This window comes from Tursiops truncatus, chromosome 16 (assembly GCF_011762595.2).
Source record: "Tursiops truncatus isolate mTurTru1 chromosome 16, mTurTru1.mat.Y, whole genome shotgun sequence".
NCBI classification, from domain to species: Eukaryota; Metazoa; Chordata; class Mammalia; order Artiodactyla; family Delphinidae; genus Tursiops; species Tursiops truncatus.
In genome coordinates this window covers 82,767,489-82,904,722 of record NC_047049.1, presented here as the reverse complement: position 1 = coordinate 82,904,722, position 137,234 = coordinate 82,767,489, and the positions used below count along the sequence as shown (strand labels likewise).

The 137,234-nt window shown below is 48.0% G+C and overlaps 2 protein-coding genes, 1 long non-coding RNA gene and 5 pseudogenes across 3 annotated transcripts; 3 read left to right on the top strand and 5 right to left on the bottom strand.

Moving 5' to 3' along the window:
• Positions 1–5,879: 5,879 nt before the first annotated feature.
• Positions 5,880–5,998, bottom strand: LOC117308567 (5S ribosomal RNA; annotated as a pseudogene).
• A 914-nt stretch (positions 5,999–6,912) lies between these two features.
• Positions 6,913–7,031, bottom strand: LOC117308607 (5S ribosomal RNA; annotated as a pseudogene).
• A 4,123-nt stretch (positions 7,032–11,154) lies between these two features.
• LOC117308596 (5S ribosomal RNA) lies at positions 11,155–11,290 on the bottom strand (annotated as a pseudogene).
• Positions 11,291–13,278: 1,988 nt separating this feature from the next.
• LOC117308591 (5S ribosomal RNA) lies at positions 13,279–13,414 on the bottom strand (annotated as a pseudogene).
• Positions 13,415–15,770: 2,356 nt separating this feature from the next.
• LOC141276708 (uncharacterized) lies at positions 15,771–18,704 on the top strand. Its single transcript, XM_073793682.1, has one exon. The coding sequence runs from the start codon at positions 17,121–17,123 to the stop codon at positions 18,396–18,398; it is 1,278 nt and encodes a 425-aa protein (XP_073649783.1). The 5' UTR covers positions 15,771–17,120; the 3' UTR covers positions 18,399–18,704.
• A 12,991-nt stretch (positions 18,705–31,695) lies between these two features.
• Positions 31,696–92,102, top strand: LOC141276707 (uncharacterized). The gene is made up of 6 exons (XR_012326686.1): positions 31,696–31,899; positions 67,974–68,137; positions 83,350–83,474; positions 87,785–87,908; positions 88,988–89,096; positions 91,797–92,102. It is a non-coding gene; the product is annotated as an uncharacterized lncRNA (long non-coding RNA).
• LOC117308590 (5S ribosomal RNA) lies at positions 33,084–33,204 on the bottom strand (annotated as a pseudogene).
• A 3,482-nt stretch (positions 92,103–95,584) lies between the features above and the next one.
• Positions 95,585–105,814, top strand: RHOU (ras homolog family member U). Its single transcript, XM_019941638.3, has 3 exons — positions 95,585–96,104; positions 97,660–97,718; positions 103,013–105,814. The coding sequence occupies exons 1-3, from the start codon at positions 95,852–95,854 to the stop codon at positions 103,466–103,468; spliced, it is 768 nt and encodes a 255-aa protein (XP_019797197.1). The 5' UTR covers positions 95,585–95,851; the 3' UTR covers positions 103,469–105,814.
• Positions 105,815–137,234: the final 31,420 nt, after the last annotated feature.

The window sequence follows — 137,234 nt, the reverse complement described above, 5'->3', positions numbered from 1 at the left end:
GCCTTGCAAACAAATTTACCTTTGGTCATATTCTGAAAACAGGAGGATATACTTAGTGAGAAGGACAAAAATTTTACACATCACATTTCTGGGCCATAATGCAATAAAATGAGAAGTAACAGAAAGGGAAGTTAATGATCGGCTCCTCCAAAAAAAGATTATTTTACATAAGTTAATTCCTGGATCAGGGTGCAAGTCCAAAAGACAAACACAGTACCTATAAATATCTGTGCTTGCAAATATATTGTAATCAGATATATGCAACAAAGGTGAAAAGATTGAGCCGTCGGACTGGGAAGCTCGCTGAGTGCCCAGGTCCTGTTCGCTGGAATTCGAGCGCCACCCTGGAGTCATTCAATGTTATCTCAGTATGACTGGGAGCAGCGGGGAAGGAAGGAAGTACTTGGAAATGGAGCCAATGCAGATGCTGGTAGTAAATCAGAGGCCTCCTTCCTGCTGAGTCTGAACTTGGCCTCACAATCCTTTCCAGCACAGAGCCAGGCAGCCACCACAAATGGGCTGGTGTTGGAGGACAAGATCACAACTGTCCTGCAATAGCAGGCAGGGTGGAAACTGGCACCAGCAGCTGCAGAGGAAAAAGTTAACGGCCTCGGTAGAATGTATGATCCACCCTGTGCAAGGACTTGGGATCCCAGAAGTTCTGGCGAGGGCTCAGAGCCAGATTCCTTCATTTCTTTCCTCGGCTGTTCTTCCTGTGACTGGTATGGAAATCCACAAAGCACACACATTAAAAATGGTCACTCTGTGGGCTGTGTCAATACATGGAAGTATGTAAATGAAGGAGTATTTTAAGAGAACACAAAATAATTTGCAGGGTCTGATTAAAAGTGTGTCATGGGGGCTTCCCTGGTGGCACAGTGGTTGAGAGTCTGCCTGCCGATTCAGGGGGCATGGTTTCGTGCCCCGGTCTGGGAAGATCCCACGTGCCGCGGAGCGGCTGGGCCTGTGAGCCATGGCCGCTGAGCCTGTGCGTCTGGAGCCTGTGCTCTGCAACAGGAGAGGCCACAACAGTGAGAGGCCCAAAAGTGTGTCATGTATATTCATAAGTTTAGAAAGGAATTTGGAAACGGCTGAAATTGTTTTATAAAGCTCATTCTTTTAGGTTGTTTAAATTTTAAAATGTGTTTAGAAACACATTGGTATGTAAAAATTTAAATCTTAGCTATCCAGAAACTTCAAATATCTAGAATGAGGCATTTCCCAAAGGTCTGTAACTCAAGATATTACTGTAGTTTGAGAACTATTAATGCGTAATGCACTTGATGAAATAACATGCATTCACAGAGAAAGGAGCAATTGCTATAATATTGTATGTATGTAATAATATAATAACTATATATATTGATATAATATGGAACACCTATAATAGGTGAGGCACTGCTAAAAGCAGTGGTTTCCATACACTCACATGTATGTACAACCATTACCACAGTCAATTTTAGAACAGTTTTATCACCTAAGAAAGAAACCTTTAGCTATCACCTTCCTATTTCCCGCCCCCCCACCCCCAGCCCTGAGCAACCGCCAAGCTACTTTTGTCTCTATAGATTTCTCTGTACCGAACATGTAACATAAATGGAATCATGCAATACGTGGACTTTTATAACTGGCTTCTTTCACTCACTGTAATGTCTTCAAGGTCACCCAAGTTGTATGTGTCAGTACTTCATTCCTTTTTATGGCTATCATAATAATATTAAAAATTTTTATCTTGAATGCTGGTACTTGAGAAAAAATAATTAGAAGGAAATGAGAAAGAAAGATTACTCTGGAGCTCCTAAAGTCCTTTCCACTACTCTTGCGATCTCTGGAGGTGGACAGCCCTGATTCTCGTTGCAGGCCAGGACTTAAAGGAATGGGAATACCAAGCTATGAGGTGAATTTGGGTTCCCAAGTGAATGTGAATGAGGCAGAGTGTAGAAGAAGGGTTATTTTACTGAAGGAAGGGGACAAAAATCACTGAGAGGAAAGAGGACAGCTGCCTGAAGCAGAATTAGCACAGCTGTGAGCAGTGAAAGGCAGAAGAAAAGGTGCACATACTTGGGTCCAGAGTCTGACGGGAGGAGAGAGTGTGATGAGATAGGACCAACAGGTCATAAACCTCCAATATCTCGAGTCGCCGGCCTTTGAGGCCTGGATGTCCCCTCAGTGACAGGGAGCCAGGACTGGGAGCTGGGTGACAGCTAATGCTCAGGAAGGAGGTCAGTGTGCAGGCAGCCTCTGTATGTACACCATGGGGGACTTCAGGGAAGGCCCGCATGCCTGCTGGAAGTACTCGTTTATTCAGTCAACAACCTCTTAAGTGCCTGCTGTGTGACACACTGTGCCATGCACTAGAGATACAATATCACCCTGTCCCTGCTGTCACGAGACTCAGCATCTCATAGGAACAGTATTTGTCATTTCTTTTCCATTTCCCCACCATTCCTGGAAGTGTATTCTACACAGTATGGGCAAATTGCAATCACTGTTGATTAATAATTGGAGAAATAAAGCTTTTGACATTCAGAATTTTTAACGAAAGTGCAGTATCTGAGATGTAGCATTCTATATCTTTGGCTTCTTTAAAGTTAGCCATACAGACAAAACAGAAAATGAAAAAAACTCTAAGTTTTCAATTTAAAAAGTTCACATTGATGTCAACAGGAGTTTATTTGGTTTGTTTGTTTGTTTTTTGCGGTACGTGGGCCTCTCACTGTCATGGCCTCTCCCATTGTGGAGCACAGGCTCCAGACGCACAGGCTCAGCAGCCATGGCTCACAGGCCTAGCCGCTCCGTGGCATGTGGGATTTTCCCGGACCCGGGCACGAACCCGTGTCCTCTAGCATCGGCAGGCAGACTCTCAACCACTGCACCACCAGGGAAGCCCAATAGGAGTTTTTGGTTTGTTTTTCCTCAAGAGTATCTAGGTACTTAGGAGCTTTAGGTTTGTTTAAAAGGAAGCAGGAGAAAAGAAATGCATAAGTGACTCATGCCATATTTCCTTACATTTCAAATTACTGCAGTGGATTTAAGGGTCTGGAATTTGTTCAGTGACATAATTTGTTTACAATTAAAATGTGGATTTCATCTCCTTTATTCCTCTTGAACTCAGTCATAATCCTGAGCCGCCACCAAAACATTCTTATCTTGAGGTTGGGCTTCTCTCCCTGTAAATGTTGTTTACTGGAAAGGAAAAGAATTTGCCTTGAGTCAGTTACCCTTGGCCATCATGCTTGCTTTCACTAGAGAGTGTGAAGCTTCCTCCCTTCACAACTTTGTAGCCCTCTTTGCCCTGGATTCAACATGCTCAAGACCCATTTGAACATCAGTGACAGCACAGGGGATTGTATTCAAGTCAGATCCCTGGTGTGGCCTAAGTCCTGGGAACTTGCCAGAGTTGTTGGCAGTCATGTCCCTTTTTGGTGAATGCACATGCTTGTCAAAATTAGGAGCAGTTTGATTCCAGACTCAATTCCTCATGTTCTTTTTCCCAGCCGTGGCCTGCAATTGGTATTTCTGATACTAGAAATTTAAAAATGCTGGTCAGCCACAGGAAAAAAAAAATCCTGTGGTTTCTGAGCACTTCGAAATCCATCATGGCCTTGTTCTTTAATCACTCTAGAAAAAGAGAAGCTACATAAAAAAAGAAAGAAATATAGGGACCTGCAGCCAATCCGCGAGAAGCTCTCTAAACATAAAGGACTTGAGGACGAGGACAGTGTCTTCACATTGCTTCTGCATCCCCTGGCAAAACAATGTCACTCGTAGCATGCTGCTAAAGTGAGTGTATCTTATTTGAAAATTAAACCAGCATCTCTCCTCAGGCCCAAGGTGGGGACAGACAGTGCCCCAAGAGGGAGCAGAAGGTTGCAAGCAGCAAGTTTCCAAAAGTAGACCACTGCTTCGCAGCTGCTTCTTGGTATGGACCCATTCCCCCTTTCCAGAGATCAGTGAAAGGAAGGTGGGGCCCCAGGGGGAGGGAACTTGTGTCTTCAGATCTGTCAACCACTGGGCCTCCAGAGGTTAAATTTGGAGGGAATAGATTAAAGGCAAACCACTTATTTTGCAGTTTGACCTTGGGCCCTAGTGGTCAGGCTGTGTTTTTCTGTTTCCCCCTGTGCGGGGGGTACTGTGTGCATTTAAGCACCAGTGTACATGTGTTTGTGTATAACTCAAGGGATCCAACCGTAAATAAGGGGAAAAGAAAATCAGTATTTATAGGGTTGCCTACTCTTTGCCAGGAAACTTGTAATTACCAAGTCCTTGAATTCTGGCATCCTGCTTGCAAAGGGTGTGCATATTAATTAGCTATTGTTGCATAGCAAATCACCCCAAAACTTAACTAGCTCATGGTTGAACTGCTCAACAGTGTGGGTTTAGCTCAGCTAGGCCATGCCTTTGGTTTCATCCAGGAACCAAAGTGAATGTGTGGTCTGCTGCTGGTTGACTAGGGTGCTCTGCTTCTGGTAGGTAAGCTGGCTGCTAGCTGGGCACCTGGGTGTCCTCCAGCAGGCTAACATGGGCTTGTTTTCATGGAAATCAGGGTTCTGAAAGAAAAAGAACATTCAAGACATTTTGAGCCTAGGCTCGAAACTGGCAGTGTCATACCTACTGCATTCTTCTGGCCAGAGCACATCAGGTCAGCCTCAATCCAAAGTTTAGGGGAACAGATTTCTGTCTCTCCATTTTTTACAGGAGCAGCTGTAAAATCACATTGCAAAGGGCATGGATAAAGTGAGAGAATACAGAATCATTGTTTTCACAATCAGTATCATTATACCTAAGCAGACAAGTTTTATAGAATGGTTCCAAGTGAAGTAACTTGTTGAAAAGCCACACAGCTACTAAACGGCTGGGATGCATGGAGTATTACATCCACCAAAGTCCACAATACCCAAGGCACTAGACCATCCTACAACTGCAACTTTCTCCAGCATCCCAGGGTCCTAGGAGAACACTTCAGAAATATAAGTGCGAGTCCTCTGTGATTCTTCCCATCTAGTGCTCTTCACCATAAAAATAACTGCCTCAAGAGAATGCACAGGACCTTTGAAATGATTTGAATAATTTGGAGAAAGGTCTGAGTTTAGGAAACCAAGGCCTAATTTATTTGTCTTTTCTAATCATAGAAAAACTTTGAAAATACCCATGATGCACTCCAAATATTTGCAAAGTCTTTTTATCCCATTTTGATATTGGTAGGCTATAGATAATTCTCAAAGTAGACTAACACTAGTAACTGGGACGGCAATGTCTATTACTCTGATACAAACACATGTGCAGGAAAGACATTCCATCTACTAAGTTTACCGAATCAGTAACTCTTGAAATATTCCTTTCATTTCTGCAAAGTTATTTTCTAGACGAAAAATAAAGGCTACAAGCTGGTGACTCCCTGTGACGGAGTTCGGGGTTCGAATGACCACCAGGAAGGGTATAGTCTAAGAGTGGGTGGGAGTGCGAGGTCCAAAGGCTGCGATGCATGCTGTTAACCACGCTGGCCACGGCTGGGCACAGGGATCTCCATCAATGACAATAGGGTGGGAGGGGTAGGAGGTGCTTGAACTTGCATGAACTACCGGTCGGCGGTGGGGAGTGCATGGGGACGAGCCAACACAAGCAGAGTGCGAGAGAGAGGACGCACTTGGGAGAAAAATACATGGGGTTTGGGCAGCAGGGAGTAACGGCGGGGATGCGGCTGCCTTCCAGGACCCCCTTCTAGCCACAGGGATGGCCAGGCCGGCGGGGAGCGGCCCATTTGGTGCGCTGTGGTGAGAGGGGGCGGAGGACGTGGGGCCTGCACCGGTCCCCGAGGGAGCGGAGGCGGCAGACACCGCCGTGGGCAACTAAAGGAGAAGGCGGAGCGGGAGGCAAAAACCCTACAGCACCCAGGTTCCCAGGCGGTCTCCCATCCAAGTACTAACCAGGCCCGACTCTGCTTAAGCTTCTGAGATCAGACGAGATAGGGCGCATTCAGGGTGGTATGGACGTATACGGCGGCAGGGGCCGCGGGCTGCCTCTTGAAGCCCAGGTCCGCTGGCGCTAGCGCAGTCCTGCCAGCCTGGCGGCCAGCCCTCTCCAGCAGGGCCCTACCGCCCGCCCAGACAGGCAGGCGACAGGAAGTCTCTGGGACCCAGAGGTGGAGGAGTGGTGCGCGACCACGCAGCCCTGGGCGGGCGGCACCCTCCAGGCACGTCGAGGCTTGTCGCCCCGCCGGACATACCGCTCAACGCTCAAAGGGACATGGCCCCGGAGGCTTCAGAGCCCGGGGGCCCGCGGTATTTGGGCATCGCCCCTGCACGCCCACGCAGAGCTGGCCGGAGACCAGCTGCGGCCGGGCCGGCCTTCCTGCCCGGCAACAGCTGACCCGCAGCCACTGGGAGCCACCATTGAGTCGGCACGGCCCCTCAGTCCCAGCAAGGTCACTCTTGCCCCGACGCTGCCGCGGAGCACAGGACCCCGGCCCTGGTGGCCGGCAGGCCCGGTGATGCGGCCCCGCCCCCCCTGCCCTTCGCATGCCCCTCCCAGCTGTGTCAAAACGGCGGAGGGGCGACTTTTTCGGCAGGGAGCTGTGGAGAGACACATGGGCAGACAGGTGGCTGCCAGGTGGCTGGGCGCCGGTTCTGGCGCCCAAGTGCAGATCCAGGGGCTCGCGGGCCGCACGGACGGCAAACGGACACGCGGCCATGTCTGGCTCCCGGCCAGCGACACCCAGAGCGTCCGGTGTCCCGCTGCCTTCCAGGGCAGACTTCTGGTCGCCTGGCCGGCCAGGCCGGTGGGAAGCTTCCCCTCCTGCGCGCGCTGTGGTAGGAGGGGTCTGAGTAGGTGGGGCCTGCAGCGGGGCCTGGCGGGGGCGGAGCCTGTGGCTACCGCCACGGGAGAGTAAAGAAGTCTGAACGGGAGGCAAAAAGCCTACAGCACCCGGTACTCCCAGGCGGTCTCCATTCAAGTACCAACCAGGCCCGACCCGTCTTAGCTTCCGAGATCGAGACGAGATTGGGCCTGTTTAGGGTGGTTTGGCTGTAGACACTGGTGGGATCGCGGGCTGCCTCTTGAGGCGCAGCTTAGCAGGCGCTTGGGGCTTACCGCCGGCCCAGCGGCCCGCCCGCCCCGGCAGGGTCCCGCCGCCCGCCTAGGCAGGGGAACAGAGGTCTCGGGGACCGGGGGGTGGCGGAGGAGTTGGCGACCTCCCAGCCCAGGGCGGGTGGGACACAGCCAGCTTTTCGGCGCTTCGTGCCCCGCCCCAGATCCCACAGGCCGCTCACAGGGACGTAGCCCCGGAGGCTTCAGGGCCCGGGGCCCGCGGTCCCTCGGGCATCCCACCTGCCCGCCCACGCTGTGGTAGGCGTAGCCCAGAGGCAGACCGGCCCGGCCCTCCTGTCCGACAGCAGCTGGCCCGTAGCCACTGGGAGCCACCATTGAGTTGGCACGGCCCCTTAGACACAGCAACGCCACCCTTGCCCCGACGCCATCGTCCGAACTCAGGACCCCGCCCCAGGTGGCCGGCAGGCCCGGGGAAGCGGCCTGGGCCCTCGATCCCGCTCCCGCCCACGGCCGCGGCGAAACGGCGGAGGGGGTGCTTTTTCCGGATGGAGCTGTGTAGAGACACCCCGGAAGACAGGTGGCGGCGCCGGGGCTGGGCTCCAGTGGCTGTGGCCAGGTGCAGCTCGCGGGGCTCGCGGGCCGAACGGACGGCACCCGGGTCCGCGGCCATGTCTGGGTGGCGTCAGGCCGCCCCCGGAGCGTCTGGTGTGCCGCTGCCTTCCAGGGACGCCTTCTGGCCGCCTGGCCGCTCAGGCAAGTGGGGAGTGCCCCATCAGACGCTTGCTGTGGTGGGAGGGACCTGAGGAGGTGGGGCCTGCAGCGGTACCTGGTACCCGGCGGGGGCGGAGACAGCCGCCGCAGCCTCCGCGGGCGACCAAAGGAGAAAGCGGAGCGGGAGGCAGAAAGCCTACAGCACCCGGTATTCCCAGGAGCTCTCCCATCCAGGAGGTCTCCCATCCAAGTTCTAACCAGGCCCGACCCTGCTTAGCTTCCAAGATCCGGACTTGATCGGGCCCGTCTAGGCTGGTTTGGCAGTAGGTGTAGGCGGGTGGCGGGCTGCCTCTTGAGGCGCAGCTTAGCAGGCCCTTGGGCCTTACCGCCAGCCCAGCGGCCCGCCCGCCCCGGCAGGGCCCCGCAACCCGCCTAGGCAGAGGAACGGAGGTCTCGGGGACCGGGTGGTAGCGGAAGTGTTGGCGACCACCCAGCCCAGGGCGGGCGGGACCCAGCAAACTTTTCGGCGCTTGGCCTCCCACCCCAGATCCCGCAGGTCGCTCACAGGGATGTGGCCCCGGAGGCTTCAGGGCCCGGGGCCTGCGGTCCCTTGGGCATCCCACCTGCCCGCCCACGCTGCGCTAGGCGCAGCCCGGCCGCAGACAGGGACGGCCCTCCTGCCCGACAGCAGCTGGCCCGAAGCCAGTGGGAGCCACCATTGAGTTGGCAAAGCCCCTTAGACCCAGCAACGCCACCCTTGCGCCCACACCACCGTCCGAGCTCAGGACCCCGCCCCAGGTGGCCGGCAGGCCCGCGCAAGCGGCCTGGGCCCTCTATCCCTCTCCGGCACCCGGCCGCGGCGAAACGGTGGAGGGGGGGCTTTTTCCGGATGGAGCTGTGGAGAGACACCCCCCGGCAGACAGGTGGCGGCGCCGGGGCTGGGCTCCAGTGGGGGCCGCCAGGTGCAGGTCGAGGGGCTCACGGGCCGCATGGACGGCACCCGGGTCCGCGGCCATGTCTGTTTCGCGTCAGGGGACCAACGGAGCGTCTGGTGTGCCGCTGCCTTCCAGGGACGCCTTCTGGCAGCCTGGCCGCTCAGGCAGGCGGGGAGCGCCCCATCAGACGCTTGCTGTGGTGGGAGGGTCCTGAGGAGGTGGGGCCTGCAGCCGTACACGGCGGGGGCGGAGACGGCCGCCGCCACCGCCGCCACCGCCGCGACCGCCGCGGTCGACAAAAGGAGAAGGTGTGTAGCGGGAGGCAAAGAGCCTACAGCACCTGGCGTTCCCAGGAGCTCTCCCGTCCGCGACGTCTCCCATCCAACTATTAACCAGGCCCAACCCTGCTTAGCTTCCGAGATCGAGTCGAGATTGGGCCCGTCTAGGGTGGTTTGGCCGTAGACACTGGGGGGGTCGCGGGCTGCCTCTTGAGGCGCAGCTTAGCAGGCGCTTGGGCCTTACCGCCGGCCCAGCGTCCCGCCCGCAGCGGCAGGGCCCCGCCGCCCGCCTAGGCAGGGGAACGGAGGTCTCGGGGATCGGGGGGTGGCGGAGGATTTGGCGACCTCCCAGCCCAGGGCGGGTGGGACACAGCCAGCTTTTCGGCGCTTCGTGCCCCGCCCCAGATCCCGCAGGGCGCTCACAGGGACGTAGCACCGGAGGCTTCAGGGCCTGGGGCCCGGGGTCCCTCGGGCATCCCACCTGCCCGCCCACGCTGTGGTAGGCGTAGCCCAGAGGCAGACCGGCCCGGCCCTCCTGTCCGACAGCAGCTGGCCCGAAGCCACTGGGAGCCACCATTGAGTTGGCACGGCCCCTTAGACACAGGAACGCCACCCTTGCCCCGACACCACCGTCCAAGCTCAGGACGCCGCCCCAGGTGGCCGGCAGGCCCGGGAAAGCGGCCTGGGCCCTCGATCCCGCTCCCGCCCACGGCCGCGGCGAAACGGCGGAGGGGGTGCTTTTTCCGGATGGAGCTGTGGAGAGACACCCCGGAAGACAGGTGGCGGCGCCGGGGCTGGGCTCCAGTGGCTGCGGCCAGGTGCAGCTCGCGGGGCTCGCGGGCCGAACGGATGGCACCCGGGTCCGCGGCCATGTCTGGGTGGCGTCAGGCCGCCCCCGGAGCGTCTGGTGTGCCGCTGCCTTCCAGGGACGCCTTCTGGCCGCCTGGCCGCTCAGGCAGGTGGGGAGTGCCCCATCAGACGCTTGCTGTGGTGGGAGGGGCCTGAGGAGGTGGGGCCTGCAGCGGTACCTGGTACCCGGCGGGGGCGGGCGGAGACGGCCGCCGCCGCAGCCGCCGCGGGCGACCAAAGGAGAAAGCGGAGCGGGAGGCAGAAAGCCTACAGCACCCGGTATTCCCAGGAGCTCTCCCATCCAGGAGGTCTCCCATCCAATTTTTAACCAGGCCCGACCCTGCTTAGCTTCCGAGATCCGGACTTGATCGGGCCCGTCTAGGCTGGTTTGGCAGTAGGTGTCGGCGGGTCGCGGGCTGCCTCTTGAGGCGCAGCTTAGCAGGCCCTTGGGCCTTACCGCCAGGCCAGCGGCCCGCCCGCCCCAGCAGGGCCCCGCCGCCCGCCTAGGCAGAGGAACGGAGGTCTCGGGGACCGGGTGGTGGCGGAAGTGTTGGCGACCACCCAGCCCAGGGCGGGCGGGACCCAGCAAACTTTTTGGCGCTTGGCCTCCCACCCCAGATCCCGCAGGTCGCTCACAGAGTTGTGGCCCCGGAGACTTCTGAGCCCGGGGCCTGCGGTCCCTCGGGCATCCCACCTGCCCACCCACGCTGCGCTGGGCGCAGCCCGGCCGCAGACCGGGCCGGCCCTCCTGCCCGACAGCAGCTGGCCCGAAGCCAGTGGGAGCCACCATTTAGTTGGCAAAGCCCCTTAGACCCAGCAACGCCACCCTTGCCCCCACACCACCGTCCGAGCTCAGGACCCCGCCCCAGGTGGCCGGCAGGCCCGCGCAAGTGGCCTGGGCCCTCTATCCCTCTCCGGCACCCGGCCGCGGCGAAACGGTGGAGGGGGGGCTTTTTCCGGATGGAGCTGTGGAGAGACACCCCGCGGCAGACAGGTGGCGGCGCCGGGGCTGGGCTCCAGTGGGGGCCGCCAGGTGCAGGTCGAGAGACTCACGGGCCGCATGGACGGCACCCGGGTCCGCGGCCATGTCTGTTTCGCGTCAGGGGACCAACGGAGCGTCTGGTGTGCCGCTGCCTTCCAGGGACGTCTTCTGGCCGCCTCGCCGCTCAGGCAGGCGGGGAGCGCCCCATCAGACGCTTGCTGTGGTGGGAGGATCCTGAGGAGGTGGGGACTGCAGCGGTACCCGGCGGGGGCGGAGACGGCCGACGCCACCGCAGCCACCGCCACGACCGCCGCGGTCGACAAAAGGAGAAGGTGTGTAGCGGGTGGCAAAAAGCCTACAGCACCTGGCGTTCCCAGGAGCTCTCCCGTCCGCGACGTCTCCCATCCAACTACTAACCAGGCCCAACCCTGCTTAGCTTCCGAGATCGAGTCGAGATCGGGCCCGTCTAGGGTGGTTTGGCCGTAGACACTGGGGGGGTCGCGGGCTGCCTCTTGAGGCGCAGCTTAGCAGGCGCTTGGGCCTTACCGCCGGCCCAGCGGCCCGCCCGCCCCGGCAGGGCCCCGCCGCCCGCCTAGGCAGGGGAACGGAGGTCTCGGGGACCGGGGGGTGGCGGAGGAGTTGGCGACCTCCCAGCCCAGGGCGGGTGGGACACAGCCAGCTTTTCGGCGCTTCGTGCCCCGCCCCAGATCCCACAGGCCGCTCACAGGAACGTAGCCCCGGAGGCTTCAGGGCCCGGGGCCCACGGTCCCTCGGGCATCCCACCTGCCCGCCCACGCTGTGGTACGCGTAGCCCAGAGGCAGACCGGCCCGGCCCTCCTGTCCGACAGCAGCTGGCCCGAAGCCACTGGGAGCCACCATTGAGTTGGCACGGCCCCTTAGACACAGCAACGCCACTCTTGCCCCGACGCCACCGTCCGAGCTCAGGACCCCGCCCCAAGTGGCCGGCAGGCCCGGGGAAGCGGCCTGGGCCCTCGATCCCGCTCCCACCCACGGCCGCGGCGAAACGGTGGAGGGGGTGCTTTTTCCGGATGGAGCTGTGGAGAGACACCCCGGAAGACAGGTAGCGGCGCCGGGGCTGGGCTCCAGTGGCTGCGGCCAGGTGCAGCTCGCGGGGCTCGCGGGCCGAACGGACGGCACCCGGGTCCGCGGCCATGTCTGGGTGGCGTCAGGCCGCCCCCGGAGCGTCTGGTGTGCCGCTGCCTTCCAGGGACGCCTTCTGGCCGCCTGGCCGCTCAGGCAGGTGGGGAGTGCCCCATCAGACGCTTGCTGTGGTGGGAGGGGCCTGAGGAGGTGGGGCCAGCAGCGGTACCTGGTACCCGGCGGGGGCGGGCGGAGTCGGCCGCAGCCGCAGCCGCCGCAGGCGACCAAAGGAGAAAGCGGAGCGGGAGGCAGAAAGCCTACAGCACCCGGTATTCCCAGGAGCTCTCCCATCCAGGAGGTCTCCCATCCAATTTTTAACCAGGCCCGACCCTGCTTAGCTTCCGAGATCCGGACTTGATCGGGCCCGTCTAGGCTGGTTTGGCAGTAGGTGTCGGCGGGTCGCGGGCTGCCTCTTGAGGCGCAGCTTAGCAGGCCCTTGGGCCTTACCGCCAGGCCAGCGGCCCGCCCGCCCCGGCAGGGCCCCGCCGCCCGCCTAGGCAGAGGAACGGAGGTCTCGGGGACCGGGTGGTGGCGGATGTGTTGGCGACCACCCAGCCCAGGGCGGGCGGGACCCAGCAAACTTTTTGGCGCTTGGCCTCCCACCCCAGATCCCGCAGGTCGCTCACAGAGCTGTGGCCCCGGAGACTTCAGGGCCCGGGGCCTGCGGTCCCTCGGGCATCCCACCTGCCCACCCACGCTGCGCTGGGCGCAGCCCGGCCGCAGACCGGGCCGGCCCTCCTGCCCGACAGCAGCTGGCCCGAAGCCAGTGGGAGCCACCATTGAGTTGGCAAAGCCCCTTAGACCCAGCAACGCCACCCTTGCCCCCACACCACCGTCCGAGCTCAGGACCCCGCCCCAGGTGGCCGGCAGGCCCGCGCAAGCGGCCTGGGCCCTCTATCCCTCTCGGGCACCCGGCCGCGGCGAAACGGTGGAGGGGGGGCTTTTTCCGGATGGAGCTGTGGAGAGACACCCCCCGGCAGACAGGTGGCGGCGCCGGGGCTGGGCTCCAGTGGGGGCCGCCAGGTGCAGGTCGAGGGGCTCACGGGCCGCATGGACGGCACCCCGGTCCGCGGCCATGTCTGTTTCGCGTCAGGGGACCAACGGAGCGTCTGGTGTGCCGCTGCCTTCCAGGGACGCCTTCTGGCCGCCTGGCCGCTCAGGCAGGCGGGGAGCGCCCCATCAGACGCTTGCTGTGGTGGGAGGGTCCTGAGGAGGTGGGGCCTGCAGCGGTACCCGGCGGGGGCGGAGACGGCCGCCGCCACCGCCACGACACCCGCGGTCGACAAAAGGAGAAGGTGTGTAGCGGGAGGCAAAAAGCCTACAGCACCTGGCATTCCCAGGAGCTCTCCCGTCCGCGACGTCTCCCATCCAACTACTAACCAGGCCCAACCCTGCTTAGCTTCCGAGATCGAGTCGAGATCGGGCCCGTCTAGGGTGGTTTGGCCGTAGACACTGGGGGGGTCGCGGGCTGCCTCTTGAGGCGCAGCTTAGCAGGCGCTTGGGCCTTACCGCCGGCCCAGCGGCCCGCCCGCCCCGGCAGGGCCCCGCCGCCCACCTAGGCAGGGGAACGGAGGTCTCGGGGACCGGGGGGTGGCGGAGGAGTTGGCGACCTCCCAGCTCATGGCGGGTGGGACACAGCCAGCTTTTCGGCGCTTCGTGCCCCGCCCCAGATCCCACAGGCCGCTCACAGAGACGTAGCCCCGGAGGCTTCAGGGCCCGGGGCCCGCGGTCCCTCGGGCATCCCACCTGCCCGCCCACGCTGTGGTAGGCGTAGCCCAGAGGCAGACCGGCCCGGCCCTCCTGTCCGACAGCAGCTGGCCCGAAGCCACTGGGAGCCACCATTGAGTTGGCACGGCCCCTTAGACACAGCAAGGCCACTCTTGCCCCGACGCCACCGTCCGAGCTCAGGATCCCGCCCCAAGTGGCCGGCAGGCCCGGGGAAGCGGCCTGGGCCCTCGATCCCGCTGCGGCCCACTGTCGCGGCGAAACGGCGGAGGGGGTGCTTTTTCCGGATGGAGCTGTGGAGAGACATCCCGGAAGACAGGTGGCTGCGCTGGGGCTGGGCTCCAGTGGCTGCGGCCAGGTGCAGCTCGCAGGGCTCGCGGGCCGAACGGACGGCACCCGGGTCCGCGGCCATGTCTGGGTGGCGTCAGGCCGCCCCCGGAGCGTCTGGTGTGCCGCTGCCTTCCAGGGACGCCTTCTGGCCGCCTGGCCGCTCAGGCAGGCGGGGAGCGCCCCATCAGACGCTTGCTGTGGTGGGAGGGTCCTGAGGAGGTGGGGCCTGCAGCGGTACCCGGCGGGGGCGGAGACGGCCGCCGCCACCGCCACGACACCCGCGGTCGACAAAAGGAGAAGGTGTGTAGCGGGAGGCAAAAAGCCTACAGCACCTGGCGTTCCCAGGAGCTCTCCTGTCCGCGACGTCTCCCATCCAACTACTAACCAGGCCCAACCCTGCTTAGCTTCCGAGATCGAGTCGACATCGGGCCCGTCTAGGGTGGTTTGGCCGTAGACACTGGGGGGGTCGCGGGCTGCCTCTTGAGGCGCAGATTAGCAGGCGCTTGGGCCTTACCGCCGGCCCAGCGGCCCGCCCGCCCCGGCAGGGCCCCGCCGCCCGCCTAGGCAGGGGAACGGAGGTCTTGGGGACCGGGGGGTGGCGGAGGAGTTGGCGACCTCCCAGCCCAGGGCGGGTGGGACACAGCCAGCTTTTCGGCGCTTCGTGCCCCGCCCCAGATCCCACAGGCCGCTCACAGGAACGTAGCCCCGGAGGCTTCAGGGCCCGGGGCCCACGGTCCCTCGGGCATCCCACCTGCCCGCCCACGCTGTGGTACGCGTAGCCCAGAGGCAGACCGGCCCGGCCCTCCTGTCCGACAGCAGCTGGCCCGAAGCCACTGGGAGCCACCATTGAGTTGGCACGGCCCCTTAGACACAGCAACGTCACTCTTGCCCCGACGCCACCGTCCGAGCTCAGGACCCCGCTCCAAGTGGCCGGCAGGCCCGGGGAAGCGGCCTGGGCCCTCGATCCCGCTCCCACCCACGGCCGCGGCGAAACGGTGGAGGGGGTGCTTTTTCCGGATGGAGCTGTGGAGAGACACCCCGGAAGACAGGTAGCGGCGCCGGGGCTGGGCTCCAGTGGCTGCGGCCAGGTGCAGCTCGCGGGGCTCGCGGGCCGAACGGACGGCACCCGGGTCCGCGGCCATGTCTGGGTGGCGTCAGGCCGCCCCCGGAGCGTCTGGTGTGCCGCTGCCTTCCAGGGACGCCTTCTGGCCGCCTGGCCGCTCAGGCAGGTGGGGCGTGCCCCATCAGACGCTTGCTGTGGTGGGAGGGGCCTGAGGAGGTGGGGCCTGCAGCGGTACCCGGCGGGGGCGGAGACGGCCGACGCCACTGCCACGACCGCCGCGGTCGACAAAAGGAGAAGGTGTGTAGCGGGAGGCAAAAAGCCTACAGCACCTGGCGTTCCCAGGAGCTCTCCTGTCCGCGACGTCTCCCATCCAACTACTAACCAGGCCCAACCCTGCTTAGCTTCCGAGATCGGGCCCGTCTAGGGTGGTTTGGCCATAGACACTGGGGGGGTCGCGGGCTGCCTCTTGAGGCGCAGCTTAGCAGGCGCTTGGGCCTTACCACCGGCCCAGGGGCCCGCCCGCCCCGGCAGGGCCCCGCCGCCCGCCTAGGCAGGGGAACGGAGGTCTCGGGGACCGGGGGGTGGCGGAGGAGTTGGCGACCTCCCAGCCCAGGGCGGGTGGGACACAGCCAGCTTTTCGGCGCTTCGTTCCCCGCCCCAGATCCCACAGACCGCTCACAGGGACGTAGCCCCGGAGGCTTCAGGCCCCGGGGCCCGCGGTCCCTCGGGCATCCCACCTGCCCTCCCACGCTGCGCTGGGCGTAGCCCAGAGGCAGACCGGCCCGGCCCTCCTGTCCGACAGCAGCTGGCCCGAAGCCACTGGGAGCCACCATTGAGTTGGCACGGCCCCTTAGACACAGCAACGTCACCTTTGCCCCGACGCCACCGTCCGAGATCAGGACCCCGCCCCAGGTGGCCGGCAGGCCCGGGGAAGCGGCCTGGGCCCTCGATCCCGCTCCCGCCCACGGCCGCGGCGAAACGGCGGAGGGGCTGCTTTTTCCGGATGGAGCTGTGGAGAGACACCCCGGAAGACAGGTGGCGGCGCCGGGGCTGGGCTCCAGTGGGGGCCGCCAGGTGCAGGTCGAGGGCCTCACGGGCCGCATGTGTGGGACTCGAGGGACATCGTTCCAGCTAATGATTAAGAACTCTCCAGAGAATAGGGGCTGCTTAGACAATGGGTGAATTTCCAGGATGTCCGGCCCCCTTCCGAGAAGGAGGGAGATAACAAAATGTAAAAAAGGTGTCTGTCAAAGACCAATCAGGCAGCTGGGGAGAAGGAGGGAGATAACAAAATGTAAAAAAGGTGTCTGTCAAAGACCAATCAGGCAGCTGGGGACAAGTTCCCTCTCTGGTCCGAGCCTAAGCCGGGACCAATCAGCAGGAGAACACAACCAAATCTATAATTTACATACGGGGAAGTGGGAACCTATAAAACTGACATATTCGCGCCCAAAAGGGTTCCTTCTTCGACCTCCTGCGTGAGGACCAAGGAACCCCGGTGCACCGGCCTTCAATAAACCTCTTGCGTTTTGCATCGACTTCCGACTCTTGTTGTTTCCTGGGCGAGTCGAAACTCCTAGGAGACCGCGCAGGTCTAACATTTGGGGGCTCGTCCGGGATTCCACTCGCCCCGGACCACAAGAACATCCACTCGCCCCGGACCACAAGGACATCGGGAGTTGGAGGTACCAGGTAAGCTCGAGCTTGATTGTCTGTTTGTCCCTTGTTCTTTGTGGGCCATTATCGGAGGAAAGCCGTAAGAATCGGCTTATTATGGAATCTGTATCGGACCTCTGGCTAGGCAGACGTGCTAATAGCCGGCGTCCATGAGCCCTAGGGGACGCCCTGGTGGCTCATCTGGAAGGAGAGGCAAACTCTGTCTCCCCTTCACTCGGTTTCGGCAGTTCCCTTGGTGGTAACTGCCATCTGAAGAAGTTTCGGTTTTGAAGCGAGCTCGCGGTGGCCCATACGTATATGTGTTTCGTGGAGTTTTAACTGTTTCTGTATTGTGGTCTATTCTTCTTCTCTGACGGACGACAATGGGACAAACTATGACGACTCCTCTTTCCGTTACCCTAAGCTATTGGACCGAAGTTCGGGCCAGAGCCCATAAGTTTTCGGTAGAGGTAAAGAAAGGAAAGTGGCAGACTTTGTGTGCCTCTGAATGGCCAACATTTCAGATAGGATGGCCCCCCGAAGGATCCTTTTTATTAGACAAGATTAAGCTGCTGAAGTCTAAGATATTTAATATAGATCCCCACGGACATCCAGACCAAGTACCATATGTCTTGGTCTGGGAAGATTTAATTCTCTCCCCACCTCCGTGGTTCCGGCCCTTTGTTTCCTCAACAGGTACGTCCGCGCATACATCAGCAGCGTCGGAGATATTAGCCTTAAAGAAAAACCCCAACACGGAGAAGCTACCCGACGCCCCGGATCTACCGAAGGCGATTTATCCTGACCCGCAGTCCGATTTGCTTCTTTTGGATTCCCCACCCCCTTATCCTCCGGCCCCGAATCCCCTACCACCTAGAGGACCCCCAGCTCCACTGCCCTCGGCACCAAGGGAACCATCCATGATGGAAGAAGAAAGGGGTCCCTCAGTGGGCACTAGGAGCCGGAGGGCTATCTCCCCGGACTCCATTGCCCTACCTCTTAGAGAATATGGCCCCCCCGATGGCCAAGGGAATAGACCTCTCCAATATTGGCCCTTTTCCTCTGCAGATCTTTATAATTGGAAAATGCATAACCCAACTTTTTCCGAAAATCCACAGGCCCTTACCGCTTTAATAGAATCTCTTGTTTTCTCCCACCAGCCCACATGGGATGATTGTCAGCAGCTGCTCCAGACTCTCCTAACGACTGAGGAGAGGCAACGGGTTCTTTTGGAAGCCAGAAAAAATGTATTAGGCGCCAATGGGCAACCTACCCAGCTGCCTAACGAGATTGATGCTGGTTTCCCACTCGTCAGGCCAAACTGGGATTTCAATGCCCCGGAAGGTAGGGAGCACCTGAAAATGTATCGCCAGGCTCTGGTGGCGGGTCTCCATGGAGCGGCCAGACGGCCCACTAATTTGGCTAAGGTAAGGGAAGTAACTCAGGGGCCCCATGAATCGCTAACTGTGTTCCTGGAACGTTTAATGGAAGCCTTTAGACGCTTTACCCCTTATGATCCAACTTCGGAGGGACATAGGGCTACTATAGCAATGGCTTTCATAGATCAAGCGGCCCCTGATATTAAGAAGAAATTACAAAGGCTAGATGGCTTGCAGGGATTTTCGCTTCAGGAGTTAGTAAAAGAGGCAGATAAAGTATAAAACAAAAGAGAAACAGAGGAAGAGAAGGAAGAAAGAAAGCAGAAAGAGCAGGAAGCCCGTGAAATAAGACGGGATAAGAGACAGGAGAGGAATTTAAGTAAGATACTGGCCACTGTGGTTGGAGGAAGAAATATAGGGGATAGAAGTAGGCAGGAAGGGCGAACGGCAGACAGAAGGCAGCCATTAGACAAGGACCAATGTGCCTACTGTAAAGAAAAAGGACATTGGGCGAGAGAATGCCCTAAGAAAAAGAATGGAGGAAGGCCAACCAAAAACAAAATCTTAACATTGAAAGAAGACTAGGAAAGTCAGGGCTCGAACCCTCTCCCCGAGCCCCAGGTAACTCTTAAAGTGGAGGGGGAACCTGTTCAATTTTTGGTAGATACCGGAGCCCAGCACTCCGTCCTTCTCCACTCAAAAGGTCCTATCTCAGCTAAAAGGTCATGGGTACAAGGAGCCACTGGGAATAAACAATATTCATGGACCACACGAAGGACAGTAGATCTTGGGATTGGACGAGTAACCCATTCATTTTTGATTATTCCGGAATGCCCCTATCCTTTGCTGGGAAGAGATTTACTCTCCAAAGTAGGGGCTCAAATCCACTTTCAGCCAGAAGGTCCCACCATAACTGATAATAAGGGAAGGTTACTTCAAATATTGACTATGAAATTAGAAGATGAATATAAATTATACGAGCAGCCTTCATCCTCACGAGTTAATGTTACTGATTGGGTAACTCGGTTCCCTCAAGCCTGGGCAGAAACTGCCGGAATGGGGATGGCCAAAAATCGGCCCCCGGTGCTAGTGGAACTCAAGGCAACTGCCACCCCAATAACAGTCCGTCAATACCCCATGAGTAGAGAAGCCAAAGACGGTATCCGTCCCCATATACAGAGGCTACTAGACTTGGGCATCTTAATAAGATGTCAATCAGCATGGAACACCCCTCTCCTGCCGGTAAAGAAACCAGGAACAAATGATTATCGGCCGGTGCAGGATCTACGAGAGGTAAACAAACGGGTGGCAGACCTCCACCCCACAGTTCCAAACCCTTACAACCTCCTGAGCACTCTTCCACCTCAACATACGTGGTATACTGTTTTGGACCTTAAAGATGTTTTTTTCTGTTTAAGACTCTCTCCCCTGAGCCAACCCTACTTTGCCTTCGAATGGAAAGATCCAACATCGGGAATGTCTGGTCAGCTGACATGGACACGGCTACCTCAGGGATTTAAGAACTCCCCGACCATCTTTGATGAAGCCCTCCATCAGGATTTGGCATTATATAGAGAATCAAATCCCCAGGTAACATTACTCCAATACGTTGATGATATTTTATTAGCTGCTGAGACCCAAGAAGATTGTATCAAGGGTACTGAAAAACTGTTAACGGAACTTGGAACCCTGGGATATAGAGCCTCAGCCAAGAAAGCACAAATATGCCAACAACAGGTCAGTTACCTGGGGTATCTATTAAAAGGGGGGCAAAGATGGCTCACGGAGAGCAGAAAGGATACGGTGGCCCAAATTCCGGCTCCCAAAAACGCCAGGCAGGTTAGAGAATTTTTGGGGACGGCCGGATTCTGTAGACTATGGATTCCAGGGTTTGCTGGGCTGGCAGCCCCATTGTACCCCCTAACCAAAAACAGCACTCCTTTCATTTGGGGCGATAAGGAACAACGGGCTTTTGACCAAATCAAACGAGCTTTACTTTCAGCTCCAGCCCTAGGACTGCCAGATGTAACCAAACCTTTTCATTTATATGTGGCCGAAAATAAAGGCATTGCAAAAGGAGTATTGACTCAGAAATTGGGTCCCTGGAATCGCCCAGTTGCTTATTTGTCAAAAAAATTGGACCCTGTGGCATCAGGATGGCCCACCTGTTTAAAGATAATCGCTGCAGTGGCCGTTCTAGTCAAAGATGCTGACAAACTAACTTTAGGACAAAATCTAACGATAACAGCTCCTCATGCCCTGGAAAATGTAGTCCGTCAACCACCGGATAGGTGGCTAACTAATGCCAGGATGACCCATTACCAAACCCTGTTGCTAAACTCAGATCGCATCAAGTTTGCTCCAGCCACAGGACTCAATCCAGCCACCTTGCTACCTGATCCTGACTTGGAAGGCTCCACCATCATACATGATTGTCAGGAAGTACTAGCCGCAGCACACGGCAGTAGGCCAGATCTGATGGACCTGCCCCTCCCTGATGCTGATTTCACCTGGTTCACGGATGGGAGCAGTTTCCTGGAGGAAGGTAAGCGTCGAACTGGGGCAGCCGTGGTAGACGGAAATCAAGTCATATGGGCAGCGGCGCTACCACAAGGGACCTCAGCCCAACGAGCTGAATTAATTGCCCTGACGAGGGCATTAGAGATGGCAGAGAATAAAAAAGTAAACATCTACACAGACAGTAGATATGCGTTTGCTACCGCTCATATCCACGGTGCCATTTACCAACAGAGAGGGCTACTAACTTCAGGTGGCAAAGAAATTAAAAACAAAGACGAAATCGTGGCTTTGTTGACTGCACTCATGCTTCCTACTAAAGTCAGTATCATCCACTGCCCTGGACATCAAAAAGGAAATACCCCAATAATTAGGGGAAATAATATGGCTGACCAAGTGGCCCGAGAAATAGCATCGGGAGAAGTCATTTTAGGACTGTCACATAAAGTTCCTGAAAAACCAGGCCGCGATGAAGAAATCATCCCGGCCACAACAAAAGGAACTTTGTCCCCTCAGCAAGCAGAATCCATGTTACAACAGATGCACAGATGGACACATTTGGGGACTAAAAAGATGGTAGCCTTGTTACAAAAAGCCGGGTACAAAACCCCTGGAATGACAAAATAGCTGAACAAATTGTGCAGGAATGCGTCCCATGTCAACAGGTAAATGCTCACAAAGGGAAACTTGAAACTGGAAAGAGACTCAGGGGGGACCGCCCAGGAACTTACTGGGAAGTGGACTTTACTGAAGTGCGTCCTGGAAGGTATGGTAATAAATACCTTTTAGTTTTTGTAGACACTTTTTCAGGATGGATAGAGGCTTTCCCAACAAAGAAAGAAACAGCTGCTGTAGTAGCCAAGAAGATTTTAGAAGAAATTTTTCCTCGATTTGGAGCATCAAAGGTAATAGGGTCTGATAATGGTCCAGCCTTCGTCGCCCAGGTAAGTCAGGATGTGGCCAGATATTTGGGGAGTGATTGGAAATTACATTGTGCCTATAGACCCCAAAGTTTAGGTCAGGTAGAAAGAATGAATAGGACTCTAAAAGAGACCCTAACTAAATTGTCCTTGGAGACTGGCGGTACCGATTGGACGGTGCTCCTTCCTTTGGCCCTATTCCGGGTTAGAAATACACCTTCCCGATACCATCTTACTCCTTTTGAAATATTATATGGTGCCCCGCCTCCCCTCCTCACTTTAGGAAAAGAAATAAAACCTGATTGTCAAAATAACACTGACTTATATGCTAGGCTACTGGGACTCCAATTGGTCCAGAAAGAAATATGGTCCCAACTCGCCAAGGCCTACCAACCGGGAACACCGGGAGAAACTCATCCTTTCCAAGTCGGAGACTCCGTATACGTCCGTCGGCATCGAACCCAGATGTTGGAACCTCGATGGAAAGGACCATACACCGTCCTCCTCACCACCCCAACGGCCATAAAAGTGGACGGCATCGCTGCCTGGATCCATGCTTCACATGTGAAGGCTGCACCAGCGACGGCATCATCAGGATGGCGGGCCCAAAGAACCGACAACCCGCTCAAACTCAAGCTTCTACGAACCTAAGACTTATAATTTTGGTTTTACTGCCTTTACTGACTGACTAGGAATATCTCCCGGGATAGGAACAGGAACCACAGCCCTCATACAACAACCCCAGTATTATGCAAGTTTAAGACAGGCTGTAGACATCGACCTTCGAGCATTAGAAAGTTCCACACCTCAACTAAAGGAATCACTCACCTCACTTTCAGAAATGGTGTTGCAGCCTAGATTTGCTGTTTCTTAAGGAAGGGGGATTATGCGCCGCTGTAAAAGAAGAATGTTGCTTTTATATTGATCATTCAGGAACCATTACCAAAACCATGGATAAACTAAGGGAACACTTAGATAAAAGGCAAAGGGAGAGAGAGAACGAAAAAGGATGGTTTCAATCATGGTTTGATAAGTCCCCCTGGTTTACCACCTTAATCTCTACTCTGTTGGGACCTCTTATTGTTTTATTGTTGATTTTAACTTTTGGACCATGTGTTCTAAATCGCTTGATAGCATTTATTAGAGAACGTATCAGTACTGTACAAGTTCTAATGTTAAGACAACAGTACCAAAGTTTACGAACAGAAGGTTGAGATTCCATGATTGGAATCAATAGTCACAAGAAAAAGGGGGGAATGTGGGACTCGAGGGACATTGTTCCAGCTAATGATTAAGAACTCTCCAGACAATAGGGGCTGCTTAGACAATGGGTGAATTTCCAGGATGTCCGGCCCCCTTCCGAGAAGGAGGGAGATAACAAAATGTAAAAAAGGTGTCTGTCAAAGACCAATCAGGCAGCTGGGGAGAAGGAGGGAGATAACAAAATGTAAAAAAGGTGTCTGTCAAAGACCAATCAGGCAGCTGGGGACAAGTTCCCTCTCTGGTCCGAGCCTAAGCCGGGACCAATCAGCAGGAGAACACAACCAAATCTATAATTTACATACGGAGAAGTGGGAACCTATAAAACTGACATATTCGCGCCCAAAAGGGTTCCTTCTTCGACCTCCTGCGTGAGGACCAAGGAACCCCGGTGCACCAGCCTTCAATAAACCTCTTGCGTTTTGCATCGACTTCCGACTCTTGTTGTTTCCTGGGCGAGTCGAAACTCCTAGGAGACCGCGCAGGTCTAACACATGGACGGCAACTGGGTCCGCGGCCATGTCTGTTTCGCGTCAGGGGACCAACGGAGCGTCTGGTGTGCCGCTGCCTTCCAGGGACGCCTTCTGGCCGCCTGGCCGGCCAGGCTGGCGGGGAGCGCCCACTCCGGCACGCTGTGGTGTGAGGGGACTGTGGAGATGTGGTCTGCAGCGGTGCCCGGTCGTGGCGGAGCCTGTGGCCACCGACGCAGACGACTAAAGGAGAATGTGAAGCGGGAGGTAAAAATCCTAGAGCACCCGGGTGCAGCACCCGGGTCTTCGAGGAGGCACCTCCATGACTGGGCGGTGGAAAGAGCAAGGAAAGGAAGCAGATAGGGATGTTAGAACATTTTAGGAGTAGGTTCCTGTTGTCTGCTTCAGAAGTCAGCATAGGATCTCCCCACTAGGCTTGGATTACCCCACACCAGAGTCTCCCACCCAGGCTGCAGATGTCCCCAAAGCCTCACTGCTAACCCCACGCCTCCCCCGACTCTGATGCCAGCTTGTGTGTGCACACCTAGTGCCTCCGTAGAGATGCATCCAGGAGACGGGGAGCTTGCTCAGAAAACAGGCTGCAATCAGTGGGCAAGGGAGAATCCGCAAACTTGACTTACAGTGCCGCCTTCTGGAATACAAAATAAATGTTTCTAATAGCCCACTTGGTCCATTATAAGGACCAAAGTAAACATAAATCCTTACCTAAGAAGGGTGTCTGCTACTTCAAAGGTGATAGCACAGTTGCATATATTTAAACACTACGAAAACCCAGGGAAATATGTTATCGCAAAGAGAAAATTCTCCAGCAACTGAACACAAAGGCATGGAATATTATGATCTAACTGATAAAGAATTCAAAATACCTATTACGAAGAAATTCAACAAGCTACAAGAAAACTCAAAAAGGCAATTCAGTAAACCCGGTAATAAATATAAATGTAAGGAAAAGAAGGATTTCCTTACCAAAGATTTTGAAATTATAAAAATATTGTGGACTGAAAGACTCCATGAATGAATGAGATGAAGAATGCAATGGACAGCATGTGCGGCGAGGCAGACCAGGTGGAAGAATGGGTGACCTGGAGGATACAACCGTAGGAAGAATACAGTTAGAAGAGGAGCGGAACTAAGATTTCCTAAGAGTGAAGAAAGCCTGAGAGAGCCATTGGTTTCCTTCAGAAAGGTGAATATCCAACTAACTGGGATTCCAGAAGAAGAGAGGAAGAAGGGGGCAGATAGTTTCTTTAAAGAAATAGTAGCTGAGGGAATTGCCTGGCAGTCCAGTGGTTAGGACTCGGTGCTTTCACTGCCGTGGTCCCGGGTTTCATCCTTAGTCAAGGAACTAAGATTCCACAAGCCACATGGCATGGCCAAAAAAAGTAGCTGACAACATTACAAACCTATAAATAGATACTCTTTTTCAGATTCTTTTCCATTATAAGTTATTCTATGTTGAGCATATTTTCGTGTGCCTATTGGCCGTATGTACGTCTCCTTTGGAGAATTGTCTAGTTATGTCTTCTGCCCATTTTTCAATTGGGTTATTTGTTTTTTGTTATTGAACTGTAGGAGCTATTTGTATATTTTGGAAATTAATCCCTTGTCGGTTGCATCATTTGCAAACGTTTTCTCCCAGTCCGTATATTGTCTTTTCTTTTTGTTAATGGTTTCCTTTGGTGTGAAAAAGCTTTTAAGTTTGATTGCCCATTTGTTTATTTTTGCTTTTATTTCTATTGCCTTGGTAGGCTGCCCTAAGAAAACATTGCTACAATTTATATCAGAGAATGTTTTGCCTATGTTCCCTTCTAAGAGTTTTATGGTATCATGACTTATACTTAAGTCTTTAAGCCATTTTTTTTTCTTTAAGCCATTTTGAGCTTATTTACGTGTATGGTGTGAGGGAGTGTTCTAACTTCATTGATTTGCATGTGGCTGTCCAGCTTTCCCAACTCCACTTTCTGAAGAGATTGTCTTTTCTCCATTTTACATTCTTGTCTCCTTTGTCATAGATTAATTGACTGTAGGAGTGTGGATTTATTTCTGGGCTCTCTATTCTGTTCCATTGATCTATATGTCTGTTTTTGTGCCAATGCCATGCCATTTTGATTAATGTAGCTTTGTAGTATAGTCTGAAGTCTGGGCAGTTTATGCCTCCAGCTTTGTTCTTTTTCCTTAGGATTGCTTTGGCAATTCTCGGTTAAAATGGACTATTTTATCTATTAGATGTTTTATATAATTCACAAAATATCCACAAAGCAAAAAACTAGAGTAGATCCACAAAAGGCAAAGAAAGGGGAAACAGAGCATACCACCAGGGAAATTAAGCAATTTATGAAGTAGGCTGAGAAAGACAGGGAAAGAAACTATGCAAATACAAAACAACAAGACAGCAACTCATAAATTGGCATTAGTAAATCCCTACATATCAATAATTACTCTAAATGTAACTGGATTGATTTCACCATTAAAAGTCCCAGAGTGGCTGAATGAATTTAAAATAATGACACCCAACTGTAAGAAAGACCCATTTCAGATTTAAGGACAAACATAGAATCAAAGTGAAAGGACAGAAAATTATATTCCATGCACCTGAATACCAATACAAAATGGGAAAAACTACACTTATATCTGACAAAATAGACTTTAAGCCAAAAATACTAACAAGCGACAAAGAAGGCGATTATAAAATGATAAAGTGGGCTTCCCTGGTGGCCCAGTGGTTCAGAATCCACCTGCCAATGCAGGGGACGTGGGTTCGAGCCCTGGTCTGGGAAGATCCCACATGCAGTAGGTCAACTAAGCCCGTGTGCCACAACTACTGAGCCTTCGCTCTAGAGCCCACGAGGCACAACTACTGAGCCCATGTGCCACAACTACTGAAGCCCGCACATCTAGAGCCTGTGATCTGCAACAAGAGAAGCCACCTTAATGAGAGACCTGCGCACCGCAACGAAGAGTAGCCCCTGCTCACTGCAACTGAAAAGAAAGCCTGAGCACAGCAACTAAGACCTAATGAAGCCAAAAATAAATAAATTTATTTAAAAAAGTAAAATGATAAAGTACTCAATCCATCAAAAAGATATAATAATAAACACATACACACCCAACGCTGGAACACCTAAATACATTAAGTAAATACTAACAGATATGAAGGGAGACATAGAAAGATTAAAAGTAGGGTATTTCAGCATCCCACTTTCAACAATTGATAGATCATCCAGACCAAAAATCAGCAAGAAATGATGAACTTAAACCATACATTAGACCAAGTGGATCTACCAGGCACCTATAGGACATTCCATCCAACAGCAGCAGAATATACATTCTTCTTAAGTGCACACTGCACATTTCTAAGGATTGATTATACGATAGGACATAAAACAACTCTTAGCAAGTTTAGGAAGATTGAAATCATACCAGGTATCCTTTCGAACCACAATAATTTAAACTAGAATCAACAACAAGGAGGAAAGCTGGAAAATCCACAAATAAAGGAAACTAAACAAAACATTCATGAAAAAAATCAATGGGTCAAAGAAGAAATCAAAGAAAGTCTCAAAACAAATGAAAAGAGGAACACAACTTACCAACACCCCTAGCAGTCCACAGAGGGAGGTTTATAGAGAAATATTCATAGATGAACATTAGAAAAGCCTAAAGTACACAACCTGGGGCTTCCCTGGTGGCACAGTGGTTAAGAATCTGCCTGCCAATGCAGGGAACACTGGTTCGATCCCTGGTCTGGGAAGATTCCCACATGCTGCAGAGAAACTAAGCCCGTGTGCCACAACTACTGAGCCTGTGCTCCACTCTAGAGCCTGCGAGCCACAGCTACTGAGCTCATGTGCCACAACTACTGAAGTCCACATGCCTAGAGCCCGTGCTCTGCAACAAGAGAAGCCACCGCAATGAGAAGCCCGCACATCGCAACGAAGAGTAGCCCCCCACTCGCCGCCACTACAGAAAGCCTGAACGCAGCAATGAATACCCAATGCAGCCAAAAATAAATAAATAAATAAAATAAATTTATTAAAAATAAATAAATAAAAGAAAATACACAACCTAACTTTACACCTCAAGGAACTAGAAAAAGTAGAACAAAGTAAACCCAAATTTAGCAGAAGAAAGGAAATAAAGCCCAGAGTGGAAACAATGAAAATAGAGAGCAGAAAACAATAGGAGGGATCTTTTATAAAAAATAAACAAAATTGAGAAAGCTTTAGCTACATTAAGAAGAAAGAGAAAAGACAAAGTTAGAAATGAAAGAGGAGACATTAAACTGTTAATCCAGAAATACATAAGATCATAAGAAACTACTATGAAAATCTTTATGCCAACAAAAAATGACCTAAAAGAAATGGGTAATTACCTAGAATCATACAACCTACCAAGACTGACTGAACCAGGAAAAAAAAATAGCAAGTCTGACAGACAAATAATGAGGAAGGTGATTGAATCAGTAATCTAAAACCTCTCAACACAGAAAACCTCAGGACCAGATGGCTTCACTGGTGAATTCTATCAAATGTCTAAGGAAAAATTAACACCAATCCTTCTTAAAGTCTTCCAGAATTTGAAGAGGAGGAAACATGTCCAAACTTTTGCTATGATGCAAACATTGCTCTGATACCAAAGCCAGATAAGGACAGCACGAGAAAAGAAAACTATAGGGACTTCCCTTGTGGCACAGTGGTTAAGACTCCATACTTCCAATGCAGGGGGCCCAGGTTCGGGATCCCTGGTCAGGGAACTAGATCCCACATGCATGCCGCAACTAAAGAGTTTGCATGCCACAACTAAAGAGTTCACATGCCACAACTAAGTAGCCAGCAAGCCACAGCTAAGACCTGGCACAACCAAATTAATTAATTAATTTAAAAGAAAACAACTATAGACCAATATCCCTGATAAACGTAGATAAAAACTCTCAACAAAATATTCGCAAACCAAATCCAAGAACACATGAAAAGGATCATAACCAAGTGGGATTTATCCCTGGGATGCAAGGAGTGTTTGATGTATGCAAATCAAAATGTGATACCCCACATTAATAAAGTGAAAGACATGGACTTACCTGGTGGCGCAGTGGTTGAGAGTCCGCCTGCCGATGCAGGGGACACGGGTTCATGCCCCGGTCCGGGAAGATCCCACATGCCGTGGAGTGGCTAGGCCCATGAGCCATGGCCGCTGAGACTGCGCGTCGGGAGCCTGTGCTCCGCAACGGGAGAGGCCCGTGTACTGCAAAAAAAAAAAAAAAAAAAAAAAAGTGAAAGATAAAGATTATATGATCATTTCAACAGACGCAGTAAAAGCTTTTAATAAAATACAACATCGCTTCATGATAAAAACCCTCAACCGACTGGGGATAGAAAGAACACACCTCAACATATTTAGGACATATACAACAAACACAGAGCTAACATCATACTTGGTGGAGAAAAATTGAAAGCTTTTCCTCTAAGATCAGGAACAAGATAAGGGTGCTGACTCTCTCTACTCTTATTCAGCATAATTCTGGAAGTCCTAACTACAGAAATCAGCCAAGACAAAGAAATAAAAGACATATAAATTGGAAAAGAACAAGTAAATTTTTGCTATTTGGCTGATGCTATGATCTTATATATTAAAAATTCCAACTCAACTAAAAATCTGTTGGATGTAATCAATGAATTCCATAAATTTGCTGGATATAAAATCAATGCACAGAAATCACTTGCTTTTCTATAAACTAACAATGAAACATCTGAAAAAGAATTAAAGAAAACTCACAGAAAGATTCACAATAGCATCAAACACAACAGAATACCTAGGAATAAATTTAACCATGAAAGTGAAAGATCTGTACGACCCAAATTACAAGACTTTATGGAAAGAAATCAAAGAAGACACAAATAAATGGAAAGACATCCTGTGTTCATTATTTGAAAGAGTTAATTTTGTGAAAACGTCAAATCAAACCTTATGAAAATTCCAGTGGCAATTTGTTTTGGAGGGGTTTGAGAGTTTAGTTTACCTTTGGGTTCACACAGTGCAACAGGGGTGGAGACAGGGTGCACAGGACTCCCAGGTCACTTCCCAGCAGAAGAGGGACGTGTTGCTGGCTGCCGCACCTGCCACATGCTCCCGGTATGGGTGATCCAGGGGCATTTTTATAGAAATAGAAAAAACAATCCTAAAATTTGGATGAAATGACAAAAAAAAAATCCCACATGGCCAAAGTAATAGAGAAAGAAAAGCAACACCGTAAGCATGATGGTTTCTAATTTCAAACTATACTACAAAGCTATAGTAATTAATTTGCTAATAATACTGGCATAAAAATAGACCCATAGACTAATGGAACAGAGTGGAAAGTCCAGAATTAAACCCCTGCATATACATACAGCTAAAATCTAATAATGAAGGCAGAAACTTCCAGTGGGGACAGGACAGTCTCTTCAACAATGGTTTTGGGAAAACTGGAGAACCACATGAAGAAAAATGAAACTGGACTACTATCTTACACAACTCAGAAAATTAACTCAAAATGGATCAAACAATTAAACCTAAGATCTGAAACCATAAAACTCCTAGAAGAAAACGTAGCGAAGCCTGTCCTCAATATTGGCCTTGTCAATGATATTTTGGATGTGACATCAAAAGCACAAACAGCAACAACCTAATCAACAGATGGGACTACATCAAACTTAAAAGCTTCTGCACAGTAAAAGAAACAATCAACAAAGTGAAAAGGCAACCTACAGGATGGGGGAAACATTTTGCAAACTATATATCAGAATAGGGGTTAATATATAAAACATATAAAGAACTCATAAGGCTCATAAAACAATCTGATTTAAAAATGAGCAGAGGAACTAAACAGACAGTTTTTCAAAGAAGACATACAAGTTACCAACAGGGACATGAACAGGTGCTCAACATCACTAATCATCAGGGAAATGCAAATCGAAACCATGATGTGGTCTCACCTCACATCTATTAGAATGTTGATCATCAAGAAGACAAAAATAACAAACGTTAATGAGAATATGGAGAAAAGGGAAACTTTGTGAACTGTTTGTGGGATTGTCAACTGGTGCCGCACTGTGGAGAACAGTATGGAAGTTCCTCAAAAATGAAAAGTAGAACCACCATGTGATGCAGCAGTCCCACTCCTGGGTATAAACCCACAGGAAATGGAAACTGGTTACTGAAGAGACACTTGCACTCCCATGTTGATGGCAGCATTACTCACAACAGCCATGATATGGAAATAAATTAAATGACTATCAACAAATAAATTAACAAAGAAATTGTGGTATATTTATACAATAGAATACTATCCAACCATGAGAGAAAAGGAGGACTGTAAGAAGAAGAGCTTGTGAAGTGATTGGGGGCGTGTCAGTGGCAGCCTTGCCAGCTCTGAGGGCTGGGATGGACAAGGCTGTACAAGGGGAGGGAGCATGCGGGATGGGAGAGGGGAGACTAGGGTAGATGCTGCGGGTGGAGGAGGGATCATCTCCTGCTGAGTTCTCCTCTGCAGGGTGGACTTGAGCCCAGGCATTGAAAGAAAAATCTCAGAGACTTCAATTTGAGATTGGATTTCAATAACAGGAGTTCTTTTAAGCTCCTGATGACACTCAGGGGGAAAATGTTGATTATTCTCTTCTGTGAAAATTAAAATTTTTATTTTTATTTATGTTGATGTTTTACTTATATTTATGTTTGCATTGAAAGTTTCCATTGGTAACTGGTGTCTTTTCCTGGGCAATCACTTGAATGTCTTCAGCTAACTCGGGCATATGTCCGCCTCTCAGGGATGGACCACACATTTATTTGTTCATCCAAGAAACACTTGCCAAGGGCTGGGTCAAGCCTGGGAGTGTAAAGATTCACAAGCTATACGATCCATGCAATGGAATGCATTACTCCTTAAACAGGAAGGAAATTCTGACACAGGCTACAATAAGGAAGAACCTTGAAAACATTATGCTACATGAAATAGGCCAGAGACAACAGGGCAAATAATGTATGATCCCACTTAGAACAGGCCAGTTCCTAGATAGAGAATGCAGAAGAGAGGTTATGGGGGCTGGGGGAGGGGAGATGGGGTGTTACCGTGTAATGGGTACAGGATGTCAATTTGGATTGATGAATAAGTCTTAGAAATGGACACTGGAGATGGTTGTACCACATTATCAGTGTACTTAACACCGCTGAACTATACACTTAAAAAGGTCAAAATGGTAAATTTTGATATGTGTATTTTAAGCACAATGTAAAAAAAAAGGTTCACAAACTATAGACCCTGCCTGCTAGAGAGTCATTCTCCAGAGCAGGACAGGGTCATTGTATGCAGTGGGAAAGCCGCTACAGGGAGGAGAGCCTGGGGTGTGTGGAAGCACCTGACCCAGCAGGGGCGGTGGGGGGGGCGGTTGAGTCCTGAGCCAGCTCCGCATGAGTCAGCCAGGCTGAGTGTGTGCTGGGCGCCAAGCCTGAAGGCAAGCAGGGAAGAGGTTCTCATCGGGGAGAACGTAAGTGCCTGGTGTTTGAGGAACATTAAGAGACTTTTGGCCTGGAGACAGTGATGTGACAGACCCGGCTAGCCAGGTAGGCTGGGAGCGCCTCCTCCGACGCGTATTGTGGTGGGAGGGGCCTGAGGAGGTGGCGCCTGGAGCGGTTCCCGGCTGGGTTGCAGCCTGCGGCCGCCGCCGCGGACGACTAAAGGAGAAAGCGGAGCGGGAGGCAAAAAGCCTACAGCACCCGGTATTCCCAGGAGGTCTCCCATCCAGGAAGTCTCCCATCCATGTACTAAACAGGCCCGACCGTGCTTAGTTTTCTAGATCGAAACGAAATAGGACCCGTCTAGGGCGGTTTGGCCGTACGCATCAGTGGAGTCGCGAGCTGCCTCTTGAGGCGCAGCTTAGCAGGCGCTTGGGCCTTACCGCCAGCCCAGCGGCCCGCCCGCCCAGGCAGGGCCCCGCCGCCCGCCTAGGAAGGGGAACGGAGGTCTCGGGTACCGGGGGCTGGTGTAGGTGTTGGCGACCACCCAGCCCAGGGCGGGCGGGACCCAGCAAACTTTTCGGCGCTTGGCGCCCCGTCCCAGGTCCCGCACGTCGCTCACAGGGACGTGGCCCCGGAGGCTTCAGGGCCCGGGGCCCGCGGTCCCTTGGGCATCCCACCTGCCCGCCCACGCTGTGCTAGGCGCAGCCCAGACGCAGACCGGACCGGCCCTCCTGCCCGACAGCAGCTGGCCCGAAGCCACTGGGAGCCACCATTGAGTTGGCACGGCCCCTTAGACCCATCAACGCCACCCTTGCCCCCACGCCACCGTCCGAGCTCAGGACCCCGCCCCAGGTGGCCGGCAGGCCCGCGCAAGCGGCCTGGGCCCTCGATCCCGCTCCCGCCCCCGGCCGCGGCAAAACGGCAGAGGGGGGGCTTTTCCCGGATGGATCTGTGGAGAGACACCCCCCGGCAGACAGGTGGCGGCGCCGGGGCTGGGCTCCAGTGGGGGCGGCCAGGTGCAGGTCGAGGGGCTCGCGGGCCGCACGGACGGCAACCGGGCCCGCAGCGGAGTCTGGGTCCGGGCCAGCCGCCCCGGGAGCGTCTGGGGGTGCGGCTGCCTTCCAGGGCCGCCTTTTGGCCGCCAGGCAGGCCGGGCCGGCGGGGAGCGCCCCCTCCGTCGCGCGCTGTGGTGGGAGGGGCCTGAGGAGGTGGGGCCTGCAGCGGGGGCCGGCGCGGGCGGGGCCGGCGGCCACCGCCGCGGGCGAGTAAAGGAGAAGACGGAGCGGGAGGGCCTACAGCACCCGGTCTTCCCAGGCGGTCTCCCATCCAAGTACTAACCAGGCCCGACCCTGCTTAAGCTTCGGAGATCGAGACGAGATCGGGCCCGTCTAGGCTGGTTTGGCAGTAGACGTTGGTGGGGTCGCGGTCTGCCTCTTGAGGCGCAGCTTAGCAGGCGCTTGAGCCTTACCGCCAGTCCAGCGGGCCCGCCCGCCCTGGCAGGGCCCCGTCGCCCGACCATGCAGGGGGAACGGAGATCTCGGGCATCGGGCGGTGGCGGAGAGCTTGGCGACCTCCCAGCCCAGAGCGGGCGTGACCCAGCAAACCCATTCGGCGCTTGGCGCCCCGCCCCAGATCCCGCACGTCGCTCACAGGGACGGACGTGGCCCCGGAGGCTTCAGGGCCCGGGGCCCGCGGTCCCTTGGGCATCCCACCTGCCCGCCCACGAGGCGCTAGGCGCAGCCTAGCCGCAGACCGGGCCGGCCCTCCTGCCCGACAGCAGCTGGCCCGAAGCCACTGGCAGCCACCTTTGAGTCGCCACGGCCCCTTAGCGCCAGCAAGGCCACCGTTGCCCGCACGCCACACGCCGAACTCAGGACCCCGCCCCTGGTGGCCGGCAGGCCCGGGGAAGCGGCCCCTGCCCTCGATCCCGCTCCTGCCCCCGGCCGCGGCGACACGGCGGAGGGGGGTGCTTGTGCCGGAGGGAGCTGTGGAGGGACACACCGGTACACAGGTGGCGGCGCCGGGGCTGGGCGCCAGTGGGGGGCGGCCAGGTGCAGGTCGAGGGGCTCGCGGGCCGCACGGACGGCAACCGGGCCCGCAGCGGAGTCTGGGTCCGGGCCAGCCGCCCCGGGAGCGTCTGGGGGTGCGGCTGCCTTCCAGGGCCGCCTTCTGGCCGCCAGGCAGGCCGGGCCGGCGGGGAGCGCCCTCTCCGTCGCGCGCTGTGGTGGGAGGGGCCTGAGGAGGTGGGCCTGCAGCGGGGCCCGGCGCGGCGGAGCCGGCGGCCACCGCCGCGGGCGAGTAAAGGAGAAGGCGGAGCAGGAGGCAAAAAGCCTACAGCACCTGGTATTCCCAGGCGGTCTCCCATCCAGTCACGAAGCTGCCCCAAACAAGGTATCGTTTAGAGGGCTGAGGCACTCGTGTTTCCTACTTTTCGTCGCTTTTGCATCCTAGGACTTGAGGGATTTTCCAGGTGGTTCCGTGCTTGACACTTTACAATACATACTGATTGCTTCTCAGATCGTAGTGGTTCTCTGCCGTTGGGTGTGGATCAATATTTGTTGCTCCTTTCGTGGTGTCTGTAAAGTGATGGATGAATGAAGTGTTGGAAGCCTTTGAAACTAGCAGCTCTTGTTTGAATGAGATTCACCCACACTCCTGTGATCTGTCACCCACCCAGCACACCATCCATCTTGAGATTCCGTTTCTCATGACCAGAGGTCCACTCTTGTGTCTTTAGTAACTTGAGATTTTTCTTTGTTCATTTTGCAGTTCTGAAATGCTCTCCGGCAGTAGGAAATGTTTGAACTGTCCGTGTTGCAAGTAGTTTCTTTGCAGTCACAGTGAAATAAACTTTTGACAGGAGGTTGTAATCGATTCATATGTGTAATTGCTTCAAATGTTACTGTTCATTTGACACTGTTTCAGATGCCAGTATTGAAGCTCTGACCACATTCTGGGAACAGGTGTTCATTGAAGTGTGATGTAAGAGTAAATAATTGCAAAAAGTCTCATACATCATTAAAGAATCCTGGAAGCCCAGAGCAAGGGATTAGTAACTACCTGGGGTGTCACGAAGTTTGCAAGGATTTAACATTGATGAAAGAGTTTGAAAGGTGAATAAATAGGCTGGAGGAAGAAAAGGCCTTCTTTCCAAAGTGGCATTGAGTCTTGGAAACATTTACATCCAGGCAGAAGCATTCAGGGGCTGTGGTCACTAGCCTCCACACGAGGCCTTTGTCCTGGCCTTGTGAGCCCCTCTTGGGTCTTCTGGCTTTTGACTCACGTGCAGTGCTTGCTCCAGGCCTCTGCTCTGGCCTGGGCCTTGCCTCTTCCCTCCAAGTTTGACTTATTTCTCTGAAGTTGACCTGTGTTTTCACTGATCACATATTATATTCCCCTTATCAGTACTATTTTTAGTAAAACAAGTGTCATGGAACCATTTACCCACGTGACTTTGTTTTGTCACTTAAAAATAGTTCCGATTAAATGATAACAGAGTACTCAAAGATCATTATTATGAGACACATCCCGATTTCAGAGATACTAAATTATAAAAACAGATTTGTCTTAGAATCCATGAAATGCATCACATCTCAGTGGCTGCACCTCCATATTTGCCCAGCATCTGGGTTGCTTATTTCTTTTCTTTCTTTCTTAAATTTAGGTATAGTTGATTTACAATATTATATGTTTCAAGTGTACAATAATGATTCAAAATTTTAATAGATTATACTCCATTTGAAGTTATTATACACCTCAGTGTTCATTGCAGCACTATTTACAATAGCCTGGACATGGAAGCAACCTAAATGACCATCAACATAGGAATGGATAAAGAAGATGTGCTATATGTACACAATGGAATATTACTCAGAAATAAAAGAAAGAATGAAATAATGCCATGTGCAGCAACATGCATGGACCTGGAGATTGCCATACTGAGTGAAGTAAGTCAGAGAAAGACAACTGTCATATGATATCACTTATATGTGGTATCTAAAAAAAAGGAAGGTACAAATGAACTTATTTACAAAAGAGAAGCAGAGGCACGCATGCAGAAGACTAACTTATGGTTACCAGTGGATCAGGGTTGGGGGAGGGATAAATTGGGAAATTGGGACTGACATATACACACACTGCTATGTATAGAATAGATAACTAATAAGAACCTGCTGTATAGCACAGGGAACTCCACTCAGTACTCTCTAATGACCTATATGGGAAAAGAATCTGGAAAAAAAAAAAAAGGTGGATATATGTATATGTACAACTGATTCATTTTGCTGTAGACCTGAAATTAACACAAATTGTAAATCAAATATACTCCAATAAATTTTTTTTAAAGTTAGTATAAAACACTGGCTTTATTACCTGGGTTGTATAATGGATCCTTGTAGCTTATCTATTTTATACATACATAGTGGTTTGTACCTATGAATCTTCCACCCTTATCTTGCCCCTCCCCCTACCCTCTCCCCACTGGTTAACACTAGTTTGCTCTCTGGATCTGTGGGTTGCTCATTCCTGCTCTGACTAAGCTTGACCTCCCTGATTTCTCTCCCAGCCTCTGCCTAAGCCTGGAAGCCACCAGCACAGGATCACCTGTTTCCTCTTCTGCCTTTCTGTCCTATTCTCAAACATGACAAGGTCAGGGAACCTCAGGAAACTATGTTTCCCCTACAATGGACTTGAACCTCAGAGATCATAACTGCAGGCACCCTGGCCCCCACCCCTGGCTGTTCCCACACAGCAGGACCCACGGCTGCTTCAACACTTGCAGGTGTAGCTGTTATGGATGCTACATGGGTGGTTCAGGACCAGAGTAGGACCAGTGGCTTCCTCCCTCTTCTTGTCCTGGCCTCTTAGGTGCTGTCCTCAGTGACACAGGGAAGGGCCAGCGTGAGCATCTCAGCCCAGAAAGTCTTTGTGGTCTGTGTTTCTTTCATTAAAAGCCTCTGTGCTTTTTAAAGACAGAATGTTTAACTTGGAAAACAAAAGCTCTCACCTAATTTTCTTTCTGAGAGCCAGCACAATTGAACCTCTGAGCATTCTTCCTGCAGGCTGTGCAGAGAGACAGAGGCTGTCCACCAGCTTTCGTTGGGCCATGTCTCTGGTTCAGAACTTTGGAACTTGTGAAAAGTTATTGCTACAGTAGAACTAAAAGGCCTTACCTTGTTTGAGTAAGATTTTAACTTAGATTGACTCTTTCAGTTGTTAGACTTATATTTTGTCATGTCTACCTTACAGTTATTTTTCCTGAAGCTGATAATATGGCATGACTGTGCAGTGGGGGGAAGGGTATAAGGTCCTAAACGTTAAAGACATTTCAGCCACTTAATTATGAAATGTATTTCTACCCAGAATTCTCTCAGAGTCATGCTGATGCCTAAAAGATGTGATCCACTCTTGTGTCCTTAAAACTGAAAATCAAAAGGGTACTGAGGCGTTTGATTAAATAATGTCTCCAGAGTGTTAGCATGAGGTTTATGAATGTATGTGCTTTCAAAAACCTCCCGTCAGTGCACAGCAGGCATCTGGTCAAATATAAGCCCCTCCTGGGGCCCAGCACCCTCTTGGCAATGGGGGTAAACAAAGTCTCTGCTTCTGAGGATGTCAGCAGGTCAGTAAGTAGACAATGTCGCAAGACTGGGGCGACAGAGTTGGAATTGAAGAATGTGGGAGAAGGACGTGGCACCCTCTCTGAAGACCTGGTGCTTAAGTTAAAACCTGAATAAAGATCCTTATCAAAAATTTGACCCAACTGGCAACAAGTAACACCACGCTGTATCCTCAGCAAAGCTGGATGAAGAGGGGGGTCTCTTCCCCAGCTGGGGAGTTGTCCAGACCACTGGTGAATAAGAGGAATGAAACATCACTGGAGGAATTCAGCAAAGTATAAATGGGTCCTTCTGACAAAGTTGAGAGAACTTCCCAGTGGAAATAGAAACTGCTGGTCAGGGCAGAGCCATCTCTGTGCAGGACTTAACACAGTCAATATCGTCTCTCCCAGCAGCTTGAAAGTGGGCGCACAAGGCTGTTTACAGGAAAGGAGAGATCTATTTTGCCTAAACATTAACCCCTTTAATAAGAATCTCAAGAAAGTCATTGTTTCAGAGGAATTAGAAAGGAGAACCCAAGAGAGAACATGAACTCTTACCTCCTAGGGTGTCTCCTTTAGGATGGGCTCCATTTTAGGAAAAAGCTGATGCAAAAACTGGCTCACAGGACAAGAGGGCCTGCTCCTCACGGGCCAGCTCCACATCCTTCTGGAACAGTCTATGATGACTTAATCGCACGGGATCCTTCTCCATCCCCAGCATAGACGTCTTTCTCTTAAGAAACGAAGAGGTGGTAAGTTTTATTGTTATTTTTCAACGTGGAACGTGAATTTAAAAATATGACAACCAAGAGAGAAGGATAGAGAGAAAAAGGCACTTGAAACTCCCTATTTTCAACTTTGGCACAGTGATTACTAACCAGTGGACACTAGGAAACTGTTCATCTCCGAGTGACTTTACATATCTGTGTTTCAACTTTTCCAAAGAATATAGATTTTGTGATTAAATATGAATTTGTTTAATTATATAACTGAGCTCTTTCCTTGTCAGTTCTTTGCAGTGAATGTACGCCAAAGGCTAAACCACCACCATGAGGGAGTCAGTCAACATAAGTAAACACATGTGTGTGCACACACATCGAAGGAGGTCCTTAAACTCAAGCCAGCGGCAAGGGCGGAGCTTGCTCACATACGCACACTCAATGCTCTTCTAGAAAACAAATGCAGAACTCTAGGGCCTTCTTTGGCCGTGCTGCGTGGCTTGTAGGATCTTAGTTCCCCGACCAGGGATCCGAACCCACCCTCGGCAGTGAAAGCGCGGTGTCCTAACCACTGGACCGCGAGGGAATTCCCGTAGTCACTTTTCATTTAAAGAATAAATTTTATTAGCACAAATTTAACCTTATAACAAACATTAGGACTAGATTGAGATTGTGTCAGACTGACCTCTGTAGGTAAATCAAAAGCTACCAATAAAAACATGAGAACAAGATGTGTTCCCTGCAGGAAGATGGTGCATGTACCCAGGGTTTACAGTGCACGTGGGAAGAAAAGAAATTAATATAAACCACCCGGATACACTGCTTTCATAAATAACCCCTGCCAACACCTCAGGAGGCTGGAATTTTTACCCGGTAATATGACCCAGATTTTTCATTCTCACACTATCCAAGCCTTTCTCAGTGGTCCGTCTTCACAGGGTTGCTACAGTTTCCCTCCAACCAGCACTATGGGTACTAAGGACCCCAGCAAATGGACTGTCCTTCACTCCCGGGGGAGCAGCAGCCTGATTTCCACCTGGTCACCAGGATCATTCACCATGGCTTAGTCTCTGCTTGTTTTAGTGACACAGAGAATTCCAAATGGCCGGGGCAGTCTCAGCTTCCAATTTTTTTTTTTTTTTTTATGCGGTACGCGGGCCTCTCACTGCTGTGGCCTCTCCCGTTGCGGAGCACAGGCTCCGGGCGCGCAGCCTCAGCGGCCATGGCTCACGGGCACAGCCGCTCCGCGGCATGTGGGATCTTCGCGGACCGGGGCACAGAACCCGTGTCCCCTGCATCGGCAGGCGGACTCTCAACCACTGCGCCACCAGGGACGCCCTCAGCTTCCAATTTTATTTTCACCTGATAAAAAAAATTTGTATCGAAATACACAAAAATTCTAAGTGTAGAGATGTCAAATTGGCACGATGCCATGCCCTGTACCCACCACCCAGATGGACAAACAGAACGCCCCCTCCTGAGTACCTGCCCACGGGAAACCACGAATCTGTCTTCTGAAACCTTAGATTAGTTTTGTCTTGTCTTGAACGTTGTGTAAATGGAATCACACAGCACGGGCCCCTTTGCGACTGCTTTCTTTAGCTCAACATTATATTGGTGAGGTTCATTCATGTTTTGTAGTGGTAAGTGTTGACCTTAGGAAAAAATAACAGCCAGTTATTTTGCCAACAAAATGAGTGTATTCAGGAATAGAAGAGGAATTGCAATTTGGGACATGCAACCCGTGGCAAACCATAGGCAAGTTCGAGGAGACAAAGAGAATGTCAGCGTTTATTAGGTTTAAGGAGGAAATTGGGCTGGGTCAGAAGGAAATCTTTCTTCCTCTGTCTGTAAACTGCGGTGAGTGATACGTGGGTGAGAGCGCCCCCTTCAGGGCTTCCAACTCCGTTTTAGAATGAGTTTCCTTTATTTTCACAAGTCAGTTCACTTTCATTTCTATAGGACTACATCTCAGTTAATGTATCCATCCCACTGTTGATGGACATAGGGGTGTTTCCAGCGTTGTGCTGTTTCACACGCTACTGCCCAGACATCCTGCAGGTCTCGGGGCATATGCACAAACATCTCTTTTGTGCGTGTCTGAGGCTCCGATCCTGCATCTGAGGGAATCTGAATGTTCTACCTTCATTCATCCTTCCAAATCATTTGTCCAAAGTGGTTGTACCAGTTCACACCCCTGCCAGAAGCATATGAGAATTTTAATTTTTCCACATGCTTGCCAACACTCGCTTTTGGAAGTATGATGCCTTTAACTTGCATTTTTCAGTAACAATTGAGAATGAACACCTTTTCAGACATTTGGCCATTTGAATATCCTTTGTGAAGTGATGTATTTTGCCCATTTTTCTATTACTTTGTCTTTTCTCATTGAGTCTTCCTTTGTTAAATATGCAATTTTTATAATTCTTTCTTGTCTCAATTCTTTTAATGCTGTGTTTTTATGTTCAGATATTCCTAATTCTAATTTAGTCCAATTTATAAACCTTTCCCTTAGTGGTTAGTGCCTTTTGTATCCTTTAAGAGATGATTTCCTGTCCCAAAGTCATGAAGATAGTTTCCTATATTATATTCTAAAAACCCTTACTGTTTTACTTTTCACATTTAATTCTGTAATTCACCAGGAATGAGGCTTCCATATGATTTAAGTAGGGATCATATTCCATTTGTCCCCGGATTACTACATAATTGAACCAGTGCTGCTTAATACAAAAAAAAATTGTCCTTTCTTGATGTTCTGCAGTGCCTCCAATCATAGATCAAATGTCTAAGAGACCATGGGTCTGGCTCTGGAATCTCTAGTCTTTTCCAACAGTTTGTCTACCCTTGCTTATACTGATACCACAGTGTCATACTTGCTGTGTCTTTATAATAAATCTCTATTTTGTTCGTGCTAGTTCTCCAACTATGTTTTCATAGCTGTCGTTTTTTACATTTCCATAAGTTTTAGAATTGGCTTTTAAATTTACACACACACACAAACTATTGGGATTTTAATTGAGATTGCTTTGAATCTATAAATAAATTTGGTCTGTACCATATTGACTCTTTCAAATCTTGGACATAGTTCATTACCTCTCATCCCATTTATTAAGTTTTCTTTAATTCCTCTTGATACTGTTTTATATTTTTTTGGTTGGAGGTCTTTTACATTTTTCTTAAATTTATTTTTAGGTATTTGAAGGGTTTTTTTAAAGTTTTTTTTTATTTTATTTTTTATACTGCACCAAGAAGTCTGCAACAACCAACCACACCTCTCCCGCTTTAGTGTAAAAGAAGCCTGAATTCTAACTCAGGTAAGATGGTTTTTTGGGGTATTAGTCAACCAACTTCTCGATTTGCTGACTTTCCAAATTAAGTCACTATTCCTTGCCCCAGCACGCTGTCTCTTGATTTATCATCCTGCCATGCAGCAAGCAGTACGAGCTTGGATTGGTAACATTTCTGTTTTGTATATAGACAGAATAATCCAGCATGTGTTTTTTGCAGTCTGGCTTCTTTCATTCAGTGTTATGTTTGTAGGAGGCTTTAAGACCCAGTGCACAATTCTTCATGTTCTCTTTGCCATGATACAGTGCTTGTGGGAGCATGTGTTGAGATGGAGATCTGTCCCCCCAGGTCTCTGACTGACTAAATTGAGCAGGTCCCCCAGGTAGGACATGTAACATGATGAAGAAACATGTTTTCACTGTATTAAGCCAATGAGATTCTAGGATTGTTAGTTACCACAGTAGAGCCCAAGCTGTCCTGACAGAACCTGGTACCAGAAGTTTGGTGCTGCTGTAACAAAATCTAAATTATGTGTCTTTATCTTAGGGGTCAGATAGTGAGCAATGAGAACACTGCTATTAGAGCCTAGAAAAGTAGTCATCCATGCTGTTTAGTGATGAAATATTTTATAATATTGCCAAATATTACTGTGAGGAGGGACTATGTACCTGAAGAAATGGTAGTTCTAGAGGAAGAAGCTGAAATACAGAACATTTGTAGTATATGTTGATTTTGGTTTTAAATAGCTCATAAATGATGACTTACTTACAAGTGCAAGAAAAGGGAATAGAGGGCCCCTGAATCCAGGCTCTTGCAGGGTTAGAAGAAACAATCACTTTTAATCCCATTCTCTTCCTAACTGTGCCTCCACCCCACCAAAACAGAGCAGGCTTTTGAGCAAGAGAAGATATTAAAACCTGCCTTTCTGCAGGGCCAAATCAAGGGTATGGCCATCATACCTACTGTTCAACCTTGGAATGCATTAAGATATTTCAGATTAGGGTCCAACTAAGAACCTAAACCCTAGAAAATCATTTCATTAGAAGACAATGGGTCTTCCCCAGTGATGCAGTGTGTTAAGAATCTGCCTGCCAATGCAAGGGACTCAAGTTCGAGCCCTGGACCAGGAAGATCCCACATGCTGCGGAGCAACTAAGGCTGTGTGCCACAACTACTGAGCCTGAGGTCTAGAGCCCACAAGACACAACTACTGAGCCCACATGCCGCAACTACTGAAGCCTGCACGCCTAGAGCCTGCGCTCCACAACAAGCGAAGCCACGACAATAAGAAGCCCGCGCACAGCAACGAAGACGCAACACAGCCAAAAATAAAAAAAGAAAGAAAGAAAAGAAAACAACGTGCCACTAACACGACATTGTAAGTCAACTATAGTCCAATAAAAATTAATTTAAGGAAGAAAGAAAGAAAACAACGACCCAGTGAAGGGAGACTAAAGTTATGGCACCTGAAAGAAAGCCCATAGGCCGAAGTTACCTATAATTAAGTTGAGAAAGAGGGGAGGAGGGAGACACATGGATGAGAAAGCAAGACAATTTTGCAAATCTGAGAGGTATGTGCAGAAAAACTGTGGGTGTGTGTATCAGTTACCTGTTGTGGTGGAATGCGTTACCACAAAGCTTAGTGGTTCTTTGTTATTTCACAGAATCTGGCCACTGCTTAGCTGGGTTTTCCTCCTTAGGGTCTCCATCAAGGCTGCAATCAACATGTCAGCTGGCTGGTTGACTGGGGAAGACTCCACCCCCAGGCTCACTCAGTGCTTGTTGATAGGACTTACTTCCTTACGAGCTGTGGGACTGAGGACCTCAGATACTCACTGGCAGTTGGCTTGAGGCTGCCTTGTCACATGGACCTCTCCAAATGACAGCTTCATTAATTAATGTGTCCGAGCTGAGAAGGCAATGGACTCTGCTAGCAACACAAATGTCTGCAAACTAATCTTGGAGGTAATATCCCATCACCTTTGCCATATACCATTGGTCAGAAATCAATCACTTGGCCCAGCCCACACTCAATGGGAGGGAATCCTGCAAAGTCATTACACAAAGTTGTTATGGGCTGAATTCTGTCCCCCTAGAATTCATACGTTACAGCTCTAACCACCAACACCCCCAGAAGATGCCTTTAGTTGGAGATAAAGCCTTTAAAGAGACAATTACATTAAAATTAGGCTGTTAGGATGGGCTCTAATCCAATCTGACTGGTGTCCTTATAAGAAGAGAAAATTGGACACACAAAGAGATACGAGATGCACATGTGCACAGATGGAAGCCCATCAACAAGGTAAGGAGAGGGGTCTCAGAAGAAACCAACCCTGCTGACACCTCGATCTCAGACTTCCACCTGCCAGCACTGTGAGAAAACAAACTCCAGTTGTTTAAGCCAGTCTATGGCATTTTGCAGTGGCAGCCCAAGCAAACAAATGCAAGTGTGGATTCCAGGAGATGGGGAGCCCTGGAGCCATTGTAGAAGGCTGACTATCAGAGTGTGATTGTTGCCACAAATCACTGGCTGAACTCAAACTGATAAAAGCTAAGTTTTTGAGAGAGCTGCACACCCAAAGGGATGAATAAAGATACTCAAAATGAATCCTTAGGCCTCCATATCTCTCTATGGATGGGCAGTGGGCTGAGAGATCCCATGTGTCTGAAAGGTGAACAACATCAATGATTAACCCTCTGGATCACTGTGTAGTACTGACACTTCCACATAGAATGGGGAAATTTCAGAACACCCCAAGCAAGGGGAACACTTTAAAATCTTGTGGAGAGAAAAAGCATACTAACTATAAAGGCATAAAAATAAGATGGAAATTAGACTTCTCACCAGCAACACTAGGTACCAGAAAACAGGATCAAAAATGTCAAAATTCCGGTTGGAAGTAATTTAGACTTAGAATTCTAGAATTTTCTAAATATATAACCAAACTATCATTTAAGTGAGAGAGTTAAAAAAAAAAGACATTTCCAAGCTTGCAAGGACACAGAAAGTATAATACCCACAACCCTCCCCCCCCACCATCAAATTATTTCTAGATGACATACTCTAGGAAGAAAAATGGACTCAAGGGACCTCCCTGGCGGTTCATTGGTTAAGACTCTGGACTTCCAACGCAGGGGGCGAAGGTTAGATCCCTGGTTGGGGAAGTAAGATCCCACATGCTGCACAGCATGGCCAAAAAATTAAAAAAAAAAAGTGGACCCAAGAGAAAAAGATGGGATAAAAGAAGCAATGGTGAATCACAAGAAAAAAAAAACCCATAATATATAAACAGAAAACCAAACTTATCACTATTACCATATAAGTAAAACTTATTTATAATGCTAAAAGGAGTGTGAGGAAGGGGTTGGATATCATAAAAATCTGAAACCAAAATCCCAGCTGATACACACAGAGGTTGAATCAAAGCCATGGAGATGTGGGAGATGGTAGACAAAAGTCACCGCATGGTGCTATTTCTTCTCTCAAGGACAGAAGGCAGCTCCAGAAGCCCTATATTGTACATCTTCTGGAAGTTTATGTTCAGTCGGAGAGGGTGTGACTGTCTCTTGACCCATAAGTCCAGCAAAAGAATCACTGCATCTTCTTGGGTCTTGTTGGGTTAGTTGCCCAAGAGGAGATGGTTTGAGTCCCATTCTGGTCCTTGGAGTCTAGGATGGAGTCAAGTCCACCAGAAGCACATTGTATCAGTTAAAATTTGAACTTGGATCTGAGTCAAGGGGAGGCACTCCCCAGTATCAGCAGAGGCTTCCTTCCTCTTATCTTTCCTCATGACCTTTATCTTCTGGACAAGGCAGGGGCTTCACCTCTATCATCCTGTTTGTGCTCTGGAGAGGGAGAAGGAGATAAAGGTATAGTGGGTGGCCTTATTGTAGGAATATCCAAATAGATCAAGGAACTGAATCAGGAGGCAGGGTCAGGTAGATATTTTGCATAAGACACAGGTGGAATAAATGATCCAATCAATGATGTTGGAATGACTAATTTTCCATTTTTAAAAATATTTGAACACTTTATTATATACATTATATCACAATTAATTTATAAAAATCAAGAACTTGGGTGCAGCCCATTGTCTTCAGCCACCAAAGAATGAGCAGGATGCAGTACCCATTTTCTTTTCATCCAAGGTCACCACTGAAACAAGGTTGCTATAGTTCTCCAGCATCACATCCCTTTACAGGTTCCTTTGAGCAGAGTCCAGCTGCTGCCACTTCTCCTGAGTGAAGTCCACAGTCACATCTTTGAATGACACAAACCCCTGAGACTTGGTCATTTTCTGTTGCTTTCAGAAGCAGCAGATATCGCTATAAACACTCAGTCGTTGATCAAACATGACACCGTAACTCCCAACACGGCAGCCAGTGACTGAAACCTTTTCTGAGAACCAGACTCCTCAACTTCCTGCCTCTTCTTCCTGGCCCTCAGCTGAAAATTACAACCCACCTTTCCAGTGCTGGGGCTGATGGACTCTCAGTGCTCCTAATTTTTCATTTTGGAAGATTAAAGTTAGAACCAAATATACTGGTATGATAACAGGAAAATGTTTTTGAATTCTTCGTTTAATGAATGCCTACTTAAATAAGAAGGAAAAAAAGCAGAACCCATAAAGGAAAGGGTTGATAAATTTGACAACAGCAAGGTTTAAAAACTTTCCTATAGCAGACACTCTTAACAAACTGTAATCTAGCAATAGATAGGTGAAAATATTTTCAGCATATGTAACAAAGAGTGATATTTAGAATATATAAGACTTCCCTAGAAATCAACAAGAAAAAAACAAGTAACCTAGTTTTAAAAAAGGGTAAAGGATAAGAACAAGAAATTTACAAAAGAAGAAATACATATAGCTAATAAACATGAAAAGCTATCTGACCTGACTTAAGTTAAAAAACAAAATTCAAATGAGTACCTTTGCAGATCTAATTGGGTCCATCAAACAATTCATGAATTGGGCAGCATATCATCTCGAAGCAGAGAGATAATCCAAGGGGTTATAAAAACTGGAGGGCTGTTATACAAAGGAGGGTGGGACAAGGAAGTCACCAGCAAGAGAAAAGTGAATGATCATTGGAGGAAAGTGAGAGTTCAGGTTTCTCATTGGCTGAGTTGTGGCATTTTCATTAGCTGAGCTAGTTGCTGGGCAGGAAGAAAATCTTCCTTCCTCTTGAAGGCATGAAAGCTCCCTCTACAGGCCTTCTCGACTCCAATTTTTGTTGAGGTTTCCTTTGATTACTTTTCATACTTAATATAATCAGGGAAATACAAATTTAAAAATGGTATACCAGGGACTTCCTGGTGGTCCAGTGGTTAAGAATCCGGCTGCCAATGCAGGGGACATGGTTTCGATTCCTGGTCTGGGAAGATCCCACATGCCAGTGACCAACTGAGCCCGTGCGCCACAACTACTGAGGCTGTGAGCCACAACTACTGAAGCCCCCATGCTCTGGGGCCCACGTGCGGTAGCTACTGAACCAGCGTGCTGCAACTACTGAAGCCTGCTGGCTTAGGGCCCTGATCCTCAACAAGGGAGAAGCCACCACAATGAGAAGACCAGGCACCACAACGAAGAGTAGCCTCTGCTCGCTGCAACTAGAGAAAGCCCGTGTGCAGCAATGAAGACCCAGCGCAGCCAAAAAAAAAAAAAAAAGTATACCACTTTGAATCCTTTAAAACTAGAGAATTCTCACCACTGCTGAATTCAGTTAGGCAAAGACAGACTGAGCCAGCTCAGATCGTGGGGCAGGAGAGCAAGCTATCACTCTTGATGGGGGGCAGGGGGAGGAAGGGTCTGCTCCCACAAGCAGGGGAGAAGTTAGGGCTTTTGTTGGAGATGGGCTACCACAACTCGATTGGAGATTTCAAGGGTGGCTTTTGAAGGATGTGACGATTGAGCTGAACTCTGAAGGTCAAGTAACCCTTACTTAGGGGAAGAGGAAAGCTTATGTGAAGCTCCTTTGCTAGGACAGGAAGTCTTGAGGCATGTGGTTGGGGAGGCATAGAGGGGCCAGCCCTTCTGAGCATCTTGGCTGCCTTAAGGATGTTGGATTTTATATAAGAGCTGTGGAGATCCATAGAAGAACTGTAAGTAGGAGGTGGGGTGGGAGAGATGGGTCTCACCAGACTGACATTTTAAAAGATGAGCGTTTCTGGCTGCCTGTGCAGTGTGGAGTGGAGGGTAAGTGTTGGCATCCATCCACAAGGACCAGCAACTTAGGAGGCGTGGGAATGACTGAGGCGAGACCTGATGGAGACTTGACGTTGGTGGTAGCCGTGGGCACAGACAAAAACAAGGACTTATGCAGTAGGAAATCATACAATCCCCATGCAAGCCTGTGGTGCTGGCATAATTATTAATATTACCCTTTATACTCTTAAAAAGTGTTCTCATTTGGAGGCTAGACTGTGTTCCTGCCCCGTATGTGGCAGGAATGACAAGCCAGGTGTGGTGAGAGGGTAGCTGTGGGGTCAGGGAGATGATGTGCCAGGATGACTCTTTCTGGCTTGCAGACCAGGATGGAAGGTGGTCCCATTGCTGAGCCACTGTGAACCCTGGGTTAGGGACAGCTGGGGAGATGTCACAGGATCAGACAGAACATATACAGATCTGGAGCTCAGACTAGCAATCTGGCTGGGGAGAGAAATTTGTGAACGAGTTATTGATGAATAGTTGGTAACTGAAACTGTTTCTGAACCCAAGTTCATATGCCCGATGCACTGTGAGGCCAAGCAAACCGAATCATCAGAGTCTGGAGCAGAGAAAGATTTACTGAAGGGCTAAGCAAGGAGAATGTGCAGCTTGTGCTCCAAATACCTGAACTTTCCGATGGTTTGGGGGGAAGAATTTCTATAGGCAAAATTTGGGGGGAGGGCTGGCAGGTGTGTGACCCTCCTCTGATTGTTTGGTGGGGAGATAACCAGGTGGGGCTCCAGGAATCTCCATCATCAGCCTTGTGGTTCCAACCAGTCTGGAGCCCCTGTGCTTGTACTCAGCCTGAAGTCACCATCCTCCACCGGGCGGGGGTCCCAGTTCCTGTAGAACAGCTCAGAGATCTGTGTCAGGTTGCTACGTATCCTTTGTTTCTGCATTCCTTCACTCTTCTAATTAGTAACTGTTTGAATCTGCCCTTTGGAACTCAGGGAAAGTCTAGGAGGCTGAAACTTTTTTCTCACAAAAAAGAAACAGGGACACAAAGGATTTTGTACCCGGGATGGGCCCTACAGGTTCCTGATCGGTTTCAATCGCTCCTTTTCTTTGATTCTCTTCAATCTTGAGGGGACAGGTGTTGAACAAGAAAAGGAATAATGTCTTGGATAGAGAGGTTAATCATATACTTGGCAGATTAACTCAGTTTTAGGCAGACTCGGTTTCAGCACTATTGAAAGCATGGGTTAAATCCACTTCATCTGCTTTCAGCAATGAAGGTCAATTTAAGACCTGCAGGTCCTTCAAGCAGCATGGAGCCTAAACAATAAGATGTTTGCCTGAGTTGTTTTCCAGGAACTTGGAGTCAGCTGCATCTAGTTTGAGCTAAGCTGGTTAAGACTGGATGGACCATTGACCCTTCACTTGGGCCTGTGCGAGTGTCTGCTGAGCGACCTTTTCAAAGTGCAGAGGCCTGTAGCTGAGTGACACTTGCCCAGAATCAGGGTGACCACACCTTTTCCCCTTCCTGCTTCTTTATTCTTTATCCCATAAAGACCCCTGCCCCGTGGGGAGGAAGATTTGAGACTTGCTCTCCAGTCTCCTCGCTTGGCTGCCTCGTGAATAAACCCTCTCTTTGCCGCAAACCTGGGCATCTCAGCGTTTTGACGTGCTGTGCTTCAGGCAAAGCGAACCACGTTCTATAAAGGAAAGCGAGCAAGCAAACAAAAGATTTTTAAAAAGGACCTGGTTCTGTAACACTCTGAGTAAGACATTGTCTAGGAGGAGCAAATGCTGCAGAGAGAAAAGACAAAAGAAGAGATGAGGGCAAAGCAGGCTGGAAATGCAAAGGTGGAAGCAAACTGAATGTCATTCTAAGGAGGATCCCCCTATTTCTGTCAACCATTAAAATGGAAATCCATTGAAGTTTTCCAGTTCAGGAGCAATGGGATACTGTTCTGAGAGTCTACAGAGGAATTTAAGAGTTTTAGAAGATAACTATTCAGAGACTCATGACACGAGTGTGGGAATTCCAAGTAAAATTAAACAATTTTTTAAATCAAATATAATCTTCTTGACATATATTCTAATTCAAAAAGCCACTTTGTTCTTCTTTTGTGAAGCTCTTAATTACCAGCATTTGACACGTAGGGGCTGTCTCTGTATCTACTCCTTTCTCTTCGAGAATTAATCTAGTATAAGCCTCAATTACTCCCCAGAGCTATTATTAAAAGAATCTTTGAGTGGAAACATTTGAAAAGCCAAGAAGTTTAATCATTTCATGCTGATCAGAGTTTTTAAGATCAGAGCTTTTACATTTTGGTGTCTTATTGTATAAAGATAAAATTTAATTATTATGAGAACACACAATATAAATTAATGATCAAACTTCTATATGAGTCCATTGACCTCAAAATCTCTCGTTTACAGTGTTGCGTAGATGTACCAAAGTTTTAATTATGATTCTATGACTTATTAGATTTAGAGGAATTAGTTAAATCTCCCTTATCCTCGAGTTTTTAATCAATAAAATAAAAATAAAAATACCTACCTCATGGGGTTCCTGTGAAGTTTAAATGAGACAACATCTATATACTCTTAGCACTTTGTAGTTACTTGAATGAATTTTACTAGTTAATATTACAATACAAAGTTTCTGTTTGGGATAATGAAAAAATTTGGAAATGGTGATAGTTGCACAACATTATGAATGTACTTAATGCCTTAAAATGTACTTAATGTACTTAAAATGACTAAAATGGTAACTTTTATGTTTTATATATATGTGTGTGTATATATATATATATATATATACATATACACATACACACACACGTTTACCAAAATAAAAACAAAAAACAACAATTATATATTTGCGGTTTATAATATATTTAGCAATATGTTTCTGAAGTTCCATTTCAGAGCTGCAGTGGAAGCTTTACTCCTACATTATGTGACAGCTGTAATGTTTAGTAACCCAAGCCACGCTGAGCATGTGTTCATTTTCAGCCAGCGGTGCTGTGAAGTCTGTAGCCCGGGACCTGTGAGAATGGCGCCCTCTAATGGCGAACATGTGGCATTGCAACCACGTCTGCATTATCAAAGCGGGCATTTGGCAGCAGGATGTTCTTTTAAAAATCCCAAGTTCCCAATTTTTTATGCCTTGATCATTAGAATTTTTAAAAAGATGAATTTAAGAAATGATAGTGAGCTGACTAGTAAAAGAGAGTGCACGTAACTCCATTTCTGTTATTTAAGTGAGCCATTGTTTGCTCATCAGGAAGCAGGGAAGCCCAGGAGGGGGGAAATTCGAGGGGAATCTTCACGCTCTCTGGCTCCATGGACCCGAGAGGTGAAAGAGGACATGACTTACGTCAGTCACTTGTAAAAGTCTGGTTGAGAAGGAAGCTAAACTTACTGTGAGGATTCAGGCTATAATTTAAAAAAAAAAAAAGACGATTTTTAAGAGCAGTTTCAGGTTCTCAGCAAAACTGAGCAGAAAGTAACAGGCTCACCTCACTAACCAGTAAATGCAGAGAATGGCAAGTGTAAGAGCTGTGCCCAACCCCTACCAGCCAGCCCCTCCTCCAGGTTACTTAATGCACAGCCACAAGTTGCCATGCAGCAGCCTGCTGTTCATGTACAAGGTCAGGAGCTTTTGACTGCTTCCATGTTGGCATCTGCCCCTCCTCAAGAGCAGAAGCAAATGTTGGGTGAACGGCTCTTCCACCTAATTCAACCCAGGCACCCTACTCTTGCTGGTAAAATCACTGGCATGTTGTTGGAGATTGAAAATTCAGAATTTCTTCATATGCTTGAGTCTCCAGAGTCTCTCCGTTCTAAAGTTGATGAAGCTGTAGCTGTACTACAAGCCCACCAAGCAAAAGAGGCTGCCCAGAAAGCAGTTAACAGTTCCACTGGGGTTCCAACTGTTTAAAATGATCAGGGACCATGAAAAGAAACTCGTGCTTCACCGAAGAAAAATACCTAAACATTGAAAAACTTAAGTATTATGGAAAAAAATTGCAAAATATAAAATAAATTTTAAAAGGAAAGGAAACTTTGAACCTTAGGTACCAAGAAAATGCCAGGTCTAGCAAACGTAACACTAGTCCTAGATTACTTACTGATTTAAAAACAACAACAACAACAGCAAAGAACAGAAAAATATAGTAAAATATAAAAACAAATTAATGTTTTATGCCCCCCGTCCCCACACATGCACGGCCTCCCTCACTATCAATATCCCCCACCAGGTGGGACATCTGTTACCGTGGATGAACCGACACTGACACAGCATCATCACCCAGAGTCCAGAGTTTACATTACATTCATTCTTGGTGTTGGGCACTCTACGGGTTTGCTGAGTGGATGACATATATCCACCGTGATCGTATCACACACACTATATCATTGCCCTAACATCCTGTGCTCTGCCTTTTCACCCCTTCCTCCCCTTAACCCCTGGCAACGACTGCTCTTTTTACTGTCTCCATAGTTTTGCCTTTTCCAGAATGAGATATAGTTGGAATCATAGAGTGTGTAGCCTTTTCAGATTGACTTTTTAAATCTGATCACATGCATTTAGGTTCCTTGATGTCTTCTTATGGCTCAATAGTTCATTTCTTTTTAGCGTTGAATAATAGCCCATTGTCTGGATTGACCACTTTATCCATTCACCTACTGAAAGACATCTTGGCTGCTTCCAAAGGTTGGCAATTATGAATAAAGCTGCTGTAAACATCCACGTGCAGGTTTTTGTGTAGAAGTACATTTTCTAGGCTATAATCTTTTATCTTTAGTCCTCCATATCTGAGAACAGAGGCTGTAAAATCGGACCCAAGCAGTGCAGCTATCAATCTAGTTCCTGCTATGCCTCCTTACCAAGGCAACCATCCCAGATGCTAGCAAAGTCAATACAAATGTTGAAAGAACCATGGCGGAAGTATTTAATCATATTACCCAGAGTGTATTGTACTTGGGATGATTAGACCACGAGTATGCAGTCACTACAGATTAAAAGCAATTACAAACTTCCTCCTGATTTCATGAGACCTTCAAACATGCCATGGTTGCTTTTGACCATAAAAAGTGTAGACTGTAATTATGGAGGAGCAATGTATAAATGGCTCACACAGCACTTTATAAAGATTATGACAGCTGGGCCGTGTGGTGCCCAATATGTACTTAATTCAGATCCTGGAGACAAGTGAGCCCTGAAGGCTTGACATTAGTAGGTGAATAGAACTGAAGCCCACAGATTGCCAGAAAAGAAAATCCAACATGTGTTTCAATGAAATATATAAATTCTTTACAAAAACACCCTACAATGGTTATTATTTTGTTATTTTTAGAGAATTGTGAAGTGTTTAAAAATTTTTTATTTTTCTTCCAGGTTTTGGGATTCTTTTTTTATTGAGGTAATATTGGTTTATAACGTCATATGTTTCACATGTACAACATTGTATTTCGACTTCTGTACTGTATACCCTACAGCATGCTCACCACCAAAAGTTTAGTTTCCATCTGGCACCATACAGTTGACCCCCTTTACCCATTTTTCCCTCAACCCCACCCATTCTCCTCTGGTAACCACCAATCTGCTCTCTATATCTATGTGTTTGTTTTTGTTTTGTTTTGTCTGTTCATTTATTATTATTATTTTTAAAAACATTCCACATATGAGTGAAATTGTGCAGTATTTGTCTTTCTCCATCTGACTTATTTCACTTAGCATAATACTCTCAAGGTCCATCCATGCTGTTGCAAATGGCAATATTTCATTTTTTATGGTTGAGTAATATTCCATTCTATTTATCTATCTATCTATTTATCTATCTATCTATATCACATCTTCTTTATCCATTCATCCATTGATGGACACAGGTTGCTTCCACATCTTGCTATTGTGAACAATACTGTGATGAACATAGGGGTGTGTATATCCTTTCAAATTAGTGTTTTCGTATTTGGGGGTAAATACCCAGAACTGGAATAGCTAGGTCATAGGCAGTTCTATTCTTAATTTTTTGAGGAATCGCCATAGTGTTTTCCACAGTGACTGCATCAATTTACATTCCCACTAACAGCACATGAGGGTTCCCTTTTCTTCACATCCTCACCAACACTTATTTGTTGTCTTTTTGATGATGGTCATTCTAACGGATGTGAGGTGGTATCTCATTGTGGTTCAGTTTGCATTTCCCTGATGATCAGTGATGTTGAGCATCTTTTCATGTATCTGTTGGCCATCTGAATGTCTTCTTTGGAAAACTGTCTGTTTAGATCCTCTGCCCTTATAAATATCAGGTTGTTCGGGTTTTTTTTGTTGTTGAGTTGTATGAGCTGTTTATATATTTTAGGTATTAGCCCCTTGTCAGATATACAATTGGCAAATATCTTCCCCCATTTGGTTGGTTGTCTTTTCATTTTCTTGATGGTTTCCTTTGCCATGCAGAAGCTTTTTAGTTTGATGTAGTCCCATTTGTTTATTTTGGTCTTTGTTTCCCTTGCCTGAGGAGACATATCTAGAAAGATATTGCTAAGACCAGTGTCAAAGAATGTACTGCTTATGTTTTCTTGTAGAAGTTTTGTGGTTTCAGGTCTTACATCCAAGTCTTTAACCCATTTTGAATTAATTTTGTGGTTTTCTATGATGTTTTCCTCAGTTTCTTTTCTGTTTTTTAAGAAGAAATCTATTTTTTAATAAATTTATTTATTTTTGGCTGCGTTGGGTCTTCGTTGCTGCGTGGGCTTTCTCTAGTTGCGGCGAGCGGGGGCTACACTTCATTGCGGTGCGCGGGCTTCTCACGCAGTGGCTTTGCTTATTGCCACCCCTCAGCTTTTGAACTCCCTCAGCTTTTGTTTGTCTGGGAGAGCCGTTATTTCTCCTTCGTATCTGAAGGATAACTTTGCTGGATAGAGTATTCTTGGCTGACAGTTTTTATTTTTTAATATTTGAGTATGTCATTCCACTCTCTTGTAGAGTTTCTGCTCAGAAATCTGCTGACAGCCTAATAGTGGTTCGTTTCTAGGTTACTTTCTTTTTTCCTGGCTGCCTTTAAAATTCTTTTTTAAATTGTGAATTTTAAAAATATATATTTATTTATTTATGGCTGCGGTGGGTCTTTGTTGCTGTGTGTGGGCTTTCTCCAGGTGCAGTGAGCGGGGGCTACTCTTTGTTTCAGTGTGTGGGCTTCTCATTGTGGTGGTTTCTCTTGTCATGGAGCACAAGTGGCTTCTCTTGTCCGTTGCATTGGCAGGCAGATTCTTAACTACTTCGCCACCAGGGAAGTCCCCAAGTCCCCTAAATTGTGACTTTTGACAGTTTTAATATAACATGTCTTGGAAAAGGTCTTTTTGCATTGAGGTAACTAGGAGTTCTCTTAGCTTCATGGACTTGTGTATCCAGTTCCTTCCCCAGTTTGGGAAGTTCTCAGCTATTAATTCTTTAAATAATCTCTCTGCTTCTCCCTCTCTCCTCATTCTGGGATACCCATTATCCTTATGTTGCCTTTTCTGATGGAGTCAAATAGTTCTTGTAGAATTTCTTCATTAAAAAAATATATATATCTTCAGGACTTCCCTTGTGGTGCAGTGCTTAAGAAGCCGCCTGCCAATGTAGGGGACACAGGTTCGATCCCTGGTCCGGGAAGATCCCACGGGCTGCGGAGCAACTAAGCCCGTGCGTCACAACTACTGAGGCTGCGCTCTAGAGCCCATGAGCCACAACTACTGAAGTCCACGCGCCTAGAGCCTGTGCTCCGCAACAAGAGAAGCCACCGCAATGAGAAGCCTGCGCATTGCAATGAAGAGTAGCCCCTGCTTGCCACAACTATAGAAAGCCCACGTGCAGCAATGAAGACAGAACACAGCCAAAAATAAATAAATAAGTTAAAAAAAAGAGAAATCTTCATTCTCTCTCCTCTTCTACCTGAATCATTTCTAGATTTCTATCTTCGAGCTCATGAATTCTCTCTTCCACGTGGTCTGCTCTATTTCCAGTACTTTCTTATGCGTTCCTCATCTTCTTTATTGAGTTCTTTAGCTCCAGAATGTATATTTGGTTCTTTTTAGAGTTTCAATCTCTTCGGTAAAGTATTCCTTCTGTTCATTAATTTTACTCCTGAGCTCCATGAACTGCCTGAGTTTTCTTGTAGCTTGTTAAGTTTCTTCATGACAGCTATTTTGCATTCTCTATCAGTGAGATCACAAACTCCTGTGACTCTGTTTGGTTTCGGGATAATTGTCATTTTCTTTTTGTGATATCGTGTTACCATGGTTTTTCATGGTGCTGGATGAGTTGTTCCTTCGCGAGTGCATTTGAAGTAGCCAACACCTTTCCTATTTAAGTAAATCTTTTTTAATGTTCATTCTCACGATTTAACAGGTTCTTAATTCGAGTCTTTTTTGGTTTCCCAGTAGGTGGCGCTGGAGCACAAGATTTTGGTTTCACTACCTGCTCTGCCTCTGGTAATATTTGAGAATTGGCACTTTCCAGCCTCCCTGGCCTCTGCCACAGGGGTTGCAGGTGCCCTTGTTGCTGCTGATGCCTCCAGGGTCGCTGGTGCCCTGCTGCTGCGGGTGTCACTGCTGTCACTGGTGTCGCTGCTGGGGGCACTGCGGTGGCGGGTGCCTCTGCGACGTGTGGGGTGGCTGGGGGCAGGCACAACCACCACCGCATGGGGAGTGAAAGGGGGAACTGGGGTTGCAGGTGACTTCTCCTTGGGTGGGGGACTGGGTTGGCGGGTGCTGCTGAAGCTGGAGGGACTGGGGTTGTGGGCTCTGCCACCACCACTGCCCAGTTCCCTGTGGCCATGGGTGCCGCTGTGGCTGGCGGCAGGCGTGGTGGGCACCACCTCCGTTGTTCCCGCGGTTCTGCCCTCTCTGTGTGTCCCGTCCACCCGCCTTCAGGTGCACAGATGTGTGGAGCTCTCCAGAGTCCCAGTGTGCCGGGAAGAGGCGCATTTGCCGAGTTGTGGATGTTTTACTAGTTGTAGGGTGAAGGAGAGAGACAAAGGGAGCTTCTCATGCAGCCGTGATGCTGACCCCTCTGTCACAGTGATCCATTATTAAAGGTTAAAAAATTTTAAACTACTCAAGGGCTTTATGAAATCTTTTATTTTCTAATTATCCACGTTATTCTTATATGCTACCATGCCCTGTCTCCACCTCTACCCCAGCTCAAAAATCACAGAAGACCCTGCCTTTCACCTGCCACCTGCCACCTACACCCTCCCCTCCCCTCCCCTCCCCTCCCCTCCCCCACCCCACCCCTCCCCTCCCCTCCCCTCCCCACCCCACCCCACCCCTCCCCTCCCCTCCCCTCCACACCCCACCCCACCCCACCCCACCCCTCCCCTCCCCACCCCACCCCACCCCACCCCACCCCTCCCCTCCCCTCCCCTCCCCACCCCACCCCACCCCACCCCTCCCCTCCCCTCCCCTCCCCACCCCACCCCTCCCCTCCCCTCCCCACCCCACCCCTCCCCTCCCCTCCCCACCCCTCCCCTCCCCTCCCCTCCCCACCCCACCCCTCCCCTCCCCTCCCCTCCCCACCCCACCCCTCCCCTCCCCACCCCTCCCCTCCCCTCCCCACCCCCCCCCCTCCCCTCCCCTCCCCAGTATGTAAGGAAGACTCTGCCTAGGCACAGAGAATAGAGATTTTTTTTTCTTTTTTTAAACAGGAGTCCTATTTTATTTCATTTATTTTTTAAATTAATTTATTTTTGGCTGCATTGGGTCTTCCTTGCTGTGCGTGGGCTTTACGGCGAGCAGGGGGCTACTCTTCGCTGTGATGTGTGGACTCATTGTGGTGGCTTCTCTTATTGTGGAGCATGGGCTCTTAGGTGCGTGGGCTTCAGTAGTTGTGGCATGAGGGCTCAGTAGTTGTGGCGTACAGGGTTAGTTGCTCTGCGGCATGTGGTATCTTCCTGAACCAGGGCTCAAACCCTTGTCTCCCGCATTGGCAGGCGGATTCTTAACCACTGTACCACCAGGGAAGTCCAGATCTTTGTTTCTTGATTAGAGTCTTTTGTTTCTTGTTCTTTTGTCCTCTGTTGTTTTATTTTGTTTTTTTTTCCCCTAGTGATTCTGAAATCAGTTTTTACAACATTTGTGGATGTAAGAAAATCAGATATCTGTAAAAATCAGACTTTCAAAAGAAAAATAATTAGGGGAAGAGTATAAGAGAAGAGTGTTGTTAAAGTTTTCACTGAACAGCTCCTTTAAGTTATCAAGCTCTCCGAACACATAATATATAACTGAATTTGCAAAACTTGGATTTGTGTATAACTTTTCAGGAGCACCCATAGCCCACGTCTAGCAGTGCCCCTGACTACTCATGTAAGTTTCACTCAGCGTCCAGTAAGGAGGGTCCAGGCTTTTTTAAATAGAGAAAGTTGAATAAGATAAACCATCATTCCCTTCAGTAGTAATTAACCCTATGAGTTATTAGTCCATGTGTTAATAAAAACAATAAATCAAAGCTTTTCAATAACAACAATCATTATGAAAATAGGTTTAAGTGAAGGTGTTTTTGTTTACAATACAATTTGTATTCATACCTGACCTGGGTTACGTGGCTTGGTGGTGCTCACTCATCGTGAACTGGTCTTAGCCCATCCATCTGCCATCAACAGTAGGTTTCCAGGCTGGTAAACTTCAAGCACTTAAGAATTTAAATTTGATCTGATCCCCAGATAAGATTTAATTGGCTTGAAGTGTGTTAAAGGAAAATATTAAAAGATATTCAAGGAAAAGGACATTTATATCCAGCTCAGCTGTAGAAGTCACATCATCAAGTTAATAATTAATTTGAGGCTAATTGACAACCGTGTAGCTAAACAAAGCTGATTTTTTAAATATTTATTTTTTATTGAGATGTAATTGACATATAGCACTGTATTAGTTTCAGATGTACAGCATAAGGATTTGATATTTGTATACATTGAGAAATGACCACCACAGTAAGTGTAGTTAATATCCTTCACCATACATAGTTACAAAATTTTTTGCTCCTGATGAGAACTTTAAAGAGCTATTCTCTCAGCAACTTTCAAATATGCAAAACAGTATAATTAACTGTAGTCATCATGCTGTACATCACACCCCCAGGACTTATTTACTTTATAGCTAGCAGTTAGGAATTCCCTGGCAGTTAGGATGGGTGCTTTCACTGCCCAAGGACCGGGGTTCGATCCCTGGAAGGGGAATTAAGATCCTGCAAGTCTGGTCGTGGCCAAAAAAAAAAAATGTATTTAGTATCTTTGGACAACATTCCCACATTTTATTCACCCCCACCGTCTCCACTTCTAGCAGCCACCAATCTGTTCTGTGCATCTACGAGCTCACTTTTTTGTTTTAAAAATATTCCACACATAAGTGAGATCATAAAATAAGACGTTTTAATTTATTTTCTTTTATTTTTTTAAATTGAAGTATAGTTAATTTACAATGTGTTAATTTTGAGTGTACAGCAAAGTGATTCAGTTTTGTGTGTGTGTGTGTGTGTGTGTGTGTATTCTTTTTCAGGTTCTTTTCCATTATAGTTTATTACAAGGTATTGAGTATAGTTCCCTGTGCTATACAGTAGGTTCTTGTTGTTTACCAAAGATGATTTTTAAAGTTAACATTACCTATTACCAAGGTAATATTCTTTTTTCCTCCAAGGATTGGTGACAAATGCAATGAAAGCATTAGAATAATAGGATTTTAGAGCTGAAGGAAACAATTTTTCTACATGAAAGTTCAAAGGTTTCTCCCATATGTTGTCTGTGTTTCACAAATCAGTTTAGGCTAGACCATAAATCTACTCAGTGCCAGACCATATCTCAGAATTTGCAGTTCCGTGTTTTTTCCATCGCTCCACACCCATTTCAGATTGCCCAGGACGGACGTTTCCTTCCAGAAACTGTTTGCTCAGCTCTGGTGTCAGCTGGGAGGATGCCCTCTCCTCAGCTGTGCTGGATCTCTTCCCACAAGCTGATTTCAGCAACTGAGTAGATATTGTTACCACCAGCTTCAGTAACCAGGCCAAGGTTTCTGGACCTACATGTGGATACAAGAGACCATTTTATTACTGATCTGTTTTATGACTAGGAGAGTGGCCTGTTTTTTGTCTTACTTGCTTAGTGCAGCCTTATAAAAATTATTCTGCACCTCAGTTTCTCAAGATATGAATAGAAGCAAAAGGAGTAATAGAAGTTGTAATAAATTAAAGCAAGGGAATGTGGCAAGAGCAGACATTTGGAATTTAGGAAAATAGAGAGTAAAAGCCTGTTTTGAAAAAGCTTACAGTAGTTTTGTTAGAAGTTGCAATGTAGGTTAATTTTTTTCCCTGCTTTTCTTTATTTTTCAAAATTTCTGCATTATTTCATGTATTTTATATGAAAACTATAAAACATGTTTTTAAAAACACTGTCCCTTAGGAACATTTACTCTGAGGCTGCTCTCACCTAAGGAAATTAACTTGTGCTCAGCAGAGAGTTCCAATTATTAGATCCTGTGTCTTTTTTTCTATTTCTTATTCATTAGCAGAAGAATTAAACTGAAAAGAAAATTTCTATTACGTGTATTTTCTCTCCACTTGGAAGAAAGGTGCTTTGTGATTCATTATTTTTTTATATCTGAAAATTCACTTTAACTTGGCTTGTCTTTTCTTCTATTTCTTTCCCTTCTTTTCTTTACTTTCTGTCTTTCTTTTCTTAATAGTTTACTGTCTGACACACATACAGGTTTTTAGATTTTATCTTTTATCATTCTCATGCTGAAAGTAATGACTGACATTATTGATGAGGTTAATAAATAGGGAAAGTTGGCAAAAAAGAAATAACACTTTTTTATAAAGTTTATTTATTTAGTTGAAGCATAGTTGATTTACAATGTTGTGTTAGCTTTAGGTGTACAGCAAAGTGATTCAGTTATACATATATATATTCTTTTCCATATTCTTTTCCATTATGATTTATCACAGAATATTGAATATAGTTCTGTATATAGTCGGACCTTGTTGTTTTCCCATCCTATATACAATGGTTTGCATCTGCTAACCCAAACTTCCCAATCCACCCCTCCCCCACCTCCCTCCTCTTTGGCAACCACAAGTCTGTCCTCTATGTCTGTGAGTCTGTTTATGTTTCTTAAATAAGTTCACTTGTGTCATATTTTAGATTCCACATGTAAATGATATCATATGATATTTGTCTTTCTCTTTATGACTTATTTCACTTAGTATGATAATCTCTAGGTCCATCCATGTAGCTGCAAATGACATTATTTCATTCTTTTTTTATGGCTGAGTAATATTCCATTATATCTATATCTATATCTATCTATATCTATCTATCTATATATATATATCACATCTTCTTTATCCATTCATCTGCCAATGGACACTTAGGTTGTTTCCATGACCTGGCTATTGTAAATAGTGCTGCTATGAACATTGGGGTGCATGTATCTTTTCAAATTGTGGTTTTCTTGGGATATATGCCCGGGAATGGGATTGCAAGATCATATGGTAACTCTATTTTTAGTTTTTTAAGGAAACTCCATACTGTTCTCCATAGTGGCTGCACCAATTTACCTTCCCACCAAGAAATAATAACTCTTAGGAAATAAGGAGGGGTCATAAATGCCCTTGAAGTTTTAATTCTGTGTTCTACATATTCTTGCCAAATCTGACTGATAGTGTAATGACCCGAGCTGCCTCAGGACCACACTGCCAGGCCTAAACCCATGGGCATCACTGAAAACACAGCGCAGACAGACGCAGTAAAAATAAAAGTGGTTAGCACTTGGTGCTCTCACTGCCAGGGGCCTGGGTTCGATCCCTGGTCGGGGAACTAAGATCCCACAAGATGCAGAGCCAAAAAAAAAAAAGTGTTAAAAAAAGATAAGCATTTCACCTGTCTCCTGCCTGCTGAGCACTCTATGTCCTTGTCTTTCAGAAAGCAGAGCAGCTGTGATCAAGCCTGTGGAAAACACAGAGATGTGTCAGCACCTTCATGTTTATTGTAGGACTCAATCCTCCCCCAGGAAAAGCAAGCTGCACATCCTATTATGAAATTTTATCTTGTGTAAGGCACAGACCCCCTCAGTGTCCTTTCCCTTTGAGTCTTTTTCTGCAGAGAGACAGGCATGGAGACTCAGGCGAAGGCTTGGCCTGCCGGTCAGCCAGGCCTCTGGAGCCAGCCCAGGGAGGAGGGGGGGCGGGTGGAGGGGACATGTAGTTTGGATTATCAGGGGGAGGTTTAGCAGCTGTTTGCTTGGGTGACCAACAGTCAGCAAGGCTAAGATGCCATGACTTCCCAGGAAGGAACCAGAAGGCCAGGGAGATAGATGTGCTGAAATAGGTTTATCATGGTGATCTCCGCCCTCCTTACCACACCTCCTTGGAGAGCCAGAGGGCAGATCTTCACTGACACATTGGGAAATTTGTCAACAGTTTGTTGGGAGGCAGAGAAGAGCTCTGTGGTTGCTGTCCTCTGGGGCCAGGGTTGGTGGGAGATGCTGCCATTGAGCTGTGCTCCCTGATTTCAGAGAGGAGGCAGGATCCCAGGGAGGAGGACAGGTCCTAGGGAGGAGGAGGCAGGATCCCAGGGAGGAGGACAGGATCCCAGGGAGAAGGACAGGATCCCAGGGAGGAGGCAGGATCCCAGGGAGGAGGACAGGATCCCAGGGAGAAGGACAGATCCCAGGGAGGAGGACAGGATCCCAGGGAGAAGGCAGGATCCCAGGGAGGAGAACAGGATCCCAGGGAAGAGGATAGGGTCCCAGGGAGGAGGACAGGATCCCAGGAGGAGGACAGGATCCCAGGGAGGAGGCAGGATCCCAGGGAGGAGGACAGGATCCCAGGGAGGAGGCAGGATCCCAGGGAGGAGGATAGGATCCCAGGGAGGAGGACAGTATCCCAGGGAGGAGGCAGGATCCCAAGGAGGAGGAGGCAGGATCCAGGGAAGAGGACAGGATCCCAGGGAGGAGGCAGGATCCCAGGGAGGAGGCAGGATCCCAGGGAGGAGGCCAGGTCCTAGGGAGGAGGACAGGATCCCAGGGAGGAGGACAGGATCCCAGGGAGAAGGACAGGATCCCAGGGAGGAGGAGGCAGGATCCCAAGGAGGAGGCAGGATACCAGGGAGGAGAACAGGATCCCAGGGAGGAGGACAGATCCCAGGGAGGAGGACAGGATCCCAGGGAGAAGGCAGGATCCCAGGGAGGAGGACAGGATCTCAGGGAGGAGGCAGGATCCCAGGGAGGAGGACAGGATCCCAGGGAGGAGGACAGGTCCTAGGGAGGAGGACAGGATCCCAGGGAGGAGGACAGGTCCTAGGGAGGAGGACAGGATCCCAGGGAGGAGGACAGGTCCTAGGGAGGAGGACAGGATCCCAGGGAGTAGGACATGATTCCAGGGAGGAGGCAGGATCCCAGGGAGGAGGCAGGATCCCAGGGAGGAGGACAGGATCCCAGTGAGGAGAACAGGATTCCAGGGAGGAGGGCAGGATCCCAGGGAGGAGGATAGGATCCCAGGGAGTAGGACGGGTCCTAGGGAGGAGGACAGGATCCCAGGGAGTAGGACATGATTCCAGGGAGGAGGCAGGATCCCAAGGAGGAGGAGGCAGGATCCAGGGAGGAGGACAAGATTCCAGGGAGGAGGCAGGATCCCAGGGAGGAGGACAGGTTTGCAGGAAGGAGGCAGGATCCCAGAAGCACTATGAAACCAGCAAAAGACCGGTTGGACCAGTGACTTTTATGGGTGGTTGGGACTAAGTAGTCATCAGTATCATGAACTGTAAGATATTTGAGGGACGCTAATGGGTCACAGTATCCTTAGGAATGAAATAGGTGGGCAATCTATACTTGATCTATATAACAGCAACAATTCTAGTTTTGTTTGTTTGTTTTTGTGTGTGTGTGTAATATCCCCTTTTTATGAAACGTGGAGAATAGACAAATCCTTAGAGACAAAAAGTAGATTAGTTGTAGCCTGGGCTGAGGGTGGAGTGGGGATTGTGGCTAAGCGGGGACTGGGTGAATCAGGGGGCTGGACCATTGTATGGACCAGCAGGCTTATCTCTGTAGATGTGTGTATGTTTTGCATAGGGCTGAAGAAACCAGAACAAAGTCCTGCAGAAAAGCACCTGACAGCTTCGAGCTCCAGGACACCAAGCCTGGGATCCGCCTCCACCCGGAAGCCTGCCCTCCAGGGACAGGCAAACCCCGTCTGGATTCAAACCCGGTCTTGCAGGCCTGGGCCTGTTGGAGATGGAGAGATGGCTTGGAATACAGGTCCAACCTTATCTGTCCCCTGGCACCTGGAAGAAGCGGCCGCCCCATCTGCCCATCTCCGTGCAGCTCATCTCGATCCTGAGCTCCTGATGCTCTGCCCCTGATGCGCAATTCTTCTTTTCTTTTTCTTTAAAAAAATTGTTTTTGGCTGTGTTGGTTTTGGTTGCAGTATGTGGGCTTTCGGCAAGCAGGGGCTACTCTCCGTTGTAGTGTGTGGACTTCTCATTTCCGTGGCTTCTCTTGTTGTGGAACACGGGCTCTAGGCACACGGGCTTCAGTAGTTGCAGCACGCAGGCTCAGTGGTTGCGGCACACCAGCCCTAGGGCCCACGGGCTTCAGTAGTTGTGGCACACGGGCTTAGCTGCTCCACGGCATGTGGGATCTTCCCGGACCAGGGCTCGAACCTATGTCCCCTGCATTGGCAGGTGGATTCTTAACCATTGAGCCACCAGGGAAGTCCCCTGAAGTGCAATTCTAGGTCTTCTTACAGATCATCTCAAATCATAGTACTTTAAAACAATCATTCATCATTATCTTTCATAATTCTGCGCATGATTCTTTTTTATTGTGGTAAAATATATATAACATGAAATTTACCATTTTAACCATTTTTAATTGTACAGTTCAGTGGCATTAAGTACAATCGCATTGTTGTGTAACCGTCGCCACCATCCACGGAACACTTTACCTTCCCAAATAGAAACTCTGTCCCCATTAAGCACTGACTCCCCACCCCCCTCCCTCAGCCCCTGACGACCACTGTCTACTTTGTGTCTCTGTGCACTCGACAACTCTGGGTACCTCATCTAAGTGGAATCCTACAGCATTTATTCTTTTGTGACTGGATTATTTCTGCTAGTATAATGCCTTCAAGATTCATCCACGCTGTAGCCAGTGTCAGAATTTCCTTCCCCTTTGAGGCTAAATAATATTCCATTTATAGATGGGCCACATTTTGTGCATCGATTTGTCTATTGATAGGCATTTGGGTTGTTTCCATCTTCTGACTATTGTGAATAATTGTGCGGTGCGCGCTGGTGTACAAATATCTATTGGAGTCCTTGCTGCTTCCAATTCCTTTGGGTAATAAATACCCAGGAGTGGATTTATTGGAGCTTATGGTAGTGCTGTGTTCAATATTTTGAGAACTCACCATACTGTTTTCCACAGTAGCTGCACCATTCTACATTCCCATCAGCAATGCACAAGGGTTCCAATTCCTCCACATTCTACCGAAACTATTGTTCACTGTTTTTGTTTTCTTTGATGGTAGCCGTCCTGATGGGTGGATTGTGGTGGTTCTTGCTTGGGGTCTCTCAGGGAGCTGCAGTCAGATGGGGACCAGGGCCAGGGGTCATCGGCGGCTCCCTCACGTGTCTGCTACAATGTTGAGGTAGGGGCCACAGCTGGGGCAGTGAGCAGAGCTCCCTGCAAGCAGCTCCTCCGCATGGCTGGTTTGGGCTCTCTCATAGCATGATGGCCTCTGGCTTCCCCAGAAAGTGTCCCAGAAACAGGAAGTGGAAGCTGCCAGTGTCTGAACTCTGGGCCTGGATTCTGACATGTGGTCAAGCACTTAGCAGTCGGGCCGGTTTCAAAGGGAGGTAACATGGATTACCATGTATCATGGAGCCTCCCTCCAAGGTGGAGGAATGTCCAAAGGTGTGAGGCCATTGTCAGCCTGCCAGACCTGGCTGACCACTGGGGAGCAGTGGCCTCTCAGTCAGTCAATGGCAGACAAAGCCCTGAGGTGTCCCTGAAAGAGGGGCCCAGAGTCCCCAGAGGAGGTCCCTGTAATGCCTCATGTGTAAACTGCCATCTCCTTCCAAGTCTCCCCTAAAGCAACAGGGACCGTCTGCTAAGGAGGCTGTGCTCTGGAGAAAGGAAGCTATTCTCCTTTCAGGGCTGGCTAGATGCTGGATTCTGAGTTAACACACACCTGGGTCTTCAAAGTGGCCTTGTATCTGCAGCTTAAAGTGTGGGCTTCTGGGGGTCACAGGGCTAAAGGGGTTGTGACCGTTGTGACCTGAGTTCTCACAGGGGGCCCAGCGGGTCTGCAGACACACCGTGGTCCTGCCCTGTTCCTAAATGTGTGACTGAAAAGACACCCCCAGCAAACTGCTCCACTATGGCTGGGTAAACCCAAAGCCCCTTCCCACCCTGAAGGGAAGAAGGACTTGGAAGATGAGAGGGGATCCTGATCACATCCCCCCACATCCCCTAAACAACTTCGCCTGTTTAACCTGTGAAAGTGACTGGGCCTCAGAGGAATCACTGTGGATTCATGATAACCAGGCTGTGGTTCCAGTTGCAGTGGCCATTGTATTAATTGTGGCATCTTTACTGGGGCAACTGAATGCAGCTCCTGGCACCTGGGCTTCAACTACTATCTAGAAAGTGCTTTTTGTCCGTGGCAATTTGCAAAGAGCCGGCCCACGTCATCTCTACAGCTCTGTGCACAGCCTTGCAGAGAAACTGGTCTTTTTTTTTCTTTCAAATTGAAGTATAATTAATTTACAATGTTGTGTTAACTTCTGCTGTAGGGCAAAATGAGTCAGTTATATATTATATATATATATATATTCTTTTTCATGTTCTTTTCCATGATGGTTTGTCACAGGATACTGAATATAGTTCCCTGTGCTGTACAGTAGGACCTTGTTGTTTACCCATTCTATATGTACTAGAGAAACGGGTCGCCTTGACCTCCCACAGAATGTCACCTTGTCCTTTGCAGAGGTGGCATGGTGCTCAGGGGGCCCGATGAGGGGGAAGGGGAAAGTACTGTAGCTACAGTTGAGTATTCGGGGGACTGTGACGAGATTTTTAAGCTAAAGCATGAGACTTGAGGGACTTCTGCCCCCCACGGGGCAGTCCTCTTGTCTTCACAGCAGCAGCTCCTGCCAGGGACGCACCCTCCCCCGGGGGCCCCTCCTTATTTTCCTCTACACATCAATCCTCCCTGTAGCAGCTATATATTGGGGTTTCCTAAGGCTTAGTCTTAAACCTTCTAGTCAGAGGACTGGTCTTTGTCACATGCAGTTCCAGCAGCGGCAGGACCCGTGACCCCAGCAGCACTGCCGGGCTCGGGAGGGCAGGGGAGAAAGGCTTCCTCCAGGCCCTGGGGATCTTGTGGGGGTGGTGGTGTCCTCCTGGCCATCTCTGCTGTTTCAGGGTGCGTGGCTCCTTCCTGAGCCCTCTTGAGCTCCTGGTGATACCCCAAATCCTTGAAAAGAATTCCTTTCTGCTTAAATTAGCTAGATTTTCTTTCTGTTGCTTGGCTGTAAGAACTTGACTAATATGATTCCCAGATGTATATCCACTCCTGGCTTCTTTGAGATTCAGACCTGCAGATGCAACCTATTGAGCACTTGAACTTAGAGGTCTGAATGGTACCCTGGATACCCAAGTCTGTGGCTGACGTCATGCTCTCCCTCAACTCTTCTCCCCTTGAGGGTACCTTGTGTCATCAAAGGCCATCTGTGTTATCACCCTGGACCCCCAGAGCCCCAAAGGGTGCCTGCCACCCGGCCGGAGCCCATCACACCCTGATGGCTGAGCAGATAGAAGTTTGTAAGCATCCTCACTTCTTCACACCCTCATCTCTTGCTGTTTGAATTTTAAAGCTTGCCAACCTGCTGAGTGCCAAAGTGATCTCATTTAACTCCTTTCCCTGATCATGGGTGAGGCCAATAACATGTTCATTGTTATAGGCCACTGTGGTTTTTACTCCTCAATAATTCATTCCTTTGCCAGTTTTTCTAACTTGTTGTTGATCTTTTTCTTATCAATACGAGCAAGTTCTTAATATATTCTGGACGCTATTTTTTTTTAATAAACTTTGCAAATATTTTCTTGCTGTCTGTGATTTGGCTTTTTACATTGTTTGTGGTGTCACTTTTTTTAAATGCAAAAATTTAAAATTTGATGCTGTCAAAACTCTCAGTTCTGTCTGTTCTGATTTATGCTTTCTGTATCTTAAGAAATATGTCCACACTTGTGAGCTCATAAACCTTCTTTTCTTCTAAAGATTAAAGATTGTCTTTTCAATTTATATCTATATCTATATATATCTATATATATTTATTTATTTATTTATTTATTTTATTTTATTTTATTTTTTTGCAGTACGCGGGCCTCTCCCGTTGTGGAGCACAGGCTCCGGACGCGCAGGCTCAGCGGCCATGGCTCACGGGCCCAGCCACTCCGCGGCATGTGGGATCTTCCCGGACCGGGGCACGAACCTGAGTCCCCTGCATTGGCAGGCGGACTCTCAACCACTGCACCACCAGGTAATCCCTATATCTGGAATTTTTAAAGATGTTTTATGGAATGAGATAATAGAGAGAATGGGATGGGAACTTGACAAATTCTATTTCTGGAAGTTTTCCGTGACTGGTCCAGGAGGCTGTTGGTGAGCACGAGCCCCAGCACCATGTACGGCAAGTTCTTGCTCTAAGGTTTCTCTCCTTTCTTTGACACTCCCTGGCTCACCTTGTCCCTACAGACACTCCCCACAAAGGGAACAAGCATGCAGGTGTAGGATGGCCACAAGGAAGGCACGGAAACAGGATTGTGGTCACGAGGAATAAACGTACCGGGTGAAGTTGGTAGGCAAGGTCGTGCTGCTAACAGCACGCTTGTCCCATAGACAAGCAGACAGAGATATTTCCTCCAATTCAGCCCTGGCTGTTTGAGAACTTGAAACTCCAGCACAGCAGTCCTATCTCTGACCCCACTACCTTTGCAGTCTGGGTGATACCCAGTGTAGTCTGGTCTCCCTCCCAGGCTGGGGCTGAGCAAGGGGAGACGGTATTAAGGTCACTGAGAGCCAGGTGCACCAAGGTTATGTCACCATGGTTCAGGTAAAGAGCGAATCTCACCCGACGCAAATTTTCTACAAACCTGGAGTCTGGGCGTAACCCATTAAGAAGAGAGAGAGCTGTTTTCTGCATTTGTTCTTTCCTTCTGGCTCCCGCACTGCAAGGTACAGGCCGGACGTGTAAACTACTTGGGGCCCCAAAGCCAGACGGTAGACCACGTATATGTGGAAGAATCATTTCCTCCTTATTTTGTTTAAATAATAGGAAAAAAATAGTCTGATTAGAAATATTATCTTACAAGTAAGAACTGTGAAGTTCAGCTAGTACTTGGGGGTAGGTCACATGAAAATTTGTTTCTGAGATGAGTAAACAGGGGGGCAGAGAGAGTCTGTTTAATACATTTCATGTTTTTCAAATTTTAAATGAGAAAATGTCATATGTATACAAGGATCTATAAAGGTAAATGATTAGTTCAAACAGCATAATAAACTGAGCATCTGTATCTAAGGATTCAGATTAAGATCCCAGCATCTCAGAAGTTCCTTACACGCTCCTGTTAAGGGTCTCCCCTTACCCCCCCCACAAGGGGTAACTGCATCCTGATCCTGTACTAATAATTTGCTTGTTTTTTCATAATGCTTTACCATTCATGTATGAGCCCTCAGTAATAAATGGTTTAGTTTTGAAAAACCAAATTGTGAGCTCAATCCTACCTATGCCAGGAGAGGGTGGCATTACCCCTATTATATGAAGGATCCTAGGAGAGGAAAAGCTGAACAAGGTCTCTGAGTCATAATCAGGCTCTTCATTTTCTAGTTTCTTAAGGTGGAAGCTTAGATATGTTAGTTTTCTACCATAGGTGTTTAAATTTCTCTATAAAAATGCTATAGGGAACTCCCTGGCGGTCCAGTGGTTAGGACTTGGTGCTTTCACTGCAGGGGCCTGATTTCGATCCCTGGTCGGAAAACTAAGGTTTCTGCAAGCTGTGTGGCCAAAAACAAAAACAAACAAACAAAAAAAAGCTATAAATTTCTCTCAAAGTGTTGCTTTTTATGCATCCTACAAATTTTGATATGGTGTTTTCATTTTTGTTTAGTTCAAAATATTTTCTAATTTTTCATGAGACTTGGACTCATGGATTACTAAGAAGTGAGCTGTTTAATTTTCAAATAATTGGGGTATTTTCTAGATCTTTCTATTATTGACTTCTAATTTAATTCATTATGGTCAGAGAACGAACACACTAAATTGTGATTTCAATTCTTTTAAATTTGGTAGAGTTTATTTTATGGCCCAGAATATGGCCTATCCTGTTGAATATTTTATGTTCACTTGAAAAGAATGTATTCTGCTGGTGTTGAGTGGAATATTCCATAAATGTCAGTTAGATCCAGTTGGTTGATGGGTGTCATTCATTTTTTTCTACATCTTTGCTGATTTTCTGTCTACTTGTTCTATCAATTACTGAGAGAAAAGAATTGAAAGATCAATTATAATTGAGATCAAGTGTATAATCAATATATTGTATAATATCAAGTACAATTGTGGAACTGTCCATGTTTTCCTTTCAGTTTTATTAGTTTTTTCCTCTTTTTCTTTCTATTAGTATTTTGGAATGCTTTAATTAGGTGCATTAACGTATCTTCTTGGTGAGACAATACTTTTATCATTATGTACTGTTCCTTTTTATCCATGGTAATTTTCCTTGTTCTGAAGTCAACTTTGATGTTAATTTAGCTGCTCTGGCTTTCTTTTGATTAGTGGTTTGATGAATGTTTACATGATATACCTTTTTCCACCCTTTTATGTGTCTCTCAGTATAGTTTTCAGTTTGCATTTCTCTTATGATTGGTGAGGTTAAACATCTTTTTGTATATTTAAGGACTATATTTACATCTTCGTGTGCATTGCTGAACTCATGTTGTTTGTCTATTTTTTTCAGGTTTTTCATCTTTTGTTCTTTCCATTTTTAAACAGTGTTTTGCATATGAGGAAGATTCGCTCTTTAGCTGTGATATATATTACAAATATTTTCTCCCAGTTTGCTAGTTGTATTTTAACTTTGTTTATGCTTTGGGGGTTTCATTTCCACGTTAAGATTTTTATTTATTTATTTTATATAGTTACATTTGTCATTCTTGTTTTGTTATTGCATCTGGGTTTTGAATCATAGTTAGAAAGCCTTTTTACATTAGCTTAAGGACATATATTCCAAATATTGTGTTCAAAAGTTACTTGGGTTAATACTCTCCTCTTTTATTTATATATATATATATATATATATATATATATATATATATATATCCAGATTAAAAAGGACCATGTTTTCTTCTAGTATTTGTATGGTTTCCTAAATCTATGATTCAGTAGGAATTTATTCTTTTTTTTTTACATCTTTATTGGAGTAAAATTGCTTTACAATGGTGTGTTAGTTTCTGCTTTATAACAAAGTGAATCAGTTATACATATACATATGTTCCCATATCTGTTCCCTTTTGCATCTCCCTCCCTCCCACCGTCCCTATCCCACCCCTCTAGGTGGTCACAAAGCACCGAGTTGATCTCCCTGTGCTATGTGGCTGCTTCCCACTAGCTATCTATTTTACATTTGGTAGTGTATATATGTCCATGCCTCTCTCTCACTTTGTCCCAGCTTACCCTCCCCCCTCCCCATATCCTCAAGTCCATTCTCTAGTAGGTCTGTGTCTTTATTCCTGTCTTACCCCTAGGTTCTTCATGACATGTTTTTTTTTTCTTAGATTCCATATATATGTGTTAGCATACGGTATTTGTCTTTCTCTTTCTCTTTCTGACTTACTTCACTCTGTATGACAGACTCTAGGTCCATCCACCTCACTACAAATAACTCAATTTCATTGCTTTTTATGGCTGAGTAATATTCCGTTGTATATATGTGCCACATCTTCTTTATCCATTCATCTGATGATGGACACTTAGGTTGTTTCCATCTTCTGGCTATTGTAAATAGAGCTGCAATGAACATTTTGGTACATGACTCTTTTTGAATTATGGTTTTCTCAGGGTATATGCCCAGTAGTGGGATTGCTGGGTCGTATGGTAGTTCTATTTGTAGTTTTTTAAGGAACCTCCATACTGCTCTCCATAGTGGCTGTACCAATTCACATTCCCACCAGCAGTGCAAGAGTATTCCCGTTTCTCCACACCCTCTCCAGCATTTATTGTTTCTAGATTTTTTGATGATGGCCATTCTGACCGGTGTGAGATGATATCTCATTGTCGTTTTGATTTGCATTTCTCTAATGATTAATGATGTTGAGAATTCTTTCACGTGTTTGTTGGCACTCTGTATATCTTCTTTGGAGAAATGTCTATTTAGGTCTTCTGCCCATTTTTGGATTGGGTTGTTTGTTTTTTTGTTATTGAGCTGCATGAGCTGCTTGTAAATTTTGGAGATGAATCCTTTGTCAGTTGCTTCATTGGCAAATATTTTCTCCCGTTCTGAGGGTTGTCTTTTGGTCTTGTTTATGGATTCCTTTGCTGTGCAAAAGCTTTGAAGTTTCATTAGGTCCCATTTGCTTATTTTTGTTTTTATTTCCATTTCTCTAGGAGGTGGGTCAGAAAGGATCTTGCTGTGATTTATGTCATAGAGTGTTCTGCCTATGTTTTCCTCTAAGAGTTTGATAGTTTCTGGCCTGATAGTTTCTTACATTTAGGTCTTTAATCCATTTTGAGCTTATTTTTGTGTATGGTGCTAGGGAGTGTTCTAATCTCATACTTTAACATGTAGCTGTCCAGTTTTCCCATCACTACTTATTGAAGAGGCTGTCCTTTCTCCACTGTACATTCCTGCCTCCTTTATCAAAGATAAGGTGACCATATGTGCATGGGTTTATCTCTGGGCTTTCTATCCTGTTCCATTGATGTATATTTCTGTTTTTGTGCCAGTACCATACTGTCTTGATTACTGTAGTTTTGTAGTATGGTCTGAAGTCAGGGAGCCTGATTCCTCCAGCTCTGTTTTTCGTTCTCAAGATTGCTTTGGCTATTCGGGGTCTTTTGTGTTTCCATACAAATTGTGAATTTTTTTGTTCTAGTTCTGTGAAAAATGCCAGTGGTGGTTTGATAGGGATTGCACTGAATCTGTAGATTGCTTTGGGTAGTAGAGTCATTTTCACAATGTTGATTCTTCCTATCCAGGAACATGGTATATCTCTCCATCTATTTGTATCATCTTTAATTTCTTTCATCAGTGTCTTATAATTTTCTGCATACAGGTCTTTTGTCTCCTTAGGTAGGCTTATTCCTATATATTTTATTCTTTTTGTTGCAATGGTAAATGGGAGTGTTTTCTTGATTTCACTTTCAGATATTTCATCATTAGTGTATAGGAATGCCAGAGATTTTTGTGCATTAATTTTGTATCCTGCTACTTTACGAAATTCATTGATTAGCTCTAGTAGTTTTCTGGTAGCATCTTTAGGATTCTCTATGTATACTATCATGTCATCTGCAAACAGTGACGGCTTTATTTCTTCTTTTCCGATTTGGATTCCTTTTATTTCCTTTTCTTCTCTGACTGCTGTGGCTATAACTTCCAAAACTATGTTGTGTAAGAGTGGTGAGAATGGGAACCTTGTCTTGTTCCTGATCTTAGTGGAAATGGTTTCAGTTTTTCACCATTGAGGACGATGTTGGCTGTGGGTTTGTCATATATGGCCTTTATTATGTTGAGGAAAGTTCCCTCTATGCCTACTTTCTGGAGTGTTTTTATCATAAAAGGGTGTTGAATTTTACTGAAAACTTTCTCTGCATTTATTGAGATGACCATATATTTTTTCTCCTTCAATTTGTTAATATGGTGTATCACATTGATTGATTTGCGTATATTGAAGAATCCTTGCATTCCTGGAATAAACCCCACCTGATCGTGGTGTATGATCCTCTTAATGTGCTGTTGGATTCTGTTTGCTAGTATTTTGTTGAGGATTTTTGCATCTATGTTCATCAGTGATATTGGCCTGTAGTTTTCTTTCTTTGTGACATCCTTGTCTGGTTTTGGTATCAGAGTGATGGTGGCCTTGTAGAATGAGTACCTCCCTCTGCTATATTTTGGAAGAGTTTGAGAAGGATAGGTGTTAGCTCTTCTCTAAATGTTTGATAGAATTCGCCTGTGAAGCCATCTGGTCCTGAACTTTTGTTTGTTGGAAGATTTTTAATCACAGTTTCAATTTCAGTGCTTGTGATTGGTCTGTTCATATTTTCTATTTCTTCCTGATTCAGTCTTGGCAGGTTGTGCATTTCTAAGAATTTGTCCATTTTTTCCAGGTTGTCCATTTTATTGGCATAGAGTTGTTTGTAGTAATCTCTCATGATCTTTTGTATTTCTGCAGTGTCAGTTGTTACTTCTCCTTTTTCATTTCTAATTCTATTGATTTGAGTCTTCTCCCTTTTTTTCTTGGTGAGTCTGGCTAATGGTTTATCAATTTTGTTTATCTTCTCAAATAACCAGCTTTTAGTTTTATTGATCTTTGCTATCATTTCCTTCATTTCTTTTTCACTTATTTCTGAACTGATCTTTATGATTTCTTTCCTTCTGCTAACTTTGGGGCTTTTTGTTCTTCCTTCTCTAATTGCTTTAGGTGCAAGGTTAGGTTGTTTTTTCGAGATGTTTCCTGTTTCTTAAGGTAGGACTGTATTGCTATAAACTTCCCTTTTAGAACTGCTTTTGCTGCATCACATAGGATTTGGGTTGTCGTGTCTCCATTGTCATTTATTTCTAGGTATTGTTTTGATTTCCTCTTTGATTTCTTCAGCGATCACTTCGTTATTAAGTAGTGTATTGTTTAGCCTACATGTGTTTGTATTTTTTACAGATGTTTTCCTGTAATTGATATCTAGTCTCATAGCATTGTGGTTGGAAAAGATACTTGATACCATTTCAATTTTCTTAAATTTACCAAGCTTGATTTGTGACCCAAGATATGATCTATCGTGGAGAATGTTCCGTGAGCACTTGAGAAAAATGTGTATTCTGTTGTTTTTGGATGGAATGTCCTATAAATATCAATTAAGTCCATCTTGTTTAATGTATCATTTAAAGCTTGTGTTTCCTTATTTATTTTCATTTTGGATGATCTGTCCATTGGTGAAAGTGGGATGTTAAAGTCCCCTACTATGAATGTGTTACTGTCGATTTCCCCTTTTATGGCTGTTAGTATTTGCCTTATGTATTAGGTGCTCCTATGTTGGGTGCATAAATATTTACAATTGTTATATCTTCTTCTTGGATTGACCCCTTGATCATTATGTAGTGTCATTCTTTTTCTCTTCTAATAGTCTTTATTTTAAAGTTTATTTTGTCTGATATGAGAATTGCTACTCCAGCTTTATTTTGGTTTCCCTTTGCATGGAATATCTTTTTCCATCCCCTCACTTTCAGTCTGTATGTGTCTCTAGGTCTGAAGTGGGTCTCTTGTAGACAGCATATATATGGGTCTTGTTTTTGTATCCATTCAGCCAGTCTGTGTCTTTTGGTGGGAGCATTTAATCCATTTACATTTATGGTAATTATCGATATGTATGTTCCTATTCCCATTTTCTTAATTGTTTTGGGTTTGTTATTGTAGGTCTTTTCCTTCTCTTGTGTTTCTTGCCTAGAGAAGGTCCTTTAGCATTTGTTGTAAAGCTGGTTTGGCGGTGCTGAATTCTCTTAGCTTTTGCTTGTCTGTAAAGGTTTTAATTTCTCCATCAAATCTGAATGAGATCCTTGCTGGGTAGAGTAATCTTGGTTGTAGGTTTTTCTCCTTCATCACTTTATATATGTCCTGCCACTCCCTTCTGGCTTGCAGAGTTTCTGCTGAAAGATCAGCTGTTAACCTTATGGGGATTCCCTTGTGTGTTATTTGTTGTTTTTCCCTTGCTGCTTTTAATATGTTTTCTTTGTATTTAATTTTTGACATTTTGATTAATATGTGTCTTGGCGTGTTTCTCCTTTGATTTACCCTGTATGGAACTCTCTGTGCTTCCTGGACTTGATTAACTATTTCCTTTCCCATATTAGGGAAGTTTTCAACTATAATCTCTTCAAATATTTTCTCAGTCCCTTTCTTTTTCTCTTCTTCTTCTGGAACCCCTATGATTCGATTGTTGGTGCATTTAATGTTGTCCCAGATGTCTCTGAGACTGTCCTCAGTTCTTTTCATTCTTTTTTCTTTATTCTGCTCTGCAGTAGTTATTTCCAGTATTTTATCTTCCAGGTCACTTATCCGTTCTTCTGCTTCAGTTATTCTGCTATTCATTCCATCTAGAGTATTTTTAATTTCATTTATTGTATTGTTCATCGTTGTTTGTTTCATCTTTAGTTCTTCTAGGTCCTTGTTAAATGTTTCTTGCATTTTCTCTATTCTATTTCCAAGATTTGGGATCATCCTTACTATCATTATTCTGAATTCTTTTTCAGGTAGACTGCCTATTTGCTCTTCATTTGTTAGGTCTGGTGGGTTTTTATCTTGCTCCTTCATCTGCTGTGTGTTTTTCTTTCTTCTCATTTTGCTTATCTTACTGTGTTCAGGGTCTCCTTTTTGCAGGCTGCAGGTTCGTAGTTCCCGTTGTTTCTGGTGTCTGTCCCCAGTGGCTAAGGTTGGTTCAGTGGGTTGTGTTGGCTTCCTGGTGGAGGGGACTAGTGCCTGTGTTCTGGTGGATGAGGCTGGATCTTGCCTTTCTGGTGGGCAGATCCATGTCTGGTGGTGTGTTTTGGGGTGTCTGTGGACTTATTATGATTTTAGGCAGCCTCTCTGCTAATGGGTGGGGCTGTGTTCCTGTCTTGCTAGTTGTTTGGCATAGGGTGTCCAGCACTGTAGCTTGCTGGTCGTTGAGTGAAGCTGGGTGTTTGTGTTGAGATGGAGATCCCTGGGAGATTTTCACCGTTTGATATTATGTGGAGCTGGGAGGTCTCTTGTGGACCAGTGTCCTGAAGTTGGCTCTCCCACCCAGAGGCACAGCACTGATTCCTGGCTGCAGCACCAAGAGCCTTTCATTCACACAGCTCAGAATAAAAGGGAGAAAAAGTAGAAAGAAAGAAAGAGGATAAAAGAAAATAAGATAAAGTAAGATAAAATAAAATCAAGTTATTAAAATAAAAAATAATTATTAAGAAAAATTTTTTTAAAAAGTAAAAATAATAATAATAACGGACGGATAGAACCCTAGAACAAATGGTGAAAGCAAAGCTATACAGACAAAATCTCACACAGAAGCATACACATACACACTCACAAAAAATAGGAAAAAATCATAAATCTTGCTCTCAAAGTGCACCTCCTCAATTTGGGATGATTCGTTGTCTATTCAGGTATTCCAGAGATGCAGGTACATCAATTTGATTGTGGAGCTTTAATCTGCTGCTCCTGAGGCTGCTGGGAGAGATTTCCCTTTCTCTTCTTTGTTCGCACAGCTCCCGGGGTTCAGCTTTGGATTTGGCCCCACCTCTGCGTGTAGGTCGCCTGAGGGCGTCTGTTCTTCGCTCAGACAGGACGGGGTTAAAGGAGCCGCTGATTCGGGGGCTCTGGCTCACTCAGGCCAGGGGGGGGGAGGGGCACGATGTGGGGCGGGCCTGCGGCGGCAGAGGCCAGCACGATGTTGCACCAGACTGGGGCACGCCGTGCGTTCTCCCGGGGAAGTTGTCCCTGGATCCCGGGACCCTGGCAGTGGCGGGCTGCACAGGCTCCCCGGAAGTGGGGTGTGGATAGTGACCCGTGCTCGCACACAGGCTTCTTGGTGGCGGCAGCAGCAGCCTTAGAGTCTCATGCCTGTCTCTGGGGTCCGCGCTGTTAGCCGCGGCTCGCGCCCGTCTCTGGAGCTCCTTTAAGCAGCACTCTTAATTCCCTCTCCTTGTGCCCCAGGAAACAAGGAGGGAAGAAAAAGTCTCTTGCCTCTTCGGCAGGTCCAGACTTTTCCCCGGACTCCCTCCCGGCCAGCCATGGCGCACTAATCCCCTGAAGGCTGTGTTCACGCCGCCAACCCCAGTCCTCTCCCTGCGCTCCGACCTAAGCCCAAGCCTCAACTCCCAGCCCCGCCCGCCCCGGCGGGTGAGCAGAGAAGCCTCTCGGGCTGGTGAGTGCCGGTCGGCCCTGATCCTCTGTGCGGGAATCTCTCCGCTTTGCCCCCCGCACCCCTGTTGCTGCGCTCTCTTCCGCGTCTCCGAAGCTGTCCCCCTCCACCACCCGCAGTCTCCGCCCGCGAAGGGGCTTCTAGTGTGTGGAAACCTTTCCTCCTTCACGGCTCCCTCCCACTGGTGCAGGTCCCGTCCCTATCCTTTTGTCTCTGTTTATTCTTTTTTCTTTTGCCCTACCCAGGTACGTGGGGAGTTTCTTGCCTTTTGGGAGGTCTGAGGTCTTCTTCCAGCGTTCAGTAGGTGTTCTGTAGGAGTTGTTCCACGTGTAGATGTATTTCTGATGTATCTGTGGGGAGGAAGGTGATCTCCGCATCTTACTCTTCCACCATCTTCCCCGCCGTCCTGCAAGATCAGGAATTTATTCTTGTGTATGGTATAAGATATGAACCTAATTTTATCTTTTTCCAAATGACTATCAAATCTTAGCACGGGGACTTCCCTGGTGGTGCAGTGGTTGAGAGTCCACCTGCCGATGCAGGGGACATGGGGTCGTGCCCCAGTCCGGGAAGATCCCACATGCCGCGGAGCAGCTGGGCCCGTGAGCCATGGCTGCTGAGCCTGCGCATCCGGAGCCTGTGCTCCGCAGCGGGAGAGGCCACAACAGTGAGAGGCCCACGTACCACCAAAAAAAAAAAAAAAACTTGTTAGTATTTTTTTTTCTTTGAGGCATAGTTGATTTACTATATTATATCAGTTTCAGGTGTACAACATAGTGATTCACAAATTTAAAGGTTATACTCCATTTATGGTTATTATAAAACATTGCTTATATTCCCGGTGCTGTACAATATATCCTTGTCACTTATTTATTTTATACATAGTAGTTTGTACCTCTAAAACCCCTACCCCATCTTGCCCCTCCCTTCCTCCTCTCCCCACTGGCAACCAATGGTTTGTTCTCTGTATCTGTGAGTCTGTTTCTTTTTTGTTACATTCCCTAGTTTTTCTTTTTTAGATTCCATGTATAAGTGATATCATACAGTATTTGTCTTTCTCCATCTGCCTTATTTCACTAAGCATAATACCCTCTGAGTCCATCCATATTGTACCTTGTTAGTATTTTTATTGGTATTGCCTTACCAAAAAATTGCTTTACAAAAATATTTTCTCTTTATCAATAGAGAGACTTGAGGGAATTCCCTGGTGGTCCAGTGGTGAGGACTCAGCCTTCTCACTGCCTGGGCCCGGGTTCAATCCCTGGTGGGGAAAGTAAGATACAGCAAGCCACACAGCGTGACCAAAGGGGGGAAAAATTAAGAGACTTGGGAAGAAGTTTATGAAGTGGAATCATCTTCCTGAAGAACAAGTAATGTCTTTTTATTTGTTCAAGTCAACTTTTGTGTTTTTAAGAAGTTTAAAAAGTCTTTCCTATATAGATTTTGTACATTTATTGGATTAATTCATTCCTAGGATATTTTACCTTCGTTGTTGCTATTGTAGATGAGATTTTTCCTTTCATTTCATCAGCTAACTTTTTAGGAAAGCTAATGATTTCTGCATGTTAGTGTTATAACTTGTTACTTTACTGAATTCTTTTGTTTTAGTTTTATCATTGATTATCTTGAGTTTTACAGTTATGTGATCAGATCCTCTGCAAATAGAAATGGTTTTGTTTCTTTTCAGTTCTTACCTGTCCAATCTGTCATTGCTTTCTCTTGCCTAATTGCATTGCTTAATACCTCCAGTACAGTGTGGCAAGTGGTGGTGATAATGGACACACTTGCCTTGTTCCTAATCCTAGCAGAAGTGCTGTTTGTGCACTGGTGCTTTCCCATTAGCACGATGCTGGCTTTAGGGCTTTAGGACTAAGGTATATATAGTTTTAAGTATCTATCTATGATTAAGAAGGTGTCAATTAATTCCTATTTTAATTTGTTTTTACCAGGAATGAATGTTGCATTTTATAAAAGGTTTTGCAGCATCGATGCAGGCAGTCATATGATTTTTCTCATAGATCTATTACTAGGTTTTATTATATTAATGAATTTCTTAATAGTGACCCCATCTTGAATTCCTTTAATAATTCCCACTCTTTTTAAAAGCCCATTTTACTTTTTTCCTGGAATGCTTTTCTGCATCCCACCCACTTCATGTGAATGATTCCTGCGCATCTTTCCTCTCGGTGTTTATATGTCCTGCCTTTCCCTGACTTCCCACACTTTGTCTCTTTGTTATAATATCTCATGATAAGTCTATAAATTCATCAAATCATTCTATACATGTTAGCTTCCTCCTACGTGCCAGGCAGGATTCTAGGTATTGGGGAAGGAGTTGTGAACAAGGAAGCAAAGAACTGCCCTCAGGCAGCTCACAGACACCAATTATTTATTTATTTTCCTAACATTCAACACAATTCGTAGTTTAACACTGCCTGTCTGTTACTGTCTGTAAGCGTCATGAGAAAAAGACCACGTTTGTCTTGTTCACTGTTGATACACCAGGTAGGTACAGTGGTAAGTATGTATTAGATGAATCTATAGATCTATGTTTATTTTTATATTTTACGTATTTTGTATTCCAGGCTAGGAGAAACTAGTCACAATTACACACACATACTTTTTTTTTTTTCAGTTCAACTATAAATTTTTCTCACCCGTATGTAGTTGAAACCTCTCATGAAGAAATGTCACTGAGGGACAGTCTGGGCTTCATTTTCTATTCAGCAGACATTCCTCTCACTTTTGCCTTTGAATAAATGAGTTCATTTAAATTTTATTAAGCAAGGACTAGAAGCCTGGAACGAGCTGGCCCTCCTGTGGGCCTCCCAGAATGGATGGGCTGTGGTCCACGAGGAGGATATGCTGTTCTGGTGGGTAACAGAGCTGGAAGAAACTGAAGTCAGGAGTCAGCCTTTCAAGCCACCAAAACCAAAGCGTTGTCTTTCACAGGAGGGTTTTAGAAGAACAAAGAGTTTCAGATCTATAAAACCAAAATGATGCCTTTTGGACAGGTCTACATTGAAAGGATACCTGGTCTGTGATGACGCTGTGTGGCTGCCAGAAGCACAGAGCACCATATAGTAGACAGCCAGCAAGGCTCGGGACACAAACAATTCTTGAACAACAGTGTTCCCAGAACTGGAGTGACCTCCCTCTGCTTCTAGGGCCCATGATGTGTTCGTATCACTTTAGAGCAGGGATTCTCAGATGTCAGGGAGGATACCCAAGTCACTGTGAACTGCAAACCCCCTTAGAATGTATTTAGTTCTACCGTGGAGGGTGGGTGAGACGGGGAGCAGACAGAGCTATCACCCACCACCCGGGACCATCAGTGTGGAAACCGCTGCTGGGGCGAGTGGCTGCTGCAGAGCTGGGTGGATGCATGCACAATGGCATCTTGGTGCGGAAAAAGTTGAGGACTAGCTTTAGTGAAATGATCTTGTCAGAGATGACACGTGATTGGTTAGTGAGAGTGGTGTTCTTGTCCTTCTCAATACATCCAATTCTGTGTTCTTGGACCAAACCCAGCCCCCTTGAATCTAGCCAGCCATTTAGAAGTTTATTCAGGATCAGAAGAAGATACAAGTGAAAGGATCCAGGTGACTCCATTCCCCTCATTAGCACATGTGACTCACAAGATGTGTCATGTCTATATATAGTACAGGACACACATGCAGATGGTTTCTTCATTTGGGAAAAGTATGTCTGTTCTTATTCTGTATATAGAACATAGAACATAGACTCTATACTATAGTAAAGATAATTTGAGATTAAGAAGTAGGATTCCAGAAGACCTTTCCTCGGGGGACACTGAAATGAGAAATCATCGGGAGGATCTGGGGAAGGATGACACCTGTATCCCTTCACCCTCCACAAAAACCACTTCTCTACCCATTGGTTCCTAGTGGATGTGCTGAGAGGGAAGAGGTCTTTTAAACAGGAAGAGCAGGAGTTTGCTTCTAGACATGAGGCAAAGATGTTAGGATGACGCAAATAAGCTTCAAGGACAGAGAAATCCACTCTCAAGGTTCTGGGTGCTTACGAGGTTTATTAGCTATCTATGGCCACCTAACAGATGAACACAGGACGTAGTGGCCTAAAAGAACATTGGTTATCTTCCAGTTTATGTGGGCAGGAATTAGGGAGCAGCTTAGCTGGGTGGTTCTGGCTCATGAGGTTGCGATCAAGGTATTGGCTGGACTGTAGTCTTCTGAGGGCTTGACTTCAAGAAGGCGTGCTTACAGGGCTTTTGTCGGGAGGACTCAGTTCTGTGCCAGGTGGGCTGCTCCAGAGGTCTGCTTGAGTGTTCTCGTGACATGGTGGCTGGCTTTGTAAGAGAGAGAAGTCACACTCGGTCATTTCTGCAATATCCTATGGGTGGGTGATATGCGTCACCCCTACTCAGTATGAGGGTGCAGATGCCTGGAGGTGGGGTCACTGGGGGACAGCCACCACACGAGATCATGCCTGATGCCAGCCTGAAAGGGTGCAGAAAACTTGCAATTCATTAAAGGTAAGAACTGCCTCATCAACTGGTTAAAGAAATGGATTGGGACAAGTACTGAGCAAGCAGGGGCCCAGGATCTCAGGGAGCTTTGGGAAAGGAGGGAAAGGAAGAATATGCAAAGTAGTTACAAGGTGGTTTCGAGCTCAGATGTAGACTGCTTGGAAAGACGCTAGAAAACTGTCTTTCTCATCTAGAAACCTGGGGACTAAGGTGTGAACTGAGAAGACTGGGATGGTGATGGAGTGATGTGGACATCTGTACCCAGGACATGACCTGGGGAGCTTCCGCTCTGCAGGTGGCCTGGGATGCTGACTGTGGGGGGATTTTGAGAGCCAGGGAAGATCCCACCAGTGCTGCTGGCAGCGCCAAACCAAACAGCCTCGGCTACATGCTTGATGGAGCAAGAGGCAGCATGGCTTTAAAGCAGAAATATAATCTATATTTAGATTATAATAATCTATAATCTATCTATCTATCTATATATTTGGGTGCCCCACTCAGCTTGTGGGATCTTAGTTCCCAGACCAGGAATGGAACCCACACCCTCTGCAATGAAACCTCAGAGTCTTAACAACTGCAGCGCCCAGGAATTCCCAGAACTATAATATTTAATAGCAGCTACGCCACAACACCTACCTTGAGGGAGTAGCCAGCATACGAGTAGGAGTGAGATTTCCTGTCAGCTTTACCAGCCAAGTCATATTTGGCTGGAGCTTAGACCAAGTGAGACTCAAAAATATGTCCTCATACGTTCCTGTATTATTTTGCTTTCCCATCCATCCGTCCATCCGTCCGTCCGTCCATCCATCCATCCATCCCATGTTTACTGGTCATTTACTTTGTGCTTTGATTTGCTAGAGAAAAACACAATTGTTGAATTTTCAATTCATAAAATTGTGTTTTCCCCAGATCATGACCACAGTATTGTCTCTGGAGCATGTTACCACACTAATCATATTTGTTGAGGGTGAAAGTCACACAATTAACAAATGGCAAAACTGAAACTAGATTCAGGTTAGCCAGTCTGTCTATACCCTTCTGGATCACATCACCTAAAATGATTTATTTTTTCCTGGCTCAGGATCTCTCTCTCCTGACCCTCATTGGTTGTTGCTTCTTTTGAGAAGACTCCTTTCTCCCAAGCATACCTGATAACTCCAAAGAAAATTACATGACAATATCTCCACACCTTAAAAAATGTTAGACGTAAGTACCCTTTTGTAAACATCTATATTGGTCTCACCTTGTAGTCATAAGAATTCCTATTAGATTATGGGAAACCAAGCAAAATTTTTTTGTGTACAAAAATAAACATTTAGAAACAGAACTTTGATTAACAGATAATATGTATTATTATGTATACGTAATACTCAATATATAACATAAGCATAATATAATACTCTCTACAAGTAGTATTATCCACATTATTATGGGCTGAATTCTGTCCCCTAAATTCATGTACTGAAGCTCTGACCCTCATACCTCAGAATGAGTGAGAGTATTTGGAGATGGGACCCTTAAAGAAGTTGAAATGAGGTATTAGGGTGGGCCCACATCCAAAAGACTAGTGTCCGTCTAAGAGGAGATTAGGGTACAGACAAGCACAGAGGGAAGGTCATGGGAGGATCACGTGAAGACACAGGGAGAAGGTGGCCATCGACAAGCCAAGGACAGAGAACTCAGAGGAACCACTCTGCCGACACCTTGACCTTGGACTTCCAGCCTCCAGAACTGTGAGAAATAAATGTCTGTTGTTTAAGCTGCCCACTCTGCTATTTTGTTATAGTGGCCTCAGCAAACTAATACACACATTTTACAGATAAGGGGATTCGAGGGGGTCAAGAAGTGAAATGATGCACAGGTAAGAGGCCCTCTCAGGCGCACACAGGGGCCTACCCCGCCCAGAAGCCATGTCTTGGACCCCACCCCCAAGAGAGCACGCTCCAGGGAAGTAATAAATACTAGTCAGCGTTTTCCTCGAATGAAGTCACTTTTACACGGCTCCCTGGGCCCTCTCCCCAGCCCTTTTCACAGTCCTTTTCAGGTTTGCAGAGCAGACCACCGGGGCCTCCGTGTGTGTCGCTTCTGGCTGGACTCCCACCATGAACCTTGAGAATTCAACTGTCACCTTGACTTTCAAAACAGTAACTATAAGAGCTTCTCAAATAATTCAGAGGATCAGAGAGAACATTTTTCTTCCTAAGACGTGCTTGTCATAAACAAGATATTTTACTACTTTAAAGAGGAAATTGATGGCTGGAGCTTCCTTATTAGTCACAGCAGAGCCTGAGGACCCCTGTGGCCGGCCTTCAGGCCTGGTGAGCTTGGAACACACTTGGGCTTTATCTGGCAAAACCAGCTTCAGGCAGGTCTGTTTACTGACCTGACAGGCTCAACGTCCAGACCCAGCGGGTGCACAAAGAAAACCAGCCTGTTGGGTTCAGGGCTGTGCCGAGGACACACCTCCAGCCTCCCCTGATTTCTTTTGCTGCAACCTCCGTCACCCCCTCCTTCACTGAAATTCAACCCGGCACCAGAAACTAATGAAGCAACCCGTTTGCACACAGGGCGGCCACAGCGCCACGTCGGGTTGATTATTGGCCATCTTGTAAACAGAGGAGCAGAGGACTGTTTCCAGTTCCAAAGGGGCCCGGTGGCTAAGTGTGCAGCCGGGCAGCTGGCGGCTGTGCAGACAAGCTCTCACTCAGGCGCTGCCCTGGGCAGGCACATAGTCACTGCTCCCTTCCCAGCTTCTGATATTTGACCTTACTTAATATTTCTAGCTTTTAAAAAAATTTATTTTATTCAAGTATAGTTGATTTACAAGGTTGTGTTAGTTTCTGCTGTACAGCAAAGTGATTCAGTTATACATACATACATTCTTTTTCATATTCCTTTCCATTATGGTCTATCACAGGATATTGAATATAGTTCCCTGTAATATTTCCAGCTTTTTAATGTCTGTCCTTTTATTTGTCACTGGAGTCCTGGAGTTCAGCCCTTGGACTCTCCTCTTCCTGGGTGAGCTGACGCCCTGTTACCCTTCACCCTTCATGTGCCGAGGAAATGCCACCTCCATCTCCGGCCAGCACCTCTGTCTGAACTCCGGACATACATTCAACCGTCTACTCAATGTTTCCTCTTAGACTGCTTAGAGGCAGCTCAGACTTCACATGTATAGACTGAATTCCTAACCTTTCCCCCAGAACTTCCACTTGCTGGAATTTTCCTCCTCTCAGTCAATGACACCTTTGGTTTGTCAGGCTGTGATCCCTGGATGTTTCCTGCCTTCCGTGGACCCTCAAACCCGGGACCCGATGTGCCAGGTGGCTGGTGCTAGCTCCACCCTCAAGGCATGTCAAAAGCCAGCCTCCACTCATCCCCACCTCTGCCACTCCTGGTCAAGTCCCCACCCTCTCTGGCCCAGAACTTCCTCTTTAACTGGCCTCCAGGACCCCTGACCCCTGACAGGTGCTTTTCCTCTGCAGCCCAAGGGATCCTGGGAGCAGAGTCAGACGATGCTACCTACCACCCAACCCAATCCCAGCAGCTCCCGGCTCACCTAGAATGGATGCCTTCTCCACGGCTGCCTACACTCATGTTCTTTTTTTCATTTCTTCTATGACCTCATGCCCCTCTTGCTAACTTTTCCCAAGCCCCACGAGGCTCCTTGCTGCTTGTCTGACCTTCAGACACAGTCCTTGCCATCAGGGCTTCTGTCTTGCTGTCCGCTTGCCTGGAAGACTCCCTCCTGACACCCACAGCACTCAGGCCCCTCCCGCCTTCAAAGTCTTTGCTCCAGCGTAACCCGCGAGAGGCCCTCCCTGACCACCGATTAAAGCATACCCTGGCCCGTTCCCCTCCCTGCTTTACCTCCTCTGTGGAGCTTGGCATCCTCTGACAAGGTCCACATTCACTTATTCTGGTTACAGTCTGTCTCTGCCCCTGGAACGTTTGCTCCACAAGGAGTGCTTTCCACCCCTTGTGTTCATCGACAGAACCCAACCGTCGATGAACTACAGGGCTCGATGCAGTGGATGCTTAATAAGTATTTGCTGAATGAGTGAATTAATGGCATTTCTCCTACACAACTGCCTCTGTTTAGATGGAATAGTCCCACTGTCTGAGGAGGAAGGGCAAATGCATGGTGGCTCGAGCCGGTTACCTTTGAATTACTCCAAACCTGGTGGATATTGTTTTTGGAGTTCTCCCCCATGGCAAGGGCTGTTTTAACTTACATTAATTCTGTGTGACGCAGGGTCCTTCCTCTCTCATTATGTCCATCTCACCCTGGTCATTAAATACCCGCCTTGATGCACAGAGGCGTTCAACAGATAAGGGCTGCAGCGTGTCAGCTCAAACCGGGCAGCTTCAACTCCTTTCCTGGAACAGAGCAGAGTCGCCCATGCGGCTAGGTTGTCCTTGAGTCCTTTCTTGTTGGACAGTCTTTTTTCTCTGCCTTTTCTTTTATTCTATTAAAAAAAAAACTCCGGACTCCTGTTACAGGGATTAAAAGAAAAGAAAACTAATATTGTTAGCATCACAAAACCCTTCTTGCTGCCCGTTTTCACCTTCTACAACGTTGGGTTATTTCAGATTAATGAATTTGAAGGAGTTCCTTTGGCGTATGCGGCAGGACTGCATTCTACACACTCAAGTCCCAAAGGGCAGAGCTCAAAATTTACGGAAACTAGATCCCAATGGCTACTAGGCTCAGTTTATATTGTTGGAGAGGAATAGTCCAGAAGAACTCAGCCCGTAGTTCAGACATCTGGTTCCCTGCCATGTTTGGGAAGTCCAGAGCCCAAGGGTCAGTCCCAGACCTGAGTGGTTGTAGTAACCTGGGGGTCATTGCTAAGAGGTCTGCCTAGAAACTGTGCATCTCTCTTCACCCCAGCAGAGCCCAGGGGAGCTGGGAGGAGGGGCAGTGTCCAAGGGTCTGAGCAGCGCAGGCAGGACTCCTCCCAGGGTGGAGAGCACAGAGGGCAAGTGATGGCAGTACCTTTAGCTGGACCAACAAAGACCCTTGTGATTTAGTTTGGTAAAGGCGATGGAAAGGACTCTCCAGACAGTGATTGCACTATGAAATGTTTTCTAATGCAACTTAAAACTTTCCAATTTTTGCTGATTAATGAACTTTTAGAATTATAGACAAAAATTTTAAACATAAAGATTGGATCATAAACGAGTCCTTATGTTGACAAAGGGACTCAGTCAGTTTATGGAATTGATTTAATGAACAGATAAACTGATTTTAGATTCGTGATGTGTAGGAATGAGGATGATATTTCAGTGGGACATATATGGATTCTGTTTCTAACTACATAAGCCTTCTCTCTACAATCCTCTTAATATCTTAATAAACATAAAAAATAGCTACTAAGAGGATAATTTTACCTCAGCCTTTAAAAAAACCTGCCAGATTGTTGTGAATTGTCTCTCTCTTTTTTTCTTCCTAAATTCTCAGGTTTTATTATTTATGCACATTTGTATTCTTCTCCCCTTGATACCACAAGACTTCGAGGCCTGTTTCTCCTGTCTTTCCTGCATGATCAGGGCCTGGGTAGTCTGTGTACCTCAGACGGAATCAGGGATCAAGGGAGTTGCCCCATCGCTCTGTTCTGTGACATGCTGCTAAAGGTTTGCTTCTTTTTTGTTTTTCTAAAAAAGAAAGCATTGTTATTAAAATAACCCCATTGCTTTGTCATCTTTTGATGGTGAGGTTATAGGCTACAGTGAAAACCTCTCCCTCTTGAGAGTCACCAGTGGGGTGACCTTGGGTCCCTCTGAGCTGCTGTTTCCTAATCTATAAAGTTGGGGGGCAATAATGGTACATGTTTAGATTTTGTGTGTATTAAATATGACAATGCATACAAAATGCTTAGGACATCATGAGCCTCACCAGTGTGGCTGTAATTGGTTGAAGCTTTGTGATGGGGGAATGGGGAGAGTCTCTCTGGTCTCAGAGGACGGGTGTTTGCATTTCCCCAACCAGAAGCTCGTCCTCAGGCACCCCTGACTTTCTGTTGCACTTTGCACATCCCATTACCCCCACTACACCCCGCCTTGCACTCTAGTTATTTCACAGATATTTTCTCTCTTACTGGGATTGTAAACTCCTTGAGGTCCAGACGCTCTAAGCGCATCTGTACAGACTGCCACTGTTCTCTTTGGTCATACTAAGTTCACGAGTGGAATCCCTCCATGCAATGACGTAGCTAACAACCGTACCCCTTTCCCTCCAAAAATCAAACCAATGGCACAATCCCGTGTGCAGAGGCAGTATCCGCCTTCTAATACATTCTCGATGCGCATGACAGAGAAAGCGGACTGCCTGCTACAGTCTCTCTTCTCAAAGACAGACTTGGGCAGCTTTGTAGGGTGTTTGGATGCGCACACATTCATTCAAAGCATTACACAGGGGCTTCCCTGGTGGCGCAGTGGTTGAGAGTACGCCTGCCGATGCAGGCGACACGGGTTCGTGCCCCGGTCCAGGAAGATCCCACATGCCGCGGGGTGGCTGGGCCCGTGAGCCATGGCCGCTGAGCCTGCGCGTCCAGAGCCTGTGCTCCACAACGGGAGAGGCCACAACAGAGAGAGGCCCGCGTACCGCAAACAAACAAACAAAACACAAAGCATTACACAGCCGTTGCAAACCCAGAAGTGGATTGTGAGCCCTATTTGAATGTATGAAAATTCCTTTCTCTTCCTTGTTGTAGGATTGTGGGAGTTTCCTTGCCCTCAACCGGGAAGATCTAGAAAAGACAGATGGTTGCAGTTTCTGGAAGTGAGGAAGATAATTCTACCACTTCAGAATCACCAGCCCAGGTGATTACAGTTGTTGGGAAATGATTGCATGGCGAGTCCTTATCTTCAATGGTGGCTGAAAAATTAGAGGACATCAAGGTTTTGCAATAGCTAAGAGGGGTTTCTGAAGAGTTCTTATCATCTGCGAGGATTCGGGCAGCTGGGAAATGTCTGGCCTGGGGAGTTTCTGTGATGTGTGTTCGGGGAGGGAATTTGGAAACATATCATTTGCCGCAAGGGTCCGGGGAAGAAGCTTTTTTATGGGAAGGGTCAGAACAGCTGGGAGGGCAATTCAGAGGCTGCAGCAGGTTTAAGGGAATGGAAATGGGGGCATTTCCCTGCAGGGGAGATCAGCAACAGCTGGGAAGACCAGAGCAGGGTGGGAGGGGGGTGGTTCAGGGGGAAAATAAACAAAGACTGAGGGCAGAAAGGGGCCTGCAGTGTCGCTCAGCCTTGCGTGGCACCTGCCCTCGGCATTTGCAGTGGTTCCAGCCTTTCTGCCCCGGCGAGCTCCCAGTGCAAATTTACCTGCCATCCTTCCAACAGCCCTCCCGGGGGCTTTCATTTTTCTCCAGGAACTTATGTATGTAAATCATCATTCACCTCTATTGTAATAATCTTGCAGGATCAGTTCAGCTTGTTAAAAATATTAAAATACCTATCAATAACACTTGGGCAGGATGATACCCTTATTAAAAATAAATATGAGAGATGTAAAAAATGCAGTCATACTTCATGACATGTATTCCCGAGAAAGTTCTGTAGAAATAGGATTTGGGCCAATAAAGTCACATTTAAGTTTTACTCTAAAGTTTGTTACTTCACTTGAAAGGTGCACCCAGGTCCTCAGCACCGTGCTATGTTTTAGCAAATAGCTCTTTAAGATGCAAATAACCACGAGTCCCATGTGATACAACTTATAGGTTTGACAGTTTTTAATCATTATAATTTTGAAATATAATGCAATTCATAAAAATGAATAAAACAAATACATGGTAAAATGAATTAGTACAAAACAAACGCCTATGTAACCACCATTCAGATCAAGAAACAGAACATCTCAACATGAGAAGCCCTGTATGGCCCCTCTCCTTTCCAATGTATAAATTATCCTCAATTACTTTGGCATCTAACACTGTTTAGTTCTGTCCATTTCTTTAGAAATGCTTTCACTATATATACGTCAAATTTGATAGTTTACACCTTTTTTTGTGTCTGGCTTCTTTCACTCCTCATTCTGTTCATGAGATTCATTACTGTCGTGGTATTTATCTGTAGCTCACTCATTTTCTTTACTAAATAGTATAACATAAATTCCCAAATTTACTCATGCATTTTACTGTTTTTGACGTTTAGACTGTTTCCAGTTTTGAGCTCTTATAAGACTGCTCTTGCACGCATGATGTGTGCACAGAAGCACATGGGCACACATACAGAAATGCATGGCATGTATACAGAGCTGTGAGCAGAAGTCATTTCAAAGATGAAGCATTTCATAGTTGGTGGATGACCCTCCACACTCTCTTTCCTGGAAACCATGTGTCCTGGGCTGCATGGTTACCAGATGCAAGCAGCCTGGATCCCCGAGTCACCACTTGGAAGGGCGCTGCCTCAGACAGTCATTTGACCTGCAGTGGATTTTGCATGACCAAAGAATCACTCCTATGTTTCTAGACATTAAGATTTTGAGTTTATTTATCACTGTAGTGCAGCCTAGCCTAATCTGACCAGTAAAAACAATATAAACATTTTCTTTTCAGAAGTATTTTTTACAATCAATATTAATGATTGATTTTTCACATCTGAAAGTTTCATCATGTCAATGGGAGCTCTTTTTGAGTAAAAAAAATATATATATTCATTCTAGTTACCAACAGGCAAGAGACAAAAGGACATCTATAGACAGGGCCCCAATTTCAACATGTTGGATAATGTCCATATGACCCCTCACCATAATGCTAACTGATGGGAGAGTCTGGGGTCTGCAATTACTGACAAGGACCCACTGGTGGGCCAGCTGGTGGTCTGGTGACATTTATATGATCCTCCCATCTTCTCTAGTGAAAAATGCCGACATTATTTTCCTTGTCAATTTTTTTTTTTCCTAGGCTGGCATCCCTGGTGGTAAAAAAGGACAAAGGAAGGGTATGGTCAGGGCTCAGTTAGGAAAACAGCCTCTCCAAGGCACAGGAGCAAGGAAGGGAAGCTTTCACGAGATTGGGAGTTGCAGGGAAGAGGGACACAGTCACTAAGCCTGTCCAGCTGAATCTGGTACAGGGCTCCAGTTGAAGCTTTTGAGAAAACCCAGTAGCCCTGCGGACATGGCCACCAGCCAGGCCATGAAAGGGAGCGCAAGGTGTGCTTTGTGGGGGGCTGCAGCCTCTGTGGGTCCAGTGAACTCAGGCTGCTGTGAAGACGATGAGGTGGGCACAGAGCAGGAGGAGAGTAAAGGCGTGTCGGGCCCTGTGAGTCTGTCCGCCATCACGTGTAGCCATATGACAGTCCTCTACTTCCCAATCCCCAGGGAGCTCCTCTCAGTGGACAGCCATAACCTGGAACACACAGAGAAGGATGCTTTGGGGAACAGCAGCCCAGCCTCAGATCCTAGTTCCCCGACCAGGGATCGAACCCAGGCCCTCGGCAGTGAAAGTGAATAGTCTCAACCACTGGACCACCAGGGAATTCCTGAGAAGTAATTTTCTAACTGGTGGTCTCTCACAGGACATTTAAAAACCAAGGCACCGCTAAAGAAAAGAAGTTTCCTTCAGAGATGAATGTGTCCAAGATAAAGGGTGATGGCTTGAAGAAAGAACAGACACTCATAGCTACACGACCCGTTAACACGAAAGATCCAGAAACCAACCACTTCTGATTTGGTTCCCTGCTGTTACTTATTTATGGAAGATGGGTAAATAGTGAAATGTTATAAATAGTAAAAAAGAAAAAAAAAAGCTTTGTATTGAATTTGATGATGGAAATTACACCCTGGCAAAGAATGTATTAATCAGAAAATTATTTTAGCGTCTTTCTTGAATATGTCAAAAGATAGAAAAGTGAAAGGTACACAGTATAAAGTCTATTGTCATGGTTTTTACTATATTAGTTCCAAAGTATAAATTCATGATAATTAGTGCATTTGAAAATTAGATACTCTTTGCTAGTAGAACAGGTAAAAGAGCTTTACGGAAAAAATATACTAGAAAACGTGCTGGGGATAGAGAGTTTGGTGAAGCAAGGGTCATGCTTTTTTTTAGGAGATTAAGAGCAAGTGTCAGTAGGTTATTTTAACAAAGTGCTATGATAGTGATTAGGCATACGTTCACCAGTGTAAGGGCTCGGGTCCGGTGGGGGAATGTTCACAGCTGGGCTGGAGAGCCACGGAGGCACCAGAACTTAAGAGTGGAAGATTGCTTTTTGCCCACGTAAATGCCAGCATTTCCCAAATTTACCAAACCCAAGACACAAAGGAGACATTGCACGAACTATGCCATCCTGGTGGATATAGATGGGGAGTACAGGAGGGGTAAGGCATTCTCAGAGAACAAAGGAAAGGTCTTTCTTGTTAATTGCTGCAGGACTCATGTGCTCTAAAAATACTTTATAAAAGCAGAAAACAGAAAACAGCAACCTACTACTTTCCCCACATGATGTAAAGTGTCGGGTATGAGAATGAACAAAATAAAGTCCCTGACCTCATGGGGCTTGAACGGGGAGACAGACAGCAAACAAACAAGAGAACGCATCATATGATTTACTGATCTATTGTAAGATTTACCGATTGACCTTACAGTTGGAGGGGCGTCCACAGCCCCGGCCTTGGTCAGCACTGAGTTCCAGGCCATCTCCCTGCCTCTGGACTTGTGTATCACGGGCTGTAGAAAAGTCTTCTCGTAGTGGGCAGTTAGTTCTTTGGCTTTTAAATAAGGCTGCAGGGGGTTGATTAAATTGGATCTAGAAAGATGGGCCAAACGAGTGGAGTGGGACAATATTCGACATAAAAAAGGGAGCAAAGCAAAGCCGGGGGCTCCAGGATACAAAAACTACTATATGGCTAGAGGTCGGGGGAGACCCACATTTTGTAGGGCCTGAAGCTGATCACATTTGGAGGCCTTCTGTAAGAGAAAGGATAAAAATTTAAGGATAGGAAATTAGGTACAAAAATATTGATTTAAAATGAGACATGCATCACAATAAGCTATGCAATTTAAAAGGCCGACAAACACCATAAACTTCAAAAATAGCCACAAGAAAACATTTAATAAACCACCTGACACACCTCAATCATACTATTTTCCCCACATTTTTTCGCTGCATACCCTCCCCCCAGCTCTACTGAGGTCTAGTTGACAATGAAAAATTGTGCATATTTAAGGTGTACAACTTGATGATTTGATATATGGATATATTGTGAAATATTCAAGTGTGTGTGTGTGTGTTTTGCGAACACTCAAGATCCAGCTTAGCAGATACAAGCATACAATGTTGTTAACTCTAGTCACGTGGGTGTGCATTAGCTCTCCAGAATGTATTTATCTTGCATAACTGAAACTTTGTGTCTCTTGAACACAACCTCCCCCATACCCCTAGCTGCATGCCCTTTGACTACTTTTTCAATTTTGTAACGTGTTTTCTAGAGAAGAATGGAAATGTACTTCACATACAGGTGAACTTGCTGTTTGTGGTACTGTGACAGGTTTGTGTCCTCAAAAACGCAAGAATTCACATCAATTCTATTTCCCGTAAAAATGTATAGTGCATTTATAATCGTATATGCTGCAGTTAGAGTATATTCCTGAGGGGAGAGAACTTCCATTTTGACCAGGTGTAGGTGAGAGAGCCGACCCCCATCTAACAATACTATGTGTTTTATGATGGAAAGAATAGCCACGAACTACCGTCTGGCTTCAGGAAGCTATATCTAAACTCTGTGACTGCTTTGCTACTGGAACCTTCCGGTGCTGGGGAGAGTGGGAAAGTTCAGATGGATACCAGCAGTATACTGCATAGTAGGCACGTGACTGGCGGCCATTCCTACACCTGGGTGGCTAGAAATAAGGTAACTATATGTGGGAACTGAAAACCACACAGATACATCCCATCAGGGTCAAGGCTCATTCTTTGGGTCAGGCAAGTGCAAGTTTGGCCCCTTAAACTTTGCTCCCTTGTCTCCTTCCTTCCCTCACCTTGGTCCTGGCTCTGTATCCATTAAACGCAAACAAAATGTCTCCCCAACTTTACTTTACTTTGGCTTGATCCTCAGAATGTCCACTGCCACATCACAGCTTCTCCGTATGAGAAGTTAGAGTTGAAAGAGATAGTGGGATTAATTGGTGGTGGTTAAAATATATGATTTTGAAAAATTTACAAAAACATAACCATGTGTTCACACTGCTAGGGGCCCCAGGGCCTTGGAGAGGTTCTCTGCAAATGAGGGGCCATGGATTCAAGGCTCCAGCCTCTTGGTAAATCCACCTCTGCATTCCAACTACAGCCACACTTCCAAGGCTGAGTTTATCACTCTGTCTTATTTTTGCTTTCAAGGACACTGGGTAAGAACTCAGGCTCTGGAGCCAGACTACTTGAATCCTGGCACTGCCAATTCCTCGCTTGTGGGACCTCAGCATTTTATCTAATATCTCTGTGCCTCGGATTTTCTCATTCTATACCCATAAGATGGGTATAAGTAATGATAAGATGACAGGAACTAGCTCATGCTGAGTGCTTACCAGTGTCTGGCACGTAAGAAAGGATCGATGTTTATTAGCTACTGTAACTTTTATTATTAGTATCACCATTCGTGTTCACAGTATGTGCCTCTTCTCACACCACAGTGCAAACCCCGAGGAGCCTTTGTGTCCGGACTAGGCCCAGAAAGGCTTCCCTGTCTTTCCGGATGGACTGCTGACTAGATGTAGAGGAAGGAGTCACAGATAAACGGATTCCCCACCACCACCATAATACTAACGTCACCACATTACATTTAAGCAAATGTAGGAATTGGGGCTATAAAGACATTTGCTGGTTCAGGGCACGCCAAAGAGAAAGTCACACGAGCATTAACAAAGGACCTGACGTTCTTTTGCTCTCAAACGACAGAATACATTACTTTGGAAGAAGAAAAATCACACGACGGGCAGCGGCTAGACATTAAACGAAAAGTTGGCTGTTAATTCAGCCTCCTTCCGACGACTGTCCCCCAGGCATTTCACTGCCCCCCTCGGGTGCAGCGCTGTGGCCGAGGAGGCCGGGACCGCGTGGAGAAGGGGGCGAGGGGCGCAGAGCCCGGAGGAGCCTGGCCGCCGGCCGCGTGGACGCAGGCGGCGGGACCGCGGGCCTCTAGGCGGTGGCGTCAGTGTCGGCGCCGGGAGGAGCTGCCCTCTGCCGGCCCGGCTCCTCGGCGCCGCCCCAATCGGGCGTCCGGCGGCCCCCCGGCGGCTGTCTGGGTCCCCCGCCCGCGGCCGCGGTCCCGCCCCCCGCGCGCCCGGCTCCGGCTCCGGCTCGAGCGCAGAGCGCGGCACGCAGGCGGGGGCGCTGTGGGCCCGGCGCGGTGAACGAACGGCCGCCCCGCCTCCTCCCCGCGCCCACCCCCAGCGCGCCTGGCCGCCGGGAAGCGGGAGGAGACAGCGCGGGGCTCCGCGCCGCTCGGCCCGCAGTCCTCGGCCGCGGAACGGAGCCGGCGCCGCGCGAGCCCGAGTCCAGCCCGAGCCGCCCGGCCGCCTTTGTCTGCACCTCGCGCCTGGGTCGGGGACAGCTCCCCCCGCGGCGGGCGCGGGCCGATGCCCCCGCAGCAGGGGGACCCCGCGTTCCCGGGCCGCTGCGAGGCGCCGCCCGTGCCGCCCCGCCGGGAGCGTGGGGGGCGCGGGCCCGGGGCGCCGGGGGGCCGGGGGCGCGCGGGCGGCGCGGAGGGGCGCGGCGTCAAGTGCGTGCTGGTCGGCGACGGCGCGGTGGGCAAGACCAGCCTGGTGGTGAGCTACACCACCAACGGCTACCCCACCGAGTACATCCCCACCGCCTTCGACAACTTCTCAGGTGAGCGGGGCCGGGGCCGGGGGCCTGCGGGGGGCGTGGGGCCGCGGGGACCGGGAGCCTTAACCCTGGCGCGGGGAGCGGCGGTCGCCTCGCCATTCAGGGGCAGACGGTGGGGTCTAACAGGTCGCGCCCAGGTGGCCTGGTCAGTTTCCTGGGTAGAGAAGTTGCGTCAGGTCGACGTTGCTGGCGCTGCTGCCGGGTTTCGATCGGAAGGTGACGCGCAGGTGCCATTACCTGTGGCCCGAGGGTCCGTCCTTTCCTGTTGGTGGCTCCCCTCCCGAGGGCGTCTCCACTTTTAAAGAGCCGCGGAGACGGGGGAAGAGAGTGGATTTAGTGGAAATGGCACTAGAAGCACTAGGGAGGACCGAGGTTTGGATTAAACCTGGAGAGTAAACACAGCTTCTTCCCTCCGAGCACCAACGCTTCCCCTGCCCCCGCTTCCACCGCCCCCATGGGCTCTGTTTCTGAGTCTTAGTATCTTTTCAGTATCTCTTTAAGCTACTGAAAGCTCTGATGTGTACAGTGCTATATCATTTGGTTTGGTAGCTATCAAGATAAAGGAGTCCTTATTCTTGATTTTTCAAGTCTTTTTGAAATTTAAGAAAAAGTTAAAATCCATGGAAGCTAGGGTGAAACACTTTCTCTTTTTTTTTTTTTAAAGCACACACACACACACACACACACACACACACACAGTCACACACAAGCTTCTCGATCTTTTGGAAAGTCATGGTGGCAAGGACTTGCTTTCTTCCACCTGGAAGGCACCCTAGGTAAAACAGTGCTGTGCTACTGGGTTTCCCACCTAAACGATACTGTTTTTTTCCTTTTTTTCCCTCCTCCCAACTGAGTAGTGTAAACATGTGTAAACAATTTAGAAAGTTGTATTGAGACAAAACGGAGTACTTCATTCAAATAGAAACCTCAGAGCCGCGCCCTGATGCAGGCCCCTCCCCAGATACCCCTTCCCAGTGGAAAGGTGGGAATGGTTTTCTTTCCTTTCCTTTTCTCTTTTAATCCGCTCTTTGAGCTGACATGGAGAGATAAGCTGTGCCCTCTTTTATAAGCAGGACAATGCGGGCAGCCTGTGTTTGCACGTGTTCTCAAAACAAGCCACACTTTTATGATAAACCCCAAAGTCACCGAACATTTCCCAAGGGAAAGCAGAATTATTTGTGAGATTTTTCCACTGACTTAAAGCTGCAAGGTTGGTTCCCACTTACCCCCCAGTGTTGTTTTTGGGTTTTTTGAAACAAGTGTGACAGGAAAATAAACCTTCTGGGGCTGGGAGAAGAGCGCAGGCCCTTCTGGGTGCCGTCAAAGCTTCTGGCCTCCTGCCTTCTCTGGGGCACGGAGCGAATTGCCCACCCTGCAGGTTTGGGTGCAGAAATGCCTCACGGGCCTCTTTGTTTTAGGCAAGTCTTGAATTCACTGGGGACCCAGAATAGGAGCTGAAGGGTTTGGAGTGAGAATGGTCATACAAATTAAAACTATCATTCTTCTGGAAAAGGTTAAAAGAGACCCCCCTGACAGTCCTTTTGGTCTTATTTTTAAGCTGTGGTTTCCGTGGATGGGCGGCCCGTGAGACTCCAGCTCTGTGACACTGCAGGACAGGTCAGTATCACATCGCTGCTCAGTGCTGGGCGAGGACAGGGCCTTTTAAAGCCCTTCACCCCCGCCCCAGCTGGGCCATTCTAGAGCCCCACCCCCACGTATGGCCCCTCACAGAGGGTGGTGGTGGGGACACAGAGCTCCGTGCCAATAAAACAGGGTTTGGCCCGGCTCTGTGTGGGCAGGACAGGGGAAACAGGGTCAAGAGACGTTCTTATCTTCTGGGAATTTCGGATCTTATTTACTTTCTGGTTTTTATTAAAAATTATCAATGTTGCTTTGTGCTCATTTCTCAAAGTAAGTTGGCCGTAGCTTACGATCATTTTATTAAAGGTCAGCAAGCCAAATACTTAATAAACTTACTCAAGAAGAAGATGGAGTTCACGTCAGTAAGTGTTAATGTTTCCCTTCCTGAGCATGGTTGGACTTGCTGGGGTTGCTCCCATCCCTTGAAGCAGAGATACAGCGGCCCAGGCTGTCCTGAGCTGGAGGAATGAATGAGCCGGGACCTGATCCTTCCGAATCGCGAACATTTATTCCTGTCTTGGCCAGGCACTTGGACAAGACAGCCAGGGAGCTGGTGGGAAGACCCGGTGTGAGGTCCCCTTTGGGGTGTCCCTGAAGAGCTCCAGGGACCCCGGTCCCCCCGAATGGTGTTCACGTCACTGAGTTCTCACCGTGCTCTGTGAGGGCCCAGGGTGCCGTCTCTTGAGTTAGCCAAAGTGACAAGTTACTAAGCATGTAGTCTCCCCAGCACTTGAGAAAGTGCTGGGGTACTTTGTCGGCAGGTAAAAGTGCCCACTTCACTTCTGAGGTGTCACACGACCATATACATTGAAGAAGAAGCTGGCTTTCCAGTGTCCCCAAGAACCTCCTCCACACCAGGGCTTCTCAGTTACTCACCCACTTGGGACAGCAAATCCAGTCAGGGCTTTGTTTTTCAAACCTCGATGTGACACAAAGACTGGGCAGCCTTGATCCCCAGCAGAACACTGGTTTGGCGGTGGCCACGGTGGCACACGTCATAGCCAAACCTCTTCTGCTCTGTCCTTACCCTTCCACTGGGGCTTCCCAGTTCCCCCTTTATGGGGAGCAGAAAAAACCAACCGGTCTGCATTTTCTTGCCTGTGGAAAAGAAAAATCAAAGAACACAGGCTCTTCTAATATTTAATCTTTCTGGACGCCCTGCTGCTATTTATAATGAAAGATTAATTGCTTTGTATAAAGATGTTTTTCCTACCTTGGGTCAGATTTTCTGATGTTTAAAATGAAGGCCGGGACTTCCCTGGAGGTCCAGTGGTTGAGACTCTGGGCTTCCAACGTGGGGAGCGTGGGTTCGATCCCTGGTCGGGGAACTAGGATCCCGCATGCCGTACAGCACAGCCAAAAAATAAAATAAAATGAGGGTCGAGTAGTGCCTCCGTAAACAGAGGCCTCCCTTTTGTAGCAAGATGTGGCGGCTGAACAGCCCGAGAATAAGACAGAAGGCGGGAGAACTCAAGACACCAAAGGGTGTGCTTATCTGGGACCCTTTAGGGAGGAGGAGGCAGCCCCGTGCAGGCAGCTGCCCACCGCTGGCTCGCCTGTCAGGTGTTGGTTCTGCTGGCAGACATGGCTTCCCGGGCTGGGGTTCCCTGCCTCATGCCTTCTCGGTGCCTGGTACAGAGTGGGGCTTCTTCACGGTTTGTAGAGTGGATCAATCAATAAATGGAGTGCTGGGTCCTGGGGGAGGCAAACTTTAAGTCATGGGCTTGCCGCTCAACAGACTTACAGTCTACCTGTTAGTAGAACTTGTGAAGGAAACCAGTGAGGTTACAGGAGGAGGACAGCAAAGTCAGCTCAAGGGGCAGGATGGGTAGACCCAGGAGGAAAATCTCTGAGCAATTTTGAAAGAGGAATAGGTCTTTTACCAGGAACACTATGTAGAAATGATCCTGAATTATCAAGGAAGAATTTAATTTTTTCCTTAATAGGGTCTGTTTCAAAGTCAGGGCATCAAGCGAATCATTTTAGACGTATTTTCATGGAAAAGGTTCATAATTCAGGAAATGAAAAGGTTTTGGTGCAAGTTGGTAAGCTTTGGTTTATTTGGAAATTATCCTTCTGCTCTCCCAGCAGTTATTCTTGTTTGTTTGTTTGTTTTTTGAATAGATCCATTGTTTTATTTATTTACTTATTTTTGGCTGCGTTGGGTCTTCATTGCTGGGCGCAGGCTTTCTCCAATTGCGGCCAGCGGGGGCTGCTCTCCGTTGCGCTGCGCGAGCTTCTCATGGCGGTGGCTTCTCTTGTTGCGGAGCACGGGCTCTAGGCACGTGGGCTTCAGTAGCTGTGGCACGTGAGCTCAGTAGTTGTGGCTCACGGGCTCTAGAGCGCAGGCTCAGTAGTTGTGGTTCACGGGCTCAGTAGTTGTGGCTCGTGGGCTCTAGAGTGCAGGCTCAGTAGCTGTGGCGCACGGGCCTAGTTGCTCCGTGGCATAGCTGGATCTTCCTGGACCAGGGCTCGAACCTGGGACCCCTGCATTGGCAGGCGGATTCTTAACCACTGTGCCACCAGGGAAGCCCTCCCAGCAGTTTTTTTGGTTGAGATTCACAGTATTTCTTACCTGATTAGTAAGTATGTCTAATTGTGTAAGGAATGAGGCCAACCGTCTACAGATTTGTAGAAAACCAGCTTCAAAAACTATTTGTGAAAAATACACAGCTGGTGAGATAAAGTCAGTTTTTTCCCTCTCGCCAAGTATCAGTATTTGCTTTGACCATAAGCAAAGCTGGGTAAGGTGGTAGTCCTTTCCTACCCTCCCTACTCCAGATCTGATAAACTACCTTTTAAGGGACTTGATTTGACACGTGCCATATTCCCTTCGTGTTGTCCCAGCCCGTGGCACTGCGCCCACCCCCACAGGCAGTTGTCATGGTAGCTTCCTGAGGACACAGCGACTCCAGCGACCTCCTTTGCAAAGTCCCAGAGAATGTGAGCACCGGTGGCCGTCGCCTAGGGACCAAACGCAGGTTTCACATAGCAGCTGAGAGCTGGGTAAATAACTAGAAATCGCTTCTTGTGCCTTGGAGTTTTCTTGTTGGGGGCTCAGTGAGCATGTAAGATGTTAAAAGGAGTTTTTAATGCTGTGGAAATTTCACTGTGATCAATTTCACACCACGTGAAATTGATCAGACTGAAAGAGCCTGACCAATAGCAGGTGAAAACTCTTCAGCCTTCTGAACCATGAGGCACTTGGGGAAATCTTTATACTTAAAAAAAAGAAGAAATCCGACTGCAGCTTGACTAGCACTGCTGTCCAGCGGCCTGTCAATCCCACCCGGCCCTGCCCTGCCCTGAATCCCAGGCACATCTCTGGGCCTCAGAACATGTTTCCTTGAGGGTCCATTACAGTTGGCCTTATCACACGTATGTGTGCTGCATTTATTTCAGCAGATAGCTAAGATTTCTGGTCAGCAGGATTTAATTTCTGCCTTGCTTCCCGAGTCCCTCAGCCAGAACCTCAGAGGTCTGGGAGCCAGATTGCCAAAGCCCGGTCACGAGGCCTGGGCCTGTGCTCACCTTTCTTTTTATTGGTAACGCAACCCCAGATCCAGGGCCCAGCAGGTGCAGTGACTGCCAGCAGCGCGGGCAACGCCTCCGTCCTGTGCTTCTTCCTTGCAGGCCTCCGAGAACAGAGGGAATGTTTCATTAAAAGATCCTCGTGGCTGGGCCGTGGGCCACCTGGATGGGTTTCTGTGTTTCTTCTTTCAGCACAGAGTTGGCACTAAGAAATCCAAGGCTTTTTTTCTTCTTTCTTTCTCTTTAACTTTTGCATGTAGAAGTCGGAGAAGTGGCAGTGACACGGAGAGAGGCCGTATTCCTTCCTGAGGAAGGACTTTAATACTGGTTGACTTTAATATTGTTACTTGGGTGTTGCCCCACAAACTGAAATACGGAGCCTCAGATGAGGAAAGTGAACTCAAATAAAAAGATCCAGGCTTCCCTTATCCCTAGAAAAAGGCCACAGATGCAGCATAACATGCACGTAAATAATAGCTCGTAAATAATCATATGTGTCAACTGAGCGGCAGAAACCTGGGTGACGTTTACCTTTTCCTTGCTGCTGGGAATCTGTTTGTCACCTTATGCCGGAGGATGGTTGGCACCCACATATAGAAATTTCAAATAGAAATGAGATGATGTAAATGTTTTCCTAGAAGAGAGATGAGTGAAAGCTTTCAGTTAGCTAAATATGGTGCTGCAGGGAACTCTAGGGTGTTTGATATAAAGAAACACTGATTTGGAGACAGATGTCCCTACAAGGGCTGAGGCCATGTCTGTCTGTCCCCAGCCAAATCCCCTGGAGTCTGGTGTCTGATGCGTGGTGCCTGGAGTCCCACATGCATCTCTGTTAGTGAGTGAGTGCGGCACGGCCTTCAGCAGCGTGGTGGGTGGTTGGTTTATATAATCAGCTCTAACTTGTTCCATCCAGTTCTCTATCCCTCAGAAGTTGGGTGGGTACACCCTTTCTCTGGTTCTTTATCCTCCCAAAGCTTCGTGCGTGGGGGCCTCTGGGATTCATGGAGAGAAAAGAAGGGAGGGAAAGTAAAAGAAAAGGAGGGAGGGAGAAAAAGATAAATCAAGAAGTGTTATATCCAGCAAGTGTGAGACTGTATTCACCAGTGTTGTATGTGACATTGAGAGGCACACATTCTCTGGGTCCCTAATGAGAGTGGCCAAGTCTGGGTCCTCAACTCCAGACCTGTGTCTGATTCCCATGATTCTGCACCGCGTGTGCCCTGAATGTGCCCTGGGTGTGCCCAGCGCAGATGGGATGGAACAGGCATGGCTCATCACTGCTGTGAGGATGGGCAGGGATGGGTCCTTACAGAGGCGCTGGGTTCACAGACTGGGGTTCCCTGGAGTCAGGGTGGAGCCCCGAGGATCAGCATGGGTACTGTGTTCGTTTTAAGAGCCTGACTAAGTACCAGAGTTGAAGGAGTGGGTCTGAGTTACTCTGTGCTGAAGCCTAGAGAAAGTAAATTTTATTTTGAAAATCCATCTAATTTAAGGACCTTTCCTATGGTAAATTGCAAGTAGGTCTAGAGCATCAAGGAAAATGTTGAGCACGTCGGGCAGGTTTCCAGGGGCTGGGAGCATTGCCCCACTTGGCAACAGGGGCCTTTTGAGGACTCTCGCTCTTCCTTCCATCCCTCGTGGGCTTTCTGTTACCTGCCAGACCCTCTCCAGAAAAACGGTCTTTGTGCTGATGAGAACTGATGTAAAAGATAACGTGTGGGTGTTTGGCTCGCTTGCAGGATGAGTTTGACAAGCTCCGGCCTCTGTGCTACACCAGCGCCGACATCTTCCTCCTGTGCTTCAGTGTCGTGGGCCCCTCCTCCTTCCAGAACGTCAGTGAGAAATGGGTGCCAGAGATTCGCTGCCACTGTCCCAAAGCCCCCATCATCCTCGTGGGGACGCAGTCGGATCTCAGAGAAGACGTCAAAGTCCTCATCGAGCTGGACAAATGCAAAGAGAAACCCGTGCCCGAGGAGGCGGCCAGGTTGTGTGCTGAGGAGATCAAAGCTGCCTCCTACATCGAGTGCTCGGCCTTGACTCAGAAGAACCTCAAAGAGGTCTTTGATGCAGCCATCGTCGCCGGAATCCAGTACTCGGACTCTCAGCAGCAGCCCAGGAAGTCCAAGAGCAGGACTCCGGACAAGATGAAGACCCTGTCCAAGTCCTGGTGGAAGAAGTACTGCTGTTTCGTATGATGCTGGTGGGGCCCCGACGGGCTGTGTTCCGACGAACTCCGCACTAGAGGCTATATTAGCTGAAACAACTCCTTTGACCATGTAGAACCTGTATAGAGAATGCGCGTGTATATGGATTATAGGAGATGCTCCAATGTATGTATCCTTTCTTGCCTTTGACCTTCTCGTTTGTTTGAGCCGAGGGATGAGATACTTATGCAAGAGGTCTTTGAAGTAAGTTAAGCGTTTGTCATGACTCTGGGAATTTAGAGCTCTAGACCATTGGATTAATTTATATCTAATATGAAAAGGCACCTCAGATCTGGGCGTCCAGAGTGAAATTTTGCCACGAGATAATGCACAGAAGAACAAAGAGGAAATGGCATGGTTAGCTGTCCCTTGATTGAGGGCCAGCTATGGTCAGAGTAACTCTTAGCTTTGAAACCTCATACTTTTCCCCCTTTTTTTTAAGGAGCAAAAATCTGAGAAAAAAAAAGAGAGAGACCTTTGCCTATAAAACCTCAAATCAGTCACTTTGGTTGTATTCTTATACCTGGTTGCTTAAGATTTAAAAGCAACCAACAAAAAAACATGCCACTAACTATGGTGCTGTGTAGACCAAAAAGGAAAAGTTGTTGATGGGAGTTTTTCATCCTGAGACCATATCAACAGCCAAAATGCCATGAGGAGTGTAGCAAGTGATAGCTCTGTTTTCTTTAGGGAGTGATTCACGTTGAGCTCACAGCATGGTATTTGCTGTCATACACATGAGCCAAACTGCCTGAACCTCTGTGATGACAGCGCTCAGGAGACCTGTCGGGGTTGTTTCTTACCTTCTAGGCTTCCCTTGCCCCATCTTCAGGGGCCGTGAACCCTCTTGCAAGGCCTGTAGCAGGCGGATGTTTGGGGGACATAAAATGTCCTTATTTTCCTGAAGTCAGCGTAAAGGTACTTCTTTGTGTACGCACGCAAACACGGATCTAGAGGTGGCCATTCTTGCTTCTGATTCAGACTTTTAAACAGTTAATGGGAAAAAATGTGGCCCCAGAAACAGCTGTGAGGGAAGCCTGGCTTCCTCTTTTAACACTTTCTGGAACAGATCTCTTTTTGATGATGCCTTGAGATGTGATTCTAGGTGTATCTTCACACATTTTGGAGCCCATGTTAAAACATGAGCGTCTCTTAGAACCTATTTTAATATGAATGTCTCTTGAAACCTATTAAAACAGCCAGTGAAATCCACACATGCCTTTCAGGGAGCTGGTGATAGAGACAGCGCCTCGTGTGGGATCGGTGGTGGCAGGGACCGCAGCACCCTTGCTCAGCTGTCTCCTCACTGTGGAACAGTCAGAAAACCACGGATTGGTGACATGTTTGTGTTCTTCCAGGTGGCGGTTTTTAGGGCTTCATGTTCTGGAGGGGAAAAGTGCCCAAAGTGCCAGAGAGCAGTTTTACTCTGGGATGGGGCTGCTTCTGAGATGCCGAGAAGTAGCTGAATGCATCAGATTGTGACGTCAGGCTTGCAGTGGTGATGCAGATCTACCAAAATCAGTCAGTAACTGGGGAAATCTCTGTAATGCCAGCAGGTAGAGGAGTTTATCTTTCTGTGGGTCTTGTCCTTTTTATGTTAAAAAAAAAATCCAATTTGTGTTTCTTTTTACAGAAAGTAAATGATCAGACTATACTTTAGGTTAGAGGCTTCTTTTATTTCTACTAGTAAATAAAATTAACTAATTTCCTTGTTTAAAAACTGAAAAACATGCTGTTTATTATTTATTTTTCAATACATTGAAATTGATATCATTGCTTCCTGAAGCGTTTAGTTACATCCTGAGTGAATAAAATTACTTCATTTGTGGAAATGCCCCAAATGGACCTAATGAAATGTGTTCGAAGCTTGGTGCCTGGCTCACCTACCCGTGAGCTTCCCAGACGGGGCTCTGCCTGCCCTGGTGTGGAGCGGGTGAGGAAGGGTTATTTGACTGGCAAGTGATTTCAAACAGTATTTTTATAGTAAAGCAAATGTCATGGAGTAAAATGCAAGTTAATTTTTAAGACTGAACACAAAACTTGAAAGAAATTTTATGCCTGTGACAGCATATGGGGCTCTTCTTGGTCCCCCGGTGGAGGGGGGAACCTTTGCCACCCTCTGCCTTTAGGGCCAGCGGTTGGTGAGGAACACCTCTGTGGTCCAGTCCCAGAGCTTTACTCATGTTTCATTTTCAGCCCCGCTTGATGCAGCCTGTACTATTAGTGCGAAAAACCCAGAAGGTTGACACTGAGATGCAACAGGTTTTAATATGTTGCCAAATTTATAGAAGAGTAAATGCACAATTGTACTCGAGGTTTTCCTCCATTTTTACTTCTTGGGGAAAATAAAGATTTGGGCAGAAAAGTTTTTAAAAGTATGTGCTCGAGTTAAATATAAATTTGATTCACTTCAGAGCTCAGACGTTGTTAAACTTACAGCTTGGTATCGAGGAGGACGTTTTATCAGAGTTGTGCTTTGGGAAATACCCTAGCATAAGTCCTGCGGTGTAGGCCCGTCATAATTTAACAATACAGGGTCCTCTACAACTGTCATCTCTTTTCACCATGTGTGTAGAAATGAACCTTTTGTGATGTTGATCTCTGTGCTTGACACACTTATGAGAAACCACCCACCTCTTACACAAGCCCAGAGGAGGGCAGGTCTTCTCCCCAGTTTTCTAAAAGGAACAGCAGGTGCAAAGGCCCGGAGGCAGGTTACCTGGTGCCTTACCAAGTCATACTTTTCTGTTTTTCCATCATGTGGCACGCGGGATCTTAGTTCCCCAACCAGGGATCAAACCCACACCCCCTCCAGTGGAAGCGCAGAGTCTTAACCACTGGACCACGGGGGAAGTTCCCACACTTTTCTGTTTTTAAGCGTAAATGACGTTGAGCAGAACGCTCTCCTTGAAGATGCTCTCCAGGAGGTGGTAGGAGATAAATTCTGACCTGTGGCTCTAACGGCACCTGTGTTTTCTACCAAAGAATTTCTTTGGGAGTGAAGAGAAGTTCAGGGGTGTGGAGAGGCAGGCCCCTGAGGTGTGGTGGGAATGCGTCTGTTCAGGGTGGGGTTTGAGAATTCCGAGTTCCATCTGAGATGAGCACCCTGTGGGTCTGTGTCTGTGATGGGCTGTGTGCTGACCTCCCTGTCTGTTCTAGGAGCCCAAGTCCAGGCCCAGAGCAGCAGTGAGCATGGGGTGACGCTGAGGTCACAGATACGCCTGGGCTTCCTCCTGTGGGGACAGGGCTGCCCTTCTCACAGGCCGTTGGTGTCCTGGGTGAGAGCACAGGTGCGCACATGGGGTAAACGTCTGCAGTGGCCCTGGGAGGAACCTGGGCTCCACCAGCTTCACAGTGAAGGCCAGCAGGGTTCCCCATCTGCAGGGGGTGGACAGCCTTCCTGGTCCTCTAGTGAAGGACAGGCCTGTCTCCTTCCTTCCCCACATCACCTTCCATGTCAAGGCTACGACTCTTTTGTATCCACTGACCAGTCAACCACAGTGGACTAGAAAACTGGGCAGAGAGCCACTAGAACCACTGCCCACCCACATGTGTCCTGGAGTGCCAAAAGCCAGCCAGCCAGCCAGCCTCATGGCCTCCACTGGCCTCCGAGAGCAGCCTGACCCTTGCCCAGAGGCACCTGGAAGTTTCTCCTCACCCGGCCCCAGTCCGACCTCCCTTATCTGGGTCAGGCCTTCCCGGGGTACAAGGACAGAGCTCCCAGTCCCTTTAGAGGAGTTCGGGGCATCTTCACAGAGATGTTCACATGACCTGAAAGGAGATGAGGGGAGAAAAGTTTTCTAAAAGGAACAGCAGGTGCAAAGACCCTGAGGCAGAGGAATGTCTGGCATGTTCTTGAGGCCGGTGTGGGTGTGGACAGGACAGAAGGAGTGCAGGGAGGGGAGGGGGAGGGGGAGGGGGGAGAAGGGAAGGGAGAGGGGAGGGGAGGGGGAGAGGGGAGGGGAGGGGGAGAGGGGAGAGGAGGGGGAGGGGAGGGAAGGGGAGGGGGAGGGGGAGAGGTTAGGAGGAAGCCATGACATCAGGGAGAGGCAATGGGCTGGGCCCAGCAGGCAGGCTGTTTGGGCTTGAATCCTGGCTCTGCCGCTTACTGGTTGTGGTTCCTTAAGCAGCGTAACCTCTTAATGTCTCTGTGCCTAAACTTTGGAATCTGTAAAGGGGATAAGCATGGCACCTGCCCCAATGGGCCCATGGAGTTATGAGTATGAAGGGCTGGTGCCCTGTAAGCCTCAGGAAATGTCCACTCTGACCGGACTTTTTGGTAACGTCTTCCTGGCAGGACGCCCAGTTGATCAACTTACACCTGGCCCCTGAAGGCTTTCTTCTTCATCTTTGTTAAATTTTATGAGGCTTACGCCTTTTATGCCTAATAGCACATTCATTTTTCAGTTTCCACTCGTTTTTATAGAAGAGAGAAATCCTTCAATTATGCCAGGCCTGGCACGGGCCGAGGGGGTGAGGGGTGCGCGTGCCAACTCTTCACCCCCGGCTGGAAAATGGGAAGACCGAGACAGAGCCCTGAGGCGGCCTGGAGCGTTGGGCGTTGGGCGAGGCTGCAGGTGAGTGGGGGGCCCGGGGCCCTGCATTCCTGCCAGGGCTGGGCCTCCCTCCACCCCCTTCACACGGGGAGGCCTTGCTCTCGTTTTTGTGAACTGGAGCCATTTTTAGAGCCCGTTTATCAGAGTCACCAACTGCAATGTCCCCTGTCACCCCAGGCAGCACCCACCCCTAACAGTAAAACCAGGGTCTGCACATGACAGAGTCCTGTGGGTGGGGTCGATGCTCATCCCTAAAAGGAGACACATTTCTGGGCAGCATCTCTGCTCAGTCCCTCCTAATGTCCCACGTGCACTTCAGAGCTAACTTGCTGTGTTAGCTTCCTGTCACTGCTAAGCGAAAGACTGTAAACTTAGTGCCTTAGGACAACACAGATTTCTCACTACGGTCTTGGAGGTGGAATTCTGAAACGGGTCTCCCAGGCTGAAGTCGAGGTGTGGCCGGGGCCGAGTTCCTCTGTGGAGGCCCTGGGGACCCATCCTCTCGCCTCTCGCAGCTCTGGGCGCTCCATGGCTCGGGGGCTTCCTCCACCTTCAGAGCAGTGGTGGTCTATTAAGTCTTCCTCAAGTGGAATCCCGCTGACACTGACCCTCCTACCTCCTCTTCCACATCTCAGGGCCCTTATTTTGGTGTCGGGCTGACCCAGAGGGTCCAGGGTGATCTCATCTCAGGGTCAGGGGGTGGGAGATCCTAATTCCATCTGCATCCTTAATCCGCCTTTGCTGTGTAATCCACGTGTTCACAGGATCCAAGGCTAAGGGGGTGGACATCTCTGGCGGCCATTCTGCTGACCACACTCATCTCCCGGAGGTCGGCTCACGGCTCCCCGACACCCTCCTTTGTGTGCCCCTGTGCTCACAATCTACTGCCATGGATGCCACTGTCTAGACTAGAAATCGGTCATCAGCCCAGACTCCCTTTCCTGCACATCCACATCTGATTGGCCACCAGGTCCTGTCTGTTGGGTGTCATCGTCATCGTCCTCCCCTTTCTGCCACAAGGGTTCTGTCCCCTCCTCCAGTCTGGCCTGTCCGGCCTCTCTCCATGGCACCCGCAGGCCAGCAGGATTCCCCCCTCCCTTTTTAAAAAAAATAATTAATTAATTTTATTTTTATTTTTGGCTGCATTGGGTCTTCATTGCTGCACGCAACAAAAGCTTTCTCTAGTTGCAGTGAGCGGGGGCTACGCTTCGTTGTGGTGCACGGGCTTCTCATTGCGGTGGCTTCTCTCGTGGAGCATGGGCTCGAGGCACCGTGGGCTTCAGTAGCTGTGGCACATGGGCTCAGTAGTTGTGGCTTGCAGGTTCTAGAGCACATGCTCAGTAGTTGTGGTGCACGGGCTTCAGTAGTTGTGGCACACAGGCTTAGTAGTTGTGGCTCGCGTGCTCTAGAGCACAGGCTCAGTAGTTGTGGTGCACGGGCTTAGTTGCTCTGTGGCATGTGGGATCTTCCCAGACCAGGGCTCAAACCCGTGTCCCCTGCATTGGCAGGCAGATTCTTAACCACTGTGCCACCAGGGAAGTCCTTTTCCCCCCTTTTTAAAATAAGCAAATCTTTTCATGACGCTTCACCTCTAAGAAATGTTCGGTGGTTCTCCATTGCCTATAGCACTGATCTCCAAACATTTTATTATGCCTCCAAATTTTGCAGACCGCACACGATAATAGTTGTACTTTTACTATTTCTACCAAAATGATAAATGATAAAAGCCCATGTCATTATACTTTCCAAAGCCTTTGTGAATTCAAAAATGATTTTCATTTGATTTTATGTCTGGTAATACTTTCAGCTGATACCAAGTTAATCACAAAAGTATCGATATGTAATTGCAAGGCAGTTCATATGTGTGCAACGTTATGCTGCATGCAAGGCTCCATATACCTGTGGATCCTTCCATCCCGTCATTAACGCCGTAGCTTCTCCGGGCTTTGTGGCCCTCAGGTGGGGAACCACAGGTCTGCAAAGATTCTCCTGCTCTGGATCTCACCTCCTGTCCACTTTGTGTGCCCTGCCCCTGCCCCACCTGGTTCACACCCCGGGGCCCCTGGATGAGCCCTGCACTCTCCTGTGCCTGGACTCTGGTGCACTTCACTCCCAGGGCGTGGAAGCCCCCTGTGCACGTGTCTGCATAACCAGCCCCTCCTTGGTCTCAGGATTAATGCCACGTTCTCTGATGAGTATTCTGATGCCCCCTGCAAGCTTGCTTCTACTCTCTCTTGGCAAAGAGAGCACACTTTTTCTAAAAAACAGCAATTACAGCTTGTTCCAGCCTTCTCTGACCCCTAACTCCGGAGAGGGTGCCCTCCACCTGCTTTTACTACTCAGGAGAGGGCCCAGGACACCGGCCACATGGCTCTTCTTCTTCCTTTGCCTTCTTCTCTCTGCTAATTTGCACATGGACAGCATCTGCTTTCTTTCTGCTGAACGTAGTCACAAGAGTAAGACAAAACCAGGGCTTCCCTGGTGGCGCAGTGGTTGAGAGTCCGCCTGCCGATGCAGGGGACGCGGGTTCGTGCCCCGGTCCGGGAAGATCCCACATGCCGCGGAGCGGCTGGGCCCGTGAGCCATGGCCACTGGGCCTGCGCGTCCGGAGCCTGTGCTCCGCAACGGGAGAGGCCACAACAGTGAGAGGCCCGCGTACCGCAAAAAGAGTAAGACAAAACCAAAACCCGATAAAGGACAGTTGTGTGTGTGTGCGTGTGTGTGTGTGTTCAGGTGTTAGGGATGCTATGATCTCCTGTCACTGATAGTTGAAGGCCAAGGTGAAGATGGTCCCCAAGGATGTGATGGGCAGGGCCTTCAGGGTGTCACCTTCACACAAAAGTGAATTATTACATGAACACAAAGTGGAACTAAGCAGAGAGACCAGCTCCATGGCCAGCAGAGCTTGGAGACCACCTGCCTACCTCAGCCACGTGGAGAGGGTTCCAGGCAGGTTCGGTCGCAGTCTTGGTCAGAGATGGGCAATGTGGGCTGCACCCTCCTTGGCTTCACTGGCTGACCAGGGATAGACATGCCAGGTCCTCCCCAGTGGGGTGAGAGCTGCTGGGGGGAGCAGTCACTGACTGTGAGTATTTCTGGCCCCATTGACAAAAGCATCTCTACTGGGAAATGGATGAAATCTTGTCCTTTCTTGATATCATTAAGCATCTCCCCTTATTCTTCAGGACACCACAAGCAGCTTTACTGTGACCTGGCATCTCAGGGAGGTCTCCAAAGTGGGGGACTGCACCCATCATGCCAACTGCCAAGTTTCCCTTCCCAAGACCCTAGTAGAGTGACTTCTGACCTGAATTGGGGAGAAAAAACGTACTAAAAATGCTGATGTAAATATTTTACATCTTTGCCTGGTTTTACAGAAGGTGCAGGAACATTCTCTACAGGACCGTTTCTAGCATTTCCTCTCAACCAAACAGCTGGACATGTAACACTCATTTAGCAGCTGGTGGTGTTGCTACGGAAAGCATCCCCGAGGGCACGTATTCTTCTTGTCCTGCTGCTTTGGAGCCTTTAAACTTCTGGCAAAAAGAGAACTTAGACGCTCGCGTGGACCCCTCAGCACACGAGTGTCCTAGTAGCATGTGCATCAGTCACACTTTGCCGTGTGCTGGGTAACGGTTGGTTCAGGTTTTTTTTTTTTTTTTTTTTTTTTTTTTTGGTACGCAGGGCTCTCACTGCTGTGGCCTCTCCCGTTGCGGAGCACAGGCTCCGGACGCGCAGGCCCAACGGCCATGGCTCATGGGCCCAGCCGCTCTGCAGCACATGGGATCTTCCCGGACCGGGGCACGAACCCGTGTCCCCTGCATCGGCAGGCGGACTCTCGACCACTGCACCACCAGGGAAGCCCTGGTTCAGGTTTTAACTTTAAGGCGAGAACCAATATCGTACCTGGCTGTCGGAAGGAGACTGTGGTGCTTTGGAAGCTAATGTCACACCTGATGTCCTACCACGGAAATCAGGAAGCCTGATGCTATTTGATTTAGACTTCACCAGCCTCTGCTGGCTGGGCCCGGGTTCCAGTTCGAGTTGACTCAAATATCCAGAGAGGCACTTGTTAGGAATTTAGAACTCTGCTGTCTAAAACGTCACCAACCATAGCAATGACAACGGAAACAGTTTGGCTTGCGTTTATTCATCAAAGGTTTAATTGGTGAAAATCACACACACACAATCACTCAGAACCCCCAGACTGCCCCCTCCACTCTGATCCTCTCTCCACCCCCCATCCCTTCCCTCTCCCCGTCTTCCTGGTTTCCTGCTTTTCATTCTGGACGAAATCTCAGGCCAGGCCACAGAGGCAGGAGGGCTGTACACGGGCTTGTATTACTCATTAGTGATGGAAACCAGACCCGGCCACTGATAAGTGGGTTTTCAAAGCATTTATTTGATCAACACAGTTTACCTCCTTTGTCACTTTATTTCAGGATCTGAGGGAAGAGGATGGGTGAGGCGGGACTGCCTTTGGGACAACCTCCCGTGATCGGTCCTCACCCAGGTTAGATAGTCTCCATGTCAGCAGGAGCCAGGCCCTCGTCTGCAGCACCTCACCTTAGCCCCCCAAATTCATCGGTGCTGCTACACGTCAAGTGTGTCTATTTCAAAATGGAAAGAGTAGAAGGGGGTCAATTATTGATTAGCTGAACAACCATTTAGGTAAAACAATTGAATTTTTTCTTGTAAAATGTAGGTAGAGGAGACCAGGGAACAGAGAGGTTTGATACGAGGAGAAAATGTTTCGGATCATAATATCTGAAATTTATGAAGCACATTCATTTCCTGAGCATGAAGAATGTTTTACTTATTTCTGTAACCTGTCTAAATCTTCTCTTGATCAAGCTATGATATAAATGAATACAGACATACAATGTCTCTCCTAACTTCACTCCACCCATGATGGGCACGCATTAGATTGGTTGCTATTATTTTTATATTATTTTATTTTTTTATTAAAAAAAAATTATTGGGGCTTCCCTGGTGGCACAGTGGTTGAGAGTCCGCCTGCCGATGCAGGGGACACGGGTTCGTGCCCCGGTCCGGGAAGATCCCACATGCCGCAGAGCGGCTGGGCCCGTGAGCCATGGCCGCTGAGGCTGCGCGTCTGGAACCTGTGCTCCACAACGGGAGAGGCCACAAGAGTGAGAGGCCCACGTACCACCAAAAAAAAAAAAAAAATTATTGGAGTATAGTTGATTTAAAATGTTGTGTTAGTTTCTGCTGTACAGCAAAGTGATTCAGTTATACATATATATGTATCCACTCTTTTTTAAGTTCTTTTCCCATATAGGTCATTACAGAGTATTGAGTAGAGTTCCCTATGCTGTACAGTAGGTCCTTATTTGTTATCCATTTTATATACAGTAGTGTGTATGTGTCAATCCCAATCTCCCAATTTATCCCTCCCCCCATTCTCCCTTGGTAACCATAAGTTTGTTTTCTACATCTGTGACTCTATTTCTGTTTTGTAAATAGGTTCATTTGTACCATTTTTTAAGATTCCACATATAAGCGACATCATAATATTTGTCTTTCTCTGTCTGACTTACTTCACTCAGTATGACAATCTCTAGGTCCATCCATGTTGCTGCAAATGGCAGTATTCCACTGTATATATGCACCACATCTTCTTTACCCATTCCTCTGTTGATGGACATTTAGGTTGCGTCCATGTCCTGGCTATTATTGTAAATAGTGCTGCAATGAACATTGGGGTGCATGTATTTTTTCAAATTATGGTTTTCTCTGGATATATGCCCAGGAGTGGGATTGCTGGATCATATGGGAGCTCTATTTTTAGTTTTTTAAGGAACCTCCATACTGTTCTCCATAGTGGCTGCACCAATTTACACTCCCACCAACAGTAGAGTGTTCTGGTTGCTACTATTTTTAGAGAAAGAAACAAAAAGACTAATTTTCTAAGGAAGGGACTGCATGAGTTAGTGGTAGAACACTTACTCAGCAAGGGTATTTTAAGCCTGAGTTTCCTTTTTCCCTTTCTGCCCTTGTATAGAAGATACAGAGGGGCCTTTAAAAACCCCCGTAGGGATGTACTGATTCAAGGATCTATTTCTGTATAACAAGCTGCCCCCTCACTTGGCTTAGGGGCTTCAAACAATAGCTGCTTATTTGTTCTTGGGGTCCAGTGGGTTGACTGGGCACAGCTGGGCAGTTCTGCTGGGGTCACGTGCAGTTGTGAGCTCCCCCGGGGAGACGGTCTCTCTGTGCCCTCCCATCTTCCATCCCGAGTTACTTTGCAGTGTGGAGACTGACTTCCACAAATGAGTGTGCAAGGGTTTATCAAGCCTGTTTGCACTGTGCTTGTTAACGTCCATGGGTCCAAGCAGGTCCCAAGGCCAAGTCCAGAGACAATACGGGTGGGAGGGACAGGGGTTGCACAAGTACAAGACCACGGGGAGGGGGTTTCCTTGGGGCCCACCAAGTGGACTGATGTGGGAAAAGGAGGCTCTGAGGCTGCCAGGGCTGGTGCAGCCCATCGCTCACGTCTATCCTGGGTGAAGTGTGGTGGAGAATCCAGCTGGTCCGGCAGCTAGGACTTCTGCTGATAAAAGGTGTACTTGTCACCCATGTTGTTTTCATTGGGGTCAATTCAAATGGGTGACACAGTATGTTGCCTTAACTCTATACTGAATCTTCTTCCTCTGAGGGGAGAACACCTGCTTAAAATGGGTGAAAATTGGCCCCTGGCCCAGTGTGTGGACAGCTGGATGAGAGAGAGTGTGGATGTTTCCACTGTTTCCATCTGCCCCCTTCTGCAGCCAAAGTGACAGATTTCAGCTGCATTGGGACAAGTAGAATAATGTAGAGCACAGGGTAAATGAAGCCCTTTAAAAAACCTTATATTAAGACTATCTCCATGGGGGGACTTCCCTGGTGGCACAGTGGATAAGATTCTCCGCTCCCAATGCAGGGGGCCCAGGTTCGATCCCTGGTCAGGGAACTAGATCCCACATGCACGCCGCAAGTAAGAGTTCACCTGCCACAACTAAGGAGCCTGCCTGCTGCAACTAAGACCCCGGGCAATAACAACAACAAGAAGAACCTATCACCATGATGAGCATGATTGACAGTAGTAGATTCCAGACAGAACTGAGACCACCCTGTCCCCTGTCCCAGGGCAGCAGGGCCGGGTTCTGGGTGAGCTGCTCCGCTACCTCCCTTCCCACAGTGCCGTCATTGGTGGTCGTGCCTGCGGTCCTGTGTGGGACCCTCTGATCTGTCTATCGTTATTCTCCTGCCATGCCCTGTCCACACTTCTGAGACATTAGTTTGCTTTTCCCTTGTAAGCAGTTCATAATATGCCCCCATTTGGGGTTAAAAGGAGAGCAAAGCCCTGGGGGAGGGGCTGTGGCAGTGCCATCGGAGGGGCTGCAGGGCACAGAGCCAGGGCCGGGGCCGGGGGTTGGAGCAATGCCCAGTGTGACCAGGCTTCCTGGGGCCTCGTCCTGCCTTGGCTGCTGACCAGCTCTTGATGTTTAATTTCTCTGAGCTTTAATTTCTTCAACTTCACCGGGAACTGAAGCTACGGAATCTCCATTGTCCCTGTTCTGTATAATTTTAAGATAATCACACTCCTTTTCAGCCTTGATCTCCATAGGCTTAAGAGTTGCCATCTTAAGCAAAATCAGTGTCAAGAAATCATTGATTGTCACCAAACTCCAAGTACAGAAAATGATGTCTTAAGACTGTTGGGGTCAGCAGGCCAGGTGCTGGTGGGCAGAGGCCTTCTGCACAGAGACTTGGAGGGAAGAGGCAGCTGTGCTTCTTACGAGCACAGCAGGCTGAGTCCTGGGGAAATACAAGTTTTCCCAGGAAGACAGAAAATCTCTCACTTTCTGATGCATGAACTGATCAGTGAGTTAATCTTCACTAATCAAAACTTGTGAAAAGTTAAAGGAAAAGAAGGAAAAAAAAAAGAGGAAAAGGGAGAAGATTCAAATAGTACAAAATAAAGAAAATGATGAAGTTAACTAAAGTGAGCTTATGCCATGGGGGTTTGTTGGTCGTTCTCTCCAGCAAGAAAAGAATTTCTCAGGCACCCGTCTGTGCCACCCACGTGATGTCGAGCGCACAAAATCCTTGCCCTTTAAGAACTCACTCTGCTGGACTCGGAAAGTCATGTAGAGAGAAATATGCTCCCTCTTTGATCTGTTCTCGCTGAGATTTCCCAAGTTAATTAGTCTCTTTTGGGAAGACGGAGTTATCTCTTATTGACTCAATAACAATTAACTTTTAACAGTTAACCATGGCTTTCAACCACAAATATGCTATAATTTAAACAATATCATCATGTCCTTAACGGACAAAGATGGGAAAGTCCTTAAGGACTTATTAATCGTGGACCTTTATCCCCAAAGGCCGCGTTGAGCGTAGGTCTGCCAGGCCTCCAAGAGTGTCAGGATTTAATGCATAACGAGGGCTGGCGGTCAGTCGTCCTGCACTGTGGCTGTGACCACTGTGCCCCAGGGGGTAGGGAACAGGTGACGGGAACTGTGTGCTGAGGGAGAACTTACCTTTGGAAACTACTGTTAACAACTGTTTATTTTAATACTTTTTGAATCATAAAATTAAAATATTCTCTGTGCTCTACAGTAGGACCTTGTTGTTTATCTATTCTCTGTATAATAGCTTATGTCTGCTAACCCTAACCTCCCACTCCATCCCTCCCCCACCTCAGCCCCTTTGCAATCTCCAACCATAATGGAAAAGAATATAGCAAAAAGCATATATATATATATATATATATATATACATACATAACTGAGTCACTTTTGCTGTACAGCAGAAATTAACACAACATAGTAAATCAACTATACTTAAATTAAAAAAATAAAAATTAAAAAAGATTCTTGTTATAAGAATATTGGAAAAACTAGAAAGGAGAAGCACAGTCACAGTTCCACCCCCCAGTATTTTGGCACTTTCGTTCCAGCCTTTTCTCTCAGGCACTGCACTTTCTCCTCACTGTGTGTCCTCGTCCCCGACGCATCATCAGGCGTTTCTGTCCGTCTTACCAGAGACAGCCGGTCGGCCTGCGCTTATGGCTTTGAACCGACCAGCTTAAACTCCATTCCTACATTGATAGGAGGTGGGAAAACTCCTCGGGGCCTCTGCCTCAGATGGCTCACTTCTGCTGAAATGTCAGTGTTGAGTTTTGTCTTGTGAATGTTCTTTAATCTTTCGCACTAGTTGGATCCAGGCGAGGGACACACACAGCCCCCTCGGTTTCCTCTGTATGTGAACATCCTGCCGGCTGCCAAGCCCATCCGTGCTGGGGCCCCGGGATTTCTCACCTAAGCTGCGCCCCCTGATAGGAGGGGTTCTCCACACCTGCCTGAGCCCCCGCTCCCTTGTTCATGACAGGTGTCAATCGTACTGTACAAACCATTGGCAAGCATCTGATGTTTTATCTCCATTCTCAGGCACCATGACAAGGAAGTTCACGTCCAGGCTGGCTCAGCACAGAAGCTGGGAGCCTACACTGCCCCGAGGGTGGCTGGCTTTCCGGAGACTCCTCTCCAGGCTAAGCTTCCTCTGGGCGCCCATCACAGAGAGGACAAGAGGGCCCCCCCGGATGCAGACAGAACACACATTTGGGAAGAGCTGTTGTTACCCTCCCCTGCCCCACCCCCGAGGCTCTGTGACTTCTTAGATGTGGTCCTGCTGAGAACAAAACACAGCCTTGATTCTGTGTGGACCTGGCAGGATATTCAGGAAGTACAGATTTTCCAAGAACCAAGAAAATTTTGTGACTGCCACGGGGCCTGGCTGCCTGGGGGCAGCAGCAGTCAGTGCTCCAGTCCTGGAGATCTGGATGGCTGGATGCAGAACGTCCTGTAACAGCTGAGGGTGGGCAGCTGGCGGGCACACCACAGTCCGCCGGGCAGCGGTGGCAGCACAGGCATCAGCAAAGAGCACCTCCATTGGTCTGTCAAGTCATGGGATGATTCGGGCCCAACTTTTTCTGCAGATCCGTTGAAGAGGGATGTGCCAGTCAGGAGGTGGGTATCTCTGCAGGTTTACAAGATCAGAAGGCGATACGGCCGTGTGATGCCCACAGAGGCCACATGTGACGCAGCCCATGGCGGCCCCGCTAGGGACGTGCAGTCTTTGAAGTGACAGGTTCAAGTCTGTGACTCGATCAATGTACAATAGTTTTGTACGGAAATTGCTCACTTCCAAATTGGTTTTGAGAAGGTGGTAGGGAGAGGGATAAATTAAGAGTTTGGGATTAATATACACACATGACTATATATAAAATAGATAAGCAACAAGGGCCTGCTGTACAGCACGGGGAGCTCTAGTCAATACTCTGTAATAACCTGTATGGGAAAAGAATCTGAAAAAGAAAAGATATATATATATATATATATATATATATATATATATATATATATATAACTGAATCACTTTGCTGTACACCTGAAACTAACACAACATTGTAACTCAACGATACTCCGATATAAAACAACAATTTAAAAAACAAACAAACAACAAACAAAAATTGGTTTTGGTTTAACTGAAGGAGAAGGCCTTGTTCCCACTGTTCTGAGACTTGATTAAGCGTCTGAAGAGCCACAGTGTAGCGGGCTTAGAGGTCGGACAGACCAGCTCTGAAGTCCGGGGCTCTGCCCTCCGTAACTGCAGAACTGTAAGTGCTACCTTTCTCTGCCTTAGTTTCTTCAGTTAAGAAAAAATGTCCTCTGGACTTCCCTGGTAGTGCAGTGGTTAAGAATCCGCCTGCCACTGCGGGGGACACGGGTTCGAGCCCTGGGCTGGGAAGATCCCACATGCCGCGGAGCAACTAAGCCCGTGAGCCACAACTACCGAAGCCCATGCACCTAGAGCCCGTGCTCCACAGCAAGAGAAACCACCACAATGAGAAGCCCGTGCACCTCAACGAAGAGCAGGCTCCTGCGTGTCGTTCAGGTCCTCCGGGAAGCAGACCATGAGATGGGGTTGAGGGTGTGAGAAGTTTATCGGGGGAGTGACGTCTGTGGCAGATGGAGGAGAGGAAGCAGGCTGGACTGGGTGCCCACAGACAGAGATGTAGGTGGGACAGTTAGTCAATCCAAGGGGAAGCCCTGGGCCCCTGGTGCCCTTCACAGTAGCCCCACCTTGGGCAGGCGTAGCCGGGCCCTGGGACCCTCCCTGCTTGGTCAGCTGGGGCTGCCTGGGTCTTCCTGGGCTGCAGGCTCCTTCCGGTGGGGACAGGAGCCATGGCCTGTGGCTGCCGCCCCGACCGAGTGGACTCAGACCTCAGCGGTCCGTGTGCTCGTAGCTTGGTGGTGCTGACAGTGACCATGTTGGCCTCTAGTACGTGCTTGACAGCGTTTTAAATGATTGTATGTAAACTTCAAAACAACCATGAGTTCATTTGTATTTTCTGCATTTGAAAGTTGAGAATTGATCTCAGAAAGCTTAAGCAACTTGTCCAAGGTCAATAGCTAGAAAATACCAGAGCCAAGGGATCTGAGTGCAAAAAATGATATTATCAGTGCAGGGTAGAAACCTGGCTTATGTTCTTACAAATATAGAAGATGTGCCTTCAGCTCATCTGGAGAGTATAGGGATTTCGTCCAGGTCGTAGAAGGACTGCCTCCTGCCTCCAGAATACTGGGCTGAAAAACCCAGGAACTCAGCATTCGGAAAGTGAGCACAGAGGAACAGCATGTAATTGGGAGGAGGTGGCGGAGGGAGTAGAGGATTGCCTTTTAGAAAAATGGACCACATTTAGAAAGAAAACTGGCAAAATTAGTTGCACCTGTAGAGTCAACAGTGATAAATACATTGCTCAGAATTACAGCCCAAACTTTGAACAATATTGGGTGGCAGAAACTAGCTTCCCTAGGTGCCTTATGTAATTTGGATTTGCTGATACACTCAGTGACTTCTACCCTGTTTGTTGGGGCAGATCTCCACGGATGACGAAGAGGGAAGCACTGAGTCCCCGCAGGTCATCGGAACACCTGCCTCCGTTCTCCGTCCTGGTGGACAAGCCCCATTCTGCCTCTGAGGTGTCGTTGTACTCGGGCTTTCAGAAAACGATAAGAAATTTATCATCTACTTTGAGTCTGATAACATTCCAGGGAGCATCTTCCGAATTCCATCTCACTAACCTGGACGAGGCCTTTCCGAGGCCCGACTGTCCTTATCAAACCAGGAACTGGCTTCATTCATCCATTCACAGAGCAAATGGAGCCCACTGAATTTCATCCAAATTCCGCTGACAAGCAATGGGAGAGGAAGCCTCCCTCTCCTGACATCCAAGGAGGAATTGTGATGGACCCTCAGAGAGCAAATGGGGGCCGTGAGCATGTGAATCCCTTCCCTCTGTTTCACACAGCTCACCCTCCTCTTCCCACATGTCCAACACTGAGGATAGACACCAGAATTCCTATGCTGAGGGTTCTAGTGAAGGCAAAATGGCTGCTTTACTCCCAGTGCGGGGATCTGTCCAAACATCCCTTCTGGGGGAGCAGAGCTGCTGTACCTGGGCTCAGGTCCGGGGCCTGCACCGGGGAAGGGGAGGCCGTGGTGGCAGATGGGCCGGCCTGGATGTGACGCTAACTCGAGACGTGGCCTCCAAACAAGGCTTGCCATGCAATAGTCGGGACATACTTCTACTAAAAATTCTTTGTTGTCTGTCTGAAATTCAATTGTTTTTCTTTTTTTGGTCATGCTTTATGGCTTGCAGGATCTTAGTTTCCTGACCAGGGATTGAATCTGCGCCCTCGGCAGTGAAAGCTCGGAGTCTTAACCCCCGGACGGCCAAGCAATTCCCTGAAATTCAAAATTTTTGACTTTTTTTTTTGGTATTTTATCTGAATATTATCTGTATTTATGTGTTTTAAAGTCCTGTGTTTTATCTGGCAGCCCGACTCTAATCACAATCTGTGAAACTGAGGAACAGACCCAAAGTGTCGGCCCAAAGGGATGGACAGGAAGGTGGATTCTGGTAACCGGGCAGTGGGGTCAATTAGAGGTTGCAGCTCGAAGCAAGAGCTTGTGAGTTGTTGGAATCAATAGAAGTTATTGGCTGATGGAAAAAGCCAAGTGGGAGGTCACAGTATTTGATGAAGCCAGGGCAGTCGCTACAAAGGCATGTCTAAGGGGCAGGTCCTATCATTGCCCTTGAGTTACAGCCGAGGAAACCGAGGGTCCTGGAGTACAGGTGACCTTCCCTGGGAAACAACAAGTGATGGCATTGGGACTGGAACCAAAGGAGTCTGTCTCCTGAGGCCACGCCTTACACACCTTGGTACTCTGTTGAGAGAGCTTTGCTCTGTCATTTATTTATAAAAAGAGGTGCTTGAAGACATCAGAAACTCCCCCCTGAAGATAACTCTTCTCTGAGTGGGTTAGGGACGGGTTAGTGGAGGGAAAATTGCTTATCCGATCCTCTTTAATACTCACTGATTAATAAAAGAAAGACATTGTTTTAAGAGTTTGAAATAACGTTAATATGTGATGCATTGCTTGTTTTTAAAAAAACCAAGATCGCGAGTATTTTCCTGGGAGTTACAACCAGAACATTTCCGGAACACCTCACTTCTAACCTATTCAAGGATTCAGTAAGTAGGATGGTGCGACTCATGGTGTGTCAAGCTCCACCTGAGACACGGTCTGAAAAGATGAGCGAGCGCGTCCCTGCCCTCAGGGGCCTAGCTTCCCTTACTGCCTTCCGCGAGGGGCTGAGTTTTCTCCCGACCACCCATCTGGACCATTGTCACCTGGATCTCTTCGTCCCCTCACCTTCGGCTGATGGTGGGCACTGGGTGAGTGGGAGTGGGAGAGGTTGAGGGTTTCCTGCCTGGCTCCCTCCCCAGGAGACCGTCCCCACAGACACGCTGAGTTCTGACCAGGGCTCCCCGCTGGACTCTCCGGGAGTGTTAGTGCTAGGGTCAGGGTTGGGGTTAGGATTAGGGTTAGGGCTCTGCTGGTCACTGATCTCCGGGCTTTACCGTGGCTGGTTGGTCTCCTTCATCCTGTTCTGCTTTTTCTAGACAACCTGCCACTGAGGTCTCCTCCACCTTTTGAAGGTGTCATCTCTGTCCTGCTCGGACACTGATTGACACAAGCTTCATAATCTCTCCTGAGATGACTGCTTTTCAGGTTGTCCATAACATCTGATGAAAAAAATGCGAACCCAAGACAAAACCGTTGAAGGGAAGGAATACACTGGGAGAAAGTAATACTACAGTGGCCGGCATGCTGACGGTGCCCCGGGGGTGCAGAGGGCCTAGGGAGGCTGGTGTGTTGTTTGCCTTGTACCGACCAACCAAGGTCCACTGTGAAAGAACTTGTCATGTACGTATCATCCATGTCAGTATCGTGTACTTGGACAGCCACATGCAGAATATCCATCCCAAACTACGCAGTGACAAACTTCCGTAAACATAGATTTTATATAATATACATATATACGGCTCATCTAAAGAAGCCCTTACATAATTGATTAGATTTTACAAGGACGAAAGGAAACCACCCAGGGCAAACGACTGCTACCTTGCCTTAAACATATTTTGAGCTGCCCTAAGACATATCAGAAAAAACCAAGGAGGTTGTTCCAGGGAAGAAAATCTTACTTCTGTATGAGGGAAAACTTTGTAACAGTGTAAGATCCAAAAAGAATGTACCGTTTAGCTCTTTATAGTTTGTAAGACTCACTTGGCTTTGGTTTTTGGTCATGTAACCTATTTTGGCCCTTAAAAGAAAATCTCATGAGTTCAATGACATAAACAGATTAAAAAAAAAAAAAGTTTACTAGGCCATGCCTGGTAGCCTCTCTTAACGTAGGGCTTGCTCTTTTTTTTTTTTTCTCCTTGTATGCAAGGAGCTGAATTTTCTTTTTTTCTTTTTCTTTTTTTTTTTTTTGTCGGTAATACAGATACGATTTTAATACAGTTGACAATATGACCACATCTCTCTTTGAGCTTTGAGGAATGAAGAAGACAAAAACAATCAAGCCAATATCCATTATTATTTTCCTATATCCCTGTGCATCCCTTTAACATCAAAATCCCTTGCTAATGTCATGTCTCTCTTTCTGGTCTCTTTTCAAGGTCTGCAGTTTAACCCCACTGTAGTCCCAGACCATCACAATGACACCTGGCCCTCCTTTGTTCTAAGGAACTTCTCCACCAGATTAAGTGGTTTGTGGGCTCTTGGTAAATGTTGTTGAATAAAAACATCCCTTTTCTTACCATTTCTCTCACAGCCAATCTTACCTACCAATCTTGCTCTTCTCTGCCCGTTACTGGCATCTCCAACCATCCTAGTGTCTTGGTTTCATCCAGGCTGTTTGGTAGAATTCTATGATTATCCATTGCCAGAGTGCCCTTTCCAGTACCTTTGGTCTATTACAGGTACTTGACCATTTGCAGTTTATCAGGCTTTCTTCTCTCTATTCTCCACTCCCTTCTGCAGACATACAGACACCAACACTTTGTCTCCTAATTCCGTAGCGTGCAGTCAACAGTAGTATACAACAGCCCTGGCTTTGAATTTTAATAGAGCCTTAAGGAAAAATGGATTCTTGCCAGAAATAATTAGGAGTTAGTAGTCGTTTGCATTTTGGAGTGTGTGATATCAGAGAAAAAAAACCTCACCATGTGTTAATACATGCTAAGCGGTTAGAACGTTGCCGGGCTCATAGTAAGTGCTGGATGAGGGCCCACCAACATCACTGTTAATATTTGACTTTGGCAACGTCTTTTCACGCCGCGCTTCCAGGTCCTGCAGAACTCTGCTCCAACAGCGGGCGCTGCTTCATGTCCCACCTGCATAACCACCCCCTCCCCGCAGCTGGCCCCCCTGCCACCTGCACACCCGTGGGAAGTTACACCGGGTCTCTGCTTGTGCACACGCCCCACAGGGGTTGAAGAGGAAGACCAGGGCCTTGCTGTGCAGGCTGCAGCCCAGGAGGTGCTCCTGGGCTTGCTTCCTTCTCACAAACTGGGCTTGCCCACTGGTTTCCAGCAGGCTCCACCACCCTGGCCATGATATAACACCAGCAGCCACAGGGTGGTCACACACTGTCTTCCCATAGACTCCAGGACAGGAGATGGAAATGAGACTGAGGGAAAATGAACACAGTTTCTACATTAAAAAGTGTGACTCTTTGCAATTGTAGTCTATGCTTGCACTCGCCCAACAGCCAGTTACAAATAGTAACCAATTACCAGAAACTAGTCCTGGATGTTCATGCTATAGATTAGCTATTTAAACTTAATTATGCAATAATTAAATGGAACCCTTCTCTTTTGCACTTTTTATGTCCTCAAAATAGTTCAAGTCTTCGTAAGATTCTAGTTAACTTGCCATTTTCACAGAGTATGAGGCTTAGTTTTATTTCTGGTTCCCGTAAAAAGGTAACTAGTATTAATTCATCCTTGCAGTTAGAATTTTTAAATACACAACTCATTGCAATGGAGAAGACCCATGAAACGTCTTAATAGAAGAAAACTCAGAAGCAGCCATTTCTTCCAACACTGTACAAACATTGCCTCTTTTTAGATATGAATCTGTATTTTTATTGGTTTAACAGCAAAATAAAATGTAATTGCTCACCCATGAGCTGACTTTAACAAGGAAACTGTTCCTTATTGAAGTCTGATGAAAGGTCACCAGCAGCAAGAACCTCTGCAAGAGGGGACATACAATATCAAGTTATTTGAGCTCAATTCAGTGAGTGTTTTTTGATCAATCATCATATTGTAGACACTATTCCAGGCATTGTAAATTCAGAGTTGATGAAGGTGCTGTGTCCTTAAGAAGCTCACAATTTATTCCTGGGACAGGAAGCTAGCACACTGTGAGTAGTTCTGTAGCTGGACCCTGATGGGGTGCCCAAGGCTGGCAGTTCCTTCCTGGGTAGTGTGTCTGTCCCCTCTTGTAGGCCAGCTACTGCTGGAGGACAAGGAGGATGTCTTCTTTCTGCTCTATCCCTACCAAAAGTTCAGGGCTCAGCTTATTTTTTTAAAGAAAAATATAAAGAAAAGTGAGGAAGGGATGGAGGAAAGTAGGGAAGAAGTTAGAAAAGGAGAGAGAAGTGTTAATAAAAGAGGGGATTCTTTTTTTTTTTTTTTTTTTTTGCGGTACACAGGCCTCTCACTGCTGTGGCCTCTCCCGTTGTGGAGCACAGGCTCTGGATGTGCAGGCTCAGCGGCCATGGCTCACGGGCCCAGCCGCTCCACAGCATGTGGGATCTTCCCGGACCTGGGCACGAACCCATGTTCCCTGCATCAGCAGGTGGACTCTCAACCACTGTCCCACCAGGGAAGCCCAAGAGGGGATTCTTGAATCAAACATCAAAGGATGAGTATGATTTTTCTAAATTGGAAAAGGAAGAGGAAACGATTAGTTCTGCCTGGAATAGGAAGAGTCAGAAAACATTTTGTAGAAGAGAAGACGTTTGAGCCAAGACTTAAAGGGCATCAGAATTTGCCCCGTGGAGAGGGAACAAAAGTGTAAGTCATAACAGGCGGAGTGACACATCTATAAAGAAACATAAGTCCTTGGAAATTGGATCCATCAGGTGTGTTGGACGTGTAGGCTGGTAGGGGAGAACTAAGGAGAGATGAGGTGACTGCCGATGGTGAGACCAAGAAGCAGTTCACACGGTAGAAATAATTGATCTGGTCTTTGATGTAGAGACATACCTGGACCGGAAGGAGGGAGGAGTGAAGAGAGACCAGGCAATTAATGGGGGCCCTTCACAGTGGTCCAGAGAGGAGGTGATGAGGGTCTGAGTCAGAGAAGGCTGAGGGTCAGTGTAACACTGTGGGGTATAACCTCTAGAAATGATTGACCGTGGAAGAAGCTGCATTCAACAACAGTAAGGTTTCAAAACGGAAGTCTTGAAGGGAAGATGACTACACCACACACAGAAATACCAAGTCAGGAGGAGGAGTCGGTGATGGATTGGGGGCAGATAATGATTTGATTACGTTGCAGGATTAGGAGAGATCCGGAAGGGAAGGCCGCACCTGCTGGCCAGCAGGGTTTTAGCACCATCTGCCCCAAGCAGCGTCACCCACATGATGTCAGAGCCGACCCCCAGTGTCCTGGCCTGTTTGCACCTCAGACTTACACCGCTAAGGGTGCAGCCTCTGCACAGCCCAAGCTTCCTGACTCCTGCCCTGTTGAATACGACCTCGCTTTACCCTTCCCTGAAGAAGGATCGGCTTGGTGGTGGTGCCGTAACACACCCCCCCAAACCTCAACGCCTCACAGCAATAAAGGCTCATCTCCTGTTCACATTACATGTTGCTGCAGGTCAGCTGGGCTCCTGGCTCCGTGTCATCACTGTCCTCCCTCTGGGTCCAGGCTGATGGAACCACCGTTGAATAGTCCTCATGGCAGTGGGAAGAGAGAACATGACAAAACCTGCACCGGCTCCTAAAACTTCCATGACAGCTGCAAAGGGACAAGGGACCAACCTCTTGCCTCCTGGGGAAGAATTCCAAATAATGTATATAAATGCTCCTCCCCAGCCCCCAGTGTGTGCTGGGCTCCGTGCTCCTTCCCAAGGGCACGGAATAGGGGGAAAAAGTAACTTGATGGTGGAGGGGCCTGGCAAACACCCCGCTGGCCAGATGATCAGGGAGAAGTCACACTGGTAGCCCATGGCCTTGATACAATGTCATGAGAAGGCACTAGGCTCTGGGTCTCCCTCCTGAAAACCTACAATTCCAGGCTAATCATGAGAAAAGCACCAGACAAACCCAAATTGAAGCACATTCTACAAAATCCCTGACTGGACTCCTCAATACCATCAAGGTCGCCAAAACAAGGAAAGTCTGCGAAACCGTCACAGCCCAGAAGAGGCAAACGAGACGTGACAACCAGATGTGATGTGGTATTTTTTAAAATTTTAATTAATTAATTAATCATTAATTAATTTTTGGCTGCGTTGGGTCTTCATGGCTCCACGCGGGCTTTCTCTAGTTGCGGCAAGCGGGGGCTACTCTTTGTTGTGATGTATGGGCTTCTCATTGCTGTGACTTCCCTTGTTGCGCAGCACAGGTTCTAGGCACGCCAGCTCAGTAGTTGTGGCGCATGGGCTTAGTTGCTCCTCGGCATGTGGGATCTTCCTGGACCAAGGCTCAAACCTGTGTCTCCTGCATTGACAGGCAGATTCTTAACCACTGCGCCACCAGGAAAGTCTGTGATATGGTATTTTGGATGGGACCCTGGAACAGAAAAAGGACATTAGGGGAAAACTAGTGAAATCCCAAGAATGTGTGGATTTAGTTAATAGCAATGCACAAGGTTGGCTCCTTAGTTACGGCAGATGTGGCATCTTCATGTGAGATGTTAATGATAGAAGGAAGCAGGGCAGATTTATGTGGAAAATCTGTGTATCATCTCTGCACCTTTTCCATAAATCAAAAAGTATTCTAGGGCTTCCCTGGTGGCACAGTGGTTGAGAGTCTGTCTGCCGATGCAGGGGACACGGGTTCATGCCCCTGTCCGGGAAGATCCCACATGCCGCAGAGCGGCTGGGCCCATGAGCCATGGCTGCTGAGCCTGTGCTCCACAACGGAAGAGGCCACAACAGTGAGAGGTCCACGTACCGCAAAAAAAAAAAAAAAAAAAAAAAAAAAAAAGTATTCTAAAGTAAAAATTTTATTTCTATTAAACAAAAAGAGGCACATGCCATTTCCAACCACAAAACTGACCCAAGAACTCAGAGCTACCTGCTCACACTGGACTCTGCCTCCCCGATCCTGTCACTCAATATCATTATAAGATTATGAAAATAAATAAAGTCTGCATTTCCCTGGTAAATGGCTTGTGTCCAGGAGTGACCAAATACCAAATAAATTTATCTGCAGCTGCAGTCAGTTGGGGAGAGGAAATCAAGTCAAGTGACATTTGCTCACGTTCTGTAAAACAAAGCAAAACAGCAAAGGGAAATACAGTGTTCAGAATCGTCGCTTCACTCATGTTTCATTGGCCGATGCTGGTCTGCTGGCCACACCTAACCCACAGCGTGTCTGGGGTATTTACCTCCTTCTACCCTTTGAAGCTGAAGCTTAGTGCTACTTCCAGGGCTCCTGTGGCTCCGGGCTCCCGGGTAGCAAGGATTTGGGGTTTTTCCCTGCCCACCCTGGATGGACACCTCCCTTGCTCCCAGCCGGTTCCCACAACATAAAGTCTCTCCTTGTGCAGAATGTTCCTGCTGAGCCGGCCCTGCCCCAGCAGTGCACTGAGCAGAGGTAATGATATCTGGGTTGCAGGGTGAAAGGGCATCTGAATTCCACAGAATCGAGTGGGAGGGAGAGCAGACGTGACCACACCCAGGACCAGGTGGCGGCCCAGGCGGGTTGTGCCGGCAGGCTCTGCTGCGGGGAGTGGGGTACAGTGGCAGGGCGGTGGTGCGGGGCTTGCCCTTCTGGGTAGAGAGAACCACAGAAGGAGAGTGGGGCGGAGGTCGTTCTGGGAGATGAGTCTGAGGATAGTGCCCAGAAAAGATGGTGGCAGACGTTCCGTCAGAAACCGTAATCGCAGAGAGGCTATGCATCTTTCATTCAAATTACCAGGAGCGTTCTGGAACAGAAAACAATAAAAAGAAGTTCAAAGGTGTAAGCGAGATGGAAGTTGTCTGTTTTAGCTCCAAAATGTTTGTGTGTATTCTATACTGCCTGCTCTTGGCATTTGCGAGAAAGCCATTTCCCAGAGGCTTACACGGAGATGACTTGTTTGTACCAAACTGCTCCAGGAGAGCTCTTTTCTCTCTTTGTCATCTGATTTTTCTGTAGCCCTCTCCAGCCCTTGTTTCCACTTCTGCTCCTCTCAAAGTAACCTGCCTCTTTGAGTGGCTCACAGGGTCACTGCTGCCTCCGATGAATCAGCCTCTGGGCTGGGAGCCAAGTTCGTGCAATTTCGTGTTTACAAATGGCCTTGTTGCATCTGCCGGCCTCCGTCACGGTTGGTGGGCCGGTGGCCACACTGGCTCTGGCTGTGCCCTGGGGAGAGTGTCTTGTGTTTTCTACTGTCCCTTCTCTAATCAGGGTCATTATGTTCTCATTTCCTCGAAGGCTGCCACTGATTGAGACTTCTGTCTCATGAAAGAAAGTAATTGAGTTGGTGTCTTTACCATGAGTGTGCATCGACTTCTAGAGCAGCTGCTATGAAAGGAGAGTGGAGCTGGGGTGCAGTGAGCAGGCTTGGGGGTGGGGGCGGGGGGTGCCCTGAGCCTTCTTCCCGCTGCATCCTCGCGGTGCCTGGAAAGTGTGTTCAGCAGGCTGCCTCTGCTCTGCTGAAAAACTGCCTGCTTGTTTCAAGATCTGCTGTTTAGTTGATAATTTCATTGCTGTCCTGGGCACTTGACTCCTTCACAGAGATTTTTACGGTGTCTGTGGGGTCCCTTTTCTAACGGAGAGCAGGACTGCGTACAGCAGTCAGCACGATGCGTCATACCCAGGTGGAGAGAAAGGATGCTGGCCGCTTGCTGTTAAGTTTCTAAATCTCCTGTTTCTTTTTGCCCTGGTTTGATTTTTCTTTGTTTCAGGAAACATTAGTATATAAAATTCAATTTGGCTTTCCTCCTTCCTCGATTAGAAGTTAATGAATTTTATTGGTATTTGATCTGACCACAGGCTACTTCGTTAGCTGAACAAAAGTTTCATTAATTTTAGTGATCTCATAATTACAGCGGATGGTAGACTCTGGTGTGAGCAGGTAGTAACATTGTCCTCATGCAGTTTCATCCTCTGGATTTCCCCTCGAGATGGGCAGTGTGGTCCTGATGATTTACATAACTGCTTAAATATGGGCTGCAAAGCAGCATCTAAAATCGGATGCTGTCATTGTTCTCTGGGTAATCAAAGGCTGCTTCTTCGTGGGGAGGGTCTGCCTCCAGAAGGGGGGCCCCCTGGGGCCTTGTGGGAATGGGACAGGTGAGAAGACACTCAGACAAATACCACTGGGCACCTGGAGAACTTGACAGGCTCTGATGACACAGGCAAATCATGGTTCCCTTGGCATTTCTTTTTCATAAAAGAAAGGATTTTAGATCCATTATATGAATATGTTTAAAATACAAATAATGCTTTGCTCCTGCTGGTAGCTTTTAAGATAAGTAGAAGAAATGATTATACTAAATGGCATTTGAATTGTACAGCTAAAACCTAATTCCATCTATTGCTTTACAGTTTAAAAACATTCAGAGTGACAGCGATACACACAGTGTGGGTGGGTCTCACAAATGTTATGTTGAGCGAAAGAAGCCACATCCAGAAATTCTATCCTGTAGGATTCTGTTCACATAACGATTACTTATATAAAAGGAGGCAAAACTAATCTGTGGTGTTAGGAGACCAGAGTGGTTATCACTGGGGTTGTGATGGGGGTGGGGCATGAAGGGGGCACCTGGGGGGCAGGTCATGCTCTGCTTCTGATCCTGGTCACGTGACTCTATTCGCTCTGAATTAGGTCATTGCAGGTTGTGTACGTTTTTGTAAATAGGCTGCGTTTCAATTAAAAAAAATCAATAAAAGGCACCTATGTGGGAAAAAAATTTTAAAAAGAACGGATATATGTATAACTGAGTCACTTTGCTGGACACCTGAAACTAACACAACACTGCAAATCAATTATACTCCAATATAAAATAAAAATTAAATTTAAAAAGTCAATAAAAGGAAATAACTTCCCACCGAGAGAGAGGGAGGATTCACATAAATTATGTCATTACTTCCTATGAAGGAAGGGTGTTGGGCCCTTGCCCTAGGGGTGATTTGGGCCTTGCAGGACCACTCTCTTGAAGGAGGGCCTGGCCCTCCGTCCTCTGAGGGGGTCCAGCATGTTCCCTCCCCTGGTCCCCTCACTGGTGGGCTCATCAGTTGGGAATGTGCCAGTGGAAGCACGGTGGATGGGAGGAAGGCGGGGAGCCCTCCTGACACTATGATACAGAGGAGAAGCAGAAGGCATGCAGGTCCCACACTTCGATGCGTAAGAAGAAAACTGAGACGTGAAACGCGGTTTCAAAGCCAGCTGGACCCTGGCTGTGAGTCTGCTCTGCAGGTGGCAATGGCCTTTGTCTCTCTTCCCACCCCTGCACTTGGGCGCTGTCACAGCTGGAAGTGTCCGCGTGTGTGGGGGAGGAGATCGGAGAGGGCAGATCATCCAGGAGGTTGTTTCCTCTCCAGGGCTGAGTGACCGTGTCTTTCTCTTTGGGAGAAACCCGTCACCTCTTCTATCACAACCTGCCAATGAGGGTCTCCTCTGACTGTCTGTGTGCGGGTGAGCCTTCTTCTCACCAGCACAAGCATTGTAGGCCTGTCATCGTTTTCTCCTCTACTCAGAGCTGGCCAGCCCCAAACAGGGACATCTCAGCATATCTGCTCTGGGGACTGACTCTCAGCAGCCTCCAAAATAAAAGGGCAGGTTAAGGTGGGAAGGTCTTTCTTCTTTATTTGCAGTGCCTTCCAATGAAGGGATTGAACTAGGTCACTTCCACTTCAATGTTCTATGTTTTTGACTCAAACTTCTCTAAGACTTCCAGTTACACATAGAGGCTTGAACCCATGCTCCCTTCCAAACCCCCCAAAATGACAGTGAATGAGTGAATGGGATAAACCCATGAGGACAAGGAAAGAAGTAGTGCTGAGTCTGGAAGACAGGGGGCATCAGCAAAGTTTGGGCAGATGAGAGTGGGTCAGCGATTGGTAACTGAGCAACAGGACAGAAAGAACGCACACAAGAGGCAAGGCGATGCTGCTGCAGGGCCCCAGGGGGGCCGGAGACCCCCAGGACCTGGCTGAAATGTGTCCACTGAGCAACTGGGTGCGTCCCTCTCCACTCCCTAGTCTTCCTCCTCCAATAACACACAGCTGGGAGAAGGAGAGTTTATTCTGCAGAGGAACCAAATCAAACTTGGGACTTAGTGATGCAAGCAAAGATAGGGATGAGGCACCCTACTGAAAAGAGGGAGAATAAGTGAAATCCTGCTTTCTAAGGGGGTGCCACACAAGAGAAAGATGTAGAGGTAAGAACATGTGAGGATTTCCTGAGGAAACAATGGGGCAAGACAGCCCACCATCGTGTATGGTAGAGTCCATCAGATGCCAGCTTCTATCTGATTTTTAGCGCCTCACTTCTAGCAGACAGAGGATGCCACCAGACACCTCAGGAGAGGTTTTACCATGAGAGGCAAGAACCAAAACTGTTTAAAACAGGAACATTGAAGGAACAAGAGAACATTGAAGGAAACCAGAGACAATGCCAGAAGAAAAGAAAACTGTAGTGCATATCATCAAGAGATGAGATAGGGTTTTGTATTTACGAAACAAGATGAGTATGCTATTAAAAAACCTTTGGAGAACAAGAAAGAAAGAGCTCTTGAAAATTAAAAATATAATAGCAGAAATACAAGTTCAAAAGAACGGTGTTGCTTTTTATCACAATAGAAGTGTGAAGATCATCACTAAAACTAAACCCAAGGCCAAAAGAACTCACATCAGTATCCACATTGTTACACAGACAGATTGAGGCATGTCAATTTCTCCTGGCTGCCTGATTTCAGATGGAGTGGAGTCAGCAAGAGAACTTGTGGGTGGTCCACTGCTCTGTAAAGAGACTCTTCAAACACAACTGGGTCATGAATAAACTAAAGATTAAGTAGGAACATGGATCCCACTGTTGTCTCCTTGTAGGTGTCTGAAAGCAGCAAGTTCAAGGTGACCACCACTGATGACGACTGTGTGAGTTTCTTCTTGCTGCTGTAACAAATAACCACAAACTTAATGGCTTAAAACAACACAAATGTATTATTTTAAATGTGTTGGGACATGGGCATGGATCTCACTGGGCTAAAATCAAGGTGTCAGCAAGGCTGCTCTCCTTTCTGGAGGCTCAAGGGAAAATCTATTCTCCTGAGCATTCAGGTTGTTGGTAGACTTCAGTTCCCTGTGACTGTAGCCCCGAAGTCCCCATTTCCGTGCTGGCTGTCAGTCAAGGACCAACCCCAGCATCTAGAAGCTGCCACCTTCCTCCACCTTCAAGCCAGCAACGGTGGGCTGAGCCCCACTCATGCTTCAAGTCTCTCGACCTCCTCTCCATCTTCTCCTCTCTCTGCCGTCAGCTGGGTTCTCTGCTGTTACGAGCACATGCGGTTAGATTGTGCCTCCCAGATAACCTGGGATAATCTCTCCATCTTGAGAATCCCCCTTTGCCACGTGATGTATTGTAGTCACGGGTCCCAGGGGTGAGGACGTGACATCTTTGGGGTCCCTTACTCGTCCTACCACACCTGAGAACGTCTACCAAAAACGCGATCAGACTCACATCTCAAGGCTGACTCCCCTGACTGCTGGCGTGCTGTAGGTGAATTCGTGGCTGACGACTCAAAGAATAAGTGCGGGAGATAGAAGGAAGTCACTAAAGACATCAGATGTACATTTCAAAGGCTGTACAATAGGCACTCAATACGTGTTGGGATGAATGAGTAGCTTATTTATGGGGAAATCATTCTTTCTCAGCAGCAGAAAATCACCTACTTATGCCAGCAAGCAGCTTGTGTTTGGAAGCCAGAAACTGTGGAGAGCAGGGTCCTAGGGCACAAAGGGCCCAGAGCTCCTCTTATCAAAACTGCTGAGGACACACTGCGGATGACTCTGAACTGCACTTTTGTCTGCTTCTCACTTCTGTGCACTTGCAAGCTTCCTGAGACCTGGCCTGCTCTGCACGTCTAGCCCTGTGTGTTCTCGAACTTCAGTAGATATAAGACACACCTGGGGAGATTGTAAAAGTGCAGGTTCCTCGGCTGCATCCCCAAGGGGTCCTGACTCAGGAAGTCTGGGATGTGACCCAGGAATCTGCATTTCCACAATTAAGAACCTGCAGAACCACAAGAACATTCAAGAACCTGGTGCTTTGTTCTATGATACTCAGATGGAATGAACATTCTACTCTGGGTGAGTTCTGGAAAATTCGCTTACTAGATTGAATCATGTGTTTCCAGAGACCACCTTGCACCTCTGTAGGTGGAGGGTCAGAAGTGGCTGGTGTGCAATGATGTGCCGAGTCCCCAAGGGCTCCAGTCCAGGGAGGCCCGCTTTAAGGAGTAAGACAGAAAGTAGGAGCCACCAGGACATGGCAGTAGGTGAGTTGCACGGTGAACAGATAATGACCAGAAAGGAAGCAAGTCAATTTATGCAGTTGCAGAGCCACATCCTGCACGTGGAAGGACCAAGGCAGAGCCAGTAACACAGGGGACCAAGCATGAATGTCTGCTGCCCACAGCTCAGGATGTCTTAGAAAGAAGGGCAGGACACAGGGCCACCGGACACCGGTGCAGGCTGTGCCTGCATGACGCTGGACCTTGATCCTGGGCCCCACGTCCGCATCACATGGCACAGGGCCCTGCCCTTGGTGGAGCTCACAAAAAGCGTCTTCTTCTTTTTTTATTTTTATATTTATTTATTTATTTATATATTTTTGGCTGCGTTGTGTCTTCGTTGCTGCGCGCGGGCGTTCACCAGCTGCGGCGAGCGGGGGCTACTCTTGGTTGTGGTGCGTGGGTTTCTCATGGCGGTGGCTTCTCTTGTTGCGGAGCATGGGTTCTAGGCACGCGGGCTTCAGTAGTTGTGTCTCACAGGCTCTAGAGCGCAGGCTCAGTAGTTGTGGCGCACCGGCTTAGTTGTTCTGGGGCACATGGGATCTTCCTGGACCAGGGCTCGAACCGATGTCCCCTGCATTGGCAGGTGGATTCTTAACCACTGTGCCACCGGAGAAGTCCCAAGCGTTTTCTTAACTGGAAAGGGTGGTAGGCAGCAGCCAGGCGGTTATGAGCCCTGAATCTGTTGCTGTAATTCACAACAGGAGGATTTTCCACGGCAAATAAATAAGGGAGTTGTCAACATTGACAACATTGACAAGATAGTCCGGGCAAAAGTCAGCTGCTCTCCGAGGCCATGTGCAGAATTAAACAAAAACAAAAACCAAATTAGAGTCAAATCACACAGAACAAAAAGGCTCTTTGTCTCAGTCGAAAGCCTATTGCATCTCAGAAGTAAAATAACCTGGATGTCAGCTCACTGGGGAGGCAGCCACCAAGGGCAGGGCAGGGCAGGGCACAGCCCGGCTGAGTAAGACTCTAGCTGCTCCTGAGACCCCAGCAACTGCAGGGTAAGAATGCGCTTAAACAGACGCGGTGAAATAGACGAGAATCCTCATGAGAACGGCTGTCTCTCAGTGTGCTTCTCTGTTGTGATTTAAGCAGCACAGATGGGAAGGAAAGGAGATTTAGGTCCATTGCATTGTTTTTTCATCATCTTTTGTTCTGATAGGGACGCTTGTCACTTGCTCCACCCGCCCCCCCACCACAACACACACACACACCGTGCTGCTTATTCCCTGTGTTTTGGAGAATTTAGCTCCATCGGAACGTTACGTGTTAGTGCCAGTGGCCAGGGACATCTGTTTCAGAGGTGGGCGCAGCTCATCTGACAGTTGCCTGAAGACCAGAGCTTTTGTTTCAGAGACAGACGCCAGGCCCTCCCAGGGACTAGAAGTCTTCTTATCCCATTTTGATTTTTCCCAGAATTCTTTAGGGGAGCGTGTGTGTGTGTGTGTGTGTGTGTGTGTGTTTAGAGAGACAGACAGAGACAGAGAGAGATGTTTTGGAAGGTCACCTCCACAGGAATGATGGATGTACTGTCATTCATTTCAGAGCTCAAAAGTTCAACAAATTAGCCTTCAGCCAGCACCTTAGACTTTGACTGTCCTACAGCCCAGATGAGTCATCCAGGATAGAGCTCAGTAAGAAGCCCTGTAAGCACCTAATTCCTAAGAGGTGAGGTAGCCTGCTCTGTCCTGTCCCAGGGATGAGGGTGGGGATGGAGGCGAGGATAGGATGACAGTTTCTCCCACTCCTTTTACCCCTAGGCGGGAGGGAAGGTGCATGGCCTTTGGCACCTTGCCTGTCCCAGTGGCTGAGGTCTCCCCTCCTCTCTCGTGACTCACAACTCCGCACGGATCGCCTGGCCCACACGGAGCGGGGCCACCGCAGGCAGGAGCACAGTCTCTGGCAGCAGAGTGCACGGGTCCAAGGTCTGATTCTGCTGCAGGGGCTGAAGAGGCCATCGAACTCCTCCTCTGTCAGGTGGGCTGGATCACACCCATCCCGATGCCCAGCATGGGGATGAGGCTTTGCGCCTGGACAGGTGGTGTGGTGGCTGGTACCACAGCCACAGCCACCTCCCCAGCTGCTGTTGGACGGTCGACCAGTTAGACACGGACAAGACCATCACACGTGGACGAGTAATGGGCACGCGGGACCTGACAGCCCGTCCGAGGGTCTGGGTCTCGGTCGGCGTCCAGTCTAGTGGGGGAAGAGACCGCCTTTGGGCCTCGCTCTGATTCAGCCCTACTGGAAGTCACACCCTCTGCCGCGAGCTCAGCATGTCCCGTGCTGAGGCTGGGGTGACCTCACCTCTGGAGCCCGCTTTTCTAGGGCCTTCTGTCTGCCCCCAGCACCTCCACTTTCCCGGCCACTCTGCCCCAGTGACCCCTCCTCCCCTTCACACCCTCCCTCTGTCGGGAGGCCCTGGGATTCCCCTCCGGCCTGTCCCTGCCGTCCTGCAGCCACCGCCCTGCGCCAACCTGAGGCCCCAGCCGTGGAAGGCCAGAGCCGCCCAGAGGTCTTGCAGCCCCTCACATGCCAGGCGGTCCCGGCTGAGACATTGCTTTTAATAAACCCCTTGCTGCTCCAGACCCCTCCAAGCGGCCTCTGGTTCTCCCCCAGGCTCCCCTCCTCCGGTCCCCGCCTGCTGTCCCAACCTCATCTCCCGCTCATCCGCAAAGGAGTCCCCATCCAGCGGGGGTTCTGCGCTCCCATTACCTGAACCTGCCCTTGTTCTTCTCTGGTTCTTGTCTCTGACTTGTTTTTCTTCCCTGAGTCCCTGTTCCCCCGCTCACAGACATGGGCCTGGCCAGTCTCGCTTTTATTAGAGGAATGAAGAGGATGCTCCTGACAGGGTGGCCGGCAGCAGCTCGGCATCAAGCCACTCGGCCCTGACCTGGCGGCCCAGATCCATCCATGGGCTGCAGCTGCATTTCTGAGACCAGTCTTGCACTTTGTGCTTTCATAGCCCAGCACCAGGCCCTCCCTTTACAATCTTCTAGAGTTTAGAATCTGGACAGGACTTCAGGCCACT

Excerpts from the sequence above, each read along its gene's own strand:
- RHOU (XM_019941638.3), top strand. The coding sequence starts at position 95,852 with ATGCCCCCGCAGCAGGGGGACCCCGCGTTCCCGGGCCGCTGCGAGGCG. Across the intron at positions 96,105-97,659 it reads CGCCTTCGACAACTTCTCAG|CTGTGGTTTCCGTGGATGGG; the intron begins GTGAGCGGGGCC and ends CTTATTTTTAAG. Across the intron at positions 97,719-103,012 it reads TCTGTGACACTGCAGGACAG|GATGAGTTTGACAAGCTCCG; the intron begins GTCAGTATCACA and ends GCTCGCTTGCAG.
- LOC141276708 (XM_073793682.1), top strand. The coding sequence starts at position 17,121 with ATGGGACAAACTATGACGACTCCTCTTTCCGTTACCCTAAGCTATTGG.